The 140,669-nt window shown below is 44.0% G+C and overlaps 9 protein-coding genes across 12 annotated transcripts in view; 5 read left to right on the forward strand and 4 right to left on the reverse strand.

The window, feature by feature from the left end:
• TDRD6 (tudor domain containing 6) overlaps window positions 1–8,524 on the forward strand; it is an 8,686-nt gene extending 162 nt beyond the window's left edge. The window contains exons 1-4 of the mRNA XM_032184503.1: window positions 1–6,485; window positions 6,956–7,067; window positions 8,215–8,304; window positions 8,489–8,524. The exon at window positions 1–6,485 is cut by the window's left edge and continues 162 nt beyond it. Of these exons, the coding sequence (XP_032040394.1) occupies window positions 1–6,485; window positions 6,956–7,067; window positions 8,215–8,304; window positions 8,489–8,524 (6,723 nt within the window). The remainder of the gene's footprint in view (window positions 6,486–6,955; window positions 7,068–8,214; window positions 8,305–8,488) is intronic.
• A 3,249-nt stretch (window positions 8,525–11,773) lies between these two features.
• Window positions 11,774–25,778, reverse strand: PLA2G7 (phospholipase A2 group VII). 3 transcript variants are annotated; one of them, XM_032183798.1, is made up of 12 exons: window positions 25,630–25,778; window positions 23,480–23,854; window positions 19,870–19,994; window positions 18,126–18,276; window positions 17,463–17,556; window positions 16,832–16,900; window positions 16,292–16,439; window positions 15,153–15,266; window positions 14,879–14,970; window positions 14,267–14,440; window positions 13,488–13,636; window positions 11,774–13,116 (listed from the first exon to the last, which is right to left on the reverse strand). In XM_032183798.1, exons 2-12 carry the CDS (start codon window positions 23,532–23,534, stop codon window positions 13,013–13,015), a joined length of 1,275 nt encoding a protein of 424 aa, XP_032039689.1. In that variant the 5' UTR covers window positions 23,535–23,854; window positions 25,630–25,778; the 3' UTR covers window positions 11,774–13,012. The 3 variants fall into 3 exon arrangements, with proteins under 3 accessions (XP_032039689.1, XP_032039691.1, XP_032039692.1); XM_032183800.1 differs by lacking the exon at window positions 25,630–25,778 and adding an exon at window positions 24,022–24,088; XM_032183801.1 differs by lacking the exons at window positions 23,480–23,854; window positions 25,630–25,778 and adding an exon at window positions 21,278–21,453.
• IMP3 (IMP U3 small nucleolar ribonucleoprotein 3) lies at window positions 21,505–23,014 on the forward strand. The gene has a single exon (XM_032183802.1). The coding sequence runs from the start codon at window positions 21,539–21,541 to the stop codon at window positions 22,091–22,093; it is 555 nt and encodes a 184-aa protein (XP_032039693.1). The 5' UTR covers window positions 21,505–21,538; the 3' UTR covers window positions 22,094–23,014.
• A 1,936-nt stretch (window positions 25,779–27,714) lies between the features above and the next one.
• On the forward strand, window positions 27,715–37,625 carry ANKRD66 (ankyrin repeat domain 66). The gene is made up of 4 exons (XM_032183803.1): window positions 27,715–27,790; window positions 27,897–28,143; window positions 29,507–29,735; window positions 35,931–37,625. Exons 2-4 carry the CDS (start codon window positions 28,005–28,007, stop codon window positions 36,109–36,111), a joined length of 549 nt encoding a protein of 182 aa, XP_032039694.1. The 5' UTR covers window positions 27,715–27,790; window positions 27,897–28,004; the 3' UTR covers window positions 36,112–37,625.
• Window positions 36,721–37,729, reverse strand: LOC116487509 (taste receptor type 2 member 125-like). Its single transcript, XM_032184505.1, has one exon. It carries the CDS (start codon window positions 37,672–37,674, stop codon window positions 36,721–36,723), a length of 954 nt encoding a protein of 317 aa, XP_032040396.1. The 5' UTR covers window positions 37,675–37,729.
• Window positions 37,730–41,765: 4,036 nt separating this feature from the next.
• LOC116487510 (taste receptor type 2 member 9-like) lies at window positions 41,766–42,719 on the reverse strand. Its single transcript, XM_032184506.1, has one exon. The coding sequence runs from the start codon at window positions 42,717–42,719 to the stop codon at window positions 41,766–41,768; it is 954 nt and encodes a 317-aa protein (XP_032040397.1).
• A 1,917-nt stretch (window positions 42,720–44,636) lies between these two features.
• LOC116487511 (meprin A subunit alpha-like) lies at window positions 44,637–58,798 on the forward strand. Its single transcript, XM_032184507.1, has 12 exons — window positions 44,637–44,670; window positions 44,793–44,846; window positions 46,590–46,630; window positions 46,716–46,791; window positions 47,688–47,805; window positions 48,663–48,838; window positions 49,050–49,271; window positions 50,138–50,284; window positions 52,966–53,181; window positions 53,500–53,973; window positions 54,136–54,309; window positions 58,755–58,798. Exons 1-12 carry the CDS (start codon window positions 44,637–44,639, stop codon window positions 58,796–58,798), a joined length of 1,776 nt encoding a protein of 591 aa, XP_032040398.1.
• Window positions 58,799–59,649: 851 nt separating this feature from the next.
• Window positions 59,650–75,601, forward strand: LOC116487512 (meprin A subunit alpha-like). The gene is made up of 14 exons (XM_032184508.1): window positions 59,650–59,718; window positions 59,804–59,828; window positions 59,923–59,976; window positions 61,042–61,082; window positions 61,193–61,271; window positions 61,605–61,722; window positions 63,324–63,499; window positions 67,188–67,409; window positions 68,115–68,264; window positions 71,143–71,358; window positions 72,264–72,722; window positions 74,148–74,321; window positions 74,883–75,090; window positions 75,454–75,601. The coding sequence occupies exons 1-14, from the start codon at window positions 59,650–59,652 to the stop codon at window positions 75,599–75,601; spliced, it is 2,139 nt and encodes a 712-aa protein (XP_032040399.1).
• Window positions 75,602–80,608: 5,007 nt separating this feature from the next.
• On the reverse strand, window positions 80,609–118,433 carry ADGRF5 (adhesion G protein-coupled receptor F5). Of its 2 annotated transcripts, none has more exons than XM_032185659.1 (22): window positions 118,137–118,433; window positions 104,034–104,180; window positions 102,895–103,024; window positions 101,064–101,115; window positions 100,297–100,467; window positions 98,867–99,034; window positions 97,826–97,953; window positions 97,241–97,299; window positions 96,463–96,605; window positions 95,754–95,966; window positions 93,832–94,065; window positions 92,939–93,100; window positions 92,605–92,823; window positions 92,086–92,304; window positions 91,853–92,005; window positions 90,091–90,281; window positions 88,938–89,111; window positions 86,736–88,100; window positions 86,123–86,164; window positions 85,962–86,021; window positions 82,759–82,843; window positions 80,609–81,619 (listed from the first exon to the last, which is right to left on the reverse strand). In XM_032185659.1, the coding sequence occupies exons 3-22, from the start codon at window positions 102,997–102,999 to the stop codon at window positions 81,543–81,545; spliced, it is 4,020 nt and encodes a 1,339-aa protein (XP_032041550.1). In that variant the 5' UTR covers window positions 103,000–103,024; window positions 104,034–104,180; window positions 118,137–118,433; the 3' UTR covers window positions 80,609–81,542. The 2 variants fall into 2 exon arrangements, with proteins under 2 accessions (XP_032041550.1, XP_032041551.1); XM_032185660.1 differs by lacking the exon at window positions 118,137–118,433 and adding an exon at window positions 105,927–105,989.
• Window positions 118,434–140,669: the final 22,236 nt, after the last annotated feature.

Below are 140,669 nucleotides of genomic sequence, written 5' to 3' on the forward strand. Positions count from 1 at the left end.
GGGCCGCGCCTCAGTAACGCCCCGGGCCCTGTGGGGCAGGCGGCTGGTGGGGCTGAGCTGCGTGCTGGAGAGCTGGGCCTGGTGGAGCTGGCCGGGCTCTGGTACCGCTGCCGCGTGGTGAGCCGCTGTGGCTGGGAGTACCGCGTGTTCCTGCTCGATGAGGGCTGCACGGTGGCTGTCCCTCCCTATTACCTGGCACGGGGCTGCAAGGAGCATTTCTGCCTGCCGCCTGAGGTGCTGGGCTGTGTAGTGGCTGATCTGATGCCGGCTGGAGGCCCCATGGCAGCTGCCTGCGGGGATGCGCCCGTCTCCACCTGGACGGCAGAAGCTATGGAGTTCCTCGGTCACCTGCGTGGCAAGGAGGTGTCAGGCGTGGTAAGGGAGGTGATGGTGCCACAGCACCTCACGGTGCTGGAGCTGCCCCAGCTGGTGGCCCAGATGCGTCACCTGGGCCTGGCCAGGCAGGTTACTCCAAGTTGGTTCTGCCAAGTACTCAAGGACTGTCTAATTCACGAGCAGTTAACAGACCAGCTTGGACTGCAGCCTCCTGCACCTTCCCTCACAACACTGCCACAGCTTCTCCAAGTTTTCCACTTATACCAGCCAGCGTCACCTGCCTTGGATTACTTCTACCCTCAGCTTCAGCTGGGTGTGACAGAACCTGTCATAGTGACCCACGTCTCCGACCCTCACCGCATCTACTGCCAGTTGCAGAGCTTGTCCAAGGAGATCCACCGCCTTTCTGATACCATGCGCCACATTTATGACAGGTGGGAGCAAGATGTACTGCCCAAAGTGGGCTCACCCTGTGCTGCGCGTGGCGTGGGGGGCTCCTGGTACCGAGCGCTCCTGCTGGAGGTCACCACTGGGGAGCAGGACCAGCAAGTGGCTCACGTGTTCTTTGTGGACTACGGCAGGAAGGAGACCGTGATGGGAGCCAGCCTGCGCCATCTGCCCCTTGAGTGTTTTCGCATGCCTGTGGTGACTTACCCCTGTGCTCTTCAGGGTGTCTCGGATGGGGGTTGCAGCTGGTCCCTGTCGCAGATCAATGAGCTGAAAGCTTTGGTGCTGGGCAAAGGAGTGCGAGCTCGCATCGAAGCTTTTAACTCCTTCGAGCATCTCTACAACGTGAGTCTGTATGGGGAAAGTGGCATCAACCTGAACCACGTCTTTGGGGTGCAGGCTCGCTGCCTGGTCAGCAGCCACCTGCAGGTCAGCCAGAGTGAGGCGGGGGAGCAGCTGGAGGTGGAAGAATCCACAGCTGGAGAACTGGAACTGCCACCGGGAGCCCCTCCTGTGGCTTTAACGCCCAGAGATCTGGCTTCTGCTCCTTTAGTTGGCGTGAACCTGAAGCTGGGTGTGTTCGATGATGTGCAAGTCTCCCATCTCCGAGACCCGTCCGAGTTCTGGCTGCAGCTCCATGAGCATCACCAGCTCTTCAGGCAGCTGATGCAGAGCATGTGGAATTTTTACTCCAATGCCACGCAGCTGGGTGATGTCGTGTGGGACCCGCAGCCTGGATCCCTTTGTTGTGCCAGTGGGAAAGAGGGGGCCTTTTATCGAGCAGTAATCACCAGGGTTCTGGACAATGGTATGGAAATACACCTGATGGACAGGGGCAACACTAAAACTGTAGAGCGGGGTAAGGTAAAGGAGCTCCTGCCTCGGTTCAGGGAGCTGCCGGCTTTAGCTCTGAAGTGTTGTTTGGCAGATGTCTCCCCTCTGAGGGGGAGTTGGAGTGAAGACTCTGTGTCTGCCTTCCGAGACGTTGTACTGAACAAGGGACTGAAGGTTCATTTTCGCAGTGCACAGGGTGACAAATATGTGGTTGAAATCTTTGACCAGTCCCAACTGGGAGAGAAAAGCGTGGGTAAACTCATGGCCCAGGGAGGGTATGCTGAGTACCAGGGGTGTGAAATGTCTGAGACTCTTCAAAAATCATCTGAGAAGGCTGTGAGGCAGGCCTCTTCTGCAGCGACTGCAGGGGAAGAAAAACAAATGAATGCAGCTAAAAAGCTCAGAGAAGAACCTGGTCTAAAGAAAAATGATAGAGCACTTAGTCCTGCAGCTGTAACGGTCAAGGAGAGCCCTGTTGCAACCACTCATGGGTCTAAAAGTACTGAATCTCTTCCTGCTCAGGTGTACGAGGGCAAGGAAAACCTGCCCGTCTCTCACAGGCAGTGTTACGTGGAAATGAGGCCGACTTTCGCTTATGGGGGTCAGTTGGAAGTGGGAAGTACAGTTAGTGTGGTTGTATCATGCGTTGAGAGCCCTGGTTATTTTTGGTGTCAGTTAAGTAGAAATTCTGATGACTTCACTGTACTAATGGCTGAAATTCAGAAGTACTGCAAAAATTCATCCCACCCAAATACTTGGCCGAATTCGGTCTGCTTAGCCCAGTACTCAGAGGATGAAAAATGGTACAGGGCTCTGATTGTCAGTGAAATTAGTTCTGCAGAAAAAGTAGAAGTCATATACGTTGACTATGGCAACAGAGAGTGGGTGTCTCTGACGGGTCTCCGCTCGATCCCTGAACATTTCCTCCAGTTAAAGGCTCAGGCTTTCAGGTGCAGCCTGTACAACTTAATCCAGCCTAACGGCCAGGACCCGTTTGTTTGGGATGAAGCAGCGGTTCTGGCTTTTCGGGAGTTTGTTGATGCCTCATCGTGTCACTTTGAGCTGAGGTGCACAATATTTGCCTTGGCTTCTGTTAATAATAAGGAGCTCTTTAACGTTGTGGATTTAATGACGCCTTTCCAGAGTGCTTGCCAGTTACTGACAGACAAAGGTGTGGCCAGGCCTTTGTCGCCTGACAAACCTCTGGCATCCTGTGTCCAGCTCCATTCATTCTATTTTTCCACGCACGACATCAAAATTGGGAGTGAGGAGGAGATTTTTGTTACTCACGTTGACAATCCGTGGATGTTTTACTGCCAGCTTGAACGACGTGCGGATGTCTTGGCGCAGCTTACCGATAACATCGGGCGCCTCAGTGAAACAATGACCAGCTTAGAAACCTTGCCGAAGTCTGGAGACCTGTGTCTTGCGAGGTACACCGATGGCAGCTGGTACAGGGGAGTAATTACAACAACAAAACCCAACAAGGAAGTCTTTTTTGTGGATTTTGGTAACACAGAGACAATAGAGAAAGATAATCTGCTTCCAATACCAAGTGATGCTTATGATGTCTTGCTTTTGCCCATGCAGGCCATAAAGTGTTCCTTATCTGACATAACCAATGTTCCCAAAGAAGCTGCGGGGTGGTTTAAGGAGGCTGTCCTGGAAAAGCAATTAAAAGCAATAGTTGTAGCGAAGGAATCTGATGGTAAGCTGTTAATTGAGTTGTTTGATGGCAATACCCAGCTGAATGCAAAACTGAAGGAGGGGTTAAGATTAAGAAACAAGGCAGGACTGAGTAGGCAGCTAGAAAATGAAACTTTGTGCTCACAAGATACGGATATGAAAAAGAGGAATGAGCCTGCAGAGTCTTCTCTGAACACAGGTAGGCCTCTTGAGAAAAAGAAATGCAGATCTGAAGCCCAGGGAGGAGAGGAGAGTAGCAAAACACGTGTCAAGCCAGGAGGTGGAAGCCTTCGCCAGCCTTCTGTGAAGAGAGGACTGCCAGGTGAATTACTGGAGGCTGCTGAGAAGCTGAGCAGTAGTGAAGGTGCTTTGTTAGCTAGAGTGGGGGAAGAAAAACAGACTGTGCTGTCTGTCAAGGTGGGTGCCCAGTCGGATAATAAATCTGGTACCGAAGGTAGATCAATACCAGTTAAAAATGTATCTGCCCTACCCCAGCGGAGCATAACGCCAGCTCATGAAGTGTTAACATACGTTTCTCACGTAAACGATCCTTCAGATTTTTATGTTCAGCTCGCGAGCGATGAGGCTCAGCTGAGCAGCATTTCAGAACGCTTGAACAGTGAAACGCCAGCAAAGGACCCTTGCGGGCGACTCTTGCAAGCCGGAGACTTGATCAGTGCTGTTTATTCCGAGGACAGCCTGTGGTATAGAGCTGTAGTACAAGGGAAGGCTTCTGATGACTCGATCAGCGTACAGTATATTGATTATGGCAACGCTGCAGTGATCAGTGTTGATCGAGCGCACAAACTCCCCGAAGACTTGGCTTCAGTTCCAGCAATGGCCGTTCACTGCTCTCTGAGTGGACTTCAGTGCAGCAAAAGTACGGGCTGGACAGAGAAAGTGATTGAGTACTTCACCAAGAGAACAAGTGAAGTGCTGCTCACGTGTGAATTTGTAGAGAAGGCTGGGGATAAATGGGCAGTTACGCTCAGTGACGATCAAGGAGTAATAACAGTTGATTTAGCTGATGAAAGTCTTGCAAGAAGAGAAGGGTCTTATTCAGCTGAAATACTTGATGGAAGGGCGAGTGGTGATGCGGTAAATATGTGCCAGCCTTTGCCTTCTCAGGCACTAAATGGAATTTCCAGTGTAAGCGATAGTAAATCATTCCTCTGGAAGTTTCCAGAGACAGGTCAGACTGTACAAATCTATGTCACAGTTGTAAAAGGTCCAGAGTATTTTTGGAGTTGCAGTGCTGATACAGAAAGCATAAACTATGTAGAGGAAAAAATAAAGGAAGCTGAAAACCTTGGACTGAACTCTCTGAACAGCTGCATTAAAAGTGGTGATATTTGTCTAGCAAAGTACAGTCAAGATGGGAAGCTCTACAGGGCCAGAGTCACCAGCGTAACAGATGATGGCGTAGCTGTTAGACACGTGGATTATGGAAGTGAGGAGACTGTTGGCTTGGAGATGCTCAGACAAATTCCATGTGAATTGCTCAAAGTACCTAATCAAGCATTTGCTTGCTGCCTGTCAGGTTTCGATTCCTCAGAGGGCTCGTGGCTTAGCGAAGCGAAAGAGAAGTTTTATGATATGACTGTAGAAGTGTTACTAGAAGCTGAGGTAGTAGAGATGCAGGAGGATAAAGCTTTTGAAGTCCCTCTGTGTGTTGTCAAGCTGGAAGCATCTGGGAAGAGTATTAACGAAGAGATGAAAGCTTTTTGGAAAGCTAATACAGGAAGTGATCACAAAGCTGTCCCAGACCTTGAGAGCCCCATACAGAGAAGCAGCTGTTCAAGCAGTGATACGGGTCCGTGCCTCAAAAGAGAAACTACTGCTGGTTGTGAATTAGCTCAGGAAGGAAGCGAAAGTGCCTTACTTCGTTCTGAATGTTTCTTGGATGTCACTTCTGGGTGTTCAAATGCTGGAGGAGCAAACACGTTGGTGGGAGCTGTTGAGCATGTGCCTGGGAAGGCTGACGATGGACCTGAAGCAGCTGAGACTCAACGCAGCTTTGACAAAGAGGTCCCTCTGCTTGAAGAAGATCCTGCTGTCGAGGTATTGCTGGAAGCAGCAAGAAGCTGCAGCCCTCGTATCTTGGGGAGTGGGGTGAAACCTGCGGTGCAGGAGCTGCCTGGAGCGCTGCTCCTACAGGACGCTGAGCTGAAAGCAGAGCAGACAGGCGGTGCTTCCCCAGGCAGCCTTTTCCTAGGGAGCAAACAAAAAGAGCTGCAGAGATGGCTCCAGGTACAGCCTTCTGCAGGTGGTGACACAGGGGTGTTGGTGGAACTGGATCAAGTACAAATGCGCTCTTACGATGATTTAAAAGAGCTCATACTGGAACTGGATGCGCTTTCAGTGCACTCAGCTGATGAAGAAAGCAAGGAAGCACTGGGAAGAGAGTCACCTGAAATGCAGACTGCTGCTGGCAGCGAAGCAAGAGAGAAAGTGTTGGAATGGGGCACATTTGATCTGCCCCTCATACACGAGGAGATGGAGGAGTTGGCAGTTCTGAAATCTCTCAAAATTTTACCCTTGCTCAACGAGAGAGACAACCTGGTGCCTTCAGTTAGCGATGGAGGGAAGGCGGAGCTGTTTCCATCTGATGTTCAGCTTCCTTTGGGAGAGAACGCAAAGGCACTGGAACTGGATCTGTCGAGGGTTCATAAAGCAGAAGCTTTGCAGGAAGATTGGATAGAAGTGGAGCCTCCCCTAAGGCTGCCCTCGTCTGAACATAGGCCTGAGAAACAGCTGGACTTGAAGACCCATGACATGCTGTCGATGCTGGGCACTGAGATCGAGCAGCTTCTGGAGTTGGTGCTGCCTGACGTGCAGCCTTCTCAGGAGGATGGAGAGGAGGACTCCTTAGGGCTGGAACATGCTGCCCTGCAAAGTTCTGCAAATAGTGGAAGTCAATTCTCATTTTTTACAAAAGACTTAAGCCAGAGGCCTGTTTGCACCATGAAATCATGTGACTGCAGAGTTGAAAAACATAAGGAGTGGCAGAAGAAGAAGGATGAGCGTTATGTGGAAGAATGGATGAAAGAGGACTTGGCTGAATCATTTAGAGATCATAGAAGTGCTCCTACACACGTGCAGTCTTCAGGCTGTGAACCTATGGATGCAGAAACGGGAAGAACACAAAATGATAACTTGGCTGACAGCAGCGCAGGTAAGGTGTCTGATTTTAAGGAGCTAACTAATAAAAATGTTCATTTAAACACAAAATATTAACAAATTAAGTGAATGTTCATTCATCTAAATGTAAGAATAACTTGTAGAAAACAGATTTTTATTCTTTAATAAGCTTTTAAGGCTTTATTTTGGTGTTAACCTGAGTATGCATCGACCGGTTATGGCACTGATGGGTTATGGAAATCCAAGTATGTGTAGTACTGTGGAAAATGTGACAGTAACAGCAAGTAATATGAGAGGTTAATGGTTTTGTGATTGGAAATCTCATTCTAAACATGAATGCGCTTTCAAGATTGTTTAGGATGACAGATTTTTGACTTTATTAATAAAAAGTAGTGTGGGGGAGTACAGGGGGACTTGGGAACAGAGTTATGAGGGAGTTGAATCTTTTGGCTTTTTTGGTTTGTGTTTTCCTCCTCCTTCACTGACATGTCAACCTTTTTGTAGAATGCAGTGAATACACTTGTAACCTAAAAGGCTTTGCTGTTGGTTCAAAATGCGTGGTGTGGACGTCCCTCAAATGGTGTGAGGCTCGCATTTTGGAGGTATCTGAAAAAGGTACCAGGGTAAGTACGATTGAGTGCTTTTTCTGTATTTGTAAGGCGGAGTCCTTTTTTTTTTCTTTTTTATTTCTTTCAAACTTGGAATATTTAGCAAAAGTGTGCTACTTGTGAGGTCTGATTTGGGACTAGATGGAACCAGGTGTCTCACACTGAGTGGATGCTAGATGTCAGTGCTTGATGCTGCCTTCTCATCTTATCGCCCTGAATAGTCTAGGAGGGCTAGAAGGTCTGGCTCCAGTTTGAGACAACACTCCTGGTGTGCAGTTCTGTTAGATCTTGACTGCCAGTCACTGTTCTGCCATGGAGCCGTATTACCATTAATGCCTGTGAATCTTGGCATCGTTTTACTGATCTTTTAGGGAGTTACTGCTAAAAACAGTAGAAACATAGAAAGGAAGTTGAATTGTATATTAAAAGTAGCGTACAACTATTCTTACATCTGTGAAATAAGTCTTTACTGAATTTGTGACTGGTGGAAGTTAATTTAAACACTGGATTACAATGTGCTGGGCTGCCTTGTGCTACTGCTGTTCTTTAAGATGGAATAAATGATTATATGATTAATGCTTCCTCCTCAAGCTCGGGGTGTGTGTAAATGTATACATATATAGAGACATTAAAAAGATAATAAAAGGGCCTTTGAGTTGTAATTTAAGGTTGCAAATCTGAAAGATCATTTCATAAAAGTAACTCCTGGGAAGACTGAATGCCTGAGGTTATGGGAAGCCCGGTCTTCTGTTTGCAGATTCCTTTTGCTATCTAAAGCTAGTTCAGCTGCGTTCAGGAGAAGAGTCAGGTATGGAATGATAGACCAATTTATCAGTTTCTTGCCCCCTCTGGTTTACTGGGTGTTTTCCAGCCTTTCCCTCTCACAATACTTGGATTACAATCCCAGGAGAGGCTTAACCTAGGATGCTGTAGAAAGAACTCCATGTGAAATACTTAAATGTAGCGATTCTTTGCCTTAGATTCAGTAGTGATGCTCAGGTTTAATGGCAGTCAATTTCTTCTTCCTTAAAAGATCCACACTGAAAGCTTTCTCAGAGGTAGGGAACCTTCTAGGAATTTTCTCTTCTAGAGTTGTTTTTCTCTTACTGTGTTTTCTTGGAGCATCAGCGGTGCTAGCGAGATGTTGGCTCTGTCCACACAGGTATTGAATCTCTCCAGTGGCAGCGAGGAGATTGTGGATCCGGAGAACGTCTGGAATGTTATTCCTGACCGGGCTTACAGATCACCCAAGGTACGGTGCGCTGTGGAACTGGGGAAACCTGTGGATTTATGGAAAGGGTGCTCTGAGTTGTCATTCTTACTGTGTCACCACGAGGATGGAAGGGCAAAACAGCATTAATCTAAATCTGCATTTGTGCTAACTGCTAGTAGCCCAGTGTTTTTAAGACATCATCCTGTCCTTTCTTCTTTAACAGATGATACAAATCTCTGTGGAGACTATAGAAATCTAAATCTATGATTTATGCAGTCTGTTTATGTAAAGTATTCGCCATTTGGTCTGGTGATAGCTTAATTAAAAAAAAAAAAAGCTTGAATGAAGAAATGTTGCTGGAAGACTCCTAAATCAGAAATATTAGAATAATGCTGGTGCCACACAGCTTTGACAGATCATGCAATTGGCAAATCATGGAACGTGTTTGTATTATGAAGTGATTAGGCAATGATAAGAAGCTTTTCAACAGTATTCTTCATGAAGCACCAACCAATGAAAAGTTCATGTTTAGAACTCAGAATTAAGGCTGTCATTTGTGCTGCTGATGGTGACAGGAGACTTAATTTCCAGTTCATTATTCATAAGTTTTTGTATCAAAGAAAAAAGGTGGAAGATAACTTGAGTGATTCATGTGGGGAGGGGAGGGGAGAGTCCAGCAGTGCTGATGTGAAAAGTTAGTCTAATATTAAAAGGAACACCTCAGTGGGAAGTATTTTGGCAATGGTGCCAGCTTCCTAACAGAATCCTCTTCTTTAGGCAATTAACCATGCAGCAGAAAACACGCTGTCCTCACTGGAGGAATGCTTACTTCAAGGTAAGATTACCTTAATTAAGTTCCCAAAGAGGTTGTCTGCTCAGGATTTAGATGTATTCTAATTACCTAGTAATTGCTTTATTTTAGAAAATACAGTTGAAATACCTTTTTTTTTTTTTTTTTTTTTTTTTTTTTAATTCAGGTATTTCCTTTAATACTGTTGTAAATTTTCTTATAGTGAGTGCAAATGATGAAAGTTGCTGATGTCTTGATTAGAAATCAATTTAGAATTTATTCAACCTACTGGACTGAGCCTCTTGGGCAAACTGGGGTGGGATACCTACCTGTGGTACAGATTTTGGTAGAATTTGGGGGCATTTGCTGTCAACACGTTGCTTTTTTCACTTTTTGGAGGCAAGGTGAGGGACTGCTGGTCAGACTCTACTAAGAATTGTAGTTTGGCTCTTCAGTGCTCCAGTTCCTGAGGAGATCTTGGTCTCTGAAGCTAAATCCATAATTTTGTTTTCTTAGTTGTTTCAAGGATAACTTGTGAATGGTGCACATACAACTTAGATTTTGGAGTGTAAGAGGTGAATATCTCTTCTGTGTACCAAAGGGAATAGTACAGGTGCTTTCAAATCACGCACCATTTCCATAATCTATGGAATTGTGAAGCAGTTCTGGTCAAAGGGGGCTTTTGAAGGACCTTTATTGTACCTGTGCCTGCTCAAAGCAGGGCCGAATAGATCAGGCTGCTTGGGGCCTTCCACTCAGGTCTGGAATTTATCCAAGGGTGGAGATTGCAGAACTGCTGTGAGCAGCTTGTTCCTATGTCTGACCTGTGTTTCCCTGAGAAAGGCTGAACTAAGCTTGCCTGGAAGTAGTTTTTGTGTGTTCAGTGATTGGAAACTGTGTTTCAGTACAACCCTACCGAAAGCTGACTGACCTGTGGGTTGTGGCAAAAATAAAAGTGGTAGTGAAGAGAACTTGATTAAACTAATGAACCTACACATCCTTTCTCAGTTGCATCACTCAGATGCCGTCTTATATCAAAACCAGAAACAGCAAGAGAGAAATGTTTGCAGTTTCTACAACTTTATTTTGATCTTCTTTTTCTTCCTTGGCTGCCTTATTACAGTCCAAATATGACCTCTGTGCGTATTTTGTGTGGTTTCAAATACACCCTCTTAGCAACAGCTGAGTGAACGTGAGCAAAGGCCCTGCAGATCAACAGGATGTGAAAACTCCCGCTGAGGTTTATAAGCCCACTGAGGGATGGAGTGCCTCTGAACTCACAAATGAAATCTGGGAGCACTGCCTGCTTCATCTGCTTGGACAGTTCAGGTGTTTCAACTGTCATGTCATTTTGCAGTAACTTCTCATGAGTAGGTGGTTAATATGGTCTAATATGTTGGTAGTGTGTCTGAAGGCTTTTACAGAACTATGACTTGAGATATTAATTCATTTATATACGTATACAGAAACATCTTGATGGATCTGATCTGTTTGTGTTCTCTATAGAAAAGCAAACCAGTTGCAGTTCAGCTAAATCTGAAAAATCTGAAGATCCTTATTTTCTCCAGCATTCCTGAAAGTGATGTTTGCCACGTGAAGCTTAAAGCAAGTACCTGTGTACACTCCATTGCCATGAAAATGGGTTTTAATGGGATCAAGACTACAAGCAAAACACTGAATGCTGCTTCTACCAAACTGAGCAAATGCCTGTTATTGCCATAATTCCCTGTCAAAGAATTAGTGGTTGCTGGCAGACCGGTCTTAAAGCTGTGCTGTCTTTAATTAAACAAGAATGTGCCTCTTGACGGGCATTCATTACTGAATGCTTTTGTGTCTTAACTTATGCCTGGCTGTCAGTGGGTTCTTCTTGAACAAGTTTCTTGTGAGTTACTGCTGTATAGGCTGCTGTGGCGCACAACACTGCTTTCTGCTGTTTGCTTTTTGAAAAGTTGCATTCTTGTTTCTTTGTGTTTTTTTTTTTTTTTTTCTAGAAAAGTTCAGGGTATTTATGGGGAGGGGATTGGGATAGTTTTTGTTTCTCTAGAGAAACAGTTGTGTAGCATTGGAAGTCTTGTATTTGGTGCTATTACAAAGCAATGGAAGAAGCTGGAATAAAGCTGACACTGGGGCATGCTCTTCAGGGTTTTGTTAATGACTGGCTTTCTTTCCCTATGCATTTGCCCCAATACAGTGTGACACGTACCACATACTGTCACAGGTACTCTGTGTCTGCAGGTCATGTGGCTGTGCACATCCTGCAATTCCTGCTTCTGTTTTGATCCAGAGTCATTCTCTAGAGCACCATGAGCCATGCCAAATGCTTTGGAACGCTCCACAGTTGTGTACAAAACAGAATTTGTGTTTGTGACATAGCCTTCAATGGCAGTAACAAACACTGAAGCCTTTTATCTCCAAATCAAGCAGACCTAGCAGTGTGGTTATGCTTGCTGCATGTGTAGTGTGGTAAGGACTTATACACCCAGCTGCAGCTTACCACACTCTTCATGTGTTGAAAAGGGGTTGCTGTTTTTTCTACTGTTCCATGCTTCTGTATAATGTAGGTTCTTCCATCTCTTCTGGGGCTGTGGATTTTTCACAGTGCCACGGTGAATTACAAACATAATTGTCTTGCTGAACATTACAGTAGATCCTGAGCATTAGCACTCGCTCAGTAAACACTTGCATATTGATCCCCTTAGTAGAGACAAGACACGGTGGTAGGCTGTAAAGAATTTAATTAAATTCTGAACAACAGGCCTTAGATGTCATTGCAATCTCATGTTAAGATCACAGATTATATAAATATTTAATTACAGTTAAAATACAACTGGAGCAAGCAATGAAGTTGTTTGTAACCTTATTTTGAAACAAATAGGCTACAGTTAGTAGTCCCCCTATTGCAAGGCTTATTCACTTAATAGTTCTTCCTTGTGGCAACTTGAGAGTTCTGCTCTAAAAATCAGAGCTGCCTTCAGCCACCCACACAGCCAGCTTTTTCTGCTGACACATACAGACAGCAATGCCAGAAAATGAACAAAGATGAGTCTCTAGAGAGTATTACAACTGTACAGGACAACATGATCAAACTATGCTTGCATGCCCCTCTTTAAAGGGAGCAGGTAGAACTGACACAGCTATTCCACAGGTTCATCTACAGCAGAATTATTCACGTGTCACCAAGTGACAGTAGTAATATAGAGATAGTAGTGGTAATAGAGAGAATAATACAAGAGACCATGCTTAAAGCTTTGCCTGGGGGGATTACACTTACTACACTGACCATTTCAGCAGCTTTTTGAATGGAAACTTCTGAGTGTGGCAGCATGAACAGATCTTAAAAATGTAAGTGGGATAAGTTTGTATGAAAAGTCACGTGTCAGAACAAACTCCTTGCTGTGCTGTTACCTTAAACTATTTCCTGTTGCTTTTACTGTAGCTCTTCTTTTAAGCAGACAGTTCTGAAGAGCTTCCTCCTAGTACCTCTCTAACTAGAAGGAACAGAAATCTGCCCCAACTCCCAGCTGTTCCACTGCACAGCTGAAATAATTAAGTTTAATAAATTAGTTTCTTCTTACACTGGAAAAATAAAAAGGCTTGTTGGATGCAAACTGACTTAAAGCTTGGTAAGCAGAACTTTAGTTGAATTCCTGGTAGTTTAATTTATCTCTGCATAGTTGATTCTAGGTGAGAAACAGAATATTTAAATTACGATCAAGTGATTTCCTCCCTCCTCCCCCCCGCCTATAAAGCAGAAATTACCCTGTTATGGTATTATTTCTGAGAATCCCACTAACACATCTGAACTTAACCTTTATACATTTGGATAATTTTTTTGTTGTTGTTGTTGTTCTGCACCCCAGAAGCTGTGTTGGAGGCCAGTGCAATCACATCTGAGCAATATCTGGCCAAAATTAGTGTCCTGGTTCCTGTGGTATTTACAGTACTTCCTCGCATTCCTTATTCGCCTTGAGATGGAGATAAGTCAATGTTGGTACCAGAAATAACATTGGGTCCTATGCCATCCACGAGGGAATCCCACTTATCAAAATCTTTCGTAAGACCTATAAATAGGGGGAAAGAAAACCCAAATGGTAATGAGTTAAGTTGTTGGATTTCTGTAAAATGATACCAAAAAAATAAATAGGATACATGAATCAACTTGGCAAAGTAGGGGATGCAGTCATACACGCTCCTAGTTTTTACATACAAGCACAAGTGTACTGAAACTCAGATGTTCTTCCTCTGAGTTGCTTATATTATAGAAGTAACGTTTTCTAGAGTTTCATTCAAGTCTGCATTTTTTCTGCTTAGACTTTTCTGAGACTTACTTGTAGTGAAGAGTAAGTTGAGATTTAACTTGTAGTAAATGGTGGTTATAAAAAAGGAGTTACATGTTTATATCAAAGCATGACATGAATCAGCAGATACTTACTCAAATGTTTCTGCAGGAAGGCTAATGAAGCATGATTGCTTATATCGATAGCTTCATTGGGATCTATTTCTCCTTTTAGTTTGAAAAACTTTCCAATGATTTCTCCGCTCACAAAGGTAAAGTCAGGAAAGCTCTGATGCACTGACCCTCTGCAAACACAGAATTGATCAACAGGCTCATAAGAATGTAGGCGTTAGATTAAAAGATGACAGAGGCTTCCTGAAAGCCAGACACATCTTACGCTATCTTATCAAACAAAGGTTAGTTTCAGGAGAGTGCAAGGTTAGCAGTAAATTGTGCCATAACCACAGAAGGGAGGAAGTTCTGTTTGTGCTTAGCCTATATAACCACAACAGCAATAAGAAGGCTTAGCAAAACTTTGAGATCACCAGGTTGTCTCTTTGCCCTAAGTGCATTATACAGGTGTCAGCACCCCTGTGCGTGGTGCTTTTATTAGGGGAGTGTACAACTGCACCCAGAGGGCTATTTAAAATGCCCAAATGCAGATGGATGAGGTACAGAGCAACGCTTGTGCCTGACAGAGGAATGCGCACCTTGCAGTGTCTTAATGTTACCACCTGTGCTGAGAAAGGTCTCTGTCTCCCCTGTAGCAGACATATTGCTATCTAATATAAACATGCAGTGAAAATGTGGGCCCTGAGGAAGTAGTGACTGTCTGTCCTGCAGCTACCTGTAACTGAACAGCTCTGACAAGAGAATAAGTTCTGTAAACAAAGATTCATCCTTGACCACAGAAATGGTGGATGCCTGGCACTTACTTGATGGTGATCATTTTCTTGTTTGAGTCATTGGAGCTAAGCTTCTTCATCTTTAAGATATTATCGGCCCACTGGAATTTTTCAGAATTGATAAAAAGCAGCGGTTGCTGGACACTGTTCTCATAAGTGTCATCGCCCACTGGGAGCATCCACGCATCGAGAGCAATGCCACACCTGCCAAAAACAACATCTGGATATTGTCACAGGTAGAGAGCTTTGTGCGGACGTTTTCAGCATGCTTTGGTTTGCAGCAGACATGGGGAAACTGATGATACTGAACAGGTAAACGCGTTAATTAATCACTTTGTAGCGATAATGTTTTCTACTCTGGGGGAAGAGGATTAATCCATTATTGCATTTGTTGGTCTCCGCTGCCAGGTGCAGCTGGGCACAGGAGCTTCTGCAAGGTTCCACAATGTCATGGGAAAATACAATACAGCTATTGTGTTCCTCTGCATCCCCAAAGCTGAAGGAAGCACGAGTTGAAGAAAATGAGACATGCCAAACATTTTTTCTTCAAGAGCTAATTTGTAGCTGAGGGATCTTAGGTCAGGCTCCCTACTCCAGGCTTGTTGAGTGCCAAATGTCCCTTTCTTTGTTTCACATACTTACCTGAATCTAATTTCTTTGCTGAGACTCTCAATAACTGTAGCACCTCCAAAAGAGTGTCCCATCACAGCTATTCTGCTAGTATCAACAGAATCCTGTTAAAAAAAATCCAGGTGCTGTAAGAGACTTTCCTTCCCCTTTTTTTTCTTTTCAAATAAGTTTTTCATCTACTGTGTGATCTTCAGAATAGTCTACAGGAAGCCGTTTAGAAACGGAAGAGGAAACCCAGAAGCTTTATTAGGTGGTTAACAGATTGAAGTTGCCAACTTTCACTCACCTTTAGCTTATTCCAGTCGAAGTCTGAATTCAGTACGTTCATTACTTCCTCCCCTGAATTGATTTTTAGAATGAGGTTGAGTGCTTTGATGCACTCCTGTGCTCTCTGCTGCACCTGGGAGACAGAAAAGATGGGACAGAAGTAGAATGAATTATCAGACAACTGGTTTTTCTGGCTTGTTGTACACAAAAATTAGTTTATTTTTTTTTTTTTAATATAAGGGACTGGTACAATAAGCACTATTCTGAACTGTAGAATTGATCTGTAAAACAAAACATTGAGAAGTTTTGATCAAATGTGAATTTTGGGGGCCCCAAATTGTTGAAGCTCTTGTGTAGATCCTCCACTTGTCCCATCTGCACAATAGCTCTGAAAGCATCTTTATGCTGGATGTACCTAAAGCAAGAAACTGCCTCAAAGCCCTTCCTATTTTACATACATACACATTACTAAAAAAATGTAACATAGCTGTTGCCAATACAGGTTTTCAACGTAAGAAGCGTTCTGGATTTTCATATGTTTAGTTAAAAAACAAACAAAGAAACAAAAAAAAAAACACACAAAACTTCAAAAAGAACCAACGAGCAGCAGCATCCTTGGGAACAAATGAGCGTAGCCAGCCAGCGAGACATCTGTTTATTACCGAATTTCAAGTAAATCTCAACCTCCTGGCTTCTCTACTAGAGAAACATACAGGCAACAGCTCCTGCATGTTATTTGCAAGCTCAGATGTTGTGTAGTTGGACTCACAAGAAGGATGTTGAATGCACACAGGAAAGGACACTCATGCTGCTGTCTGTGTGGCCCTGCAAGATAAACATTTCCCCGTTTGAGTCTGTGCTGGGTGGAAGAAAGCACTCCCATATTTTAAAGGTCAGGTCTGTGCTTGGAGGAGCTTATCGCCACGACCACATGACATCTAGCACGGATGCTGCTTATAATCAGGAAGTCTGCACTGCTTACACTGCTATAATCCATGTCAAAGTGTGTCAGAGGTGGTGAAGCAAACATCCCCCTTAGAGCAGCGACGATTCATCTTGCTGGCAGCAGTAAACAAAAGCTACAGCAAGCCTAGGGCCACACAAACAACGCTTAAAGACAGGGCTGGGCAGCACTTGATCGCAGCCCCAGGAGGGTACCTGCTTGTGACGCAAGCAACGTTCTTCCTCTCCTGATTTTAGTTTCCTGTAGTAGATCCACTCCTTCTCCATGTTTGGTGTAGACTCTTCCTCTGTTTCAGAAACAGACCTTTTTTTACAGTAATACGTTGCTGAAGCTGATTCATCTCTGCAATATCAACAGAAGGTTATTTCTGAGGATGTATTCCATTTCTTCGGGATTAAATCAAAAGAAACCTTAGCTTTCACTTTCTTCAAGAAATCCAAGCTCCCAACCAGTGCTGCCCCACCAAAACTCCCCCCACCATTACGTTTGCCAGGTTCTACCAATAAAAGAGAAAAATAGTGTGCTTGAAGAATGACAAATGATACGTGACACAGGACTTTGCATTAAAGGGCTTCAAATTTATCTCCTTTTGGTTAGCTAGGAAGTGAGCTAGGGAAGGGGTTGGGGCTGAATGTGAGATACTAGTTACTCCTTTAAAAAAAAATCTTTACATGTAACTATTTATTACCAGAAAGCTTCTCTCCATCCAACTGAAGAGCACACAATATACCCACCTGTGCTCCACTGCAGCCACTATGAAGCCTTGAGAAGCCATCTCTATGCAAATAGCAGAATAGATTGTCCTGCAATCAGAACCACACTGGTGATACACATGCACTCATTATAATGAGTTCAGTTGCACTGCTCCTTAAACACTGCACCCTGTATGTGCTAGCCCCCATTCTGTATTTCTCCTCTCTGCTTTAATTTGCTAACGAGCAGAGCAGGCTGTTGTATGCCAGTCACCCAAGGGTGCTTTTTGCTGCACTGCACCCTGTTACTGTTTCAGTACCTATTCATCAGAAAATGTTAATAATTCTTAAAGTAGCACATGGGACATTTTGCATTTTCAAAGAGCTGTCCAAAGATAACTACCTAGTCCTCATAATGTATTTATGCATGGTTAAATACCTGCACCCCTAAAATATATATACCTGGGAAGCAGAAATAAAGAAACCAACCCTGCCTTTATTTCCTGGCATTGATTTCAGTGGAAGCATGCAGATACACAGCAGCCTGTTCTTCACATCTCTTTTGACTCCACAGTGATCTCACCCCCCTACTGAAAATCTGTTCAGAACCATTCTTAGAGACTGTTGTCTCCATGGACGACAAAAATAGTTTGTCAACAAACTGCTGAATTACCGAAAAGCTCCAAGTCCATGGGAAAAAACGAGGAGTGGGTATTTTTCTCCTGGCTTAAAATCAGCATTTGGTTTTGCAGGACAGGTCACAGAACCTACATAAAAATGGAAGCGTGTGTCATTATCACTTAAATCAGAGACAGCACTTGTTCCTGTGGGAGAGATCCCACAGGAACAAGCCTGGTGATTTCAGAAAGGTCATCTAAAGATTAAGGTAGCAAATCTTAAAATGCAGAAGATAAACGAAGACGTGATTCTGCAAACACATTCTACAAAAAGATGTTTTATTTCTCCTGTCCATAGCCTAGCACAAGGCCAATCCTTTAAACCCCACAAGAACAATTTCTAGGAGCAGCCAGGCATCCAAGTTCTGTTTGTATTCAGAATTTCGCATCTATCTGACTCTTGTATGTCTGCAAAGTTCCCCTTGTGATTTGAATCCTGAAATAGGGGCAGCTTCCCCATAACCACCCAGACACTCCCACATACAGCGATCACGGACCGTGGTCCTGCAAAAGTGGGTCATGTCCAGCGTTGAGCCTTGACACCCAAACCCTTCCCAAACACACGCTCCTCATTGGGAGAAACTAGTTTTCAGTCAAAAACATGCTGCTCACATAGAGTTCGTGCCCTTGTCAAGAAATAAAGCGTAAACCAATCTCACCAACGTAGTATTGGAAAAGCCTTTCTCCTACAACCCGGTACACGTTAAGGAAGTCGGAGAGTCCTTGATAGTACTCTTTATCTGGAATCCACGGTGCCTCTTCGTTATCTGTGGCGTTGCATGAAGGGTAATACAGGCGTAAGAAACTTCCCTAGGATAAAAAAATATATATATTTTTTTTATTTCTTAATATATGATGAAAAAGAGGGAAGATAAAAACATTTATGTCAAGGGCTTCAGTTGCAAGAAAAACAGCTCAAGAGAATTTAGAGAATCTCATGAGAATATTATTATTCAATGCAGGCTGAGCTTTGATGGCAGTCCTATGTCGCTGTCATTTTGTCCCCACAATGACTTGAAGCAGTACAACAGCTGGCATCCTGGCGGCGATGCTCACACAAATGTCTCATGGAGCTGCTACCAAGCTCATTCACCCTGCTAACCCGGGGGAAAGGTAACCGACCCTCCCAGAAGTACAGTTTTCCACTGGATTAGGTCAGATTTTCCTCCGAGACCAGTATCTGGATGTGTGGCCCAGCAGATGAGGTTTGGGCAGCCAGGGGCATGGCCTCAACGTGACCATCGTGCTCCCAGCTAACCCGAGCAAACGGCTCCTTCTGCCATCAGCAAAGCACCTGGACAGCAGCGCAGCAAAGGAGTGCAGTAACTACTGTTCTTCCTCCAGTATCTCCTCACCAGGATGATTACAAGCCTGTAAAGTCCATCTTTCTAACCAATTTTATTACTTGTGTTCCTCTGCCTCCATTTCTTACTGCTGCCTTGGGTCTCCTCTTGCTGTTTGTATGCCAAGTCTGCGGGGGAACCACACAGGCTCCCCGTCCTCCCCTCACCAGTATTCTTCCTACACAGCAGTGTACCAACGTGGTCTCTTCAAGGACATCTCCCAGCAGACAAGGTGTGTGCAAGACGCTGCTTGAACGCACCGCCAGGCTCCTGCTGTGGCTTTATTTAAATACGTTCAGTCTAAAACTGCAGGCAAGGTGCATGAGCCAGGGAGAGCAGCGTGAGCATGAGCTTTGGAATCGAGTCTGCTCCTCTGAGCACAAATTTACCAGTTTCATACACAGCATGCACCAAAAGCTTGTTTAATGAATCTTGTTTCCATTTACTCATCAAGCTTCAATCAGCCTTTGACACGACGAGCACTAAGGAGGACACCACGGAGCCTCCATCCAGGCTGGTAATGACATCAATTCAATCCCAGAATAGTCCCGCTGAATTTCTCCAGGTGACAGTTTACCAGGAAAGGAAAGAGGTTCATTACCTGTCCCTGAGAGAATTGCCATTATGCAGATTGCTCATCCACGAAAAACACAGGGGCTGATTGCAAAGAGAAGCTAATCACTCTTGGGTGCTAATAGAGCGGAAGCTCAGCAGAGCCGAGGAAAACCTACAAATAACCACTGCAAACAGGCCACAAATTCCACCTAGTTATTCCAAAGAGCAAATCAGTACTGCAAATGCACAGTCTTCCCACAAAAAAAAACTCAAAACCAAGAGGATTTGAAACAGAAACTTGTAAGCAAGCCCACCAGGTGGCTATTCACTGCTCCTGCCTTCCCATCGTGGTGTCTCCTTCCTTTAATGTCCTGGAGGCACCCAAGTGTGCCCTGCATGCATCCTGCACTTCTGCTCACACCTTTGGCCGGATTCCCCGACAAAACCAGAGTCATGAGGCTGGCAATGAGCCTTAAATCCAAAAGAGGGTGAACCCAGTGCTTACCTCAGCTGCATTTTCTGTCATCAGGTCCGTGCAGCCCACAGAGTGTGGCCCCTTCCCTTCGGGGATCCTGTAAAACTTCTCAGCGCTGTTGCTGCCCATTTCCTTTGGCGCCTTCGCCGACAGGCCTGGGGAATAAAAAAAAAAAAAAAAAAAAAAGCACAAATCAGGAGAATTTGGGGCCTTTGTGGCATCTGTACTCATTGTGACGTATGTGAGCAGACCGTATGCCCTGAGAGATAAAACAAATATAGCGCGTTAAAGGTCCGGGACTGCTCAAACTGAGGATTAGGCCAACAAGAGCAGCTGCTATTGAGGATCTGAGCTCTGAAACCCCAAGACACTGATCTGACACCTTCGGCATGGTGGTGGTGGCAGTGCTGGTGGTGGCAGGCCCCAGGCAGGGTGACACCCAACAGCGGAGAGGCCACAGGGCACCCAGAGGTGGCAGCGCAGGGCCCAGCAGGGTGCCCAAGCCATAGGTCAACGGGTTCCCTGCGCCAAGACCCGCTCCCGGTGCAGGAAGTGGGAGGGGAAGTTTGGGGTTTTTGCAGCTCCCTGTAAACAAGCCCGGCCTGCAAGGCTGGGGCAGGGGGCTGAGGCCCTCCCAGCACCCAGGAGGTGGGGAACGGGGCAGATGTGGGGGGCAATGGGTGCACTGCCCCTGCCTGGGGGGCCAGGCTGCATCCCACCCACAGGGTAAGACAATGACATAAAGCATGTTGGAAAATTAAACAAGGTGAACGTAAATATAAAACAAAAATGAATAGAAATATAAAATTAAAATCAAAATCAGGAATGAAATTCAAAATAGAAATAAACTTCAAAACAAAACTTCAAAATCAAATTAAAGTTAAAAATGGAACTTCAAAATAAAACTTCAAAATAAGCTTAGAAATAAAATATCAAAATAGGAATAAGTTTTAAAATAAAACCTCAAACTAATCCTAAAGTAGAACTTCAAAATAAGCTTAGTATAAATAAACCTCAAAATAAGCTTAAATTGTTAATATAACAATAATGATATTAATAGTATATATAGCATTATATTGACATTACATATGTTGATCATATTATATTACATAGATCATATTATATACTAATATGTTAATGTAAATAAACCTCAAAATAAGCTTAAAATAAGACATAAAAATAAGAATAAATTTAAAAATAAGACCTCACATCAAGCTTAAAAACTAGACTTCAAAACAAGAATAAAATTAAAAATAAAGCCTCAAAATAGGCTTAAAAATAAGACGTAAAAATAAGAACGAATTTCGAAATAAAGCTTTTAAATAAACACATAATACAATTTGAACTTGAAGGTGGGACTTTACAATAAAAATAAGAATTAATTTAGGAATAAGAACCAACTAAAAACCGGAGAGAAGGATGCAATTAAAGCACGCACAAACCACCGAATTCCCAACCATCTGCCCGGGGGCAGCGCCGGCGAGCCGAGAAGAGCCGAGCCGAAGCGAATGGAGCCGGATCGCGCCGAACCGAATCGACCTGCACCGAATCGAGCCCAAGCGAATCGCGGAACCGAATCGAGCCCAGCCCAAGCGGGCCGGGCCCAACCCCTCCAGCCTCGGGGCCGCTGCCTTCCACCCGCTCCTCCCCGGAAGGTGCCGCGGTCTCCGCCCCACTTCGCCCTTCCCGTGCCGCGGCCATGGTGCGGCGGCTGCGCTACCCGGAGCAGAAGCTGCTGCGGCGGCTGTCGCTGGTGAGCTGGGAGGCGGCGAGCGGCGTGGCCGAGGTGCGGGCGCTGCGGCGCTACCGCCTGGGTCGCCGAGAGGATTGGGCTCGCTATAAAGCTTTAGCCCGGGCCGTGCGGGGCTTAGCCCGGCGCCTCCGCGATTTGGGGCCGTCCAGCGATGCTTTCCGAGCCCGCTGCGCCTCCGCCTTGCTGGGCAAGCTGTATGGTTTGGGGGTGCTGAGCTCCCGGCGCTCGCTGGCTCTGTGCGAGAAGGTGTCGGCCGCCTCCTTCTGCCGCCGCCGCCTGCCCTGCGTGCTGCTGAAGCTGCGCATGGCGCAGGACCTGCGGCACGCCGTCACCTTCGTGGAGCAGGGCCACGTGCGGGTAGGGCCCGAGGTGGTGACTGACCCGGCGCTGCTGGTGCCGCGCGCCGTCGAGGACTTCATCACCTGGGCCGACGGCTCGCGCCTGCGCCAGAAGGTCCTTGACTACAACCAGGAGCGCGACGACTTCGACCTGGCCGCCTAGGGATGCGTGGGTTGGGGGGTGGCTGCCATCCTGCTGGCTTCTGGGAGGATCGCCGACTGCCACAGCGCACGAATCGATGGCACCAATCGATGGATGTCGACCGCCAAACCCCTGAAATCCCCCAAAACACGCCCAGGAGGAGACGCGCTCACTGTCAGCACAGCTGCTTTTATCATCGACATTCCTTTTTTAACACCACACCACATGGGGAGACAGCACCACAAACTGCTCAGACATCACTCCGAAAACACCCGGCCCTGTGCATCCCTCAAGGACAGCGCTCTCAGGGAGCTTTCTGCGAGCCTGGCACTGCCATTTCAACGCCTCAGATGCCAAGCAGCAGGAGGACGCTTTCATTAAGCCTCCTATTTGGGGACAGAGCGCCGATGCCACCCCGCTTGGTGACCTGGACACCACTTTCCAAAAGCAGCCTCGTCCTGGGAGGTTCTGCTTTCACCCAGCACAACTCAGGGGGGTTTGCGGTCAGCAAAGAGGCCGAAGAGTGAATTTCTGGGACTGTAAAAGTTGTAGCCCCCAAACAGAATAAATACATAAGTAAAAGCTAATGTTTTTGTGTAAAGTCACAAGGGGAAGCCTGACTGGCAGGGCTGAGCCCTGTGGCTGTGGGGGCTCTGGCTGGGGAGGGTTGGAGCGAAAGCAAACCTGAGCAGTTCGAGGGCTGTCAGGAGCTTCGTTCCCCTTTGAAAAAAGGGCAGAAGAGCAAAAATAAACCAAGTTGGTTTATGGTGTTGAAGAAATGCATGTGCTGCCTTATGATGGAGTTTCCGTGAGTCTTCCTAGTGATTCCAAAACACTCCAGTGAGCCCTGCTTGCCATCTTACAGAACATTTTTTTTTATGTAACTTTTATGTAACTTTTTTTTTTTTCCAGCTACAGGCTATTACAGAGTTATAAAGTGCTCTTTCTAGAAGTGCTTTCTTTGCTGTTACCCTGGGCGACCAAAGGATTTGGCAGCAGAACAGGAGCGGAGCTGTGGGAGCCGTGGCTGCTCTGGGTCTGGCCGCGCTGGTGTGGCTGCCCTGAGCAGGAGGGGCGTTGGGTAAGTGGTGTTTGGGGGTTGAGGCAGGACCAGAAACCCTCTTAAGAAGGTTTTTTAGAAAGCAAACTAAATGTTTATATCTGTACCAGTGTCAGAAGCCAGATATATTAAACTGTGTTAGCTTTTAGAGCAATAATAAGTGTTAAGAAAGGGGCACATCTCCCTAAAAGAGATGGGACTTCCCCACTACACTTGATTATATGAACAACTCCAATTTATGCTTACATTAATTTTGCTAAAATGTTACCTGTAACACCTTAAGAAGTCTTTCTCGGGGCACACGCTTTGCTCAGGTAAAAAATACAAATGGAGAAGATGTTCCTTACCTGAAGCACGACTTTTTGTGAACACCTTGCCAGCCCTCGTCCAGAACGAAGTCATCGTGTCTTGGGGAATTCAGGAGGTGCCCAAGCCGGGTGCGGGTGAAAACGGGGTCTGCTTCGCTTTACTCTTCCAGGAGAGTTTCAGTAAGGGCGCAGTGATGTGTGCTGCTGTCCAGGAGCCTGAGTAGGGCGATTTGCTGCTCGGATGCTGAGCTGCTTTGTCCGCCCCTCGAAGGAAGAGCAGAAAAGGAAATCTCGGGTCTCAAGCACGGAGGCGGTCGGGCTGGAAACCTCAGCAGCGTTTCCTCACCACCCTGCTCCTTTGGCCCCAAAACAGCTTTACGCTGTTTGCTCGTGAGTTTCCGGTGTCTTCTGCAGCTGGAGAGAGACAAGACACAGGAGTATAAGTTGATAAATGGAGGCTAATTGCCTCGGGGCTAATTGGCCCCTACAAAGCTGTTCTGTGGGGCAGGAGCATCCAACGCTCCTGCTCCCTTCTCACGGCCTCAGAAATTAAATTCTTGTGGTCCTTTTAGGAAACGTACTAGAGCAGGCAGTGGTCAGGGAGGTTTTGCCAGTGCCGCTGGGTTTGGGCTTTTGTTTTCTGCTTTTTTTTTTTTTTTTTTTTTCCCTGGCCTTGGCCTGTTCTCTATTTGGAGGCTGCCAAGGGGAGGAGGAACGGAGTCCGGGGAATGTGTGGGAGCATGGAAGAAGGAGTCCTTCACACTGCTGCCTTTTGTGTTGCGGGGACTAAATGGCCCAGGCTGTCATTGAAAGGCAAATGTGCTGATCTCAGCTGCTTTTTCCAGTAAACAGCAATACTGCACGTGGAAGTGGCCTCCCAAATCGGGCATCTTGGGGTGGTTAACTCGGATGATGTCCCCCTCAGTAACCAGTGGTATCCCATTGCCGTGAGCACAGACAGCACTGCAGGCTGGGGAAGGACGGTGTAACCCCATAGCCAAGTGCCACATGAGCTATTCCCCACTGGCTAGAGGCATCACTGAGGTTTAAGTACGTCCCCTGCTAATTTGGCACTGGAGATTGAACCAAAAAGCAATGCTCATCACTGAGGGATGGGACTGCCTCTTAATTCCTGCCCCAAAAACTAAACTGAAATGTGAACATCACTGGGGCTGGGGAAAAAACACCCTAAAGCAGTGTTGACAGCGTTAGCCTGAGGGCCCCAGTTCCGGCCCCTGCTCTTAAATGTCCTGCTTTAGTCACTGAAACAATTTTTCTTTGCTTCAAATATGGGGGGGGGACACCAACAATGACTCTAGAGTTGGAGATTTGAGCATCTCCAGCCCACTCCGAGAGCTGCCCGTCGGAGGGTGATGTCCCCAGCAGGATATCCTGACAGCTGCTGGCTACTCTCAGCCACATCCCCAGTCAGTCGGTGTAAGCCCAGGCTGTGTTTTACCCTTGGTTTCTGCCCCAAAATCCTTCCCCCAGGCTCAGCCCTGGTGCAGGCTGGAGGTGCTGTGTCACCGGGTAAGGTCCAGGCTGGTTACGGGGCAGGTCCTGCTGTGACTAATGCCTGAGGCCACCACGTAGTCACCTGCAGTGTCAAAGCCCACTGGGGGAAGCCACAGCCCCAAAACACCCTCTCCTCTCCCCAGCAGCCCTGGTAGGAGCCAGGACTAGTGCTCAGTGTTGCAGAAAGGCGATGGGGTGAGGAGGGTGCTGGCACCGAGCTCCCCGGAGAACTTGGGTCAGGGAGGACCTCTGGAGGACATCTACCCCAAACCCTGCTGCAAGCGGGGCACACGTGGAGCAGGGAGCTCAGTTTCTTGTCTCAGTTTTGCCTATCTTAATGCTATCTTCACTCCCCGGAAGCCCAGAGCAGCGTTTAATCACTGTGATGTGTTTGTTTTTTTTTTTCCCTTTCCCTCCGGTCTGTGCTTCCCCTGCTGCAGCCCAGCGCTGCTGCTCCCCACCCCGACACCCTAAATGCCAGCAGGGCACGCACCCTCTCCCCTTCCCGTCATCCTGCAGGGACACGCGGGGATTTGGGGTCAGATAAGAGGAAGACTGCGAGCCCTCGTCCGGCGCAGAACTCCTTAAAATCCCCCTGCCAGCCCCGTCGCTCCTCCCTGCACTCTTCCCAGGCTCTTTTTTTCCCCTTTCCCCAGTGCCTGCCGCTCCCGTACCTGCTGTGCAGTGTCCTGGCCACCCCCTGCTCCTGTCCCTGGCTCGGGAAGGAGCTCGATGGCTTGGGAAGTTGCTCAAAGGCCCCTTTGGGTGCCCGTGGCCCTGCAGAGCACGGCGGCCGGCGGCTGATCCTGCAGGAGGACGTCTCCCATAGCAGGCAGAGTGGCTGCCGGGCTCTTCCCGAAGGGGAGGGACCAAACTTTGCCTTACTTTCCAGACGGGACAATCTTTCTGGGAGAGACCTTTCCCCAGGCCTTGCCAACGAGTCTCCTGCACGGATCCATTCCACCTCCAACCCCTCCCAAAAAATAAAATGCTGCACTCGCAAGAGGACCCCACGGCTGTTCGGATGCTGGGTGTCCCCTGTGTGTGTCAGGGATGAGTTTTAACAGGGGCTGGGTGCAGCACCTGGACCTCCCATGACATCCCAGGGAGGATGGGGAAGGTCAGAGCAGCTCCGTTTGGCTCAAGGTCTCTGCACAAAAATCTCAATACGATCTTAAAATCACATAAAAAGGGGACAACAAAGCCCTGAGGAAGTGAGTCCCACTTCTGGGTGCCACTGCTGAAGTGGTTTAAGGCAGATTTTGAGCTCAGGTCCCTACTAATAGAGCAGATCTGCCCCCATCCCTCTTTGCACAGCCCCAGTGTTTGCCTACATGATGATGCTGGCTTGGCACATGTACATGAGTGTGGTCTGCAGGCCGGGAACTAACCCTAAACCCAGCACTGATAACAAAAGGTCAGCTTTCAGAGGGATCAACAGCCCCGTGAGCCTTAAGCCTAGCAAAGGGAGGCATGGAGGGTAGGTAAAATTCAGACTGGCCTGAATTGCTTAGGAAACTGAACCCACGGACTGTCTTCGGAGAGCTACGGAGCTCGTGGGGTGGGCTCATTGGGTTTAGTTCCTCACCCTTCGTGTGTGTATGAGCATGATCTGAAGTTAGCAAAGAAGGGTGCTTGAAGTTACAGTTACATTTTGCTGAATTTTGTTGGCATTTCCTTGGAAAGGAACAAGAAAAGTATGTGAAAATATGATACTTTTTTTTAAATCTGTGTTTTTGTCCAATGCTCATTTCAGTGAAGTGCTGGATGCACTCTTCAGTATCGTTTTCAGTGTAGGTTTAATGCCAATGAGAGGTGTCGGAGGACTAATGTGAAGACCTCTGATTAATCATGGAACAGGTTTTTCAAGGCAAGTGAGAGGCAAGGAGGAGGAGGTGAATGAATGATTGAAGTAACAGATATGTTCGAGCCAATATTACTTCTGTGACCCACTGAGGAGCACCAAAACCCATTATATTTTTTATTGTGTTCACATGTTCCCCTGTCATGTATGCATCCTCCTCATCTACCTCTGGCTCCCAGGATGCAGCCCCTAGGGTTGGGAACCTCCCTGCATCAGCCTCTGCGAGCCCTGATGCTAGTCCTTTATAATGTGCTCAGCATGGAAATTACACTCTTCCAAGTTGCAAGCTGTGAATGGTGCTCCATGAAGCAAATGTCAGTGAAGCAGAAACTGGATAAAGTCCTAAAACTCTTCCAGTTTCTGAAGGGGACTGGACTAATTGGCTCAAGACTAGGTGTTGGTACGGGAATATAAAAGCTTTGTCCCTGTTGATTTGGCCAGACTGGAGAAAATATCGCAGTAGTTCCATCCGCAGGATGATGGGATCCTGTAGGGATCTTTGCAAGCTGCTTCAGTGCCCTGCCAGCAAAGCAGCTAGAAAAGGTCTCCCCTTTTCATTGAAGCCCACAGCCTTGTAGGGGTTGAAGATCTGCTTGCATGCCTTGATTTGGATCTGTTTTATGGGATTGGAAAGTGCAAATCACAGCTATGGAGATGAGCATTTTAAGCGACATGGCACAGCTAGGCTTTCTGCACAAAAGAGCACAGAAGATACTCACCAGACATTTCTTTCCTTACACTAAAATGCTGCCAATAACAAATCTGCAGCACTGGCAAGGGAGGAGCCAGTTTCCAGGGTAAATGCGTGACAACAGATCGATGGCAATGTTTGGCCTGAGCTGGCAGCTCTTTAGCAACATTCTTGAGAAGTGCAACGTGGTTTTGCCTACGAGTCTTGAAAAAAAGGGCTGCACTTTGCTCCAGATTTCCACGACTGTAAACGAAACATCACCATCAGTCTTTGATCGCTGGTTTGATAATAAATACTTTTTTTTTTCTTCCTCTCTCATTTCTCTTTCCTTTTTTTTTCTGGATAAATCCTGGCTTCTCACAGTGCATGTCTTGTTTTCAATCCAGACACTGCCTGACCCAGTAAAACTGCTTGAAGATGAGAGGAGCTGATGCATCAGTGAGCATGCACTAAACGACGTTGCCCTTTACCAGATTTTTTCTGACGTGTGCAGCATGACGGAGCTCCACGAAGCTGTGGCTGTGGGCGACTACGACCTGGTGAAAGAGATTTTGAGGAAGGGGCGCTGCGACCCAAATCACAAGGATGTGGACTGGAACGACAGGACCCCGCTGCATTGGGCTGCTGCGAAGGGTAAGCGTGTCCCTGCTCTGTCACCTCTGCAAACCGTGTCCTAAAAGGCATCACGACTGCAGTTTTCTTGCTATGATAGCAATTAATACTGGCAATCATCACAGTTTGTATCAGATCCCTTTGTCCTTAATGAGGAAAAAGAGAAAGACAATATAATTTCGAACAGGATCTGTGCCCACAAGATAATTTATGGGATTATCATCAAAGAGATCTTTAACACAGGACCAGAGTCAAATTAAAGTTAAAAAAAGTAAAAGTCAAATATCCCTTTACAGCCCTGGAAAGATGTGAACACAACAATACAGATGCTGTATAATTGTACACAGCGTAAAACATGTGCTGCAGTGTTTGGTATATGCTGGGATCTCAGATCCTGATGCCTGCCTTTGCTCAGAAATCAGTTTGCTGCTTTACAGCTGGTACCAAGTTTTACACCTGATGGATTTCTCATTTGGGCAACAAAATAGGGAACCGAATGATTTTCATAAAGCTGTTTCATCTATATAAAAATTTACATAACCGTTATATATAAAATATTAATGTGGCTAAAATGCAAACTGTAAAAATGTAAACTGTAAAATGTAAACTGTAAAAACGTGAAATCAGGGAATGAGGACTTATAAATGCTGTGATTGTCCTCTGATAAATCCAAAACAACAAGTAGTGAAATCTGTTTCCCCAAGGAAAACCACATGTACACAGTGGTGGGTTACTGTGGGATGATGGTGAGATGTTGGTGTGGTCTGCATGCCACTGGGAACAGCCTCACTCAGCAAAGGCCATGGTCAGCAGGGTAGAAATAACTTTATTTTTGCTTCTTTGGCAACTCCACAAGTTAGAAAAATGTGAAGCTGAAATAAAACAAGTTATTTCTCTCTCTCATATCAAACTTTTTTTTTTTTTTTTTTTTTTTTTAATTAAAGCTGCTCACAACTTTTTAATGTTAAATTTTATTTTGGCTTGAACTAAAAAAAAATAATGAAAAAATGGAACAGTAAACGGACAATTAGTCAAGGACTACTTGCAGTTACAGAATCATTTAAGTTGGAAAAGACCTCTAAGACCACTAGCCTAGCACTGCCAAGCCTACCACTTGGGATGTACTGCTCAGAAAGCAGCAGAAAGCTTTTTGATTTTGTTGCTGTTCTTTTTGTAAAATGCTTCTGGAAGCTATTTACTTTGGAAAAAAAAGGAATCAGCATTTTCCAACGAGTATTCCTTATATGATAAATAAAATGGCTAGGCCACAGGTAAAACATGATTGGAGGGAATCATGACCAAGTGTGCGGTGACTGTCTCCTTCAGCCTGAAAGCATAAAGCCTCATTTTGGTGCTTTTCTCCCCATTCTTCTCTCCACGCCAGGGCAATCGGAGATGATTAAGCTCCTCGTGGCTCACGGTGCCCGCCCCTGTCTGAGGAGCGACGCGGGCTGGACCCCGGCTCACTTTGCGGCCGAGTCAGGCAGACTGGGTGTGCTTCGCACCCTTCACTCCCTGCACGCGGCCATGGATGCAGAAGACCTCTTTGGCGACACTCCCAGGAGGCTCGCAGAAATCTACGGACACAAGGAGTGTGTCAAGTTCTTAGAAACGTGAGTAGCAATAGCTGTTCCCAGCACGATAGGCGACAATGATCCTGAGTGGCGTATATAGGGCCAGAATGAATATGAGTGCATTATTCATCTTTCTGCCTAAACCTGTCAAAGCTGTTGAGAATTAGGTTGGAAACGAGGAGACATTTCTTCTCAGGAAGAGCAGTCAGGCGTTGGGATGGGTTCCCCAGGGAGGTGGTGGAGTCACCATCCCTGGGGGTGTTCAAGGAGAGCTTGGACGTGGTGCTTAGGGACATACGGGTGACATTGGTGGTAGGGGGATGGTTTGAGCACGTGATCTTGGAGGGCTTTTCCAACCCTAATGGTTCTGTGATTCTCTGAATGCGTAAGAGATAAAAAAATGCAGTTCTTTGTCACAGGGAAGCCATTGGGAAGTCTTTTCTTATTGCACTGTCTTCTATGGTTTGCCTTGGTATGTTTTCAAAAACATTACAACTTCATGACATCATTGTTTTTGTAAGGATGTTACAAAGCGATTATTGAGCAATAGAAGTGAAAGGAAGAACTAACAATGCCACGAATATTAACCTCTTAGAGTGGTGAAAGCTGACTGCACAGGTTAAATTGTGTAAGAACAGTCCTTTAGCAGGTAATGATAGTGTATGTACAGGATTTGTGGTAAAAACTGACTTACATTTATTTATTTTTTTTACATAACTATTGAAAATTTTACCATTTGATCTGTTAGTAAGGTGGCCACATTATTAGCAGGTATTGCTTTCCAATTCTGGAAAAGTCCTGATTGTCTTAACCCTTACAGTTATCATTGTGGCATTATATACAATTAGTATTAAGCTTTTAACAGTTCCAAATAACCAGCTGTGTTTTTCAGCTGACATATCCCCACTGATCTGGCTCAAAATTATTTTCCTCTGTGTGAATTGTGAATCTGTATTGAAATAGATCTCAAGTCTCAGGCTTATGTAACTTCAGTTATTGGAACAAGTCTATTTGTTTGATTGTTTATTTGTTTTTCTGATAAGCTTGATTTCAGAGCCTTTTACAGGACTCCACAACATGCCCAACAGGGGCCCCTGAGCAAGAGATCCTGTTCATGTTTCCCTGAGAGTCCCAAGGCTGAGAGCACCCAAAGGCTTTTTCCGCCCCTGAAGATTTCTCTGACTTTGCAGCCCTGCTGTAGTTTGTAACTGGAATCTTTCTTACTGTTGTGATGTTATCAAGACTGCTTTGGCACCGTACAAATCACCTATATGCCCATATCCAACCCAACGTCTCCAGCTTGCCTTGAAGACCACGTACAAACTACATGTACAGGTCCATGGTGCAGATTTGGTGCTGACTCTCCTTTCTGCAAGGCCTCTCCCCTCTTCTCCACCTCCCAGGCTCAGGGCTACTGGTTGCCACGTCCCCATCATCGAGGAATTCAGCACAGGTGCTGCCACGTTCAAAATGAGGCTGTGCAAACGTCTGTGGTGGCCAGTCTCCTCCAAGCATTGCTTTTCATGAACCCCATAAACCTGTTAGCTTTCTGCTGTACTTCTGCAGCTTGTTGGTTCCTGCTGAAGTGCTCCTTACCCTCTTTTTTCTTGACACAACATCAGTGTCCTCCCATAGGTACAGACACCTGAACTGTGCCAAACTGTCATGCAAACAACTTTCTAGGAGAGCCACACATTCATGTTTCTAAGCTCTGGTTATTGTGGAAGTGGATGCAACCTTTGCATGTTACCTGCCCATCCCACACCCATCCTAATGCTTTCATCATAATGAGGATTTTCTCTTTATACTGTCCTTGGGTCTTTGCTTGCATAGTTTCTGTATCCGAACAGGTAAATTTCTGAACAGGTAACTTTCTTCCCTAGAGAGTGAAAAGTCTTCAGACTTGTTCCCCTCGATGAATCATTTATAGCAGCTGACTCCCAGTTCAGCTGCTGTCGTGTTTACACGGATCTCAGCACAAACTCCTGTTTATCGAGTTCTGCCAAGGGTGTAGAATTTGCTCCACACTTGGCTGTGCCTGAGAGCAAAGGTGGTGAGGTGACAGCAAGGGGGAGGTTGCCTGGATCACACAATGCCCATGGCAGGCGGAGGTGCCTGCATGGCTGGGATGGGCGGTGGAGGCAGCTGGAAGAATGATTGACAGGAAGATTGATGGGATGATTGACAGGATGATTGATGGGATGATTGACAGGAAGACTGATGGGATGATTGACATCCAGTCTGAGGCACCAGATGAGCGGAGAGGTGACAGCCTAAGGTGACTCATGTAGCTTGTGACTGGTTTTCTGAGGTGAATGACTAATTTAGGGCAGAAAAAGTGAATAGTTGCCTTTCAGAGCCACATGCTGGTCTGAGTCACCCTGTGGCCATGCTCTGCTCAGGCAGAAGTGTGGCTCACAGGAGGAAAGGGTGTGAGTGCTCATTGTGCTGAGCTACAGCAAAGCTGCAAAAGGTTTGGTGACCGTGACACAAAGGAGGTGACAGTGCAGTGAAGCGAGATGGACCCAGTGTCTGTCCCTTGGTGGGCTCAGGAATCCAGACCAAGCAGGGCTGCAAATCTCCCACCATAGAGACCTGAGAGAGGTGCAGGATTAAGGGCTGTGACAATTTACAAACCAGAAAGACTCTTTAAATGCCCGTGCCTTGGACAGGTTGTAATGTATGGTCACTGCACAGGAACAATGCAGCCTGCAGGCAGCCCGAGCAGCCAAAACTTTGTCAGTGGAGCTTGGGAGCCATTTTTATAAGCCCAACCTGTGTAATTTACAGCCACAGTGGAAGTGTCCACCCTCATGCAACAGTTTCACCTCCTCACATCAGCAGATAGAATTAACTAGGAGGAATCACTGGTATTTTTAAATTACCTTCTGCTTCTGCAGATGTGCAGAAGGTCCAGCAGTTATGTCCATCTTCAGGGATCGCTGAGGCTCTGGCAGGAGCTGGGCAGTACTGCTGTGGCTGCAGACACAAAATGAAGTTTGTGTGTGCATGCTAATGCTGCACAGTGCAGAGTAGATCTGGTCACCCTGCTGGCTGCATTGGGATGTAAATGTGAGGAATATTTTGTTACACAGCAGCACTGTCAGTCTTGAATATTTGCCTGTCATGCAAAATAGTATGAAGAGAGAAAAGGCAATTTATAGAATAACAGCCTGAGGGCTGTGCAAAATGCAGGGCTGGAGTGTGTGTCTAAACAGTGAGAGGAGCACCCAAATCCTTCCTAGATCCCATTTCAGCCTTTCCTGCCTCCACCACCATGCACCTTACATGCTGTGTGCCTGCCTGTGGTGCTGCTGGCTGCATGAACACACGCTTCCACATGCGGCCAGAGTGACTGCTCCGTGCTGAGGGCTGTTTGCATCCACATGTAAATACTACACGTATCAACACATTACTATTAATAACACATAAATATTAGGAATGTTCTGCTACAGCGTCTCTGCACCACTCACCGAGGTTTGCATGGACATGCAAAGCATTGAAACCAGCCTTCAAATGCACAGCTGCCTATGAATAACAATTTGCATCAGGTTTATTTTTTTTTTTCTGCACCACAGCTTTACCTTGGATGCTTTCGGAGCTGCTGGGAGCAGCACCAGGGCAGCTCTTGAGACCTGTGGCCCATGCCTGCTGCCATCCTGCCTGCAAAGAGCCAAGAGTCCAAACTGCAGCAGAGGCTCCCTCTAGATGAACCCAGGGCAAATATATATACATATATATATGCACAAACATATGTACTAAACCTATGCTGTGCAACGCATCTCTGTGCAGAGCTGCTGGCTTTGCCCTGTGCTCTCAGCTGGGACACCCCAGCACAGATGTGAGGGTGTTGCTAGATGGCAGAAAAACAAGTTTTTGCAGATATTTGGCAATATTTTCATTAGGGCTCCACAAACCGTTACAAAACCAGAACTCTGCAGGGAGACAAAATGGTTTGCCAGCTCTAAGACAGGCCTTACAGCTATATTTAGCATTCGCTGTGGCCTCACCTTGACTATTGCATGCAGTTCTGGGCTTCACAAGATAAAAAGGATATTAATGTCCTTGAATGCATCCAGAGGAGGGCAATTAAGTTGGTGTAAGGGCTGGAAGGCATGTAAGGGCTGGAAGGCTGAGGATACTTGGGTTGTCCAGCCTGGAGCAGAGGAGGCTGAGAGGTGGCCTCAGCACTCTCTGCAGCCTCCTGAGGAGGGGGATGGAGAGGGAGGTGCTGGCCTCTGCTCCCTGTCTGAGATTTAGGAAAAAAAATTCCTGTGAGGGTGGTCAAGGACTGGAATAGGCTTCCTAGAGAGGTGGTTGATGCCCCATGGCTGTCAGTGCTCAACAGACAACGCCCTCAGTAATAGGCTTTAACTTTGGGGCAGCCCTGAAGCAGTCAGGCAGTTGGACTTGATGGTATGAGTAGGTCCCTGCCACCAGAACTACTCTGTTCTTACACCTGGGTGAGCTGTCAGTGTGTCAGCTGCTCCAGGCATGCAGCAGTTCCCCTGCGGCCTGTGGAGAGGCCCCTGGTGGAGCAGGCTGTCCCCCTGCAGCCCAGGGGTCCCACATGGAGCAGATCTCCACGCTGCAGCCCATGGAGAGGAAGAGGTGTAAAAGAGCATCTGGGTGGGTGTCTGGCAGCTGCCCAAGGTCAGCCCACCACAGCGGCTCCTGTTTTTTCCAGTACTGTCTCATGCTAACCACTACCGTGAGAAAGAAAAGGTCTGATTTGCTTCTTTTGCTTCTTTTGCTACTTTTGAAAGATAGATGTTTTACCTTTCAGTAACTTGGACATGAAGGATAGGCATATTCATTTTTCTAAAATTCCTCACTGCCTACAAAATGCAGAAAGTAGCTGTCTGTTTTATAGCTGGGGTCACTTTTTCCTGAGGTAATTGACTGTGTCAGTGCCAGGCATGTATCAAGATTGTAAAGTTAACACTTAATAGGAAAAATATTTGAAAGCTGTGATTAACAAAACCATAACTAAGATGATGATGATGATGATGATAATAATAACCACCATATTCCATATTTTTTCTGCCCAGATAAACATATTCATTTTGGTCTTGATTAAAGTGTTTTTAAATTTGCTTTGCTTGTTTGCAATGGAAAGTGTAATGAAATCAGCTGCTGTTTCAAGACTGTAGGAAAAACCACAGTGAAGTATGCTTATTTTCAGGCTTCCAGTCTGAAAGAACTGGGACTTTTTCAGTTTTTTTCAGTTTCCCAGTCTGAAGATCTGGGACTATGTTTGTTTGACAGAAAATATACGAGTATCATGAAAAAATGAGAGCTTTTTACAGAGGACAAAAATTACAGAGGACAATTTCCAGCTCACTGCTGAGCTGGAAATACCAGGGCTTGGGTGGATGATGGCTCACTTTCTGAAATCCGTATTTCACACACTTGAAATCATGGCAATAACTTGAAAGACATGTGTGAGACCCCCAGCAACCAGAATAAAGTTGTGAATTATCTGTATATGGAGATACAGGGCTAGAGAAAGTGGTATCTTTCGCATAACTTAAGGTTTTTCCATGCAAAATTTGAACCTCTACAGACAGCCTTAGTTCTATGACATTGCTTGATGTTAGTCATTATTTTAAAAACAGATATAGGCATGAATTATTAAGTTTAAATCTGCTTTTGAATGCAAATTTTAGGAAAATTTTAGGACTGAATTGCATAAAGTATTTGTGAAGTTAAAAGATCATCTGTAAAGAATAACTGTGTCCAAATTCTCCGAGATTCCAGTGGTTTTCAGATCTGATGTTTTGGCACAAAAAAAATCTAGTACTCATGAATGAGCAGTACAAAACATTTTAAAAAATTTGAAATGTTGTGGTTGTTGTGAATTAAATTGCTGTGTGCATTTGCATTGCAATGTGCTTAAGTCTTTTTAACAGCACAAAAATTTGTGCTCTTAGATCAGTCTGAGAGCTTTGCATTAGTTGTGTAAAAATTGTGCTACAATTGTTTTTCCAATGATTACAGCATGAATTTCACCATAGATCCTTACCAAAGTTTTTCCACCTCAATCCATATGAATACCTGGTCACTTGGGGTGATGAATCCCGTTGGATTTGGGGTGACCCTGAGGGTTTTCTCATGGATTGCTGGCAATAGTGTTTTGACCATGATCTGTTACTTTGGATGGGCTGCTCATGAGTGGTGGTGTGACTATGTCATGCTCTGTTTTTGAAGATAAACTCTTGCTTTCTTCCCCAGAGCAGAGGTGGAGAGCAGAAACTACCTCAGGACAGCTGCAATGAAAGGAATTCCTGTGGACCAGAGAGATGAAGACTGGGAACTCAAGAAAGAAGAGTTTAAGAGAAACTCATCATGTGCTCGGCAGAACTACAAAACCTCTGTTCAAAAGAAGAATCGAAAGAAAATGGGAAAGCGGTAGTGTGCCCTGCCTGTTTGGTACCACTGAGAACTTGCAGTGCAGAGCAAAAACACTGGCAGACCTCAGATGCAGGGTGAAATATGGATGAACAACAGAAGCAGCTGGCCACGACAATGCATCTTTATAATGTACTGTAAATTTTGTTGGTCTTAGGGAGTAGGTAGGAGACTTTCTGTCCATATCTGTGTATATATGCACAGCCACAGCAGAAATGATTTCTAAAACAAAATTGGTATGAATATGTTTAGCTAAGTAGTTTCAGTCAGCAAATACAGAAGCATTTTTAGGTACACAGTGCTCTTATACTGTTGTCCCCCTTTCACAGCTAGTCCATAGACCAGATCTAAATTATTTTATTGACAGTAATTTAACTAAAAGAATTAGTTAAAAGAAATGACAACAATAATTTATTTAACTCACAATAATTTAATTCAAAGAATTTTAATGAAATGTTCTTAATTTAGTTAGAGAAGATAGCACATCGACATCACCTGCACTGGCTGGGGAAATGCACTAAAGATTGAGTGACTTGGTTTTGAGAAGAAAAAGTCAGAATTATTCCCAGAAAAAGTCAGAATTTTTCCCGGGCTCCATCCCTTATTACACTTCCTAGCACATGCAAAGCTTGCGCTTCACACAGGGCAGAATCCTCAGCACTATCTTTTCCAGCTTGGGGCTGCTGAAAATCAGGATAAGGGAATGAACAGACGGAAAAGTGTACTGGAGTACTAAAAAGAGAAACGTCATAGGATTTTTCTCCCGACTGGGATAAATCATTGTCAAGATCAAACATATGAAGTTGATGCCATAGATGATGAAGAAGGACAGCAGAGATTTCATGGCTTTGATGTGGGCATCCATGCTGAGGTCCTTTGCTGAGCTTGTCTGCATCTTGCTCTTGTGTCTCCAGAGAGAAAAGAGGAGGAGAAGGGCAGAGAAGATGACTATTATGAATGCTACAGAAAATCCAAAGCCGCAAATGTAAAAAATAGAGGAATATTGTTTGTTTATTTTCTCATTCAGTTTTCTGAAATATTCTAGGGAGGTGGAATTGAGGTTGCAACAGCTCACTTGATTGGTACTGTCAAAAACAGGGCTACACATGACCAGGGACAAAACCACTGAACCCAAGAGCAGCCATGGCACAATCCTGTCAATTTTCACTTTCAGGTAGATGAAGAAGATATATCTGAAATTTGCGATTTTTATACAATAAAAAACATACAAGCAGGTAGAAAACCACAAGTTGAAAGAATTTGAAATACAGAGAAGAGGTGCAAATATTCGTGGTACCCTGCGGATATAAGTTTGCCAGTGAAAAAGCGTTGAAGTAATGGTATATGCCCATGTCACACACAAAAACCAAAACCTGGAACATCCCAGAAACAGCAAGATCTTCTCACTGGAGTTAAAGCTTTTCTTTTTAACCCAGGTAAGGCAAGACACAGCCACAATGAAAGCATTGATCCACATGCCAGCAAAAGCCTGAAGTGTGATGACGACCATAATGGTGATATCGTATGAAGTGGCATTAAATTGCTGCTGAGAGTGGGAAGCTTCCATCCTGCACGACGGGTGGTGGACACGCAGGCTGCTGTGCCGATGCTCAGCATAGGATGGCAGATGCTGTTCCCTGAGCATCACGTCTGTGAAGAGGAGTTTTATAGAGCTGGTGGTGGGGGGCAGATCTTGGTGCTGCTCCTCTTCAGAGCAGCACAGGTGCAGGAATGTAAATGTGGCAGATATTCCCTTACCTGGCATCAGTACCAGTCTTCAGTATTTGAATTTTGGCCCAGAGGAGCTGTGTTTGGTGACACAAACAGTGTAGGTGCTGTTCTGACATTTTACTCTCAGAGGACACTGAAACCCATCTTCATTTTCTCCGTGGTATAGCTTTAATCATAAGTGAACAGGCACGTGGTAGGGGGAAGGCAGTTCAGGATAAGGAGGAATTTCTTTCAAAGGCTTAAACTAAAGCATATGAAGGAAAGGGGTAAACATAAGGACCAGTCCCTGTGCCAGGGTCCAAAATCCATATGCCAAGTAGAGTCTCTGGGAGTGATGTGAGGAGTTTAGGGGATGGGACCATGCTGTGCTCCCTTTACCCTGAACTTAACGAAGCTTCCATATAGCTTTAGGTCCTGAAAACCTGCTTCATTTTGTTTTGCTTTCCTTTATTTTGTTTTCTAACAAGCAAGTTGTGTAAAGCTCTGTAGAGCACAGACTTCCTATAGACTTTGGGTTTGTAAAGAGCCTTCCCCGTTGAGACCACAGTGACCAACCAGATCACGACTGATGCTGTGATGGAAGTAGAATAAAGTTAATTCTCAACAAATAGCTCTAAAACTGCGAGGAATAAACCACCAGCATCTTCACTTTTCAGAACGAACCCCCTGTCTTCTGGGGGATATAAATGCAAGTACCGCTCACCGAGTATCGCTATCACATGCTTCTATTTGCATTATATTTTTTTCACTAAGACCTAGCTACATTTTTAACCTGTTGAAATGTTTTTGCATGAGTAAATCCATATCCTGTCCTGCTTCTCCCTGGCCTGTGTGGCTTGTGTCCACAGAGAAAGTTCTGGGTGGGATCCCCACTCAAAGCACTGGGAGCAGTTAGCTTCATAGGCACGACAGTGGGACCAAGCCTGGACCTCTCATGGTACCCCTGTCCTGACGGACAAAGCCTTTGAGGTCTCCTGAGGAAACCCAAACTAGGATGCTTTGTTTGAACTCTATGGCCAATGTTCTGTTGATTACAAAAATAACACAACTTTTTAAATTAAAGATGATGTTTTACCCCAAAAATCACATATATAAAATCTAAGTGTTTATCTAAGTGTTTCCATCAAGATGTTCTTAGGAAGCAGGAATGAGAGCTTCTGTCCATGTGTGTGTCTATATGTATCAGACCTCAAATACCAGAAAACTACAGAAGGTGTATGATAGACTAATACTGTAAATAGAGATATAGTCATAGAAATGGCAGTATCTACCCATATTGCCTGGGAGGGAAATCTTTTTGTTCCTATTTGACTGAGGAAAGCAACTGAGACTGTGGTTCTGCTCACTGTAGTGATGTCCATGCCCTTTGCTTGTTTGCTTCTGTTCCTGAGTCAGCCTGAGGTTCTTTCAGGGGCTCATAGTCTCTCGTGTTGCCTCTCTCTTTTCTTTGGCAGTGGGACCTAGTTGCTTCTTCTGGTTGCAGGGAACTCTGGTGTTGACCTTTCAGTAGACATGAACTTAACAGCCTATATCTACCATCCTTAGTCCAGCAGGAGGGAATACGTGCTCCCTCGTTACTGGTTTCAGCCATTTGTGACTGCCAAGACAGTTAGAGCACTGCCTTATTTTTAGCAGTGCCCCCAGCCATTTTTATATCTGTGTTCACAGGAATCCATGGAACCACTCCTGAGCTATCCCTCTTTCATCCCTTACTCTTATCAAAAAGTGGTAAAAGCATTTTTTAATTGTTTTACTTCTTGATTGGGAAAAAAAAATATTTTGAATTTGATCCAAGGCAGTTTTTCATGCCAGCACTGGGCAGCCATTCATACTGACCTCTGACACCTGTGTGTCTGCATTCCCTCTCCTTTTGAGACTTTTAAGGATGGAAGGAGGTGTCTTCAGCGTGGCTTGCTGGAGCTGAGCCTTGTGGTATGCAATCTTTTGAGGGGCGATGTGCCATGGGCTGTAGGGAGTAAGGACACTCTGTGGCCTTTTTGTGAAAGTGATTGGGACTTCATGTTAAAGGATCAACTTTGTGAGCAACATGAGGGAAAGAAGGGAGGTATGGTGGTGCCTGTCCTTGAAAGGCCTTTAGGTGGGGAGATGTGTCCAGATGACATTTAAGGCCCACCTGTCTTGGGGGATGTGGGTGGTGCAGTGTGTCCTGTTGTGGAACTGGACTCAGTGGGGTTTGGCATCTGATTTGAGAAGTTCAATTGCAGCTAAAGGCAAACAGCTAAAGGCCATGAGCTCTGACTGGCTAATTTGGATCAGATGCCTCAGGCCCTTTCTTTGTTTGTAGCAGAACAAGATCAATGTAATTTTTGCCTTACTAGTTCAGGAGAAGCCAGAAAAGAATGAAAGCTAATGGTTGGTAAAACAAAATAAAGCAAACAAACAAAAAAAACCCTTTCTTATTAATGTCTTCTCCTTTCCTTGTTGTGGGGGTGGAGATTAAGAGGGACGGGAATGTTCTTTGCCCATAGAAGAAGCAACTCTTAAAATAAAGAGCTTACAAACAAAGCTTTTGTCCTTCATTTCATGTTTTCATATTATTGTCTTGAGACCATTTGTGTTCTCTGACGAGAGCATCTCCTCTGGACCAATTTCTAATAGAGAGCTCATAGAAATCAGTGAGCTCTTCACACTGCTGTCCTGCAGGATGACCACACCTCCTTTATCTGAGGAAGATGTTTGAAAAGCTTTCTGCTAGTAGGAATACATGAAAGGTTCTCCTTGCAAATATAGCAGAGGGAAAGCTTGATTACTTATTGAGTGAATCCATGTCCGGCTGGGATAATGTTACACCTGAGGTGTAACACCTGAGGTGTAACATCATGAAAAGCATTCTGCTTGTGCTGCACCTATTCCGCATTGAGCTAATCTGCTGTGATGGGTTGGCCTTCACTGGCTGGTAGACCCCCCTTAGCTGCTCTCCCACTCCCCCTTCTCAACAGGCTGGGGGAAGAAAATGAGATGGAAAAGCTCATGGATGGCAGGGAGATCGCTTACTAATCGCCATCAAGGACAAAAAAAAAAAAAAAAAAAAAAAAAAAAAAAAAGACCTTGGGAAAATTAGCTTAATTTATTAGAACAGGATAGTGAGAAACGGACAAAACTAAAACATCTTCCCCCACATTGCCCTTTTTCCCAGGCTCATCTTTACTCCTTCAGTCCCAAATCTTCAGACCTCTCCCCTCCAAGTGGCAGAGAGGATGGGGCATGACGGTTGTGCTCAGCCCATAACAGATCATCTCTGCCACTTCTTCCTCCTCCTAGCCCTCCAGGGGCCACAGCGCGGAGATCTGCTCCTATTTGGTCCTCTACAGACTACAGGGGAACTTCTGCCCCATGACTGCAGCACCTCTTGCCCTCCTGCTGCACTGACCTGGAGTCCCAGGGCTGCTCCTCTCTCATCACTCCTCACCTCTCGCTGCCACTGTTTTTCCCTCGCAGCTCTTCTAAATAAGAGCGATTTGCATATTCACACACAGTGCATGATAATTGTACAACTGATAATATTACAGAGTTCACAGCCACAGCAGAAATGATTGGTAAAACAAAATGCGTACGAATAAGTGTAGCTAAGTAGTTTCAGTCAGCAAATACAGAAGCATTTTTAGGTACACAGTACTCTTATACTGTTGTCCCCCTTTCACAGCTAGTCCATAGACCAAATCTAAATTATTTTTTTTGACAGTAATTTAACTAAAAGAATTAGTTAAATGAAATGACAACAATAATTTATTTACCTCGTAATGATTTAATTCAAAGAATTTCAATGAAATGTTTTTAATTTAGTTAGAGAAGATAGCACATCAGCATCACCTGCACTGGCTGGAGAACTGCATTAAAGATTGAGGGACTTGGTTTTAAGCAGAAAAAGTGAGAATTTTTCCCCGGCTCCATCCTTTATTACACTTCCTAGCATATGCAAAGCTTGTGCTTCACACAGGGCAGAATCCTCAGCACTATCTTTTCCAGTTTGGGGCTGCTGAAAATCAGGATAAGGGAATGAACAGACGGAAAAGCGTACTGGAGTACTAAAAAGAGAAACGTCATAGGATTTTTCTCCCGACTGGTATAAATCATTGTCAAGATCAAAGATGTGAAGTTGATGCCGTAGATGATGAAGAAGGACAGCAGAGATTTCATGGCTTTGATGTGGGCGTCCATGCTGAGGTCCTTTGCTGAGCTTGTCTGCATCTTGTGCTTGTGTCTCCAGAGAGAAAAGAGGAGGAGAAAGGCAGAGAAGATGACTATTATGAATGCTACAGAAAACCCAAAGCCGCAGATATACAAAATAGGGGAATATTGTTTGCTTATTTCCTCATTCACTTTTGTGACATATCCTGGGGAGGTGGAACTGAGGTTGCTACCCCTGAGTTCATCGGTAATGTTTAAGATGGGGCCACACATGACCAGGGACAAAACCACTGAACCCAAGAGCAGCCATGGCACAATCCTGTCAATTTTTACTTTCAGGTAGATGAAGAAGATGTGTCTGAAGTTTGCAATTTTTACACAATAAAAAGCATACAGGCAGGCAGAAGCCCACAAGTTGGAAGAATTAGAAAAGCACAGAAGAGGTGAAAATATTGGGGTTACCCCACTGATATAAATTTGCCAGTGAAAAATCATGGAAGTAATGGTATATGCCCATGTCACACACAAAAACCAAAACCTGGAACATCCCAGAAACAGCAAGATCTTCTCACTGGAGTTAAAGCTTTTCTTTTTAACCCAGGTAAGGCAAGACACAGCCACAATGAAAGCATTGATCCACATGCCAGCAAAAGCCTGAAGTGTGATGACGAGCGTAACGGCGATATCATATGAAGTGGCATTAAATTGCTGCTGAGAGTGGGAAGCTTCCATCCTGCACGACGGGTGGTGGACACGCAGGCTGCTGTGCCGATGCTCAGCATAGGATGGCAGATGCTGTTCCCTGAGCATCACGTCTGTGAAGAGGAGTTTTATAGAGCTGGTGGCGGGGGGCAGATCTTGGTGCTGCTCCTCTTCAGAGCAGCACAGGTGCAGGAATGTAAATGTGGCAGATATTCCCTTACCTGGCATCAGTACCAGTCTTCAGTATTTGAATTTTGGCCCAGAGGAGCTGTGTTTGGTGACACAAACAGTGTAGGTGCTGTTCTGACATTTTACTCTCAGAGGACACTGAAACCCATCTTCATTTTCTCCATGGTATAGCTTTAATCATAAGTGAACAGGCACGTGGTAGGGGGAAGGCAGTTCAGGATAAGGAGGTATTTCTTTTAAAAGCTTAAACTAAAGCATATGAAGGAAAGGGGTAAACATAAGGAGGAGTCCCTGTGCCAGGGTCCAAAATCCATATGCCAAGTAGAGTCTCTGGGAGTGATGTGAGGAGTTTAGGGGATGGGACCATGCTGTGCTCCCTTTACCCTGAACTTCTCTCAAGCTCCCAGAAGTCTTTAGGTCCTGAAAACCTGCTTTGTTTTGTATTTTTATTTATTTATTTGTTTTTGTTTTTCTAACAAGCAAGTTGTGTAAAGCTCTGTAGAGCACAGACTTCCTATAGACTTTGGGTTTGTAAAGAGCCTTCCCCGTTGAGACCACAGTAACCAACCAGATCACGACTGATGCTGTGATGGAAGTAGAATAAAGTTAATTCTCAACAAATAGCTCTAAAACTACAAGGAATAAGCCACCGGCATCTGCTCTTGTCAGAATGAAACCCCTGTCTTCTGGGGGATATAAATGCAAGTACCGCTCACCAAGTATTACTATCACATGCTTCTATTTGCATTTATTTTTTTCACTAAGACCTAGCTACAGTATTAACCTGTTGAAATGTTTTTGCATGAGTAAATCCATATCCTGTCCTGCTTTACCATGGCTTGTGTGGCTTGTGTCCACAGGGAAAGCACTTGGTGGGATCCCTGGGTGGGATCCCCACGCAAAGCACTGGGAGCAGTTAGCTTCATAGGCATGTCAGTGGGACCAAGCCAGGATCCCTCGTGGCACCTCTGTCCTGAAGGAGAAAGCCTTTGAGGTCTCCTGAGGAAACCCAAACTAGGATGCTTTGTTTGAACTCTATGGCCAATGTTCTGTTGATTACAAAAATAACACATTTTTTTTTTTAAATTAAAGATGATGTTTTACCCCTAAAATTATGTATATTAGTGCTATGTGCGTTTATGTTAGTGTTTGCATCAAGATGTTTTCAGGAAAATAAAAAAAAAAAAACAACAAACCACCAACAACCAAACCATTTTGTTAAAGTGAATTATTCATTCAAAATGCAAACCCTAAGCCTCTTAGGGTTGCTTCTGTTCTCAGCTGCTTTGTTGGCCTCATGTCAGGATGGGGCCAGGATAGTTTGTAAAGCAGAAAAAAAAAAAGAAAAAAAAAAGTGAGATTGTTTCTGAAGAAGTCACAGAAATACTAAAGAGTTTGGTATCTCCTGAATGCCACAAGGGTTAATGTGCTAAGAGTAATTGTTATGGGGAAGCAGATTGCTTATCAGTTTTTGCTTATGGCTATATATAAGATAAAAATCTGCTCTTCCTTTCAAAGTTCATCTTTTCTGATGGCTTATCAGTTCTTCTGAAGGTTAATCCTCCCCAGGACACTATATCTACATGGGCCAGCAGCACCAGATTGTCTTCTGAAATGGATCCCTGGAGGTTATGTTGTTTCACAGCACTGGCTACCTGCTCCTTTGCCTTTACGGTATTCCCATCTTCTCTGTTTTCTGGCTCGTGATCAGGGTGAGATTTCACTGCATTTGTCTGTGGTTTTGAAGCTGTGCTTTCTATGTTTCAGATCCAAAACTCTGTTGATGACAGAGGTAAGGACACAATATTTTTATGTTAGTGGAAAATTATCGGTCATCAAGTGGGGATTTACACCAATTCATGTCATTTAGTGACTAATTTAGGGATTTATTTTATTTTATTTTATTTTTGACAGTGTATGTTGTTGACGGAGGGAAGCTTAGAAAGGACATCCCAGAAATAAACTCAGGTAAGTGAGGAGAGTAAGTAAGCAGAGTGCTGAATTTTTACAGAGATCTGAGCTAGCCTTTGTATGACTACAAGTCTGGCAGATGTCAGGGATCTGAAAGACCCCTCTTATGTGAGCAAAGTCCCCAAGGTGTAAGTGCTGCAGGGCGGTTAAAAATGTGTGGGATGACCCCCAGCTCTTTTTGGGGAGACGGGGGGACACCTCCCTTGTGTAGTCTGATAGCAGTAGGAGAAGCTGGCAAGGCAGGAGCAGGGCATGGGGCAGAGGACAGAAATGTCCAGAAAGGTTGGTATAGGAAAGGGAATCACAGAATCATCTACATGTAGGTTGGAAGAGACCTCCAAGATCACCTAGTCCAACCTCCAACCTAACACTAGCTAAACCCCTCTACTAAACCATATCACTAAGGCTGGGAAATGTCCATAAGGCTAATTTTGTAGGAAGCCCAATACCTTACTCTCAAATTTGGAAATACACTCAACAGCTCTTGGGCAAGGCTCAGCAGCCTCTGTGCTGTACCAAACCTGCATCAACCCCTGCACTCTTCTGCAATACCACCACCAGAAAAACCTCGGCAGTGGCTCTAATTCCACCTCTGTTTTGTTGATGTGCACTCATCCTAAGTGAGCTGCTGGGTTTCACACCACCAATGGCCAAGATACAAATCTAAAGTACCTTCAGCCCTACCACAGGGCTTCAGCGCTGTTGCCTTGAGAGAGTTTTCATTTCCTGCCATGGATTGTTATCTGCTTTATGCTCTGGGGTAGCTTTCCTCTGATTTTGCTGGTAGAACAAAGCACATGGGACTAGATTATTTTTTTCTTCTCTTTTTATATATGTGAAGAAAATAGGATATTTCTGTAACTAAAGGTTATAGAAATAGGTTATGGATGAACTGTCTGTGCTGGGATTGTGCCTATACAAGGACATTAATTAATTTTACACTCACAGGACCATACAGTGGCTGCAGCTTGGACCCATGTTTGGACAGGGAATTTGGCACCTTAAAAAAACCCAAAGTATAAAATAAGAGTCACAAGTGCTGTGCTTTTAAAGCATGGAAGATGTGGATAAGCTGCAGATGTGGATAAGCTGCTTAAATCACAGGTGCCTGATGCCAGTTCAAATCCATCTCCTGTGGCACCTCTAGAAGGGGAAGTCTCCTTCTGCAGGTGGATAGCTGCATGTGGGTCTGAGACATATAGCACATACCCAGGGTAGGCATTTAGATTGAATTGCTTGAATCTGAGCTTAGTTCAGGCTCAGGACTTTGAAAAACGAGGATGAACCCCTTCCCTCTCCAGAATCCTTGTCTTTCTCCTGTGATCATAGGAGGATCCCAGATGATTAGTCTAGGTTAGCCAAGTCATTAGGCGACTAGATGCCTAACTTCTGGACAAATCCCATTTTACCTAAATATCCACAATGTTCTGAAGTCCATGATGGGTTCAGGATACAAGCCAAGGAAAAAGAGCAAAAATCTCCTCTGGGCAGGTGATATGAAATTGTTATGGAAATCTTCATTCAACCCCAAATCCTCCTTCATTGCAGGTGGCGGATGAGCATGCTGTAGGGTGGCGTTGGCTCTTTGTTGCCTGTTTCTGGGTGGTTGCTGTTTATGGAGACATGGGTTGGCTGATGAGGCAGCCTCATGATAAATTGTGTGGTCTTTGAAAAAGAACACAACATACTGCAGTCCTTGATATGTTGCTTTAACCAAAATGCTTGTTTATCTCCTTTCAGAAACAGGAAGGCAGCTTTTTGAGGGTGATATTATCTTACCGGTAAGCATTGCTGATCTAAACTAACTCCAGTAAGAGTGTGAGCTGGGCTGAAATGTTAACACCAGTGTGTTAATATCATCCACAGCTGGAGAGGAATGCTCTAAGAAACAACTCCTACAGATGGAAATTTCCCATCCCCTACATCCTGGCTGACAGCCTGGGTAATAAGTCTTTTTATTGTGGTAGGGTTGTATGGCTTCCATTATATGTACTCTGGTTTTGTACAGCTCTCTGGGCTGCTTTTGTTTCATTTGCTACTGAATTATGCCCTGTTAATGTTATGTTACTCTTGGCCAGACTGAGCAATGTAACTCTGCTCCAGCACATCTTGTTGTTGATGTGACAATCCCAGTAATGAGCCTGATGCTAATTGAGCAGCCAATTTAACTAATATCGGTGTATCTGGCTGGGGTCTCCAGATAATGGAGTCAGGAAATCCTAATCACAAGGACACGTGTCTTGATCTACTGTACCCTTCATGCCTTATCTCTTTGTAGCAGTCCCAGCTCCAGTCCCAGTCCAGGGAAATGCAGATATTTTATAAATGAAAACATTCAGAGAATTTTCCCTTTTTGTTTTCATCTAACTTTAGGTATTATTTAAAAGTTTTTTACACTTCAGGTATAAAACTAATAGTAAAACAGTGTTAAAATCCTATAGATCTCTCCTGTGTTTGCCAGTCCCAAGTTCGAAGTTTACAATACTTGACAGCTCAGATAATACAATGACGTGCACTAGAAGTACCTAGAAAAACCCAAGCAATGCCTCAGATGTCCAAAAGCCTGCATATTTTTTGTTTGTTTGTTTTCCAGCTCTCTGAGTTTATCTAATAAAGATAATAAAATTATTATCTTTCCCTATGGGATCTTACAAAATTACGCTAATTGGGGAATTCTGCTAACAGCCTCCTGCTCTTTGATATTTTTATATTTTTAGTAGATATTTTTATACATGTTCAGATTTCTAATGCATGCTTGTTCGTATTTAGAATTATAGCTATTTATACTTTTATAAAAGAAGTACAACTTCTACTGTTATCCTCTGCTGTATCTTTCAGATCTGAATGCTAAAGGTGTTGTCCTGCAGGCATTAGACATGTTCAGGCTGAAGTCCTGCATTGATTTCAAGCCCTACGAAGGGGAGCAGACTTACTTGAAATTTGAGAAGCTGGACGGGTAATTTTGTATTAACGGCCTGGCTCGTACCATCTGATTTTCTTCCAATGAGGAGACTTTCCTTTCATTCTGGCTATTACACAGGGCATAAATACCTGAATCACATTTCTGGCCCAGAGCTTATTTGTGGTATGCTGAAGCCAATGCAGACAGACTAACCAGGCAAAGGTGCTATCTGCATTTGATGTTCTCTTAATATAATATTTGATAATATATATGTATATATACAATACAAATATATATAAATAATATATAAATTATATGTATTAAATATATATTATATAATGATATATCTAATATATATTTAATATATTATTTTATAGTAATATTTTATTTCCATTCACATCCTGGCTACTGAATTGAACCCCTTTCTTGGAATTCTTTCAGGAAAACAATGAAGTTTCTCCTGGTGTTTGTTAGGGGCAGGGGCAGGGGATGTCTCCTTTCTTTCAGGGGCTGAACTTGACCAAACATTGAACCCAGCACCTCCCAGGCTCTGCAGCTCACTGCAGGCTGTCTTGGCACTCGTTGGGGAGGAGGCGACTGTTCCAAGCCATAAACCTTCTCGCCTAAAATAGAAGTCTAAAATAGGTGTGACAGCTTCCATCCCAAATGCCTGTAACCAGCCAGGGACTGTAAAGGTGCCAGGGAAGCTAACTCAGCAGCACCTGCCAGCACTGTGAGAGTCTGAAGTTAGGTGGGGGATCTCCCTGCTCACTGGGTGGGACATCAGGAAGCTGGGGCCAACAGCTACTGTCTAGAAATCCCATGTAGTTTAACAGCTCTATTCAATATAAATACAAATCATAGAAGGTATTATGCAAAATGGGTGCAGTATCTCAGTCTTTGCCTTACAGGTGCTGGTCTTATGTGGGGGATCTTCAGAGGGGTCAGACGGTGTCTATAGGGGAGAGGTGTGACTATAAAGCTATAGTGGAACATGAGCTCCTGCATGCCTTGGGATTCTACCACGAGCAATCCCGGACGGATCGTGACGACTATGTTCAGATATGGTGGGACGAAATTATTGAAGGTACTATGCAGGTCTGACACGCTCGAGAATTATCTGTAGATGCATGCCCCTTTTTCAAAATGCTGATTTCAGACATCTCTGGTTGAGAATGACCGCCCAATTGCTGACAACTGGACCATTATTTAGCCGTGGGTAAAGCATTTTGAAATGGCGTTATGTGGTAAGTTTTATTTCTGGTCTTGCCTAATCATGTGCATATGTTTTTGTCTAGGTTTTGCATATGCCTTTGACAAACACAATGATAGTTTCCTTGATGATCTCAATACCCCGTATGATTATGAGTCAGTCCTGCACTATGGACCATATTCTTTCAACATCAACAGCAACGTCCCTTCCATTACAACAAAAATTCCTGAGTTTAATGAGATTATTGGGCAGAGGTTGGACCTGAGCAGGATTGACTTACTGAAGCTGAATCGCATGTACAACTGCAGTAAGTTCATCTTCTCACACATAGACTTGAAAACCCTTTCTCAAGATTCATGATAATGTGGATGGAGTCGCAGGAGAGGAACAAGAACACTTCCCTCTTGGGATCCTTTCACAGTGCTAAAAGAAGCTATAGTTCTTATGCAGCATAATGAAAATTTCATTATTTCAAAATTATTTCAAAATTTCATTACAGAACACCATTTGAGTGAATCAAGAGTCTTTTAATAGATTTTGTTCAACCAGGCATTCCCGTAAGATTACCTGTAATAGTAACATGGACGATGATCTCTTGTTGTTGATGATAAAATCTTCAAGCAATGAGAGTCTGGAATTAGGGCTTCTGAAATCAGGGTACTTCAAGTTCCTTTTTCTCCCTGTGTGATGTTCAGAAGCATGAATTGGGTTAATCATGTCTCCAGCTTCACTGGCAAAGCATGAAAGTAAGCATTCCAGATTTTGTACTGACTCACTGTTAACATATACCTGAACATTTCCACTAGCTTCAGCAGAACTACTTCTGATTTACACCCTGAAGTGAGAAACAGGACAGAGAACCTAGTCCCAACAGGCTTAGAGAAAATGATAAATATCTGAAAGGAAGAACTGGCATGCAGAGGTCAAGGTGGTTCATGCAAGGAAATATCCAGCTTAGAGTGGGAAAAAGAGATAACATGCTTGTTTTAGGGGAAAGCATAATTTACTTGTGGTAACAGAGTGGTAGATGTGAAAGTCTGTGTAGTTTTCAGTTGTATTAACAACATATTTCATGAATTTAAGTGCAGCACATAAGCACTCTGGAATGGAGCTAACAGGACAAGGCTTTTTTGGTATTAATGAACAAAACATATGTTTCTCTGTTCCTGGCAGCTTCAAGCCTCACCTTCTTGGACCAGTGCTCCTTTGAATACATCAATATCTGTGGGATGGTGCAAAGTGGAAAAGATGACGCTGATTGGGATCACACATTGGGCAAATCAGGAGAAGAAGACCATACTTTGTTGGGAAACTGTGCAGGTAACAAATGTATATTTTAGATTGTCATTAGAATTCACCATGCTTTTAAAAGATGTGAAAAGGTAAGATGTGAAAATAAGATGTGAGATGGACAGAGGTAATTAAGTGTTTAGAAATACCATACTATTAATGTTAATCACTATATGTATGATACTAAACATGACCCCTGAATTTTCAGATAGGAAGACTAATAATTTTCATATGATATGTTTAACCCTTCCTTAAATCTTTTCTCTACATTGTAACATCATGAAGAAATGAGAGTTTGAGATTTAGCTGCTGCAAATTCGTAGCAGTTCTATAGAAACTCAGGGATTCTCACCAGTTTGCTACAGCTGACTTCGGTGAAACTCCACAGAATTAAGTCAGATGAGACTCTCCTCCTTTTATGCATATATTACAGTATTTTGAGATTATTATTATTATTTTTAAACTGAAGCTAAGAAACACTTCCCCTTTGTACAGGAGTTCACTTCAGGCATCTTTGCAGAAGTCTGTGCATAGGCAAATATCACAAAACACAGACCTTGTTTATAAACAAATTCCGATATTGAAACCAGTCCAGGATGGTCAAAGTAGGAAGCTGACTTTCAGCAGTGTGTCGCGGAGCAGGAAAAAACATCCCCAGGAGACTTCTCCAAGGGAGGTGTGCTGTGTGATGCAGCGCTGCATCAGGAAGGTGGAGCTGCTGCTTGCTCCAAGCCTGCTCAAGCTGCACCACACGGAGAGGCCGAAGAATTACCTGAGAAACAACCCAGAAGTGATTACCCCTCTTCCGAGGACAGTGTTGTATGGGGTCCTTTTGATCAGGGCTTTGGCTCTGACTGCACTCACTTAAACATATATTGAACAAAGATGAGCGTATTGAGCTCTGCTTGCTGTCAGGATACAGGAATTGTGCAGGGGTCTGTTGTTTTCAAAGGCAGAGGGGGAAAAATTAGACACTGCAGAGATGTAACACTTAGACAGTCCCCAAAATCCTCTAGCAAAAAAGCTTCTTATGAAAGTCACAGGCATGAGCCTAGCTGGTCTGGGTACAAGCGGTCACAGTTAGGCACATCTGCTTCCCAAAATGCAAGTTGTGGTTGCTCACGAAAGTCCCTCATGGTTCAAGAGGAAAAAAAAAACGGAAAGAAGTGAAAGTCATTTCTGTGGGACTTGTTCCAAGGAAGAAGACAGCGAGAGATGGCTCTGGGAGGTCACGGATCATTTTTGTTGCCAAATGCTGTGTTTGGCTACAGCCTGTAGATTTGGTGGCTATAGGAAATTTTGCTCAGTGAGAGAGAAAGCAGGTGGGTAGCAGGCTGGGTGAAGGGATGCAGCTGCTCTCATCCCACGTGTGGGTTTGTGTCAGCGTGGGCGAGAGGGCAGACGTGCAGCTGCTGTAAGGCTGAATGCAAAAACCAGCACTTGGAAGACCCACTGTGCAAAACGAATCAGCTTGCTGGCAAGGAAAGAGAAATTTCTTCTTTCTAGAGAAACGAGTCTGGCTGGCTGTTGCTCGCTGGGCTGCTGCTTGCGGTTTGCTGACAGTGTGCGGGCTGTGTGATGGAGCATGTGGCAGAGGAGCTGACAGCAGCTTCCTGCCGCTCGTGGCTGCTGACAGACAGCTAACTGCCTGGCTTCGAGCAGGGGGAAGGCAAAAGAAAGAAGGTTTAGAGCCTAAGTGGTCTGCCTCACAAGTTTCCTGAGAATAGACGGGTCACAGTTGGTGAGAAAGGGGGAGCTTGCTTGGGTATTTGTAGGGGAACTGAGTGCAGAAGGCCAGCAGTGCTGGTGGGATCTGATCTAGGCACAGGCACACAGCTGGGATCAGCACTGGAGCTCACAGCAGCATCAGGCAGCAACTCCGGAGTTTTCTCTATGTGGTCTCTGCTGCTTGCATCGCTCGGCTCCTGGATGGAAAACTGCAAACCCACACATGCAGCCCCAGGGTACTTGGAAATGCCCAGAGTGATGCAGCTGGAAAATGCATGCCCTGTAGGGAGGGAACGTGTAGAGGCTGTTAGGTGAAGCTGATGCCCAGAGCTGCTCAGGCACGTTCAAGAAGCTGATTAAAATTGCAATATATGGACTAGGACTGATCCAGAGGCGGCCAAACTTTGTAACCAGACAGATCAGTGAGTCGGACGAGGTGCTGCTCTGGCCCACATACAGAACAGCAGACTAAATATGAAAGAGAGGAAATAATTACTATCAGTTCTTTACCCATAGAAGGCAAATAAGGCTTTAGATACTTTTATGGGGGAGTCTGATCTATCAATAGAGGGCTAACCAGGCATGGGTTCCAGGAAAGCCACAGAATGAAGCCCTTGGCCTGACAGGACCCTTCCAATGCATTCCTAGTTTGTCTTCCAAAAAATCCCTGGCCGAGTGCATTCACTTACATTTGCACGTTGACAGGACTTGCGTATGTATGGTTAGCACTTAATTTCTAAAGAGCAGAACCAAACTTGCACCCTATCTAATCAACCAAACTACTTTGCAAGTCATATTTCAACGCATTTTCATTTTAATACTGATTTGCAATGTAGGGAGAATTCGTTTAGTTTTTTTTTTTTTTCTTTGAAAATAACTTTCTAGCTCTGGCGATTGGAAACTGCACTAAAGTTTATTTAACACTCATTTCATTACTGAATGGATCAAAAAGTTTTTTCACAACACTTTTTTATGCTTACCAGATAGAGGATATTTCATGCGCTTCGATACAAAACTGGGACACGCTGGTCAGGCAGCTCTTCTGGAATCGCGCATCCTTTATCCCAGGAGGAAAGAAAAATGCCTTCAGTTTTTCTACAGGTTAAATGGAAGCCCACAGGATAAACTAGTTATCTGGGTGAAGAAAGATGATGGAACTGGAAATGTTAGGAGGATGGAAAAGCTATACACTATTACAGGTAAGTGGAAGTGCTTGTTGTGTGCTGGCAAACATTGATGCAAGACAATGCTGGCACGGTTTATCATATGAAAGCTTGCTCAAGTGCCCAATGTAAATCCAACTTTTATTTGCTTCAGTTGAGTAACTCCAGATTTAGTGCCCATGAACACAAAATGTAGCCCAGAGGCAGAGTCCTTAAGACAATTCCTGCATTAGTGTGGGTGCCGGGCATCACTTACCATCCAAACAGATCACGGGGAGCTTGAGGAAGACACAGTTTGATTTAGGGCCATGCCCTGGACTTTCCTTTCTCACATGTATTTATTTTCCCCTCCAGCCGATGGAGAACATCACTGGAAATTGGCCAACATTCCCTTCAGTGTCCAAACCAAATTCCGCTACGGGTTTCAGGGCATCAGAGGAGATCCAGCCACCTCTGCAGGTGGGATTGCCATCGACGACACCAGCCTGACGGAGACGAACTGCCCCACCAACATCTGGCACATCAGGAACTTTACATCCCTTTTTAACAGGACATCAAAAGGCGACTACATCACGAGCCCCGTGTTTTACAGTTCAGAAGGCTATGCCTTTGCTTTGCAGCTGTATCCTCATGGGAGAAATTCATCGCCTTACGTGAACTACATGGGGATCACTTTCCATCTCTGCAGCAGTCAGAATGATGGCCTTCTGGAATGGCCAGCCGGCCACAGACAGGTCATCTTGTCTGCTCTGGATCAAGACCCTGATGTAATCCACAGGATGTCCCTCAGCCTTAGCTTTACTACAGACCCAAAGCAGCTCGTGTACGGTAAGTCAGAGTGCTTCAGGGAGAAACGTGCAGACACGGAAGTTTTGTCAAGCTGGAGAAAAGTGCTGAAAGCTGAGAGACTGAGACAGATTTGTCCTGCATGTGACGCTACTGGTTTCACTGGAGATCGGTTTTAATTATTTGTATATTTTTGCACAACAGGCAGAAATGATACCCTGCAGTGGGACAAGCCATCTATCACGGGGAGTTTTTCTTCTGCCTGCAACTGTTACATGAGCCCAGGTGTTGGCTGGAATACATTCCTGACACACAGGGAGCTGCACTGGAAAAAATTCCTCAAAAATGATGATCTTTTTATTTTTGCTGATTTTGAAGGTACAGTATCATATTATTAGAATCCCAACTGGAACAGAGTAAGTAAATACTCTTCTGTTTATAAGGAAAGCACGAACGATGAGGGTGATAAGCAAATCTCTAGAGCCATCTATTTCAGGAACAAGACTTTTATATGTCTAGTGATTTGAGGTGCCTGGATTTTTGAATACCCAGTATAAACCTCTTTGGATAATTTTGATTCTCTTAACCCAAAAGATCAAGATTTTCAGGCCAGATTATACTTGCATGTCTTGAAGATCATCTTTCTTCATGGTGTTGCTATTTGCAAACACTCCTGTATCCCTTTCTATTTAAGAAAATTGTGGTTTGAAAAATGAAGCTGTTCTTTTTGGACCATGACAAATTGGCAGAAGGAGTTTTGATCCAAAGTTTTTCTCCTGAGGCTCCAGTTTTTTGCCAGGAATGTGTGCAGCTGATCTGCTCTGCCAAAGGAGGCAGGAAAGGGTAGAAGAAGGAAAAGAGCTCTCTAGTGCAGGCAGCAGCCTGGTGGGCAGGTACCCCTCTGAGAAGGCCAGGGGGACAGTGCATGCCCATCCTCTGTGACACAGCCACACCTCAGATGGCTGTGTTCATCTTGCCTCACTCTAGGTGTCTAAAATGAACTTTCTGCACTCTCTGGTGGGTCATTTGAGAGTAATGGGTACTTCTGGAGAGCAGTTAAGCTCATCCCAAGATAGTTGTGATTAACCACTCTCCTGATACGTTGATCTCCACTGGATACAAAGGGATCCCGTGCTGACAACACTCTTCTGAAGAGTTTCCTTCAGAAAATATCAGTGCCTGGAAAGTGGAAATGGTGTATAAGTAAACGATCATTAAATCTTATGTGACCCTGGTACACTGGTTGTAGCACTTGTCTTGGATAGGAGAAGACAGCTGGGAGTACACTGTGATGATCCAGAATCACTCCAGATGGCCAAAGGCTGTGAAAACCAGGCTTTTCTGGAAGGATTCTCCCTGGCTCTTCACAAAAACAAACAAACAAACAAACAAACAAACAAGAAAACCGCACAGTTCTTGTTTTCATTCCAGCAGAGAATGGAAACACTTTTGAAACTACAAAGGCTTTGGCAGAATGGGAAAGCAGCTTCCCGTGAATCTTTAATCAGGAGCATGTGCTGCCGAATAAAAATGCAAAGGGCAGGCTACAGCATAAAGCAGCATGCAGGAGGGTCCAGCCTGCCTGCAGGTTATGTAGGGCACCCAGCAACTCTTCCAAGTCGCTGTTAGCAACAACAACAAAAGGACAGCCGAGGCCTCATTGTATGTTCCCTGACAGCATTTTGTACCAGGAGCAATTCACTGAGGGTTGTTCAGTCCCTCTGCGTGATACGGGTGCCAGTGTGCCCAGAAGCATTTGCAGCTGCTAGGTGAAATTGTAGTTAAGAAATTGAAAACCTTGTTAGGAGACTGTTTAGTCTCCAATTACAAACTGGTTCGGCTTAATTTCTAAGCATTAAAACTATTATGCTGCAGCGTAAGCGTGCAGTCTGCTTTTCAACACTCGTTTTGACACCAGGGGGCCTGGAAGCTGAGGGGCAGTGTTACAGTGCCCTCTGATGAAAGTTGGAGGTAGTCTCTGCATAACCATTGAGGGTCTACCCCATGCCTCCCAATTCACAACAGGCCTTTCTCCCTCTCTCCTCGCCCTCCAACCCTGTTTCACATTGCCAAAGCCCTCTACCCTCTCACCCCAGTCTCCTCCAGATCAGCAGTCCCAGAATCCCCTTGAGAAGCGCACGGACTGGAGCTCCACGCATGCTGGGAGTTTCCCCTCCCAGCTGCCTCACTGGGTGCTACTGTGGCCTCTGGAGCTATTTGGATGAAACATTATTTTTTCTTTATTTGCCCCCAGAATTAGCCTGGAAGTCAGCCCAATACAGCTGATAGAACTGTACTATATATGCCATGCATCGAATTCATATCTTTTATTGTCTTTTTTTTTTATTGCAGATCTCACTCCTCTGATTACAACTGAAGTCCCAGTCCATCCTTGAAGTGCTCTCAACCTCTTCACAAGCACAAGCAGTCATTCAAGACAGATAAAACATATTACTTCAACAAACACCTATATTCTGTGGCTTCTGTATTTTAAGAATTTGAACTAAGCATCTCTGCTAGTTTTAAGAGAATAAACCCATACACTCCCTGCAGATTAATGTGGCCCAAGCAGAAAATTGCTTCTCAGTTGTATCCAGTCTTTTTCTTCCTAGGTTTCATTCTTTCTGTTTATCTTCACTGTTAGCAATGTTTTTTATTCCCAATTCTTGAGTCTGAAGTCTCTCTGTTCAGCCTTGCCTAGCCAAAACCACCAGTGCTTAATTTTCCAAGATTCTTTTCCACAGTTTCCTTCATTCCCCTTGGCCATTTTGACTTCCTCTTGTCCAGCTTTTGATAATGCTCACTCACAAGTATTCACAAGCTTGTTTACTGCCTAAAGAACAGCATGCTTCCCTACCTCATCTGTGTCTGGACCCAATTCAACATTATTGAGAAGTTTTCATGAAAGCAGAATGGGAATTTGGTTGGGTCTTGGGGTGCATTTGGTGATGCATATGTTGGGCATACAAGATTATATTGCATTAGTATATCCTGAGATGTCCGCATAACCCTCGTCCTCTACAAACTGAAGAACATGACTGTAGAATGACTTATCTTTAGACATACTCCTTAGTTTCTTGGATGGAGTTGAAGTTAAGGAGACTCAAAACTGATTGCTTTTTTAGAGTACTTTGATTTTGCTTCAGGCTTTTGTTCTTTTCTCATGCCTTGCCACATATCTACAAATCACAGCTGTTGCGCTCCGTGTTGTCTCTCTTTGCTCATCTGTGAAAAGTTTTACACGATGTATCTTGAGACATGCTTCTCATTTACTTGCCATGTGCCCTGTAAGTACTGAAGAAGAGCCATGTACCTTAGGTGAAAGGTCAGCTATATCCCGGGCTGCACAAAAAGCAGCATAGCCAGCAGGGCGAGGGAGCAGATTCCCTCTGCTCTACTCTTGTGAGACCCCACCTGGAGCCCTGCATTGAGCTTTGGGGCCCCAGCACAAGCAGGACATGGACCTGTTGGAGAGGGTCCAGAGGAGGACCTCATGGAGGATCAGAGGCTGGAGCACCTCTGCTGTGAAGACGGGCTGAGGGAGTTGGGGTTGTTCAGCCTGGGGAAGAGAAGGCTCCAAGGAGACCTTACAGTGGCCTTCCAGTGCCTAAAGAGGGCTATAGAAAAGCTGGGGAGGGATCCTTTGTCAGGGGACGTGGGGATAGGACAAGGGGGAATGGCTTTAAACTAAAAGAGGGTAGGTTTAGATTAGATATAAGGAGGAAATTCTTTACTGTGAAGGTGGGGAGGCACTAGAACAGGTCACCCAGAGAAGCTGGGCAGCTGAGCTCCACCACAACTGCTCTCTCGCTTCCCTTCCTCAAAGGGAAATGGGGACAAAATACGACTCAAAAGGCTCAAGGACTGAGAAAAGGACAGCAAAGTCATTCAGCAATTATCGTCACAGGCAAAACAGACCCAGCATAGGGAGATTAAAGAAATTTATTGCCTATTGGTAACAAGATAGAAAAGTGAGAAACAAACTAAAAACACCTTCCCCCCTATCCACCCTCTTCTCCATTCTCCCCCTCGAGTGGTGCAGGGGAATGGGGAATGGGGGCTTCAGTCAGTCCCTGATGCTTCTCCACCATTACTTCGGGGTCCCTCCCTGCCCCTGCTCCACGTGGGGTCCCTCCCACGGGATGCCGGCCTTACCAAATTGAGCCTATGGGGGCTGCCCACAAGCAGCAGCTCTTCAAGAACTGCTCCCACATGGCTCCATCCCACAGGGTCCATCCCCCAGGAGCAAACTGCTCCAGCATGGGTCCCCCACGGGTGGGCGGCAGCTCCCCCCAGGAGCTCCTCTCCACGGGCTGCAGCTCCAGCCCAGGGCCTGCTCCTGTGGGGGCTCTCCACGGGCCGCAGCCTCCTCCAGGCCACATCCACCTGCTCCACCGGGGGCTCCTCCACGGGCTGCAGCATGGAGATCTGCTCCATGTGGGACCCCTGGGCTGCAGGGGGACAGCCTGCTCCACCAGGGGCCTCTTCACAGGCCACAGGGGAACTGCTGAATGCCTGGAGCACCTCCCACCCTCCTGCTGCACAGACCTGGGGGCTGCAGAGCTGCTTCTCACTTTTCTCTCCCAGCTACTGCTGTGCAGCAGTTTTTTTTTTTTGTTGTTTGTTTTTTTTTTTTTTTTTTTGTTTTTTTTTTTTTGTGTTTGTTTTTTGTTTTGGGTTTGTTTGTTTCACCTTTGTTTAATCTGCTCTCCCAGAGGTGCAAACAACATTGGTCCCTGGCTCAGCTCAAGCCAGCAGTGGGTCCCTTTGGAGCCAGCTGAACCTGGCCTGTATCTAACATGGATTCTGGATTCTTCTCACAGAGGCCACCCCTGCATTCCCCCGCTACCAAAAGATTGCCATGTAAACCCAATACATTGGGGAAATACTAATGCAGAGCCTATGTGAAATCTGCAACTTTCTGGAGCCTTTCTCAGTTAGCCTGTAAGTCCTCCCTGACCCATGTCCCCTCTGGAAGACAGCAAAGTGTGAGGCAGAAGTTTTCCCTCTCTGAAACACACTAGAAAAGAAAGGAGCATCAAGCTGGAAGACCAGGAATCTACTGATGTATGTGAAGGTATTGCATGTGAAATCTTGACCTTGTACATGCACTTTCTAGGTCAGAAAACAACACTCTGATATTTTGTTTTTAGTCTCAAACGTGATTTGAAGCTCCGGAGGGCAGGGTTAGCATGTTTTACACTGTGCCATCTGTCCTGGGACTAGTTCAGCCATGGGAAAGTGCTCTTAGGACATACATAATCATATCTCTTCTATCTCTAATCTTTACAATGCCATGTTAATTATTAATTTATTCTAATATCGCTAGAGAGCAATAAACTCAATAATTCTCCTTAAGCACGTGGCTTTGATTCCAGTGCTGCTGAGATTGTAATGCTGACAGATAACAAACACAGTGGAAGGAGTCAGGGACTTGGGCCAGATCGAGATCTTCTCACACAAAGTCTGTGTGAGCCTTTCACCACCTGCCCTTAACACAGGAAGTTAGCACATTCCTCTCTAGCAGTCCTCCAAAGTGGACTTGGGTAAATGATAACAACAACGCCATCACCTGCCATTAGGAGGGAAGTTTTGCTTTTATAACGTTACAAAGGTGGGAAGTTCCACGCTGGTTGGCTGATTTCTGTGGGAAGCTCAGCAGCATGCCCTATATAATGCAAGAGATGAGGGGGACCAGCTTCCATTTCCACTGCAAAAATGGGTTCCAGCAGCTTCCTGCTCTGCCTAGCGCTTCTGTTATGTTATGCATATGGTACTCCAGTCTCTGTAAGTAGAAACCTGATTTCTACAGGCTCCCGTCAGTCCAGAGACATCCCATAGCTTATACTGGCTGTATTTTGTTTTCTTTCAGGTCGAGCATCTCTCTGGTGGAGCTAGTAAGTGCTCTGTGGGCTGTTTTGAGTTTTGTAGCATTTTCTTTTGCCTGCTGTGTACCACCACATCTGAACATGTGTTTTGTCTGTCTTGCAGCTGCAGATGCTGATGCTGGTGATATAACCAAAGATATTCCAGACATAAACTTGGGTAAGTTCATGTCTAAATTCTCATCCAGTCCTGAATCTAGCAGTACCTTCTCCCTGGTGACCAATGATAGGTTGCATGGGAATGGCACCAAGCTGCTCCAGGGAGGATCAGACTAGGTATTAGGAAAAATTTCTTTATTGTGAGGGTGGTCGAAGACTGGAACAGGCTTCCTAGAGAGGTGGTTGATGCCGCATGGCTGCCAGTGTTCAAAAGGCATTTGCAAAATGCCCTTAATAACAGACTTTAAATTTTGCTTACCTGTGAAGTGGTCAGGCAGTTGGACTTGATGACCTTTGAAAGTCTCTTCCAACTGAACTACTCTACTCTATTCTGTTCTGTTCTGTTCTGTTCTGTTCTGTTCTATATTGTGAGCAAAATGCTGAAGTTTCAGGTCTCTTGTGGGTGAAATTGTGGTCTAGACAGACTGCAACTTTATATAAGCAAAGAATGCAGGCACATTTTACTTCTGAAGTTTGGCCTGGTGTTAAGAAAGTAACACATCTTATGAACTGAAAGGCTCCAGAGTCTCCCCCCATCTATATATGTTTTTTGTAAAGTATCTTTTGCAAAGTACCTTTTATAAAGTATCTTTTTGTAAAGTATCTTTTCCCTAAGATAACTTAGTCTTAGGGAAAAGTCTCTGGGAAAAAGACACAACCCATTGTACAGTCTTCCTCTACTTTTTTTAATGTCCTGTAGTGCAAATTTCCATATATCCTTCTAGATGGTGCACTGAAAAATGTTTTTCCTGATGCATTCCTCAATATTACTATGTTATTTAGAGAACTGTCTCATTGTGTGACTGTTGCCACTGCCTGGCAGCAAGCAAGAGGTTATAAAACTAGACACAGATAATCAATGTCACCAGATTTCTGCCATCAAAAATATAGATATTGCTGAGTAGTAAATATTGAGTTGAAGCTAAGGCTAGACCGTCTTTATTTTCTATAAGTGCCTGTGGATGTAACTTTGTGTGAGTAAGCTCACTATGGCTTTTGAGTTAAAATATTTCTTTGATGTATTTTATAGTCCATTTACATTACCTTTCACTAAATTTCTTTTCAGCTGCTGGACTGGACCTCTTTCAGGGTGATATCATGCTCCCTGTAAGTAATTAAAAACTTTATAGCTAGCATTTGTCCTAATTGTATTTTTGGTACAAATCAGCCCATCTCTGCACAGCAGCTGTATCACCAGCTGTTAATTCCCTTTTCAGAAACAGCAGCGAAATGCCATAAGAAATGAGAGCTACAGATGGAACTTCCCCATTCCCTATATTCTGGGCAATGACCTAGGTAATGCAAATATTTTATTCAAATTTTAACTCCAATCCTTGTTTGCACTGGAGTCACCGTGATAAAAATTTTCCTTTTTTTATTTTTTTATTTTTTTTTCCCAATCTGGTTCTTTCACAGTAAAATTCACAAATAACCAGATTGTTCCTTTACACCAATATAATTTTTTCCCTACACCTATCATAACAAAACATATTTTAATCAAATACAATTACTTTTGTTTTAAATCGTTTTTTCTTTTGGTCCCATGCACAAATCTGTGTGTATTACCTCTCTGGGGTGAACGATATGCTGTGTCTTAGAGGTGCTTTGTTGTTGACATCTGTTTTCCAGATCTGAATGCCAAAGGAGTTATTCTCCAGGCATTTGAGATGTTCCGTCTTAAGTCTTGCATTGACTTCAAGCCATATGAAGGAGAGAGAACCTACGTATTCTTTATAAAAGGAAGTGGGTAAGGTTATATCAATTTCTGTGTAGCTCTGCTGTGTAGAATCAAATGAAAATTCATTTAATCTGACTTCAGTAGTCTGAAAGCTTAGTCTAAGTCTGTTGTCAGTAGAGAAAAAGAGGCCATCACAAAAGTAACCCACCTTAGATCCAGCTTGGAAGCATCTGCCTCCCTCTGCTGACTGCAGAGGACAGAGGACAACCTGTAGACGACAGGTTGACCATGAGCCAGCAGTGTGCCCTGGTGGCCAAGGGGGCCAATGGGATCCTGGTGTGCATTAAAAGGAGTGTGGCCAGCAGGTCAAGAGAGGTGATCCTCCCCCTCTACTCTGCCCTGGTCAGGCATCACCTGCAGTACTGTGTCCAGTTCTGGGCTCCCTGGTACAAAAAAGACAGGGATCTCCTGGAAAGAGTCCAGCAGAGGGCCACAAAGATGATACAGGGCCTGGAGCATCTCCCCTGTGAGGAAAGGCTGAGAGACCTGGGGCTGTTCCGCCTGGAGAAAAGAAGACTGAGAGGGGATCTCATCAATGTGTATAAGTACCTGAGGTGTGGAAGACAGAGGGATTTGGCCAACCTCTTTTCAGTGATTTGTGGGGACAGGACAAGGGGCAATGGCCACAAAAGTGAGCACAGGAAGTTCGGCACCAACATGCGAAAGAACTTCTTCACGGTGAGGGTGACGGAGCACTGGGACAGGCTGCCCAGGGAGGTTGTGGAGTCTCCTTCTCTGGAGATATTCAAGGCCCATCTGGACACCTCCCTGGGCAACCTGCTCTAGGGAACCTGGTTTGGCAGGGGGGTTGGACCCGATGATCTCTCGAGGTCCATTCCAACCCCTACAGTTCTGTGATTGTGTGATTCTGCGACATTCAGATGAGGAACTTGAAATGGGCATTTAATGTTTGGATGGCTACTCTTTGATAAGGGGAATCCTATTATTGCTGGGTTTTCTTCAACTGCTCTCACTTTCCAACCTAGGGTTGTTTTATATCCATAGTGGATGAAGTGACCCCAAAGCACACCATCTTAACTTACCAAGAATGTGAATAACCAGAATTTAGATTTTGAAATCTGTGTAAGAACGGTAAAAAACAAACAAACAACAAAAAACTGTGGGAAGACAATTTATTGTACTATTGCTCTTATTTCCTATATCTAAACATACTTTTAAAGAGACCTAGAAAAGGACAAAAATCTCATTATATCAGCTGTGAATGTTTCATGTTCTCCCAACCTCCATAAAGCATGTAGACACTTTTATTTCTGCCCTCTGCTCTGCCCTGAGATTCAGATATGTGTCCTAAAATAATGTAAGGCATGATTTTTGGCAAGTTGGTGCTGAAGAGCCTAGTACCAGAAACCCCTTGGCAGCAGCTATTGAAGACACCACAGGCTCAAGCTCTGTTTTCAGTACCCACTGAGTATGGTTTTTGAAGCTTAGTTTGCCTTCAGGGTAGAGTACCTATAGATATTTAGGTACTTGGTCAGTACTTAAAGAAATATTTATAGTACTATAATACAGTTTGCATTTAAAGTGAGCAGACAGAACTTAAATGCAAAGAAGAGAACGCTATCTGACAGTAAGATCTCTCTCTTTCTCAGGTGTTGGTCCATGGTGGGGGACCTGCAGACTGGACAGAACCTCTCCATTGGGGCAGGGTGTGACTACAAAGCAATTGTAGAACATGAGATCCTGCACGCTTTGGGATTTTACCATGAGCAGTCAAGGATGGACCGAGATGACTATGTGACAATCTGGTGGGATGAAATTCTTGCAGGTTGGTTTTGAACGTCAAGTCAGATTTTCTAAAGTGCAGACTTATCAGTATCTTTCTTCCCACAACAGATTTGAAAACTTGCTTAAAGATACGACTTAGGGACACTAGGTCACCCCGGAGGACCCTGTAAATCAGTCTGTAAATAGATTTTGATACAAATTCACTGGGGAAAGAGCAGAGACTGTCTAAGGCTGTAGGAGAGAGAATCTGCTTGGAAGTCTGAAGACCATTACCCCTTGGCTCCACAACTGGTCTGCTCCCTGATTTTGAGCACATCACTTCCCCTCTCTAAGGATCTATTTTCTCTTGCCACATAATTACAAATTGTAAGCTTACTGGGAGGGTGTTTTGGGACCCCCAACATGTTCTGAGTTTCGAGGTAGCTCTTTAATGAAGGGTTCTCCAAAATCTAAAAAGTTTTTATACTCGGAGCTTGAGATTTTCCAGGGACTGGAAAGATCTACTTTGTACATAAAGAAGCCTCAAAGTGATCAGATCAGATAGGACACATAAAATAGGGTTCTACCTTGCTCTCCGCTGCCCAATGTCTCTGGCAGATACTTGCTTTCAGGTTTAACTCCATCAGATTCAGTGGCTTTCTGAGTCTCCACAGTCCCCCTTGGCAGTCTCTGCTTCTGTCTTCTGTGAGGGCTGGTTCTGTACTACTTTATGATCAAATATTTTTCTGAAAAAGGGTGAATGGGAGTCTATATCAAGTTCCAAAAGGCATGCTAGCAAAGACATTAAGTATAAACTCTGGTTCCCAACAGTGATGCTTTGAGATGCCAGTGCAGCAAAGTTGCCCTGCCATCACTCATGCTCTATGTGGAAGCCAGATTACTTAAGTTTCCAGAGTAATGTACTCAATATTTTTGCATATAAGTTAAAAATACATGCAAAAGGCTTCTCAGAAAGTAACAGGATTCAGGGAACATTGTGTTATCTTTTGGATAGATAAAAACTGCTGGTACAAGCAGTTTCTGCTGACCTCCAAGTGCATTATATGATATTTTGAATTGCTCCCAGCTGAATGGCCATGTGCATTCCTACTTGTCTCTGCCCTCTACATGCTGTCTCTTGTGGTGGTTGAGCAGGAATGTGTCTGTTGATCTTGCAGACCATGATTTTTATTGCTATCAGCAGCCCTGAAAACAAATCACCTTACTACTAATTAGGTCTCAGCTCAAGTCAAGGTGATGAAGTTGATGATGATAGTATCTAGATTCTGACTTTTATGGAGTGCATCCTCAGCAAGTTTGCTGACAACACAAAGCTCGGAGGTTGATACCCCAGAGAGCTGTGCTGCCATTCAGAGCGACCTTGACAGGCTGGAGAGATGAGCCGAGAGGAACCTCATGAAGTTCAACAAGGGCAAGTGCTGGGTCCTGCACCTAGGGAGGAATAACCCCAAGCAACAGCACAGGCTGGGGGCTGACCTGCTGGAGAGCAGCTCTGCAGAATGGGACCTGAGGGTCCTGGTGGACAGCAGGCTGACCATGAGCCAGCAGTGTGCCCTTGTGGCCAAGAAGGCCAACAGGATCCGGGGATGCATGCAGAGGAGTGTTGCCAGCAGCTCGAGGGAGGTGATCCTGCCCCTCTACTCAGTCCTGGTGGGGCCTCACCTGGCATACTGTGTCCAGTTCTGGGCTCCCCAGTACAAGAGGGATATGGAGCTGCTGGAGTAAATCCAGAGGAGGGCTACGAAGATGAATTGAGAGATTGTTTGTGGTGTATTAAGTGGCCACAAATGTGGAACAACAGAAAAACAATACAGATTATGTTTTTTTATTATTACTCTGAATGAAGCTCTGGAGCTGGGCTGATACCATTACAGTCAATTCCTATATACTGTGTACATTTCTATCCATACTCTAAGCTTTCATTTTCCAGTTAGGCAAATTTCTTAAGTAGAAAACTTCTACTGAAGCAGTTTGAAAGAACTAAATGATTAGAGACAGAATAGGAAGGTTTATTTGCTGACCTTGTGTTGGATTTAGCCATGTTATATGTCAGAAACATAAACACTATGCTAGCCTGCAACTAGGACCATCCACCTTGAACAGAGACTGCCCTTAAAAGTCAAACAGGCATTTTTTGCCAAAATATACAGTTTTGGGCCATACTCCATCTAACCCTTTTTAGATGGTTGCATCAGTATGAGTTTGTATAAGTATGAATTCCTCTGTGTTGTTGGGGTCAGCACGGACAGGATTTACCACATGTTACAGAGAAAGGCTCAAATTCTAGACCGTAAAAAAAAAATATCTATCAAGGCTGGATTTGTGCAGTGCCCTTCAGTCTGGGGTTTTGGTTTAGTTCACCTTAATTTGCAGTAATATCTGCTCCTCTAAAAGGAAATAAGGCTGATATGATTGTGCCATGTATATATGTGTGTCCATCTATTCCTGCATTAGTGATCTGTAAACCCAAATTTAATGGCATGGTAACAATTTTGGCCATAATGCATTTTCACAGACTTCAATGCAGATAGCTGCTGGCTAGAGAAGAGATCCCCTGTTCAGGCTGCTATTGATAGAAAAGATAATAAACCTATAAGATTTCAGAGAAAACACACAGGAGAGACTAAGAAATGAGACTGCCTCCTCACTGTATGGTTTGTATCTTCTAAAAACAAATAGAAGTTACCCTTTGCCTGGTAATGATCTGAAAAACGTTACACATGCCTGTGTACTGCCAAGGTTTTGTCTCCAGCTATAAAAAGCAATAGCATGTAATTATCAAGATTCTTACTATTTTTGATTAAAGGTGCAATTCAGATACCTGCAAGAAAATAAACTCAAGCCCTTATACAATCTCAAGCCTTGGACTGAAGACCTTTGTGCCGAGAATGCAGCTGCAAGGAAGGGCAGCTGTCACACAGAGAAGCTGTAATTATCCACTGAGTGCAGTCATGTGCTGTTTCTTCTCAGAGGGAGAATGCCAGATATATTGAAAACATTATTTGTGATTGGAAAGGCTAGGAATCTTTATTTATTTACTTCCATGCCAAAGTATGTGAAATGGCTCCCTCTTCCTGTCCCATTAGACACCTTCATAATGAATTTTTTTTCTAAGAACAAATGATTTCACCAAGAGACTTTGAGACACGTGTTTCCAAGAGACATCTCCATACCAATACCAGAGCAATATAATCAATCGAGGGTAAAACAAACTATTTTTTTTTTTCACAGATTCCTAACGTGCCCTTTGCTACAAAGGAGACCAGAGCCTGGGGGCAATCCAGGACTGCCACACCTGGCTCCTTAGGAAGTAAAAAGCTCCAGGACTCCTCCTTGTTCTTATGTGATCTAATATTCTGGGAAACTTTTGCATCAATATTCACAGGCTCTGGAATGAAGTACATTAATCCTTAAGTTTAGTCCTTCAGGATGCTTACCATTAGACCATCTAATCTGATCTCCTTTACATTGTTCTTTACAGCTCATTGATATTTGACTTTGAAGCTACTGAAGTCATATGAGGATGCAAAACTGCAATCTAAAGACAATGCTTTGTTGTCAAAATTACTTCATAAACCAATCTTGCTACATTTGAGTATTTTATCCTAAAGTAATTGCTATCAGGTAGATAAATTCTGCCTCATAAAACTGCATTCAAGGGGCCATGCTAAAACCATTTCCTTTCCAATTGATCTGTGATATGAAAAACTTTTCTGTTCTTTTACCAGACAGAGAACACAACTTTCTGAAGTATGATGACAGCTTCATCACTGACCTGAACACTCCCTATGACTATGAATCAGTGATGCACTATGCACCTTACTCCTTTAACAAAAATGACAGTATCCCCACAATCACAACGAAGATACCAGCATTCAATGACATAATTGGACAACGTTTAGATCTCAGTGCCATCGACCTGGAAAGACTTAATCGCATGTATAACTGCAGTAAGTCATAATTTAACCATGACAAATTATTTGTTTATACTTCTCAGCTGCTCTTGAAGCAGTATTGAAGGGGGACTGTGGTGCAGAGACCCAAACTGTTTACTCCCTCCTCGTCCCTCTCTTTGGCTCTGCTAACTGCTTGCATTTATAAAAGTTACTTAACAGTTACTCAACAAAAGTCAGGTTATGCACATTTTCTTCCATGATGCTCCTAGGGGCTTAGACATGTGGTTGTTTGCTGGTATGTGAGCAATTTCATTACGCCTCTGCTATGAGGTGAAGGCAATGTACTTTGTCCTCTTTTACTGATGTTCAGTCTTAATTAGATCATTTTGCACCTGGTATTGGCTGATTCTAGAGTCTGACGCTCCATCAGCTGGTTGCTGATCTGGTTGAAGATGTTATCACCAGGTGTGATTGTTAGCAACAAGTTATTGTCCCTGTGGATCTGCCATTAGAAGCATCCACGTGCAGGCAAACTCTGCTGAACCTGCCTAAGGTGGCTGGCTGGACTTTGCTTCATCAAGCAAAGTGGATGCTTCATCAAGCAGATTGTGATTGCTGGGGTTTGGGCCGTCACTACATGATGTCTATACTAGTATAAATAAACCAAAACAAACACTAAAATTAGAGCAGAAATACTCCAGTTTTCTTTTAAATGATACAATACATGGAGATAACCATGTGTGCATTTTTTTTTTTCAGCTTCAACTCACACGTTTTTGGATCAGTGTTCTTTTGAGCTTGAAAATATCTGTGGCATGATTCAGAGCACCAGAGATGACCTAGACTGGGTCCATCAGCAGAGCAGTGCTGCAGGACAGGAAGACCACACAGTTTCTGGGCGCTGCAGTGGTAAAGTAACAAACACTTTCCTATGGAGAAGGAGTTAGCAATTGTCTCTTGTGCATATCTGTGCTGGGCTATGTGCTTTAAATACAGCACCTTTAACAACTTCTCTGAACCTGGCGTTGTGCTCAACTGTTCAGAAAACCCAGCACTGGCTACTCGGAAAACACATTATTAAATGATCATATTTAGAAGACTACACAGAAAACACCTGTTTGTAATGTTTCACATTAAGCAAAGCACTGTTTTTCTTTGCACTTGTCTTGGCACTGTGGGTCTGAGCTTATGGTTGCACCACTGCTTTCATTAAGCTTTTAAAGCATAGTGGAATGTTCTCCACTCCAGCAATATAAAAGGGGACAAAGAACAATATTAACTGGAGGACTATTGATATAACCTGGAAAGGGATTTACTGCAGCTTCCAAAGTCTGAGTAAGAATTATGTTGCTCCACGATAAGAATGGAATAGCACTCATAAGCTACTCATAAACATGTTTGGAAAGTGAATGATAAGTTAAGCTTGAGGAGTGCTGGCTTTGGAGAAGGAAGAAAGTTACAGTGCTTTTTTTATGATAGGAGTCTGGGGATAATTTTGTTTTTAACATGCTATTTTTGCCATTTTTCACAGGAAGAAAATCCCAAGCAGGGTAGAGTGAGCCCCAGCGAGGGTTACAGTTTGCTAGTTTACAAATGAGAATAAAGATTAAGTCCCAACAGACAGTTCTGAAAAGCAAGAGCCTGATTTGTTGTTATTTAGATGTGGAAACCTACAACAGACTTTAAAAAAAAAAAAAGTGACTTTGGTATATTTTGCCTAAGTTCAGGGTGAAGGAATCCTGGCCTAAAGCGCATTCAGTTGTGCTTTGTTGCTTTTCAAAAAAGGCAAAGCTTGACTTGCTGTAAACAGGAGGAGGCTGTCCCGTGATGTGACCCTGCCACTGAAGAGATCATTAAGCACTTGTAAAGCTGGTGGTTGTCAGTCAGGTCTGAGAATGCAATATAACTCAAGAAAACCATCTGACAGTGTCTATAAGTACATGCTTCTAACCCTCATCTGTCTTTTTTCAGTCTTTTGCTCTTTTTATTTTTTTTCCCCATTGTATAATTGTAAATGAAAAAGAAGAATTCAGCTGAGTTTTTTGATATTGTTGGGTAAAATCCAATCTGTCCAAAGTGTGCACTTAGCTTGCACTTATGCTTTAACATCTTGTGACTTTGTGTAAAATGAGCACTGATGTTTCCTGAAGAGTTAAAGGAAAGGGTTGGGTGCCTATGAGGATCTCCAGAGTGCCAAAATGAATTGCTTGAGTAGGGAGTGCCTCTCTTTTCAGAGGCCTTCAAAGGCTCTTTGACTCCATCAGGAATGTAGACACTTTTGGAGAATTGCTTCTGCAGCCATCTCAGGTGGGACCTAATTTTGGTTTCCTAACAGAGATGGATTGTATTTTGCCCAAACAGTGTGACTTCTTGCATTCACTTATTACTGGTTAAAATGAAGGAGGGAAAGTACAACCTAAAATGTAGAGAGGAACTGGCAGTCTGGCTGTGTGTTTGATCCATGTATCCTGTTGCTGAAGTCTACTGAGGCCATATCCTAACTGCCATAGATGCTTTCTGTTGCTTTTATTTCACTTTCTTATCAAGAAGGAGGTAGAGTCGGGATCATCTGGCTTTGATACCACAATAAGCTCAACAACAAAGTCAGGCATCTGAATAAGGCTCACAGACTTGTTTCCCACCTGGAGCAGCAGCAACTGTACTTCAATTTAACATAAATTTAACTTAATGGCAAATTGTTTTATGTGTGCATAAAGCAATTCAGTATCTTTGGCAAAGTGTCTATGGGTATGATTTCAAAACATTGTTACCATGTCCTAATGGTAAAGGAAAATGTTGCCTTGACATGGTTAGAGCAAATGCAATAGACAGAACAGCTCTAGTAGCTTCACTGATGATGCAGGTGGCTGTACTGCATTTATGCAGCCACAGGTTTAACTGATGATAAGCCAACTGTTAGCTAAAACCACAAGAATCCAAGGAACCTGCCCCCAGCAGAGGAGGCTTTCCCATAGCAGCTGAAAGAATTTCACTGTTTAATCTAATCACAGACTGTAATGGGTAACTGAAGAGCAATGCAATACAGATAAGATATGACAAGTTCATGTGATACCAAGACATTTGTGGAGATGCTTAATTCCTGGTACACATAAAAAAAATAGATTCTTCAAAAAAAAAAAAAAAAAAAAAAAGTAGATTCTTCAAATCTAAAGATAACTTCAGAGAAACTTAGTAGGAAATTAAACTAGAGGGACAGAAGTTCTTTTTTGCCCAATTTGCTCAATCCGAGAAGCTGAGTTTTCAAATGTCTTTGGACAAGTTACTTATAGACCTTATCTCTGTTCAAGGTCAAGAAAGTGCTAATTCAGTGCCAAAACCTTTTTTATTATCTTTATCACTGATAAGAAATTATTTTACTCTTTATAAGGTAATAAAGTATACGATCTCCAAGATCTCATCTTTGGATTATCTTCAGTATAAATCAAGTAATAATAAATCTGCTAGTTACTTGCTGTCAGTATTGAACCTTCTGTCTCATCTCTGACATTCCTGAGGCATCCAACTTCCAGCTAGACCAACTAATACAAAACTGGCAGTAGTTTTGCTGGCAATGAGTTCCATATATATGCTAAACTATTAGCCCTACTAGTCCTAAACTACTTTGTACCCCAGTCTACATGGTTATTATGCACTGTTTCCTCTACTATTTATGTTAGCTACTACACTTATGCCTACTGAAAGAGTGGAGTTGAAATGATAAATATATACCATGCAGCTAGCAGGAAAGATGGAAAGAGATGTTGACACTGTACACTTTTTTTCACAGATGCTGGCTACTTCATGTACTTCGACACCAGCTCTGGAAATGCAGAGGAGGCAGCAGTCCTGGAGTCTCGAATCCTTTATCCCAAGAGAACTCAGCAGTGCCTCCAGTTCTTCTATAAGATCACAGGAAGCCCTTCTGACAAGCTGATCATCTGGCTTAAGGAAGATGATGGGACTGGAGATGTTCGCAAGATGAGGAAAATTCAAACCTTTCAGGGTAATTCTAGAAATGAGAGGAATATATAGAACTTTTGGGAAGAAAAAGTTGGCTTAGAAATCAAAGCATTTTTCTTAAGCTACCAGGAGAGTATGTTGCAGTCCACCTAAGGATTTTGGTATTATGCAATATTTATTATTCACATTTAGCAGTGAAACCATGGGTTGTGATTATGTAATTTAAGTGTTCCACAGCAGAAGTCACGATGTTCCTAATCTAACAATGTTATGTTATGCTCAGTGAAGGGAGGGACCCCAAACTGCTGGAGATCATTGGCTAGATCTTCATTGGCTATAGTATGATCTGACAGTGAGCTGCTCATCTTTAAAGATTAGGAATACCTGTGCTCTTCTTTAGACATTAGAAACCCCAGCTGATTTTTTTATACGCCTGCAAATAGAAAAGTATGTGTAACTCTGGAAGTGTGAACTGAGTTCCCACTTTGGATGATTTTGCTAAATAGCACAAATTCAGCCACTGCATCACTAAACATTTTTGCTGTCAAAACCCAAGACCTGTGATCAACGGCCTTTATCAAGCTACTGCATTTTGCAGGGAAGGACAAGTCCATGAAAAAGTGGCCACAACAGTTCATTCTAACACGTTGGGTCACTGATCCCCATCCACTTCCTATGTCTTGGTATTTAGCATGCTGCTCTTTATACTAAAGACTTGCATTCACTAATGTGTGAAGAGTTCCTAATACAATGTGTCCAAAGCAATTTGATGATAATGCAATGTAAGCATAAAATAATCATAATACCCACTTAGGACTTCCAGTCTTCATGACTCTGTGAGAGGTCCAGTTGTCTAAAAATACAGCTGGAATAGCTACCTAGGAATAAGCTGCTTCAGAATATCACTAATCTTGCTGATGTCAATGTTTTGCCTTCCTTTCACAAAAGCGGATAATGACCATAACTGGAAAATCGCCCATGTAACCCTCAGTGCTCAGAAGAAGTTCCGATACCTCTTTCAAGGACTAAAGGGAAACCCCAACGATTCATCTGGTGGGATCATTATTGACGATGTCACACTGACGGAGACCCCCTGTCCCACAGCTGTGTGGGTCATTAGGAATTTCAGTCAAATCCTCGAAAATGCATCAAGAGACGTTATTCAAAGCCCCCGGTTTTACAGTCCTGAGGGTTATGCTTATGGCATAAGTTTGTATCCCCAATCCAGCACCAGTGGCTACACTCGCATTGCCTTTCATTTGTGCAGTGGAGAGAATGATGCTGTTCTAGAGTGGCCAGCTCTGAATCGCCAAGCCATGCTCACAGTGCTGGACCAGGACCCTGACATCTTGAAAAGGATGTCTTCAAGCAGAAGTTTCACCACAAATAAAGACCAGGTTATATCAGGTAAGTGTTATTTGCCTGGAGGAATGGTGGAAATGAAAGCCAAAGAATCTGAGTCACAGGACAATGCAGGAGCCAGAGCTGGGCAACTTTGACTTCATTTTCCAGTTTGGGGTATTTTCTTGTTTATGACTCATAGTTCCTATCTCAAAAGATCATCTGATGTAAAAAAAAAAAAAACAAACAATACATAGAAGGTTGTTACCACAATTAATCACTGGGATATCTGAGTTTGACTATATCATAGTATCATAGAATCATAGTATCATAGAATCATAAAGCTGTTTGAGCTGGAAGGGACTTAAAGTCTCAACCTCTGCCATGTGCAGGGACACCTCCACCAGCCCAGGCTGCCCAAATCCCATACAGCCTGGCCTTGAGCACTGCCAGGGATGGGACATCTACAGCTTCTCTGGGCAGCCAGAGCTTTGCCACCCTCATAATAAAGAATTCTTCCTAGTATTTAATCAAAATCCACCCTTTTTTATTTTAAAACCATCACCCCTTATAACAGACTTGTAGAGAGTTCTCCTGTGCCAAGGAGTTGGCAATTCCCATTCTGCCTGTGACTTGTCACCACAGGACAACATAATGCCAGTAGAGTGTTTTATTCCATTGCATCCAACAATAATTTAAGCTACAACTATATTTTTGGGGCTTGATATAACTTGAACATACACAGTCTGAATATATAAGGTCCACACTGTAGCTGTAAGATAAAACAACATACCTGACAACACCTATGAGATCAGTCTGCAGCATCTGACACCAGTTTTGCTTGGCTTGATGCAGACTGTCTCTTTCAGACACAGGCTACCTTTTAGCTCCAGATTTATATAGCATGTTGTATCACAGTTCCACGTCCAGCCCTAGAACTCCTCATGGATGTGGTCATTCAAAGAAATAAGTATGGGACAATATTGAATTTGCTACAGTGTGAAATACCAGATATAAGTCTCCTTCCCTCCTCAGATTTTTCAGTGGAAATTTGGTACATGTTTTTTCAGCAGGACATTTTAAACCTTGGGTATGAATATGTTTAACAGAACCACAGCCATGAACAAAATCTGCCAGACTCTCAACCATAGGTACTTAAAAGATGATAAGGGGGTGTCCTCATGCAGGTGGGAGCTCTTAGCTGATGAAAGCAAGGAGGTAATTTGTGTTTGGTCAGTCCTCAATTAAAGGGGAGCTGTGAATTTAAATTCCCTCACATAGATTTAGAGACCTCACGCAGACCATTTCTAAGCATCTGCTGGCATCATTTGTCAGTCCCCCGTGATTTGTTTGCATATCTGAGCCCTGAACTTGATTTTGCAGCATAAATCCTGTTTAATGTTGTAACACAGAAAAAAAAAAAAAAAGTTGTCATAGCTCTAGGCTGCAGAACTTCGCAGTTCTTATTTGCCACTCATATTCTCTTTGCAGATAGTAACGGAACCATAATATGGGAGAAACCATCTACAACTGGAAAATTTGATAGCTCATGCAATTGCTATAGAACTGTAAGCTGGGGGTGGAACAGCTTCATCTCCCACAGCCAGCTGAGACGTAGAAGCTTTCTGAAAAATGATGACCTGATTATTTTTGCAGAATTTAATGGTAACAACCATTTTCTTGATTCTCCTTGCAAATGCAAATTGTTGATCCTTTCTATCCCTTTTCACTCATTCACATTACTATTGCCACCTGTCCCTGAGCCATCTTCTTTTCTAATGGGGATCAACTATGAAAAGCATTTTTGTGTTTTAGTTTCAAGTGGGTAATGTTGGCTGAAGTGTTTAAGCTCAGAGGAATCTAAATGGCATGGATTTATTGAAGATTTACTTCTTAGCACCCTAACCAGTAGCTATGTTAATTCTAAGCTTTGAACCATCCTAAAAGGCTGTTCCTGTTTTGTTTATTTTCAAACAGAACAGCCACACTTGGCACAATTTTCCAAAGCACAGACTGTTACTGATTTAGCTAACTAGTTGCTATAATTTTAGTATTATTTTCTACCTTGTGCTTTAAATATACAGAACTTGCCATGGTAGGGCAGCAGCTCAGTAAAGAACAAATGGACAAGCAGTACTCTCCAGTCTATCCTCTCGGGTGAAGAATGTTATGTATAATAATAGTCATGGTTATCTGATATCTTTCACCTCTTTCCATTTTTTAAAGATCTAACTCACCTCAATAATACTGAAGTCCCTGTTCAATCAGAACAATTTGCTGTCATGGAAGGCTTCCCTTTTGAAAGGCAGAAGAGAGCTCTCCAGGATATGGAACCTGTTCAAGACTGGCTGCCTTATCAGCAAGACCCGTGTGTTCCAAACCCTTGCCAGAATGATGGAGTCTGTGTGAATGTGAAAGGGAGACCAAGCTGCAGGTATCACAGACCTCCTCCCTGGTTGCCCTGACTTACCTCTGAACCAAATGGTGCAGCTACTAAGTATTCAGAGCTACAGATCTCAAAGGTCTGTGTCGCTATGTTTTCAAAGAACAGTGGGAACAAAATATTTGATTGCAGAGACTAGTTTCTGTTAGCGACCAGAAAGGACACCCAAAGGAATCTGCTTCTGTGGTGATTTTAGAGGATGTCCATAGCCTCCAAACAAGGTGGGGATATTTTGATGTGAACCCATCTAATGGGAACTGCCAATCCAGAAGAGTGAGTGTGGGGATCTCAAGGTGGGCCTACGGAGGAGGACAAAACTTCTAATTTACATAAATCTGTGCTTTATTTTCCCAGGTGCCCATCAGGACAAACCTTCTTCTTTACAGGTGAGAGGTGTCAGTCAATGCAGGTCCATGGGAGCATCCTGGGAATGACAATTGGTGGAATTGCTGGAACCATTGTCTTAACTATCGTCCTCATTTCCATGATGGCTAGAAGATAAAGATCTGCAGAGGGATAAAGCTAAGCCTGGTGTTTTTCCATAGTTCATCAAACATCAGTTTTCAGTGAAAAATGATGAATACAACTTGTAGAAGACCAGCCAGCGTAGAGATGTTGAAATGCTCTGTCAGCATTTTGCCAGCTGTTTACTTCATGAGACTTGGCAATTAAAGAAGATCATGTTGAACAGTTGTCTAATAGAAGTTCATACACTGAATCTAGAAATGTTCCTTTAAGAGCTACCCAAGATATCTAAAGGGTAAAAATTCATAGGTAAATCAGTACATCAACACTCATTTGCCATGAAGCTATGGTGATTTACAAAAGCTGAGTAGCTATTGTATAAAATTCACAGTAAATTACTATTATGCATTTTTGGCTAGTTCTCTACCAGGGAAATAATTTCATATTAAAGCTAGTTGTCTTTCTAGAAAATCTTGCAACATAAGTTTTTCAATTGTTCAAGTGTAAGTCTATTCTCTGGTCATAATCTTAAAGTTATTTTAAACATCTATAAAATTCTCATGCAGGCACTGGATGAAACTGGAGCACAGCAGGAGTTATCATAGGACAGGATCTGTTGTGGTTGCCACTAAATTCACAGCCCTCTAGAAATAATTGCCTCACAAGTCAAGGAGAAGGGTTGGGGTGTATGAAAATGAAGACTGGGTCTGTGACACTGGAGATTTCTGGATAATGTGTTAACACCTTACTGCAGATGGCAGGAAGCCAGTGATCCAATATGTCCCAAGATCTCTGCTTTGTAGGACTCTGCACTTGAAACTTTATTACCCAGGCTTTCTTAAAAAGCAGAACAAAAGATGTTCAGAGTACAAAAGGTAAGTAATCACAGAGGATGAAGCTACCCTTTCATTTATCAGATACCTGTCATAAGGGATGGCAGCTAACGGAAAAATACACTCTCATGGCAGTAGGTTGTAGGCAGGGAGCTGGTTGCTGCTTGTATTTACACTTGGCTTTGTCTTGATGCTCACACCAGTCCTGTGTGGCATAACAAACCATCCAAATCATTGTGTATTAAATTAAGGCATTATTATTATATATAAGGTGTAAGATTATCAATCTGGGGATTTCAGAGTTATTAAAATATTTTTAATGTAAGCTTGCAGTTCATATGTTTGGTCGCTGCTGCTTCTCAGTGGATCCAGGAAGGCAGCACAGGAATGGATGAAAGCACCACAGTCAAAAGCAAAGTGCAGCTTTCTGGAACTCCTGCAGTTCGAGTGCAAATGCTGCACTTATTCCTAAGGATACAAACTTTACAAAAAGCAAGCTGCTAAGTGCAATTTTTTTCTGGTAGTTCCTCTCCCCAGTGTGCCTGCATTGCAATTAACTCATGTACCTTCTGTCCCTGTTGTCAGTATTGTTGCTTGCCACCCCTTGTCAACCAGGAAGAGGAGAGAAAGGCACAGCTCAGGCCTCCTGAGCAGGGAAGCAAGCAGGTGTAGCTTTGCTGATTCCCAGCCCCAAGCTTATGTCCCCCCAGGAAGGGATGTCATGGCTATTATATTCAAGAAGAGGAGCTTGTCCTATCTTTTGTGGTGGTTTTTATTTTTAATTCTGTGTGTGTGTGTGTTTTTTTTTAAATCAGCAATGGCATCACTTGTGGATCTGAACCTGCCTCATTCACTTAGCCAGGGCAGGACAAGCTGCATGGGGTAAGAGGGTGAGGTGAAATGTGTAGCGATGGCTGGGGGCACCCGGTTTGTCTGAACTTGGGGACCAAAAAGTGACACGGGGACAAAAATATGTGGGGTGTGTCAAGGGGAGCGCAGGCAGACACAGGCCACGCCACTTCTCGACTGCTTTCCTGTCACACCATGCAGGGCCTAGGGACACCATGACAGGCCACTGCCTCCCTCCTGCCTCAGGGGTTGGTGGTTGGTGGTGTGAGGAGAGGCAGCACCATGGTGGCACAGGCCGTGGGCTCTGTGGGTCTGCCACAAACTGTTGTGCTCTGATTTGCACTGTACCTTGTCCCTCAGAAGGAAAAAATAAAATAAAATAAAAAATCCAGGAAGAGGCTGTGGAGGGATTAGCAGCACTTATCCCGAAGAAAAAGCTGAATAAAATTTGAAGAGGGTGTAATTTAGAAGCAATGATTCTAAAGTTTGTGTAGAGTATGTCATATTCCATACCATGGTTTTCTAACAGGAAAGTACTCAAGGAATCACATGGTCTAGGGGTGAATCTGCCTGTCAACACCATGGCTTTTCAACAGCATTGAATCCTGTTAGGTGTTGAGGACCAAAACCTCAAGGAGGCTCTTATTGCAAGTTTACAAGCAGTGGAGCTTGCTGGAGGTGCCACTGAGGTGGGATGGGCAGAGCAGGACGATTAGTTGTTCTGCTCTTCAGCTCTGCCCACCCACAGCACACCCAGTTTCCTACCAGCTGCTGGCCAGCACGGTGGGCAAGCACAGATGTTTCCTGAACATGTTTCCTGGGGCAGTGTAAGAAGCAAATGCTCTGGTCAGACCACTGAGCCATGACAGCACCAGAGTTCATGGTCCAATAAAAAGAAATAAATAAATAAGGTTTCATAACTGCACACCTAAAAACTAAACCCCAGTTTTGAACTACTTTGATTTTCATGGAGTGCTGTAGTGTTTATAGTCATACTGGACTCTGTTTTTTTTTTTTTTTTCATATTAAGGGTATGGCACTGGGCACTGTCTGGGGACCACCCAGCTGGAAAAGCAGCTCTGCAGAAAAAGACCTAGGAGCCCTGGTAGGCACCAAGATGACCTGAAACCTGCAACGTGCCCTTGCTGCTAAGAAGGCTAATGGTATCCTGGGTTGCATTAGGCAAGGTGTTGTCAGCAGGTCAGAAGAAGTGATCCTTCCCTCCCCTCAGCACTAGTGAGGCTGCAGCTGGAGTGCTGTGTCCCATTCTGGGCTCCCGAGTACAAGAGAGACCTGGGCATACTGGAGGGAGTCCAGGGGAGGGCCACTGAGGTGTTCAAGGGATAAGAGCACACCTCCTACGAGGAGAGGCTGAGAGAACTGAAGAAGAGGAGGTTCAAGAAGGGATCTTATCACTGTATATAAATCTTTGAAAGGAGGTGAAGGAAGGTGAGTATCTGGAGGGCAGTGAAGGTGTAGCAGTGCTATTTTCAGTGGTGCCCAGTGCAAGATGCAATGGGCACAAACTGGAACACAACAGGTTCTGTCTAAGCATCAGGAAGCAATACTGTGCCAGGCAGGTGATGGAGAACTCGCATGGGCTGCCCAGACAGGTTGTGGAGTTTCTTCCTTGGAGATCTTCAAAAGCCACCTGGACATGGTGCTGGACAACCTGCTCTGGGTGTCCCAGTTTGAGCACGGTGGTGGACCCGATGACCTCTATCAGTCCTTCCAGCCATAACCATTATGTGCTTCTGTGAGGGATCATAAAGTCTTTAAGGAATTAAGGGTGAAGTCTGAGCTTGAGGCATAAGTAATAATTGTTCGACAAGTGTCACAGTCCAAAACTCTGAGCAGGGAGTATGGGAGAAGGCAGGTCTATTCCTCAGAAACCTGTGTGTCACAATTCCATCCTTTACGATTTTTCCTGAGATAGAATAAATCAGAAGAAGGTGCCAAGGTAGTGCCTTGTCCTGATCCATTGCTAAAGAAGGTAGGGGAGAGACCCCATGTTTTCCAGAGATGAGATAACCCTGGTAGGTTTTTGTTACAATGCACTTTATCTTAGTGCCTTGTGGTTAAGCAAGAGGAGGTAAGAGTGATGGCAATTGTCAGGAAACAAGTGCCATGGCAGCCCTCACTTCAGAAGGTGGTGTGTATGGAGAAGGTTGAATTTTGATCAGGACAAAGGGGACTCAGGATGAAAGATGGGGCTGGCTGACCAAAAATAGCCAGCTGACCAAAATACCAGATTCCTGAGGTGAGCAAGCTGTTGGTGAACCACCTTGTCCTTGCCAGAGACCTGGTTCTTGCTACTGAGAGAGGGTAGGAAGGGGACAGTGTGGTTGCTGCCATGAGTTTGCCTTTCTTTTCCTTTTTATTTTCCTCCATTCAGAACTCCTGTCCTTTATTTCCTTCCCATTTTCCATGATACATGCATAGAAACAAGTGAAACCTTGGCCCCTTGTCTTTAAAACTGGCACAGATAATTTAGTCATTTCTCTTTCACAAACTGTTGTGCTTTTTGTAATGCTGGCAAGGATCTTACCTTTGAAAGATGGCCCATCAGTGCCAGACAGCTCAGCATCACATCCTGATTTTTCATTCACATACAGTCTAGACCCAGGCTTGCCCAGTTTGGGATGTGTGATGAAATCTCAGGGGTGAAACATCAGTGGAAATAAGGTGTGGTGGGACCGTACTGTCTACAGAGACTTGTGCATTGCCATTTATGATGATACAATTGACTCACTGAGAGAGGATGACTTCTGCAGCAGATCAGAACTGTACAAGCTCCTTCCAGAGTGACTTAGACTGAATGGCTGTCCAAAGGCAAATTTTGCTTGGAATTCTGTGCAAAGGTCTGACTTTCAAGTTTCCATTGGCTATATATTTCAAGGAGATTCTGGATTTTCAAATATTTCTTAGTCTCTAACTGCATTCTAGTTTTAGTATTAATAACTACATCTTCAAATGGAAAACTGCTTTTGGTATAAATAATACACTTGATTGATGCTTGTTTGTTGTCTTCATTCCTCACCACCTGCCCATACCAACCCATCACACATCTGTAACAGTAAGCAAAAAGTTTCGCATCCTGGTCAATACCAATGACCTGGGAATGAGTTCACCACCAGTAAACATAGGAGCCAAAGGGGCATATGGGGCTGTACCACCTGACTGTTGTACTTGATATTGGCCTCAAATTTATATCTTCACGACTGTCATATTTTACAGTAAGTTTTGTAACATTTATGTGTGCTACAAATAATTTGCAGGCTATTTCACAGTCCTCTGCTTGAAATAAGACTCCTGCCTTTAAAGGCATACAGGCTTGGAAATAACTGATTCCACAAATGTAGTGTTAAAGCAATAATTTATATAAAACCTTTCATTCTACCTGGCACATGCTGGTTTATATTCATTGCAGAATTGACTCTCTGAGCCCTCTGAGTTTGATTCTCCTCTGGAAGGAGACCCAAAAATACAGACTTTATAAAAGAGACTCCTTGCATACAAAACACTTAATAATTGCATCACCCTCTGTGGCAGAGGGCAGCAACCCCCTCTTTCTTGCCACATTACATCTAGGGAAGGTCAATTATAATTACAGATATAAAGCTTTCTTTCCTTTAAAAAGTGCCACACAGAGCTTTGAGTACATCCCATCTGAAAGAAAATTACACAGGAATCATCACAGTCTTCATTTTTTTTTTTTTTTTTTTTTTTTATGAGCCAGAAGTGGGAATATGAAATAGGCCTTCTCAATTCCAAGTCTTTGGCTCCAGGAAGTCTTCAATAGAAATCAGAGAGCATTATACCCGATAGCTTTCCAGACTCTAATAGGAGGGTAGGTGAGAAGCTATGGGGTACTTGTTTATATTCACAGGGTTTTGGAATCATTCAGAGATTTGGTAGGAGAAATACAAAAAACACTGGACAACAGCTGTGAGTAGCACTGCAATTCATGGCTCAGTACTGCACAGTGCTAAGCACCCTCTTTAAGGCCAAGGATTCTTCAATGTCTTTACCAGCACTTGAGGGCCTTCTCATCCTTCCAAGCTTCAAACGTCTTGTAATTTCTTCTGTTATTGGCAGTCCCTCTAAAATTCCACCTCACAAAGCTTCCCTGCCTTACATGTTAACCAGAAAGGATTATTCCAGAAGAATGCACCAAGGCACAGTATAGTCAATGGGAAGCAGTCCACTGCTTGACGACTCACAGACGCTTTTTGTGTGTGTCTTGGAAAGGGCAGAGTTCCTTTCACAGTTAAATAGTTTAGCATTTGCAGTGCCTCAGTTAAGCAAAGAATATGACTTGGAAGTGTTTTCAGAAGAGCTGGATGGCTCTGAAGAAGATACTGTGTATTTTCCTGCAAAACAAAGTGCAGCGATTAGACAGAAGGACAGACGGTGTGAGATACATCGGCATTGCAGAGTAAGGACAGTTAGACCTTTCCTGATGACCTGATACTGGCTTCTGTTTCTGGATGACAGCAATGCTGGTGACCACAGAAGTCAGTGTGCTTGGTGACACGTCCACGATATGTCAGCCTGAATTGAGCATTGTGCCACACAGCAGTAAAATTGCTACTGCTCACACACGTGGAGGGACTTAGTAGTCCTCCTTGAGCATCGGGGTACATCTAGGACATATGTTCCCGAAATGAATCCCAGCTCCCTCCCTCCTGTGTCCAAAAGGCTTTAAAGTAAGACCCAGGTGCCCCAGGTGCAGAGAGCCCTGAAGGAGAGCATGGAAGAGAGGTCATGGCACAGTGCTAATAATACTGAAGCTGTAGGTGGTGGCAGCATGGAAGGCAGCTGTAGACACATGTCGTTTTTGTGGTGGGAGACTTCTGTATCTGGTTAGTGTGAGGATGTAAATTTACTGCACTGTAGCAGAGCTGGAGATTAACTTCTTGTTCCTATACCTGACTATTACCAGACCCTTAAAAAACAGCTGCTTGCTTACATTAACTTCCTTTAAAACCCACTTTGACCAAATGCCACCATCTCCTCTGAGCAATGACTGGATACAAAGGTCACCCATTCAGGAACAAAATTATGTGTATTTTCAGCAATGCTTCTTGCAAAATAAAATCATAACTGAAATGGTGACATCCACAGAATGACTTCCAGGGAATCTTTGAAGAGATAAAATTTCAAGCTCCAGGGTGGTGAGGATTGTGTGAATACTTAACTGAGGAGCACTGCATCATGACATCATTAAGCTCAAAATACAGCCCAGTTAGTGGCTTTTAGACTTGGTGAAACATCTAATTCATATTTTCGTGTTAGACAGTTACGCTGCTAACTTTACGCTACAATCATGAACAATTATGCTAGTGATGCCAATGACTTGTGTAATTACAGTTCCTTTGCACTAGAAGATGAAATACCGTCTATGGATGGATGGACGGACTGATAGATATTGGGACAGACAGACCCTGGGAATGGGAACTCAGACAAAACCTTGCTAGTAGTTCAGTAGGAGAGAGCTATTGTCACACACCTGTTTTGCCACATAAGTTGTTGAAGGTTCTTGAAAGTGGGTAGCCCATAGAGAACATCGGTGACACCAAGATCAGGGAGGTTGACTGTGAGAAAGAAATTGATTTTTTTGTTAAAAGCCTAGAACACTCTTTGTAGCTGTAACGAGGGAAGAAAAAGGCCACAATTAAAAGCTGTTCAGTAGTACAGGCAGGGGGCAGGTTAGATGTCTGTTTGGCATTGAGTTCACCCATTTGCATGTTTATGATGGCAGTGAAGGAGATTTATAGGAACTTTAAAAAAATAAACAACACAAAAAGTAACAGGCTGTCTTTAACAATTGGCCAGGGAACATGGCTTAATCTCCAGAGTCTGTCCATGTCAAACAGTACAGCGTACCAGTCCCTTACCCTAGGGAGCATATACCTTAAGGTACCCAGTAAAGCTAAAATTTATATACATGTACTTGGGGATGGCCATTGAAAGCTGCTGAGATAATCAAAGGCAAATTTAATTCTGCACACTAGAGGGCGTTGGAATACAACTCTGTACAATCCAGTTGGGAAGGAAGGAAGGGAGATTTTGCTGCTGAAAGCAGTTTCTTTTTCAGATCTTGCATAGCTGGAGAATTTAATGGGGTTCCTGCAAGAGGTATGTTAAAACAAAACAAAAAAAAATAAAAACAAAACAAAACAAACAAAACAAACAAACAAAACAGAAAACACATTTTTCTCCGTTTATGGTGGGGGAAATTAGGCAATTTTGTGCATTGTCACCTACATAATAAAATGGTAGAGAAAGAAGGTAAATTAATCACATCTAAAACATTTGATCAAAGGCTTTGATCGTGCTTTATTTATTCATTTTCAGCAGAACTGCCAAGGGAATAGGTCAGCTCCCACTGCCTGGGGCAGCTTCTACAGTGTCAGCTTGAGTTGGAAGTGTCTGCCCTGAGAGATTTTGTTTCAAATGAATTCATGAACTGAGGTTTAACAACTTAAGGCTTAACAACTTGTTCTTTCTACTTTATTCTGTTGGATATGTCCATTAAGGAATGAAGAAATTGCCATCCCTAATGGTAGTTGTACAAGTTATTCCTTCTTTCCTACCAGCTTCCTGGGAAAAAGGAATTGTTTTCCCACAATTGGAATAGCACTACATCCAGCAGATGTCATTTTCAAGGCAGAGACAAGGAATAACACTTTAAAAATGCATTAGGAGATGTTGCTAGCTATGAATTCCCTGAGATAATCCTGCAGAAAACACTGGAAAACTTGGAGTACTAGTTAAAAAAAAAAAAAAAAAAAAAAAAAAAAAAAAAAAGTGGATTAATCTGGGGATCCTATATGAAAAAATATTGGGCAGAAACTGCATCTTTCATGTCTTATCTTGACATGACAAGATGCCTTGATGTGCCAGATGTCATGGCAATATGATATTCTCAATTTCTGTACGTTCACTCATAAGGAGAGCAACCGATTCCACGACTTCCCCTAGCTGCCTACAGAATTAGTCATTGGTGCTGTTGTCCTAGGTAGGCGGTCAATAGTAGACACCCACAAAGACATCTGATTTGCCTCTTAATCCTCACCCATAGGCTCTTTACTCCATCATCACTAAAAGCAAGAACTGTACAATCTAATTTCTCCCTTACATGCAATGCAACAGCACCTCGCCTGCCCTGCTGAACCCTCTTGAAGAGCTGATAGCCCTCCATCCCAGCACTCCAGTCGTAGGACTCATTCCACCAAGTCTCACTAATACTGATGATATTATAACTCTGGGAAAGGACCAAAGCTCCCAGTTCGTCCTTTTTGTTCCTCATACTGTGTGTGTTGATATAAAAGCATTTCAGATGTATCTGCTCCCATTTGCCTTGCCACCCTCAAATGATGACATACCATCCCTTGGCTTAATCTGAGTGTTTCTAATCCTATCCCCTTCCCCACTGATCCTGGTTTATGGCTCTTTCAATCTGTCTTGCCAGGTTGTGAGACAAGAAATGTTTTCCCCATCAAGACGGTTGGATTCCATCAGGCTGCAGTAGACCTCTTGTCTTGAAGACTCCTCCATGGTTATAAAACTCAAAACTCTGTCAGAGGCACCAGTCTTGGAGCCACTGAAGACCTGGACTCACCTATTACTTTCTACATCTCTTCCCAATACTAGAAGGATTGAGGAAAACACAGTCTGTGATCCTGTATCCTTTAGCTATCTTCCCATCTTTTGATAGACCTCAGACTTCTTGATGTGACTTCATTGATATCCACATGACAGAGCAGGAGAGGGTAATAATCTGAAGGCTGCTTACTCAGCAGCCATTTTCCATTTGTGTGCAAGCATTTATTTTTAAAGATAGGGGTGAAACTGGTCTCCCCCTTTAATATAAATGCCTATCCTGAGCAGAGGCATTTCCAGTCCCTCCATTTGAGCTCTGCTTCTATGCAGGGAGGAATATGAGAGACGGTGGGGCCAGAGAAAGTATCTGCAGAGACAAGAGCAGCCTTACAGGAACTTCCTTAAGGATCCAGCCCCTATTTGTAACACCATTTCTCTTTTTAGTCAGTGAATGTTTTGGATTCAATGCAGAAATTTGCCGGGTTTGGGACCCAAGTCTCTCCTCTTCTAGGAGAGTGTCCAGGCCACTTGGTTACAGAATCCTGTTCATTTCTGTGCAATCTTTAGCTCATTGAAATCTGATTGTTTATTGCTCTTTGACATGAATTTGACAAAAGATTGTTTCTTCCTCTCATTTTCTGTTCTCAGCATAAACTGTGGGTTTACCTATCACCTCTCTTAAAAGTTCAGGTGGCAACATCTGCATCCATTCCTACTTACAGCTGAAGGGCACTTGCCTCAGGAAGTTCCTTTTGTGTTTATCTTAGGTTGTGAATAAATAGTGATGCCAATGAATCTTCCTGTTTTATAACTTAAAGTTTTAGTACATTTTGTGGTTTATTTATTATGGAATTCAGTATGTTTTTATATGCTGCTCTAGATCAAATCTTCACCAAGCTCCTTCTGATTTTTGATCAATTATTACAGGTGAAATAATGAATTTTGAAAAAAGAGTTATATTCATATTTGTGTTGTTAATTTCTTCTCTCTCTCTGACCAATTCTAGTAAATTCAGAATATAAAGTGCATTAGACTTAAAAGACACTTGGAGAATGTTAGCCTATTCAACAGTAATGTTGAAATATGCTCTTAGATCAAGCATCTAACCTTTGTTTGCTGTGAACTCCATCTGGACAGAGAATTCCTCTTCAGCAGGGCTTCTGTTATCTATTTGTTCAAGAAAGAAAAATCCATTACTAAATACAGCAATTGTGTTCAAATTACAACAATATCTATCACACAATATAAAAAATAGTTTGAATTCTTACCTTCTTGTCCCAGAGAGTCCCAAACACCAAAATGAATAATCCCTGGGAGACAGAAAATTATATGTTTAACACCAACCTTTCAATTGCAGTATCACATACATTGTTCATATTGACTATTTAAACTCTGAACTCTGACTAAAAATTCTCAGTCATGGATTTTAGTCAGTTCCTCTCATATTAGCACTGCTCAGCTGGTTCTGTTGACTTACAGGCAGTTTATACTCCCTCGTTACTTGAACCTGCAAGAGCATGATGTGATGCTCCCAGTTGCACTATAAATGACAACAGACATGCTGAAGCTTGCCCACTTGAAAATAAGAGGGCTATTTTCCTAATCTTCTGGATAGAAGTTTTCCCCAAAGCTACTGCCAAAATCAGAATTTATGTCTATGCAAGATTTATTCATAAGGCACATATTAAGGCAACTTAGAATAAGAGATTCTTCTGAATTCCTGCAATTGGTTTCCCAAAGAGCCCTTTGGGATTAAGGACATATAATGCAAACCTGAGCTTTCACAAACTGTTTTTATTTCTCATAACACAGCACTGCAAGAATGTCACTACATGTTAAATGGTCATTGACGAAACAAAACCATGCATATGTGTAACTCACCTGCAAAGTATTGAGCAGAGCGAAGAGGATGTGGAAAGCGTTGTTTTTGTTTTCGATGATGGTGGCAAGACCAAATCCCCAGGTGAGGCCTAACAGTGGTGTCAAGATGGCCAGACTTTTGCCGATTTGAAACAACGTCTTTCTCTCCTGCTTGTTGGTCTTGTCCCCAATGTTTGGCCTTAGTATTTTTATTATAACAACTCCAGTTATAAACAAATTCATGGCCACAATAGCCAGGGCAGGTATGATGAAGGCTAAGAGAGCTTTGCTGTCATCCCAGTTGAGCCAGCAGACATCCTTTCTGGTGTAATTCTTCTGTGGCAGTGTGACAGCAATGGTAATAACTGCAAAGACAAAGGGGCACCCATATCCAAGACAGAATGCCAATACTTTCTGGATGGTCTTACTTGTGTTATGGAAGATGAAGACCAATCTGTAGAAAAGAATGAGGCCAAGGCTGAACATCCAGAATAAGCCACACAGGTAGAATAGATGGATGAAGAAGGTGGCCGCAATACAAATCTCTCTATTTTTCTGTAAGTTTTGCTCATTGATGACAGCAGTGACAATGAACCAAATGTCAGCAACTAGGAGTGACGTAGATATGTTGAGTATACAGATGTGACGCATGTAGGAGGTTGTGTTGTTTGTTACATTTTTCCAAACTAAGGATTCAATTATAATGCAGACCACTAAACTCACGATTGAAATGGCCAGGCCACTGTAGGTAATAAACACTGAAGCAGAATTGTAAGACGGTTTTCCAAGTGACATCAAAATGGAGAATGGTGTCAAGTGATTGCAGGAGCAAGTAACGTTACCTTCTTTATCTGTTGATATGCAACTATAATTATCCCACTTTCCTCTGTTTCCATTGAAGCTGAAGTTCCAAAAGACACACTGGGGTGACTTTAGAGACATGTTTGCTTTTTGAAAGGTCATATTAATATAGAAGTTCTGGGGTCTCTCGCTGCTCAGAGTTGTTATTACTACTAAGCTATTCACATATTTGTTATAATTCCTAGGCAAAATCTGTCCAATTGCTGAGCAGGCCACACTGACAATGGTTGAGTTTGGGGGTAGAGTCACAGATTTCTCAATTAGCACATTAGCACTGAGGTTTCCTACTTTGTTGAAGTCCTTATTATAGTCTGTGCTCCTGTTTTCTGTGACAACCATACCTTGTAGCTCAAGAGTTTTGGTGCTGACATCAGGAAAGGTATTATTAACTGGCTGGAGATTCTCAGAAAATCTTTCTACTGAATACAGTAAAAGAGAACTGCTGGATGCATTCTTATTATTCAGCTCTGTCCAAAATTCCATGTTGGAATCATTAACTATATTGTCCACTGTAGAGAAGAAGGCCTGTAAAAACAGAAGAAAAATGTTGTAACTGAAATCCCATACAAATTGTTAGTTCAGATGATTTCTGCATCATTCTAGAATTGCCTTTTGAAAAGGCCAAACCTTTTCTTCTTTTGCTCAGTCCATATGAAACCTACATGTACAGTTATTACTCCTCTGCATATCCTGCTTTCAAGTCAAGACTTCCAAAGTAGATTTTACTTGTCTTGGCTTTTCTTTACATATCAATATATTTTCTTTTCCAGCCTTTTTGCCAGGCCTCAACCTTTGTCCTATTTTTTTTTGTCTCTCTGTCTCACTTATTGTTCTGCAGCTAGAAAACATCAAGTCCCTTTGTACATTTCTGCTCTCAGAAGAGCAATGCTGTTCTTCTATACCTGACAACCAAGGCTTCCAAGCAGTCCTACAATGTTTTGCCATTCATTTGCTGTAACATCCAACTGATATTCCTTGCTTCATCATGGCACCTGTAATTTACTCTCCCTATCCTTATTTCAACCCTTTATTTTTTTCTGTTCCTGCTTCTGCTCCATCATTCCTTGGCCTTTCCTCTAACTTTGAATAGTAGAGACATTTAAGGGTCCCTAGAACATTTCTAGTTGCTAAACACAGAGCACTCTCTTTCATCCATGAGCTCCTAGTCTTCATCACTGTGACTCTTCATAAACTCATCTGTATCTTTGCTGCCATTTCATATTTGAGGTCATTTCACCTCCTCCATTTCCTTCCTGTTCCTGAAACTAACTATGAAAGTTCTTCAGGGAGAATATCACCTTCTTTGACAAAAGAGACTGAAGGGCTTGTTAAGTATTGGTAAGCCTTAAAATAAAACCTTACCGTGATAATGGACTTGCTTGCATTTGCTGGGATAGCAGAGATATTATGCAGGATGTTAACAATTGCAGCTACGTCTGCGGAAGAATTGACATTTTGCTGGAGTTCTGTCACACTCTGGAGTTGCTGAAGAAAGATGGGTAGCTCTGTTTTTGCCACAGGACTGTTGACCAAAGACTGGAACAGAAGATAACAGTGCATCACATGTATGCAATTTGCCTGGAGCTTGATCCTCCTTCATAATGGCTACACCTGTACTAATAAGATAAACAGAACCAGAGTCATTCTGGTCATAGTGTTAAACTCTGCTAGGGTATCCTAACTGCCTAGTGAGCATGATCTATTGTCTGTACTAACTCACAGACTGCTCCTAGAAATTTCTGGGAGAAAATAGTTGGCCTGGACCCAAGCTCCGTGAGGGAATAATCTAGCAGGTTAAGAAAATATGTTATTATTGAGTCACTGTACCTCTGCTTTAATTTATTAAAAAGAAAGATAAAAGTTCTTATCTAACCTCACTGAGAGAAGGGTGACTCTGGATGGTCTGTAGAAGCAAAGAGCACTATGATAGGACACCTAGCTTGAAAACCAGGACCCAGCACCTATCTGAGAAGTGTGGTGGCTGAGGGGCTGTGGCCTAATGGGAAGTGTCCCTTCCCATGTCTGGGGGCTGGAATTAGATGATCTTTAAGGTCCCTTCCAACCCAAACTGTTCTGCGATACTGTGATGTAGTAAACTGGGACTGGGCTGGGGACGGGGTAGCAGCCCACAGTTGCCCATATGACCTCAGTGTGCTCTGTGGCAATTTTGGGGCTTGTGCCCACCAGCGTCCACCGTGGCCGTGCCTGAACATGGGTCAGGAAACATCCAAGGACAGGGCAGGACGCTGTGGATAAGACCACCTGTGTCTGAGGATTGTGTTCATGTGTGTGGCTGTTGGCCATGCAGTGCCATATGCCTGCTGGGCCAGAGAAGGGGGCCGGGCCTGTGTAGATTTAGCCAATCATTCTTTATACCTTCTAAAAGATAGTTTTAATTAAATACTTGTATTTTGACAACTTCCGGCATTTTAGATGATGTTAAGTAATAACAAAAAATATCTGTTCTCTAGAGCTAGCCCCTCTCCCCAGCCTCATAAAAACTCATTCACATTACCTCTGCTCTAATCAACAGGTTGTTTATTTGTTCAGACACACAGTTATTCCTTTCCAGTTTCCATGATTTCTTGTAGCACTTGTAAATTTCATTGCCTCGGATAAAATTATTACTTAACAAACGGCATGGCTTTATTAATGTGTCCTCTTCCGCTCCATAAAAATTGTTTTCTGAGCAGGAATTTTTGCTTTCTGTATCAAGAAAAAGACATTGAGAAGCATGGAGATGAATAATTTATCTCTCATCAGACCTGTGACCTACTGAAGTTCCAAATTGTTTATATTAGTTAGGATTTCAGCTTGCTCTCTGCATTAATTATAACCTTTCATTGGGTATATGTCTTGGAAAGGTGTTTTTTTTTTTAGTTTGTTTGTTTGTTTGTTTTTCCCCCCAACAAATTCCAAGACTTTACTGTCCTCTGTAATAAGAATAGTACAGAAAATTAATTTATATCTTCAAATATTCTTCCAAGGCCTAAGCAGAATCTTTCTGAGAGTTAGAAAACTTTTATAGGAACCTTGTACACCGGTTCCTCATTTATAGGTACCTTAGTGCTTGCTGATTCTGTCTGGGACTAATGACAAGATGCTTCAAACTCAAAAGCTTTTACAACTCAAATAAAAACAGGAGGCAAAACCTGGTGAAAAGAACACCAGATTTTAAATTCTCAAACCAGGGGTTTGGATTCATGAAATGAAAAATAAAATTAGATAAAGCCCCTTGTTTTTGAGTACTGAATCCAATCACCAGACCAATGCCTAAAGTTTTAGTATTTGTCCATTAGATTGCATTGTGTAATAGCGTTGGACTTGGGACTATATTGACCACTTTCTAAATTCTCTGTACATCTGTGACCATCTCTAGCCTGAGGGTGAGTTTATTCTGCTAAGGGACTGAGTTCTGCTGTAGCACTAACAATGAATTCATTAAAACTTTGATAGTGTGGCCTTAGCACATTTTTGATGAACGTGTCTGCTAATTGGCTTTGACTGGGCACAGTAGCTGCCAATGAAAGCAAATAGAGCATCTACATGTTTATTGCCTAAGAGTGAAATCTGGCCAGATAGGCTGATCCATGCTAGGCACCACTACCATGGAAGAAACAGAATTTCTGTAGTAGGGGGTTTCTAATGTTTCTTTCTTACCAGTTCATGATTAAGGAGCTGAAATAGCCATACTCTGGACAGACCAAAACATCAAAACTGGATTTAGCCATGTTGAATTCTAATCATGCAGTACTTCCCGCAGAGCTGACTTGGAAGCTTGGTGTGCCCTGGTCTCTGTAATACCTCAAGGAGGCTGTAATTCTTGTCATTCTTGCTATCCCCCAAGCTGACCTCCTGAGTTAAATGACTTCTTCCTGAGGCACTGCGATCTTTTACCCTTGCTAAATTGCTGGTGCCAGTTGGGAGCTGCATGACTGCACTGCAGCACAGGAGATGAAGCTTGGTGGTGCAGGCTACATCAGAGGGAGGTAGGGACAGAAGATGGCTGAACTATAACTGCCTGGGAACATGCTGGGACCACTGTCAAATACAGTGAAGACAAAACAATTTGAATATTTTTTTGTGTGTCTAAAATACCAGCAAAATTTGTATTTTCCTCTGCATTCCAAAATTTCCTGTCAAAAAGGAGAAAAAAATTCTTGGCTAACAAAATCTGTTCCTGTTAGGAGTCACCAGTGATAAAACTCATGGCATCTGGTTTAACAAGGATACCGGGCTTTCCTTTTAGCAGCTTTAAACAGTGACTTTTTTCTTACCAGGTATCAGCTTCAGTTGTATGTTTTGACTCTTGACCTCCTGTTTCATGCTGTTAACAAACCTGTAATATACCTCGAGATTTTGCTGTTTTTCACATTCTTTTTCTTCATAATCGTATGGGTAGCACAAGAAATTTCCGTATTTCTGTCTTACTGCATGGAAAGTTTAAGATAAGTTAACACAGATTTTAGGCCAATCAGCTAGTGATTCTGCAAGCTTATCTTATTCTTACCAAGTTGAAATTCTTTTTTTCCAACCACAAATGTAACATGAAAATCTTCTATGGTGTTAGCACTTATGCAGCAGTTGAAGTGTTGTTTAATGTTGCATTTTATAGATGTTTTAATGGGGTATAGCCAGATGTTCGTTGTCAGAGGTAAGGGAATAACATTGACAGTCACATTGGCAGAAGTGTTCGAAGACTTATTGGAGAAAGTACAGATGTAGGTGCCTGAAAGCAGTAACACAAAAAACATTTTTGGGTCAACAGAAGTGCTCCTCAGCTATTACATGATCCTGAGCCCTGTTAATGAACACTCACAGTGTTGGCAGCATTGTGTCTTGCTGTCCTCCAGCAGCTTTAATTTTAACTCTTTTACATTTATATATATATAAATATACACACACACACATATATAGTTAATTACCCATGGTCAAGCATCTCAGTGATTTGCTGGGCTAGAGATGCTGTAAATGGTCTGGTGCAGAGATTTCATTGCCTTTGTAGCCAGTACAAACCATGTTCACTCACCATTCCAGTCCTGAGTGGCAAGATTCACTGAGAGCACAGATGTGGCTATGGATTTGTTGGTTGTGATGCATGAAGCACATTCTACTGTTTGTATTTTATCTCCAGACTGGATTTCCCAAATAATGCTGTCATAATTTCTCACATCACCTTTGCACGTTAGCTTGAATTCCTTTCCCTCAGAAACTGATGTGTTTACACTCGAAGATATTCTTACATAGTCTGAAACAACACAAGATAAATATTGTATTACTGAGGGTCTCTTATTACAATCATTTGTTTGCAAATGGTATGTGCCACACAGGCCACTGATGGTCTCTTACGTGCTGACTCTTACCTGTTCGTGAGTATGTCACTATGATGTTTTGACTTGCCCTGGCACCATGTCCGGTCTGGAACTCGCACGTATATGTCATCACTGTAGCCAACTCATGTAGGCATAGTGATTCAGTGATGTTGAGCTCATATTCAGTGCATTTTTTTTTGTCAGTGGAGGCTCCTAGAGACAAATAAATGTTCTTTGAAGGGCTGTGGATGTCCAAGGCTCTCAAAATCATAAGCAGTCACACTAGCTAAGGAAAACCTTGTAGATTTGTATGTAACCTTTCACAGTGTGGAACTTTTAACTCATCAATGCTAAAGTCCACTCACATCCTTTACTCTGGCAACACTCACCGTGGTTTCCAAAGGCCTGAAGCCATGCTCTCAATACTGTACTGGGCACCTACACCAACAGTTATCTAACGAAGAGCAACAACATTGCTTGGAAACCTCAGGATAAACCAAAATGAAGGCTATCCTGGTTCAGCCTGGCCTCATTATCCGCGATATTTAGGAAATATGGTAAGTAAATCAGGGAGAAGGTTACTTTGGGAAAGCCTAACCATGGGGAATCAAAGGCAAAACAGTTCCTTGCAGCAGGAGAGGATTTCACCACTGTCTTTGAAAGCACAGCTGATGGAGAATGCAAAAGTAAGCTTTTTGGAAAAAGTCAGTGTGATGCTGGTCTAGGCAGCTGTTTCCAACTAGGATGTCACAGTTTTGAGCATCAATGTCTGCGCACTGCATGGAGTCACCCAGAATCCCACAGTTTGTTACCTGGCCCCCGCTTCGGAGCATACCCTGTATTCATGTTGGACTTGGCCTTTGGGGTATCTGCTGCCAGCAGGGGGAGTTCTCTGAAGAACAAACAAACCTAGCCGGTGAAAGGCAGTCTTTTGTTAATCTTACCTGTAGTAGTGTTTGTTCCATTTAACTTCCAGCCACTCGTAATTGATCGGGAGTATACGTTTAAACAACAGAACAGCAAGTTACTTGTTGCTTGAATGTCAGGACTGTTGCAGCTAATTTTCGTGTCGTTTGAGTATGAAGTGATGCTTAGTGAAGATACTGTTATGTTTCGTATGTCTTTGTATATCAGCCTGTAATAGTCACTGATTTTTGAGAAAACGCACGTATAGGAACCTGCAAATCATCAACAATATTTTAGCATTGAGAACACATTTTGCAGTTGTTTCCACTACTTTTGGAGTTACGAACTGCAAGCTACTTTGCATCTAGTTTTCACATGTCTCAGCTCTGCAGTGGCTCTTTTCTTTGCTGATCAAAATGTGCTCTAAGGTCATCTACAGTCTCTCTGTAAGAGGTTCTCTGCAGTCTCCAGGTGCCAAAAGTATTCAGACTACGCAGCTTCAGTACTGATGGCACTTGAGAAGAGGACAAGGCTCTGGGACTGAGTTGGTGCATGGTGATCTGAGTATTGCCCGGAGTCCAGCTATCAGCAATACATCATGGTAAGAACACAGATTGACTGCAGAATGTTCGTACACAGAATCGGCAAGACTTTGGTTTCCAAGGTGGACTCTACAGCATCTGGTAATCTGAGTGTGGGCACCTATGCTTCTCAGAAGGTATTGCCAAATAGAGCTATTTATTGGCCATTTTGGACCAGACTAGGCTAGAATGGAATAGTTCTTGTGGCAGGGGCCTACGAAGACCATCGAGTCCAACTGCCTGACCTCCCTCACAGTAAAGAAATTTTTCCTAATGCCCATCCAGGGAGCAGAGGCCAGCACCACCCTCCTCAGGAGGCTGCAGAGAGCACTGAGGCCACCTCTCAGCCTCCTCTTCTCCACACTGGACACACCACGTGTCCTCAGCCTTTCATCACAGGACATGCCTTCCAGCCCTTTTACCAGCTTCACTGTCCTCCTCTGGACTCATTCAAGGGCCTTAACATACTTTTTATATTGTGGAGCCCAGAACTGCATGCAGTAGTCAAGGTGAGGCCACACCAATGCTAAATATAGTGGGAGAATCACCTCTTTCTTAGGAGCTGGTCCCTTGGATGCATCCAGGTTTCCTTTTGAAATGGGCAGTCACAGCCCCAGATTTCCTCTGTGTTTTAGGTATATAGGTACCCCTTCCCATTGGGATAGGCTACTGAGTAGGCCACTTTCAAAGGAATGGAGATGCCAAGGTTCAGGACATCCTTAGTCCAAGACCATTTGGAGCCCACAGCTCCTATCTCCCATATGTATACCCAAAGACGTGGCCAAAGTCTACCCTTTCTGAAGTTGAAAGTAGAATTTATGACCCAAAAAGATGAACTGAGTGGGAGCTTGAGTCAAATCTCTGATAATACATGAAAATTTCCCCAGCAACTCTCCCAAGTACAATGCCACCGACTTAACCTTTTTTATTTATTTATATATTTTTTTTAATTTTCAAAAAGCTCTAAACATGAACACAAGAAAAACTGTAACTCCAAGCTCTTATTAGTTAGCTTATGTTTGCAAAGAGGACAAGGACCTTCAAGGAAAAAAATTCAACCACAACCTCAGTTACCACATGCAAAGGAGAAGAAGGCTTCACATCTGTGTAACCACTCCTGTGATGTGACAGTGAAGCCTGACACTGGGAATATCCATGCCTATACAGTCACCTCAGCCTTTTTATACCTTACTGGCACTGCCAGTCAGTAGGTAGGTAGTTACGGAAAACCAAACCAAAACCAAAATAGGAAAATTATGAGGGACAGTGTATTTTTCAGTTTCACTCTAGGGAAATGCATTCACTGCGTTCTTCTGAGTTTTGTAGAATTAGCCACACTAGAGATTTGCATTTGCTGTTTTAATGATAGAAAATCATACCAGAATCCTTCGTTGTAACATTGATAATCGTAAGAGTTGATCTTGATATTCCAGCTGTAAATTCTGTCTTCAGCAGATGCTGGGAGCTGTGTGAGATGGTCTGATTGGAGTGATACCAGGTCGCGTTCCCAGACTCTGCATTTATCTCGCACATCAGTGTTACTGTATCCCCTTCAAAAATGTCCACAGGATTCACAGTGAAGTTTGTCTGATCTGGGAAGACAGAGAGCAATGTTCTGCATTATTGTCATGTCAGCATCTATATGGTGTCTTTCATCTTGTGAGAATCCTAGGCACTTTGCAACCATTACACACTCAGTGTCAGTTGCAGGGCACCATCTCTCATACAAGATATGACATTTTCCCACAACATATTCTTCTAATGTCTTTGTCAGCCAAAGACCCCAGAAGGTTTTATGCAGACAGCCAGAAGTGTTATCACCACTTCTTCTTTCTGTGTAGAAAAACTGGGAGGAGAAGCAACCAGGTTAAAGTAGCCCTCTGAGTAGTCCCTGTACTGTGTGCAAGGCCATCTCATGGAAGTCCTAAGCTTTGGTGGCACAGGAGGAAAAGAAACAGACAGATAAATATATAGTTTTTGAAGGTCTGGTACTGAAAAATCAACAATATAAGGTGGCTACACAGTTCAGGCTAGCAATACTAAAAAAAAAAAGGTTGAAATGAAATACTGAGAGAGCTTTAAACTTACTAGTTATTTCTGTTGTGAAGGAGCTGGGTATTAGATAGTAAGATTGATTTAGGAATTTTGGTACACGTAAGTTGGAATAGAGTATCTCACTGAAGGTTACTGCTCTTGCTTTTACGTCGTAGTCCACAGAAATACTTCCAGGCCTGAACAAAGCAGAATGAGAGAAGCATCATAAATTATCAGCTTGCATACTAGTATATTTCCATGTTGTGGGACCCATCTTGTGTGGCTTAGAAGGTGTGAAACCAATGAAGACTCCTGTTATGACTCGTGATTTGCTCTGGCATACAAGAAGGTTGTTTGACATCTCTTCCCAAAGCAAAAACACACTTATGTGACATCTCCTTGGTCTGCTGTTCTAATTTCAATTGGAAAATCTAAAAGGCATTTAAATTTGTGTGGACTTAAGTAGTATCTCTTTTATCCAGATCCAATCCAGAATCAACTTACTAATTCATTTTCCTGATGGTTTGGGAGATGCCGATAGGTTTATTTGAACATTTTCCCCCTTTTGGGTGGAATTCAAAAAGGATTTGACCCAGCTTGAGAATTACTATGATTCTTGGACTTTTGCATGATACTGAAGTTTACCCACAGTCCTATTTTCATGTTAATAGTTGTTTTTTCCTGTGCAGCTATTACAGTACTATTTAATATGTGCATACTGCACATGAGTTCTAATTGAAGTGAATGTAGCTTTTGCTGACCTGTATCTCCTCATGGAGATCAGACAGAAAGTTTTTTTATCTTCCAGGAAAAAATTAAATTGCTTACTTACCTAAAACCAATTATTGTTACTGATAGGAAGCCTGATACGCATGTGTAGCTCTGAAGAAACTGTAAAGAAAAACATTTGAAAAATTATATGGCATGAGCCTTCAGTATATCAATCTTAAATAGTCATGCTTATCCTATCAGTCATACTTATATCAGTCATGCTTAAAATAAGGAGCTCTCCTTTCAACATTGGTATGAGGAATAGTGTACAGCATATCTGACAGAATGGGCCTGGTGCTCTTATTACTGTCACTGGGATAAATTTGTGTTGATGGTTTCACTTTGTATGCACTTGTGTGGATTTAAGCAGGGACCAACAATGTGATTTTTTTTTTTTTTTTCACACTTTTGATGCAAATGGTTTATAAATACTTCTCTGTCTTCCTGCATATTAAACGAGAGGGAATTTTCTCATTGCTTTACAGTGGAGGTGAGCTTTGGCCCCCGTTGTAGCTACCAGTCCAGCTTACTTCACAGCTCTGCACTGAGGCAGTGATAGCAACAATTAAGATGCTGAGGCTTAGGGTAAATACTGTATTTCTTAGAGGACTTTGTACCCTCATGGATATAAAACTAAAGTCATTACCGCATTTTCAAAGTCATCTTTGTATTTTTTGTATAATACTGAAGAAGAATTCCTGAGATCATCAGAAAATTCTTGGTCAAGTGTGACTGACATATGAATGATGACAGGCTCTCCCGTACGATGTGGGTCTGTAAGGAAAAGCATAAGAATAAATATAGAAAATAATCAAAAGCAACAATTACAAAGTATTTTCTTAGCTTTGTGTTTTAACTGAACACTAAGCTTAAATCTTACTACTTGCCAAGATTTGTCTGTATGATAGGAAATTTAAGATTATCTTAACTTTCTATATCTCATTTAGATGTTCGGGATCTGCTGAATATCTAGAGCCCCTCTCCAGTTAATGCAAAGCTGTAGATTCAATTAGTCTGTAGACTATCACCAGAAGGTGATATATTCAGCAGGTGATAGTTTTCCTACATTGATTGAATCACTACATTGCTCCAGTTATAGAGGGAGTTTAGATGAATGATTATGACTAGATACTCAACTTATACATAGCAAAGATTACACTTTGACGAGTCTCCTCCTTTGCTTCACTGAAATTAATGGAAAAAATCCTTGATGACTGTGGAAAGGTGATATTCAGAGTGAAGACCCAGGAACATGAAGAAGTGAAAATAAAAATGCTTATAAAACTACTGCAATTTTCTAAGCTGGGTCTGCTTAAGGACATGCCCATACCATGCAGTGGAGGAGGATATATGAAACATGTTGGTCACATTTGTGAGTTCCTCTATTGAAAATCTGAGGAGATGAAACTGTCTTTGCTCAGTGGAAACTGAAGTTCCCCAAAAGGTATGTGAAGGACTGCAGGAGCTGGGGCTCCAGCATGGCACTAAGCATCTTCAAATATTTGCATCAGGATGGACCCACATCACAGAGAAAAGTGATATCCAGAGCATCTCTACAGACTTTCCACGTGCATAAGCCATGCATTAGCCAGATGAGGTGCTGATTTATCAAACCATTAACACTATACCAGCTTCTAAGCACCACATGGATTGTACAATGCTGAGGTTCAGCACTATTTCTCCTTACCTCCAATATAAGGCTCAGGATCACAGTGAAACCTATAGAAGGGCATATCCTTGATATAGCCACAGGACTGATTGGATGGTAGGCTGAGTTGAGTGCAGGCTTTTGAGTCATTGTACGCTCCGGCTTCACAATAACAACAGCTCACGTTCTCATCACTGGGTGGACAAACTAGTATCAGACAGACAGAGAAATACCATAAGAGTGGTAAATGTATCAACATGTAATGACATAAAGCATTGCACGATATATATTTACCCTTCTGTATCTTTATGCTAGTGGTCTCAAATAAATATTGCCTTTCTTGAGAGTTCAGTTGAATGATGTAAGGATGATGATCTGAGGCCTTGCAAATCTTACTATAACAATCTAAGCTGAATAACCAGAAATGGGAACCAGACTGGTACAACAATGAGTCTGATAAATTATTTTTAAGTAATTGAATAGAAGTGTGAGACCTGATCCAAAAAATTGAGCTGGCATATTGTCCAAGGTCCTACGGTAGTCTTAAGACTGGATGTTTCTATATTACCTGGACTTAAAGCAAATGTATAGACATTTAAACCTAATTTAAATATTTTAAAGCATCCTTCAAATCTATGTAATGGCTGTTCATAGGCCTGGTGGCTAGTGAGATGCTGTGTCATTCTGACTGTGCCCTGACAGATGCTGCATAAGAGAGGGCGACATTATTGCCAAAGCAAAGCAAGTTATTAACAAAGCGATTTTCACACATTGCATGCGACCCTCAAGGCCTTCGAAAGATCAGTTTCTCTGTTGCTTTGAGAATGCTTCCTTTCACTGCTTCTTGTGCCAGTGAAAAGAAGATAAAAAACCTCCTCCTCCGCTGTTGTAAATGCTTGGTGTGTTCGTATATTCTCTGCTGTGTTAGTCACTTGGACATGACGTTTTACAGCTACAACTCAGGTAATAAAATCTGTCTGATATTTTGCCCTGTAAGAGTACGTTTAGTGAGTTATATCTGTAAAAGACTGAGGCTCACACAGCCTGCCTCTGTCAGGGTCAGAGGAGCCTCTTACAGTGATTTACACTCCGAATGCAAGTCAGAGGGAAGTAAACAGTCTGATAACCTTTGTCGCAGCTTCCTGAAACTTGAAAGTAAATCAGACTGCTTGTTATACAAACTGGAGCAAAATTCTTTGGCTTAGGCTTCCTTTGGCTCTGTCCCTTCCTTAGGAAAAGAAAAGCATTCAGGGCTACTCCTAATGCCAACATTATGTAAAGAGGAGTGGTGGGGTGCAGATAACAAAACATGATGTCGTGTGCTAGAGTTTCGGGCTCGCTGGGTGTTTCAGTAGGCAGCAGAGTCAGTTTTGCTGATTTCTAAGTGTGATGGATATTAAAACTGGGAGAGACCACATACTGGCAAACAAGCATGTCAGCCAGAATAGAAAAACAAACAAACAACCCACCTGCTGTAACGTTGATGCTTGAAATGTTCATTTCTACACCTGAAATATTTGTTGAAATTTGAAGATTATGGCATTTGTAGTACTGTGTGACTAGCGAGAACAAATCTGGATTCCTAAGAGTTATTTCGATCCCAATGGTATACTCCGGAGGCAGAAGGTGGAAAAGCAGCACTGAAAAAGAAATAGCATGACACTGCAAAGCTGTGTGTGAGGGCAAATCATAAATCAGTGGCTTCTAGTTTGGCATTTGGGCTCTTTGTTGCAATAGCAGCGTAGCATGGCATTCTGTTTGGGGAAACTTCCTACTCAACAGATATCCTGCATGAGTTTTATCTCCTACTTGTCTGACAAAAGTCAGATTTCTTTGGTCTCACAGCAATAGGAAGCCAATATAAATGGTATAATATATACAGAGAAAAGCTGTCTCATCCCTCCTCTCCCTTGAGTCAGCAGGCAGATAGGTTGTCACTGATGAACTGAAGCCACAAAGGACTGTCTTGTGACCTGTCCTGCTAAGAGGCATATTTATGTATTTATTTTGTTTGTTTGTTTGTTTGTTTTTTCTATGCCATGAATTTCATCTTGCATAGAACTTGGGCTCATGTATTTCAGGTTATGACCAGACAGAATTTTCCACTTTGGTTTGTGTCTTTACTACTTCCCCTTACTGACTGCAGTTCAGCACCTTGAAAAGTGCTGTCCCCAGCAGTGATTTCACCCTTGGCTTACCAGAAACATGCTCCATTACCACACCAATATGCACATACCATTTGTCTTCTGCCATTGTGGCTTTGGGTGGGTGCTTTCTTCTCCTAGCTCCTAGGAAAAAAACAGTAAAGCTCTTTGAAAATAATAATAATAATAATAATAATAATAATAATAATAATAATAATAATAATAATAATAATATAAAAATATATATATTGCTGAAGTGAAGCTTTAGCATTTAGAAATGTCCCTGCTCCAGCTCAGGTGTCAGGTCAAACAGCCATGGGTAGCACACAGTTGAACAGGGAGGTGGTGTCATTACAGTATGACTGGGTTCACGCAGGGTGTGGCCAAGTGAGATGCGGACCTACTTATTTTTTTAATCATGACTTGAAAATACTTGGCACTGCTGTTATCAAGAAAAGCTAAAGAACAAGCTGAGATGTACACAGGAGATTTGCAGCTTCCCCAGTTTCTTAAGCCCTAATAAAATCTTTATTTACAGAAAAGGTGAATAGCTTGGCAAATCTTGAGTCATCCTTTCACATCAAGGAACCATCTGGTGTGTGATTAGAGCAGGGCTTCATATCGCAGCTTTGCTGGCAGCGAAGATCCCAAGGTGTTCTGGCAATTTCATGATGCTAGGGGCACTGCCTTTCACCACACTCAGACCTTACAGAAAGCCCACTGTGATCCGTGTCTTCCTCCATGTTTGGGCTCGGTGGTTTTCTTTTTTAATTACTCTCCCAAACAACTGCAGGGCTGTTAGGCACCCTGTTGTTAGATACTTCACATGTTTCACACTGGTAAATAATGACTCATTTGCAGGGTATAGCACGGATCAATGATGCCAAAGAAAAAAAAAAAAAAAGGTGTTGCTCTTCTCATAAAAATGCCCAAGTGCTCTGAGCTGGAAACAGTTAGAAGAAACAAAGCAAACAAGATATTTGGTCACTATTAGTCTGCCGTAGGGCAGACAAGGTTTCCGCAACAAGCTTTGTCTTGTTTTTACCAAGGCAGGGCATAGTAACGATATAAACAGCTCCCACCTTTCTCTTCACCTCTCTTTGCCTTTCCTCAACTTGCTCAAAAAAGCAGTTTGAATTCTGGTCAGTCCATCAGAGCTAAGGTCCTATGAAGTCAGAGGCTGAACACTAAAGTTAGAATCTGTTTTGGCTTGATAGGTTTTAGAATGTAGAAGACAAAGCATTTTCTGGTGTAACAACAATTATCGTTGATCAAGAGCTGGTTGACTTTTAGACTAGTTTTCTTTAACAGACTATATTAACTCCCATTTGGTCAATCCCTTTGTTTTCTGTTCCTCTTTTGCCTGCTATATTAGAGACTGTGCAGAAACTGTTACCACACGTGTACACAGGACAAAGCACAAAACAGATTTCCATATTTCAGGTAATTGATGGGGCAAAAGAGGTATTTGAGGAAGATTATGGAAAACCTGGGAAACCGAAGTGAGTCTGAGAAGTGCAACATCTAAACACAAGTCATGACATCTACCTGTAAGAACCTCTGTGCCTGAACTAGTTGTGTCAATGTGATGCTTCCAGGCTACCTCCAACCCTATCCAGGAGCAGCGCTCACATTGCTGGTACCTAGGCTTAGCCCAGGGAGCAGAAATCTAAATCCCTTTTGCAAGAGAGAGACCAGAAGTGTTGCTCAGCTCATCCTGAGGCAGCTTTAAGACTGAAAGCAAGAAGAGCACAGTTCCTGGATTTTCCATCCATTTTATGCACTGGAGAGGTTCTCTGGGATCAGTTTCACCACCTGACCATATAACAACTTCCTTTAAGGTTTTGTGGCTGTGAAGGAGAATGATAGCAGCTACAGGAAGAAACCAAATGAAAACCGATGGGTCTGGGGTAGGATACTCACTACATATTGGTTGATTGGGTTAAAGTTTGTGGTCTGTGGTGTATGGCAATATGCTGTGACCAGTAGAAACAGGCAGTGGAGAGCTGCAGCAAGCAGGGATGGCATTTTGTTGTCAGCTTTGCTGTACAGCCTGGGAGGAAAACAAAGCAAAAGAATCAGGAGATTTTCAGCTGACTCACACAGGAGTAAGTACCAGCATGCTCTACAAAAAATTGTATTTTGGGGCATTTTCAGCACACTGCCTGCTTACTCCATCTAAGACAGAGGACAGAATAAGATCTGTAATCATTTTGCTGCCACTTTCACTAGACTATTGCTCTCATATATCTTTTTGTTTGTTTGGTTGGTTGATGTCACCTATACTTACTCAAAACATAGAGAGAAAGAAATGGCTTGGAAAAAGCAGAGTCTTAACCAAATTTCTCACAGGGACAAGTGAGGTGCTAGAAATACATCTGCCCTAAGACAACCTGATTTTGGCTCTTCAAATATTCCTCTCAGTGGTACCTGGCAAACTCGCAGCCAGAACTTGAGGGAATAGCCAGGAATGTTGCTGTACATGAATTACATTTTATGTAACTAGAGGGAATAGGGAAAGGGAGATGAAGAATATTTTTTAAATTGTGTTTTGCTATGAATATACCCCTTCTGACTCTCCCTGACAAAGCACTTTTCTAGCTCTAGGATTAACAGCCAGTGGGGAGCTGTGGGAAGAGGCAGAACCCAAGCAGGCTGAAAATCATTGCAAGAAAGGAAATCATTGAGGAAAGTCTCTTAAGAGTACTGAATGACATGCAAGTGGGTAATGTTAACTTGATTAATAACATTACCTTGATTAATACCATGAGCTTTTGTAAAATTATGTGTTTTGGTTTTGTTTGTTTTGTTTTGTTTTTGTATTGAAAAAACTGTTCATACAAACCAGCTAGGGTCTCAGGACTTAAAAGGTGGTGAAAGCAGAAAAATCAACACCTCCCGAGCTGATTATAAACATTGGCAGTGGCTGCCTGCTGCTGCCACAGCACATATCAGAGCTGGTAATCCCAAGTAGAAGGGTGCTTCACTGTGATTTTCCTTATCAGAAAACCCTACTGTGTTATAACATACAGTTATAATATGGACATGATCCAGAGCCTCACCTTGTGAATGGAGAGAGGACAGCAATGATCCCAGCAATATACTTGACGTCACTGACCAGGGTTTCCTGAAGGCATTTGCTAGAGTTTCTCACCAAAGATGGTTCTTAGAGAGATTCATCTCTAGTGAGACTTCCCCTGGATACAGACCTGGTTAAAAGAGAGGAGACAAAAGTAGGAAGAAAGGATTTGCTTTCCCAATAGAGAGAGCACCAGAGCTCCACAAGAAGGTCTTACCCTCTGTTCTCAAGGGATGTGGAAAAGGCAGCAATTACTGATACAACACTGTGGACAGCTTTAAGTGATGATACAAACATGAGCAAAGTCTGCCCGTGAAGATCTGCATGGGGACCTCACAGTGCAGAGTGACTGCGTCATATAATGGGGAGGTGAAATTCAGCACTGGTAAGTGTAAGGTAGAAAGAAATGATCCTGGCATTATGTATTCTGTGACAGATTCTGAATTGACTATTACCACTAAAGGTCAAATGAGGTCTGAGGAAACATCAGAAAACCATGCTAGACATTTGAGCTGACCCAGAGTGGCTGCTCGTATATAGAAAAAAACAGAAAGCGAGACATCTCACTGGTCCAGAATATCTCCTCCCTGCCAAATCCATAAAAAATATAATCACATACTTATTTTGTTCAATGGATGGATGTCTGTCAGAACTGGAAAAAAAAAATGTTGGGAAAAATAGGTGTCTCCTCAGTTTCCTGAGCACCTCCATTAGTGCATCCAGAATTCTACAAAAGAGGCTATTCTGCAATTTTGAAGACAGCATCCACTGCTGACAACATCAAGACTTCCATGCCCCTAGCAGACCTCAAGACCAAGATGGATCAAGAGGGAAACACTGCCAAGTTATCAGCTGTGACACAAGCCCTTGAGATTATGACATGACTTTATAAAAGAAGCACTAACAAAACCAAGATTTCCGATGCTTTTGTATATGCAGCTTATACTCACAGCATATGGTACATTAGCTTAATGCATGCAATGAAATTGTACTTCAGTGATAACTGGTCAATAAAACAGACAATAGCAAGGAAAAAAGGTAATTAAAAACAAAGTTTATGAGGAGGTTAAACAGCATCTGCTACAGTTTTGCATTTATCTTTCCACAGTTTGCAAACTTGCATTCATATTCAAATGTTGTGGGTCAGCCTCTATTTTCAAATACATCCTTTGTGCAACCATGTAGCTGAGACTAAGTACCTATTAATTGTGTGCACAATAAACTATATAGATGGAAACTTACGTAAATAAGAACCATGCTGCTATTCAAAGTTCAATCACCAGTTAAAAGTCCAAAAATCCCAAACCAATGGCTAGAAAGCCAGAAGACTATCAAATTTGATATTTCTAATTGCAAATGGGGAAAAATAGTAATGCCCTTCTCATGTAGTGTGGACGCCCCCCTTGTTCATTTAATTTCTTGCTGAAAAAGGGAATTGGTATAAATTTTTCAGTGATCAATTTCTCTAGTATCTATATAATACAGTTAGAAAAACAGCAGCTATGTGGACAGATTCACCATTAGGCATACAAACTATCTCCTGGACAGCAACAACTGTCTTCAATTCAAAAAGCCCTGGTGAGCTAAAGCAGCCCGGGTTTGCTACCAAATTCCTTTTCTGTAGCATTCAGGCTGAAAAATGTTGTCTAAAGCTAGCTCTAAAATGCAGAAGATTTCTAGAGGTGACCAGCCAAGTCTCCCTGTAACCAGGACACAGGTGATCTGCATGACTTCCTTTTTACTTCTCTAAGTTCCTCTTGTTCATAAACATTGCAAAATAATTACACCCTCTCTCGCAAATCCACCCAGCACAACAGTTACCATCCCAAATATCTTAGAAAATAGAGATGACAGACAGCGATACAGAAGGGTTTACCTTTATAGGTGATTCAAAGTGGTCTTCTAATTAGATCCATCTTAAACATCCTCAGCTTTCTGCTACAGTCCAGATATTCTGACCTCCCTCAAAGGGAAACTGAGACACAGGAACAAGGATAATTACCCAATATTCTAACTGCCACCCAGAAAGCATGTTGCCTCCAGAGCCTGGGCTTGATTTTCAAGTGTGAGGCTGACCAGAGGTTCCGCTGATGAAAAACCACAAAGCATTTCAAGAGGAGAAATTTCCTGATACCATTCAAAAGGTAGCATGCATTGTTTTCCCCTGCACTGATCTCAGTCTGTCAGCATCTTATCTGCAGATTACTTTGTCAAGTGGACTAACTTGTTCCAGGGCTGCTATTAACCTGCTTTGTTCTAAGAAAAAAGAGGGTATTGAGGACTGAAAACAGTAAAATCGTGCTTTGCAGCTATGGCAAAATATTTGTGGATTTGATTTAAACAACCTAGAACAAAACTAAATTTTTTTCCTGCCTGAGCTGGCAGCATGCTCCCTGTGTCAGGCTGGACCTGACGGGCACTAGGGATGTGCACTGATGCCCTCAGAGAAGCTGCACAATTACCACCACTGTGAATGGTGGGGAAGAAGTAGGAAATTCCCAGAAACCAGGGGAAGCTCTGCAGTGTTATCTACGTTTCTACCTTGAAGCCAATCTAGATCCAGGAACTCCCTGCACAAAGAGGGGACATCAGTCCAACCTTGTGTTGTGGGGGACTTTCTGAGCCAGTGGTTTATTCAGCAGCTTGGAAAGTCCTTGGAAAGATTTCCTGTTCCCCGCAACACTGGAAATGTTCCCTGTGGAGGTCTTGACTTCTAGTAAGAAACCCAGGAGGAACAATAGCCACATGGAGGAGGCAGACATGGCCCAGGATCTCCAGGGTCACCATACAGCATCTGAAGGCCAGGCAGGATGTATATGGGGATCCCAAAGGTGCATAAGTCTCCAAGGAAGACAATTAAGTCAAGCCATAAAGGCCTCACATTGCCACAACACATAAGGGAAATGCAAACAAACCAAGTCAGCAAGGTGCCTGTTGAGGTGCCATCCCTTTCCCACTTCTATATTCCCAAATTAAAGGGTTGTGGCATGAGAGCTGGTCCAACGGCTTCAATAGGGTCTAGTTGCTAACTGAAATTGGCTCTTGCAGGGGAACAGGAGGGATGGCTGTAACTGGGCATAGTTTGGGTTGCCCTTGGTGGTACCAAGAAGCAAAATGAGTTTAGTAAAGTTTGCCATAGAGCCTTTGTATTTATGGAAGGTTCTGAGGTTGTCATGGTATGTGGCTGCAAATTCCCTCTGAGAAGTGGCACTGATCCAGTTTAATCCCCACCCAAACTGGTTCAGGAATCTGAACAAACAGAAAACAGAGGCTACATCTACAGTGCTAAGTGCAACCACCTCTGCCTCTTCAGAGGGGTTTTACTGCTGACCATGTGCTCGCTCTTTCCAGGCCTTTGTCTGAGCTGATTTAACTCCCTGGCCCTGCAGAAATGCAAACCAGAAACAAAGCATCTACCTTGCTTTCATCTGAGCGAGTTTAATCAGCTCAGAGAAGGGCACAGTGAGTGCCAAGGCTTGGGTAAGGAGAGGAGCAGCTCCCAGGCAGGGGAGAGGAAAGGAAGGAAGAGAGGAGGGCACGAGGGGCCAGGAGAGTGAGATGGGTACCTTGTCCCTTCTGCCCTGGGAAGCGGTTCAGCATGAGTTTTTTTGTTTGTTTGTTTTGTTTGTTTGTTTGTTTGTTTTCCTTCGGTGGCTTTCAAACAATTTTAACTAACAGCACCTCGTGTCGTAGGGATGGGTGGCAGTCAGCAAGGAGAAATGATTCCTTAAGATAGGGTTTCTGCTCAAAATAGTATTTCATCAAATTGCAGCTTAAAAGGTATGAGAAATCTTGGTTTGCAAGATTTGCAGGAGAGCATGAAAGCTGCACAATGTCAGAACATTAGCTACATAATCAACATGGTATGTGAGCACAAAGGGATGCCCTAATCATCTGCCTTTTTTTTTTTTTCTTTTTTCTTTCCTGTACTCATTCGTCATATAAAGTCATGTTGCCAGGAACTGTTAACTTCCTGGGGTTAAAAGTTTTGACGTTTCAGCCCTGGAGCACTTGTACTTTAAGTATCTGAGGCTGCACTTTGAGAAAATCAAGCAAAGGGTGAGTTAGAGGATATCTGTTCTGAAGGAGGAGCACTCATCCAAAACAAGGCAGAGCTAAGCTGATGCAGTAATTTACTGGGAATGTGCTGTTACAACAGCAGATGAATACATTTCATCTGATGTGAACAAAATAGACCAGGGTAATGTTCCCACATAGGTACTTGAGAGATAGTTCAAAGCAAAAGTAGCTGTGGAAACAACCTAGAAATGAATTTAACAAGACACAGCCCTCTTGACTCACCCAACTTTATTCTGTTCCTGTCATGGCTATTGACACTTCAGTAAGTCTCATCTCTAGAGTCTAACCAGCATCTCAGCAATTTGTGTAATCAAATCCCATTGCCACTTGGATCCTGAACTCACAAAAGGACAGCAAAGCCTCTCAGAAGCTGAATGCAACGCTGCAGGTTCTCACAGTATTTGCCATTCTTACTATTCTTAAGTCGGAATTTTGCATGGTTAAAAATGTGTTTTACAAATGAAGAGCCAGAGTGAATCCTAGTCATAAATAAATTAATGGACAGATTACTTTGAGACAAAAGGTTTTGGGCATCTAGAAATGTCTGGGACTTCATTTCTTATCTCTCTCATGTAACTTTATATGTTTTTTTCCCACCTCATTATTGCAGAAAGGGATCTGGAGGGGGGTCCTAGCATATTGCTACTTAAATCTACTCAGTGTGATGTTATAGAAAATAAGGGTAACCTCATTCTGAGGTTTATTAATGAGTATTCTTACTTTAAGATCTAGAAGGTAACAAGATTGCAACTACTTGGTGCTGTTGATGCCTTGGCTGTAGTGCTGTGTCTGGATGTTGCTGTATTGGACAGCATCCAAAGGAGATCCATGTGAATGCTAAGATACGAGTGGAACATGACCTATGAGGACAGGTAGAAGGTTGTTTGGTTTAGAGAACATTCAGCTGAGGACACAGTAACAGTATGTCACTTTGTAAGGGATTTACATGAATGTTCATGGTGTTGGCTAGGTGAAGGATGACATGAAACCACACAGTCTGAAGCAAAGACAAATATGTTGGTGGCTATGGAGAACATGTAGCTGAAAGGTTCAAAGTACTTCATTGGGCTTCCCAGGGCAGCTGCAAATTTCCCTTCAGTGGAAATTTTAGTGAACAGGCAAAGAATTGCTGACATGGGAGACAGCCCTTTATTCTGCCTCAGAATAAAGGCTAAATAAAGAATACTCAGTCTGTAGGATGGGGCATAAGGTAGACAGCTTATTTACCTTCTAATAACCTTTTTTTTTTTTTTTTTTTTTTTTTTTTTTTCTGCAACGCTTTAATTTCTGTGTAATAAATGAAGTTTAAGTTGGCACTAATTTTATGTTGAAAGAGATTCAGGGGAGACATGCTCTTCCTGATCTGGGTTCTCAGGGCAGTGTTTGGACTCTGCTACTTCCACCTTAGGCACATTCAGAAATTCCCTTCTGGATCACTCCAACACAACATTCCCCCCAGTTCAAGCACAGAGGTGCTGAACTGCATCTACATCCTTATCAAGGGTTTTTTTCCCACATGATAAGATATTTCCAGAGAAGAGCTCTTATTCATTCCCTTGTCTACATTATGTCACATTTTCTATACTTGTTTACAAAGAAAACACTTTTCCATCTTGGCCTACAACTTTAAATTCCTCTGTTCCTCCGTAAGCCTTCCTATGAGTTACTCATGACCCTTTTACATACTCAGTCTAAATGGAAAATGAAAATTAATTTGTTCCTAGCATTCAGCAGAACAGGCTCAAATTGTACCGTGACCAAGCAGGACTTCCTGCAAGAAGAAGAAAACGTCCCAAGACTCAAGTTTGCAAGGCACAGCAGCTGGAATAGGACCCATTCAGCCAGACAGATAGCACAGAAAACTGCCCAGTTGAATGGCTGAAGTACCACATCCTTCAGGCAGTCCTGATGCTCTGAGAACAGCAGACAGAGCTTTTCATGAGCACTTCCATACAGAATGAAGAGTACCAACCAGCCTCTTCCTTTCCCTCTGGGAAAGGTTAGCAGTTGGACTTACTGCTCATCAGGGCAGAACAGCAATCTGCTGGATCAGTGAGGGTATTCTGACATGAATAAGCATTAACTGCAATAATTTTTGGCTAAATATTAGCTCAGGGAAGGAAGAAGGTGAGACACTCTGCCACATTTGACAAGACATTAGCCCCGTCATGGGTGCTGGTTAGCTGACCTGCCTGGGACATTGCCCCACTAATGGTGGTCTTTGGCCTTCCTCTATCATGAGGCTAGGTAACAAACCTCACTGGCACTTGCAGCCATTTCACGGTGTTTGAATAGGGAAGGCTTGCTGAAGACTAACTTTTCTCCAGAGCAGATGGCTCCATCTTTGGCAGGGAGATGGTGTCCACATTGCTCATGGCTTCTATGGTGTGCATGATTCAGAGGCACCTGGGTAGTACCTGAGGCAGGAACAACATATTCTTGGCATGGACTTTTGCAGCAGGGTTCAGTGGTTTTTATGGACTTTGCAGTAGGGTTCAGTGGTTTTTATGGACCCTTGCAGTAGGGTTCAGTGGTTTTTATGGACCCTCGCAGCAGGGTTCAGTGGTTCATGTCTGGTGGCTAGGCGGCTTCTGTAGACACACAGCCCCATGGCGCATTGCTTAGGGTCCTGAGCTCAGATCTCTATTCATTCAGTAGGTCCCTGCTTATTCCACCTTTTGTCCCACTCCCAGGTGTCCACCTTCTTCTCTCTAACAGGCAGGCACTTTAGGTAGCCTCTCTCAGACTGCCCAGCCATGTCTCCTTTCTAGAGCCTGTTGAGCAATACTTCCATTTGATACCAAAGTTAGCACTGAGATTTCCCAGTTTTGGGTGTATCTAAAGCACACTGTCCAGTTCTGGGCTCCCCAGTACATGACAGACATGGGCATACGAAGATGATTAAGGGGCCGGAGCATCTGTTGTACCAAGGGATGATGAGAGAGCTCGGACTGTTCAGCCTGGAGAAAAGAAGGCTTGGGGGGAGCTAGAAAATATGTATAAATAAATAACTGATGGGGAGGAATGAAGAAGCACTGATTTTGGAGTGGCTTCTTTGGCAAGGGGTTATGAAAGCAAAGAAGTATAAGCTGAAGCAAGCATTTCTGTGTTAGAATACACAGAATTATCCATCCTGATGCAGCCATCCAAGATAGTGGTATTTTATTCCTGATGGCTGAAACATTTCTGTATTCTGTGTCTGGGAATGTGGTCCCTCTTGGGGGGAGTTGGTGGCAGTCCCAGCAGAAGCAGAGGTGAGCACACCTTTTAGGGTCAGGTTTGGTTCTTATTTATCAAGCTGGATGACACAAGTTCTCCATGGCCTCATAGCAGCACATATTGCTTTTATATTCCCCAAATGTTGTCTAGGCTGTCTATGTCATTCTAGCACAGCAGTCATCCCACCTCCTTGCCACTTGCTCTGCTTTTCACCTTTCCGTTTGTGTTATATATATATTTTTTTTTCAACTGAATTAAACTCCATTTCCCTGCACCATCATTTTCCTGTGGCTTAAATAGCTCTTTCTCCCTTCAGGCATTTCTTATGAAAGGCTTATGATGCCAGGAGATCTGTGGAGATGAAGGACACATGGAGAGAGGAAGCAGGAGATGCTAATGATGAGAAGGTGTGAAGAGAGCAGATATGGGGCTGGCATAAGATAATCTAGCTGCATAGTTGCCCTGAATTTTACCCTTTTTAAACAGCCACTGAGATTTATTTATTTTTTTTTCCCAGACTTGATCTCTGGGGCTAAAAACCTTGTTTTTAGTGCCTGTCTTGTTTGTTCGTCCTCAGCCACAACACAAACTTTCTATTTTATGCCTAAAATTTGACCTTTGGGGAGTGCGTAATAAGTTGGATGATCAGATGATGTTTGTTTCAGACATAAAGCACACAATGACTTTAAGAAACACACACCCAGTCACAACAATATTTCATGGGAGAGTTGGCTAAAAGGGAAAAGGGGGGTGGGGGAAATTGCGCTAACCTTAGATAACACATCTGAATGAAAACAAAACTGAAATAAACACAAATTAATCAAGGACTCCACATCGAACAGCTCAGTGATAAGGACTCAAACAGGCTGAGATACTTTATCTGTGACATTCTAGTTTTGTGCCTAGCATGGTGCGGGGGGTCGAGGTAGCTGGTTATGCTAAAGGATGTGTGGGGCTTGAATGGAGGTACAGGTTTCAGGTGTTGGCAATTTTTATTTTTGTTGAGTTAGTTATGCACAAACAGATGTCATGGCAGTCACAAATGAAGAGATGAATGCTCCACGAGCTTTGATATTCAGAGCTGAAAATAGCAGTAGCTCCAACCAAAGTGGAAAAAGCATTTCAATCATCACCTTCCTGGGAAAAGAAAGCCCTGCCCAATTCTTGACCTATTCCTGGCATTTCTTTCTCCCCTCTGCTCAGGAGGCTTTGTCCAGCTCCATCTAAAGGCTCCTGCTCCTTGTTGGAGCATTATAGGAGAAACAAAGTAAAAATAAAAACAACAAAAAGAAAATGTGAAACAATGCAAGTCTGTGTTGTAGCTCTTTGCATGTAGCTGTATGCTGGATGTTCTGAAAGGTGCCTATCTGGAGGCATTAGCTCACTGCTGATGGCTGCTATGGGAGAAGAGATGTGGCCATTAACTTTCCCTTCACCTCCCCATCCTTTTCGGAGCATCTGCAGTTATCAGCGGCAGGCCTACCTCACAGCCAGCTTTAATGAAGCAATAGATTTGGAGCTCAGCTGTGTGTGGGTACAGGGAAGGTGGGAGTATCCATGTACTCCTGTATTTACAGAGTAAAGACTGAGGCCTAACTACATCCGTCAAAGTGGAATTTCGATGGCCGTCAATGAGTTTTGGATTAGGTCCCTAAGTCAGGCCAGCCACAGGTTATTTCTATAGAAGTACTAAAGTACTGAAGTACTAGAAAGTCTGATGACTGCATGCTTCCTGCTAGTTTCGTTTTATTAACCTCTTGATTTTTTTTTCCTGTTTTTGCTGCAAGCGCAGCCCGCTGTGTAGGAAGCTGCTGCAAGCTGTGCAGGTGTCAGCCATTTGGAGTTTATACAGCCCTGCTCTGGACAGCAGGCATTTCCTGCGTAAGGCCTGGCCTGTCACACCTAGCAACTGTACAAATGTACAAGCACAAAGTAGCATCCATGTTTTAGGCACAAAATCACATAAATGGAGGAAAATCTCCCAGATGAGGGAAGCCAGGTCTCTGCTGTCCGTATCTCCCTTCTCTAATGATCAACCCTCAGAAGAAAATTAATTAAATTTTGTTTGACTAATCTCAGTTCCAGCCTAATTATTTTTGTACTGGTCTGTCTTTCAGAGAGCAGCATAACTCAGAAATACTAAATAGTGCTGCTGTTTAAATTCTGTGAAGGCTACATATATCTATGATGTTTTCAGAATCATCCAAGTTCTTTCATCTGGATCAGAGGCTGGAGCACCTCTCTTGTGAAGACAGGCAGAGGGGGTTGGGGTTGTTCAGCCTGGAGAAGGGAAGGCTCCAGGGAGACCTCACAGCAGCCTTCCTGTGCCTACACCTAAGTGGGCCTACAGAAAAGCAGGAGAGGGACTCTGACAGGGGTTGTAGTGGTAGGACAAAGGGTAACAGCTTTAAACTGAAAGAGGGGAGGTTTAGATTAGATATATGGAAGAAATTCTTCACTCAGAGGGCAGTGAGGCCCTGTTGCAGGATGCCCCGAGAAGCTTTGGGTGCCCCATCCCTGGCAGTGCCTGAAGCCAGGCTGGATGGGGCTGGTGGGAGGTGTCCCTGCCATGGCATGGGTCTGGAACAGGATGGGCTTTAAGGTCCCCTCCAAGCCAAACCATTCTGCGATTCTGTGTTTCAATGATCTTCATCACTGGCATTAGGTGTGAGAACAAGGCCTAATGTCATCAACGTAGAATCATGATGAGTGGCATTTCTCAGGCCCTGGAGATGTCTTGGGAGAGCTTAAACAAATACCTGCTATGAAATATAGGGCTGGAGTAGATGGCCTCCCGAGGTCTTTTTCTGTCAGGTTTTTCTAGTTCGATAGTTACCCTATTCCCTGGCACAGCCAATGCCAACCAGCTTTCTGTCCCAAAACTCACAGGAATGATTCAAAGGACAACATGGACCAGAGGCTCTTCCCAGACAGCAGCACCGCCTACCGTGCCTTGCTTTGGAGGGAAAGGGAGAGTTCAGGCAACTGGAGGTGAGCTGTGTCCTAACATGATCAGGGAACAACTCCAGTCTCCCATGCTGCACTGTTGCTGTTGCACGTGTTTCTCCTAAATTCATGGTCTAAGCATGGTCTAAGCATGGTCTAAGACAAAATAGGGATGTTTTGGGATTAGGAATGTTCTTCAGCTCCTCTGCCCTCAGTGGGAAGAGGCTGATGCTTTGCCATATCCTGTGGCAAATCTACAGAGGCACCTGTGTTTCTCTTCACTGACCATACAGGCAATCTAAATCAAAGCACCCTCAAAAGCATCTGCATTTACATTAGAGACAGAGGAACCCTCCACTGACTGCTGTCAGACGGATTAGGTCTACACCAAGTCTGGTAATGCAGTGCTGAAACAGTGCTGAAGCCACTTCAATGTTGCAAGGTTCACTGGAAATGAGACATTCAGGAAGAGAGCAGGAAGCTTTTGGGACAGATTTTTGTTAGTAGCACAAAACATCTTGAGTGTCCTTAGCTAAAGACCTGTGGTTACAAAGAGCAACTGGACTTTTTAAACTGTGGGCTTGAAACAAGACAGACAGTGAACGGAAGGAAGTGTCCTCAGGCTTGTTTTACAGCTGGACAGGCTTGAGGCATGCACAGGCTTATCCAGGATTTCAGCAACTGGGTCAGGAAACCAAGATTTTAAAGACCCCATGCAAGAATTTCTCCCTCCAGAAGGAAGAGCAAAGCCATTTAGGGATCAGGGCCATGCTGTGAAGAGCCTGTCACAAGGCACGTAGGGGTGGCTTTGGAATGAAGATGGTTTTTACACACTAGACCTGACGGTTGTCAAAGGCCAAGTTTGTGGTCACAAGAGTGAGCTGAAGCAGGAACTCTAGTACAGCTTTTCCTCTGTGCACGAACAATGAAGGGAAGCTCTGCCTTTTTTGAAGAATTTCTGAGAACAGTAAATTGCATACTAGATCACAGCCCTATTATGTTTTTGGGGAAGTCATTTGGAAATTAATGTTTCGCAATAAGATTTAAATGGGGAATCCATACCGCTCTGCTACTCACAGGCATCCTCCAACCCAGCCTGCCACAGCATGTTCTCTCCTGCTGACGTGGGGTTAAGCAGAACCTGGGCTGACAGCAGCCAACAATGCAGACCCTTGCTGTCCTTGTGCCAAACTAGCACGGTCTGAGCTCTCCCTGCTTCATTTAGGGAGAAGCTGGGGTAGTAATAACCATAATCATAATAACCCTAGGCTATCAGCTTGATAGAGTGTAAGCTGTGGAAATACCGTGCAGGCAAATGAGGCCAGGAGGAAGGATTTCAATGCCAGAAGCAGTCAATTTCAGGTGACCTTTGAGTTCTTCCTAAAACGAATGTGACTTTGTGTAAGTCAGCTGACTGAGATCACACAGAGGATCAAACGGGTTGTTCCGGGCTGGTAAAAGCCTTCTTGCTAATTCAGAAGTGGTCCATTAGAAGGTCTCTGAAAGGTGGGCTAGATATACTGCTGTGGGGTGTTGACCCTGGCCTGCAGCTCACTTGTTCCCCACATGCTAATGGGATGGGGGAGAGAACAGAAAGATGAAAAAGTTAGAAAACTCATTGGTCAAGATAAAGACAGACCAGTAAGTGGCAATCACTCACCACTTCCCCCAAGCAGACTGATGCCCGGTCAGGCTCCATGCAGTGGCCACTTTGCAATATAACCCTGCCTGCTGCCCCCTGCTCACCACCACCTCTGTTTTTTATCACTTAATATGTCATTATATGGTATGAAATTGGCCCTTTTGCCAATTTGGGGAAGCTTTCCCAGCTCTGTCCCCTCCCAGCCTGCAGCTGAGAAAAGTCTCGATACTGTGCAGCACTGTTGAGCAATAACAGTGCTCCACTCTGCTGATGTGCTCATAACAACAACACAGAAACACCGGTGTGCTATCAACACATGTTTTAGCAACACATCCAAACTGCAGCACCTTAAGGTGATGAATAAGGAAAGTTAACTCCTTCCCAGACAGACTCTGTACACCTTGTGTCTTCCATCTCACCTACTTTCCTAATGCAACATCTCCAGCTCACTGTGGCCCTGTGCTCCCTACTTTTCTCATCCCAGCCCTCCAGCTTCTGCCTTCACCCAGCACTGGCTCAGCCCCCGGGCGGGATGCTGCTGAACACAGATAAGGGGGTCAAGCTGGTCAGATCCCACACACAGCAGGTGCTGGATCAGATTAGCTGATGGGTGGTAGCTGCCCATAGGCAGACAGAGCAATGTGCAAGATCATTTGAGAAATAAACTCCACATAACCCTGTGGTTACTGTGGATCAGCTCATGAATGGCAATTGGACCCATCTTTGAGGTGACCGTCCTAAGAGACTGCTTCGTGCAAAACTGCAGGTGGTTTTCTTCTGAAAGGAGGTTGGTTTTGCTGTAAAGTGATCCCATTCTGCCTTAAAAAGCCGTGATTCTCAAACAGGATGGAGATTTATTTCAGCAGCAAATCACTTCAGTTGTCATTCATATAGCCCCAAGGCTAATGATGCCCTCACAGATGATGCAATTCACATCTGTACTGTCTTACTGTAATCCCTCATTCCTTCTGGCTAACCAGGAACCACTGCCATGCAAGGCAGCGGCCTTCTTGATAGGGTGAATGGGTTAAAAAAAGGAAATCTAGTAAAGGCTGCGCTGGCCTTTTGTGTTTTAACAATGAGAGGAAGCTCTGCCTAGTTTGAGGAATTTCCCACGTCTCCAATTCAGACTTGGAAAAGTGCTTTATTAAGCCTGTCTAAGAGGTGTTAAAAAAATAAAAATAATCAAGGAGATTAGGACAAAGATATCTTCCTAGAGCCTACGCATGTTCTCTGTTTGTTTGTTTTTTAAACCTGGATCACCGGAGGTAAACTCAGAGGAGAAGTTCTAGGGAAGTCAAATAATGCCAAATGCTCACACCAGGTTCCTGCTAGGCTGGCTGAGCCATTACTGAATTCAGTCAAGTATCATTGCTACCCAGATGCTAGAGATTTGTCCCTAAATGCTGGGAGCAGCACTTCAGCACCCCAGCATGACACCACAAAATTGGGCTTAGTTTTAGCAGCTCAAAACACAGGCAGGAAAGAATAGGAACAAGATAAATGCAAGATTCACAGCACATGGCAGTGTCTTGGTCTGTAGCCCTGGGTGCCCCAAATCCCTCCTCCCTGTCAGCAAGCATCATCTAATATGAGATCGAAGGTTGCACTAAAAAAAACAAATCCACCGTTTCATACAGCTGACAAAAGTACCGTGCATTGCAAATCCCATTTGCATTGCAAATCCAAGACACAGCCCACTGCAAGCATAAAAAGAACTCCAAAAAATCTGTTATTTCAGTAGTTTTTTGTTGTTATTGTTGTTGGTTTGATTTTTTTGTTTGTTTGTTTGTTTGTTTGTTTGTTTTCCTGAAAGCATGTAGCATGCCTTAGGACATAAATGCAGACCAGATTAACACAGTATTGCCATGCACATCCCTCTTTACCCCGAGTTTAGTTTAGATTAGTCACAATCACAATTTCTCTAGCCAAGCTAACTGACAGTAGCACTTTATCAGAATGTTGAATGATTTAATTCTTACACGGCAAAGCCAAAAGCATCCTACAGGTGCCTATCATCCGATCACCACGAAACAAGACACGCTCTGACCGCAGCTCCCCCAGCAGACACCTGCAGCAGGTTTACCGGGCATGCGAAGAATCTGGCCCTGAGCATCCCTCCAAGCCACCTTCACCAGCCCCACGCTGCTGAAGCACACAGGGAGACCAGGTGCTGTGCTGCACGCACATCACCCCTACCTGCAGGACGAGGAGTGCTGGTCCTATCCGAGTCCTTTCCACACTTGTCCTCTTCTGCTGGGCAGGAAGCTTCCCATCCAAGTGTCAGCTCCCGCCCCGGTCTCTGCCCTTTGTTTTCCCCAGAGCTCAAAACACACCTCGTGTGTGTGCTGTTGCTTGTCAGGCTGGAGGGTTGGTTTTGTATTTTTTTTTTCTTTGTTCTTTTATTTTTCTTTCTGCAGCAAATCAGCCTGTGATAAATTCTTGGTGAGCCACAAGCACCACAACCTCCCTTTCCTGTGATCGGTGGGATCTGATCCCTTCTCCACCAGCGTGGGGTGGAGTTGCGGCTGAAAAACAGAAGCCCAAAAGCACTAAATGGGCAGGGCAGATCTTCCTTCTCCGTTTGTTGTGTCAGGGAACATAGCGGTTCCTGCTGGCCCCAAGCACGGAGATGACCTCTGGCCAGGAAGGAACCTGGGAAATATTTTCGAAGTGATTTCCTGATGCAGGGGGGAAAGTGGATGGAAGGGACACTGGGGTGGGGGTACTCACAGAAGAGTGTAATGTCAAGACGGGGAAAACATTTTGGGAGCCAGTAGGGGCTTGGAAGTGAAAGAAATTGTCTTTTCTTATAGGGGAGACTGTTCTAGGAGCCTCAGTTATTGCTATACGCAATGATTTGGAGCCTAAGCCCTGTAGGTGTTTTTAGGCTTTCAGCTATGGTGCCTTTCTTGCCTACAAGGTGCTAAGATGCCCTGCAAATTGGCATGAGAGAGCCTTGCCCCATGAAGCTGGTGTCAAGCTATCTTTTGGGGGCTATTTTCATGCCCTAACCAAAGGAGTGCTCCCCAGGAAGGTTTGGGATGGAGCTTCAGGGCTCAGACCTGGTGCAGAGGATATGCTGATGAAATGAAAGATTCTGTGAGGGCTGCTTTGCTTTTGGCTCTCCCAGCTTTGCACCATCTCTGATATTCTTGGAATATAACATGCCACAGCACCAGAGCCCCACATCAACCCATTGGGTAGCCTGGGGCACGTGCCACCCATCCTTATTGCTTTCTGGGGGCATCAACTTCTCCCCCCTGACTGCAGAAGCAGCTGAGGACTGCTGCACTCCTTACTTGTGTTCAGGGACTGAGTGGGGTGAATCTGGACCTCCCCTTCTGAGGACATCTCAAGACGGAAAATTGAACATAGGACTCCAGTCTCTACAGCTACCAGCACCCTTCTTTCAGCACACAACAAGAATTTATTTTTGCATTTTGTTGTCTTCATCTGGATTGCTTATTTGTGACTATAAGAGCAAGCACGAACAATAGGGCATTTCACTGCCAAATGCACTTTGCTCATGTGCTCAGTGACATCACTTTTTTGCATAGAAAGGGAGAAAAAGACATGGAGAGGGAGCCTGGACTGTGCACCCAACCTTTAAGTGCTTTCCATTAACAAGTGTGTTCCATATTTCCTTATATTTAACAGCAGCCTCTCTATGTGCATAAATGCAAGCTCCACCTGGGTTTGGATAATTTGCTTTAGAGGCTAGGGAAGTCTTGCAGGACCTCATGGGAACCCTATCTTTTTTTCCTATCTCCTGTACTCTTCCATTGTATGGCAAAGTTTAATCAGTTGGTACAGCACCGAGCTCTGTGGAGCCCTGAAGTTGGCTGGGGCATCTCATAGGCATCTCTAAACACCATAAATAATGAGCTGCCATGGCTCCCTAGGATGACCCAACAGGTATCCCATGTACCTGTCCTGTCCCCAAGGGGTACCATGATTGTGAAGTAAGCTGCAGTGCCCTAACGTGCATGGGGACAGCAAAGGGCTATTTCAGTTGTGCTGGTGATTCTGGCAGAGAGCAAATATTTAACCTTTGCCCATGCCGGGGACAGCAAATCCCGAATCACTTTGCTCTAATCTGCTGCAGAGGAAGGAAGTAATGAAATGTCTTATTATATATTGGACTCGAGAAATATATTTAGAGCTGAGAGTGTGCTGGAGGTGGCAGGGTTTCATACCAAAAGGACTGACGTACTCTGGTCTGACTCCCCATGCAGCCAGTGGTAAGCAGAAACTATTTATCTGGATGAATAAGACCCCTGAAGATTGCTTTTCTTCCAAAGCACCAGGAACTCATTGCAGGGATGGAACAATTAATTCAGGTGTTTGGAGCACCTCTGATGTGTGCTGCCATTGCTCAGCCCTGTGGGTTTCTTTGAGGTTTAAATGACCTGAGTTTGTCTTTAGGCTAATTAACCACACTTGTTTGAGATGCTTCATCACAGGAGAATGACAAGCACACTAACGTGGAATGCAATCCTCGTGCTGAGAAGGCACAAAATGCTAAACGGCGATTTAATCTCCTACAGAAATGCACAGAAAGAGCAAATGTGGGAAAATGAAGCTGGACAGATTTAATTGAAAAGCAAAGGCCTACATTTAGGATAATCCCAGCAATCAACCACCCATGCAAACTGCCACGGGATTCACTAATATTTGACATGTGTGCATCACAGCAGGCTGTCTTTCTGCGTGAGGTGCTTCATTTGTCTTCATTACTGGGCTCAGCTCTTTGGCGTAGTTAAAGCAGGATTTACTCTTTGAGCCTTTGGCCTTGCCGGAGCTCTTTAACTATTAAATTAGGGCTGTGGCTTTAACACCATGTTTTGACTAAGGTTATATAAAGCCTCATGTGCTAAAAGCAGTATTGACAATAGGCAAACAAGGGCCTTCATCGGTGATAGGAAATCCCAGTGCAGAGACACGGGCCAAATAAGAAACTTCTGCAGGACGATGGAGAACTCATTGAGCACTTGTGAAAACCAATCGAGGAAGTGGAAAACGCCTGGAACTGGGAGCCTTTGTGTTCGTGAGATTGTTGGATTTCCCCCAGCAGAAAGCACACTGTAATTCCTTCAGGGAATTTTGAGTCCCTATCCACAAAGCACAACCTTCCCATGTCTTTCTGAAACCTCAGGCAACTTCCTTTGGGTTAGCAGGACCCTGTTTGAAATGGACGGTTCCAGAAAATTGCCTATTTTCCCATCCTTTCCCCAACAATGGACAATGAAGGAAATGTCTTTTAATGGTACAGTTTCAAACAGAAATGGTCACCTGAGGGTTGTGGGTGTGCAAAGCTCTGCAAAGCCATATCCTGCATACCATGGGACTCGAGGTCTCCATGCAATGCAGCGTGCCGTGGAATGCTCAATTTTTATTGCAATTATCAGCAAATAAATGTTGTTATTAGAAGTAATTGTATCATATCACCGGGAAGCCCTGCAGGCAGGAGAATGCCTTCACAGGGATGATGTACAGACCTGGATCTTCTGCTCTGAAAAGCAGGACAAGTAGTAGCTGAAGGTAAACAGATGGAACAGGACAAAGACAAAAGTAAGGGCAAGGTAGGACAATGATTAGGCTAGACATGTTATGTGCAAGAGCAAACACCATGTGCAAGAAGAAGGAGGTGGAATAGTGTTGTCATGAAAGTGGTGCCATCAGCTAGGACCCAGGTGGGGGTGGAAGAAAGATGTTTCCAATATCTGGAAGCAAGCAGGACCTGCAGGATTTAGGCAGAGCCTGAACAGGATCTCATGAAGAGTAAAAGAGCTCGTGGCGCACAGACTTTTGACTGTATGCACAGGAAGGACCCAGCTGGAAGAGCTTCCAGGACCAAGACTTGTTAAGTTTGGCACAAAGTCCAACATGGTTGGGCAGTTGATATGTTAGGTTACGATCAAACAAATGGTGTTCTCCTGGGGTGAAGTGAGGGTGTAGGGAAAGAATGTTTCTCCCTGTCTCATTCCCATCACAGGCACAATAGTGGAGAGAGAGACTATGTGTCTACTGCCTTTTCTTATGTTTCCATGTCCCTTTCACTTACTATGCTATTTATCCAGTGCTTGATTTATTTACAAGAGGGAGGAAGTCTTATGTATGTAGGTGTTATGATAATAAACTTGTCTAGGAAGACACGGGTTTAGAAACCTTGCTCTGACAGCAGATGTCTGGTGTGGTTTAGCCCAGCAGGCAGGTGAGCCCCACACAGCTGCTCGCTCACTTTCCCCAGGTGGGATGGGGGAGAGAACCAGAAAGGTAACAGTGCAGGAACTGACGGACTGAGATAAAGGCATTCACTAGGTAAAGCAAAAGCCACGTGTGCAAGCAAAGCAAAACCAGGAATTTATTCACTACTTCCCATCGTCAGGCCATTTCCAGGAAAGCAGTGCTCATTATGGTTACTTGGAAAGACAAACTCCATACTGCCAAACATCCCCCTTTTGCCTTCCTTCCCCCAGCTTTTATTGCTGAACATTATGCCACAAGGTGTGGGATAGCTGGGCAGCCTGGGCCAGCTGTGCTGGCTGTGTCCCCTCCCAGCTCCTAGTGTACCCCCAGCCCCTTGCAGGCAGGGCAGCACGAGGAGCTGAAAGGTCCTTGGCTGTGTGCAAGCACTGCTCTACGGCAACTAAATAATTGGTGTGTTATCACCACTGTTTTCGTCACTAATCCAAAACATAGCACTATACAGCTACTATGGAGAAAACTCAAGCCAAAAACAGGACAATGTCCCATATGACCCTAAGGTAGGACAGTTGGAGCAGGTCCTCCAAGTTATTTCCCATGCTGAATGTCTTACAGAGGAGAAGAGGAAGGGAATGGAAACCTGCCATTCGTAAGAGGCTCCAAGCTGAAAGACTTTGGGTTGTACATGCAGTGCTGATGCACGTTTAACATGTACCGAAGTACAGAAGTACATGTACATTTTGGTAGGTTACAACTAAATTTAGTTCATGGATTTGCATATCTCTTCCAGTGAAAAGAGACCTTTTGACCCTTCCTGAACATGCCTATGTATCGTGCACCTTACTGTCAAAGGGCATTCTGCTCGTACAGCTGCTTCCCAGTCACCCTTGTACCCTAAATGTCAATCAGCTCACTGCAAAACCCACGTGGCCATGAGACAGCAAAGACCAGATCCCTCCATGGGAACCACAGAGTCATCACACGGATGACTAGAGGTAACTGAGCCCAAAGAAAGGCAAACACAAATTAATTCCAGCGTGCAGAGGGCACTCATTCAGCAAACCATTTCCTCGTTTGCATTGAAAATGACTATTCAAAACAGAAAACCTCCATACAGAGAAACCTTTACATTCGGCACAGTTCCCTGTGCAAAACACTTTTTGTGTGAATTAGATCTTTTTCCTCCTTTACAGAGACGAATGAGATGTCTTCACCATCATCTGCTTCCTCTGACCCAATGGTCTAGTACCAAGACCTATTTTTTATTAAATCAAACTTTTTTTTTTTTTTTCTAAGTTGCGTGGCTCTGGGGCAAGGAACACTCTTCTTACTGTTGCTGAAAAGAAGACAATGTTGCCTCAAAGGTCTCCTGACCAGATATCTGTGGCACTTTCAAAGTTACCCGGAAGAGACTACACCATTTGTTGGGAGAAGAAAACTAATTTGAGGATTGTTGTTGTTGTTGTTGTTGTTTTTAGGTATATGACATTTTTGTGTTGCAGCATTTGCTAACTCATTCCCTAATACCTTTTAAACTGATCACACAGTTTCTCTGAAGGACAGAAAAGTTGCTATTTCTCATCTTCTCAACAGTAATAAATACCTACACGTTTCCCAAATGTCAGAGGCTGAGCAGAGAAGACCCACAGGCCATCCATAAGGACAGGTGTGTTTTCTTCAACTGGAAAAGATGTCCAGCTAGTCAAACACCAGGTACTTAAGGTTTGGCCAACTATATGGTAAAGCCTTTTGTCAGGCCAACAACCAAGTTTGAGTTGGGCAACAGATACATGAGTTGGCTGATGGTATTAGGAAGGGAGGGAGACTAAAGAAGTGAATTAAGGGGCAGTGTGGACTGTTGGAAATACAGGAGAAAGTTGGGAGCAGAGGCATAATTAGGATACAGAAGGACCATAGTAGAGTCTAGGGTAGGCGTGGTGGCTTGAGTGTTGTTATGGTGAGTATTGTAGGGAACATGGTTGGACTTGGTGATATAGCAGTAGAAGTTGCTGGATATAAAGAAGGGGAAAAATGCATTATTTCCATGGGAACTTGATCTTTTAACAGTCCAGTGCTAAGCAGGTGGGAGGTTTCTGAAGGATCTCAAATGTTTTTGCACCCTAAGGACTCTAGAGAAAGAAGCCCAGGCCAGTGTGCTAGGTGTGAGACATGGTGCTGACCAAGGAGCCAGAGCAATGGGGAAAGGTATCCTGGCTCTTGTGGAGGAGGATTTAAGCAAGCTTTTGCTAATGTTACTGGAAGGAGAGACATGGTTTACTGGAACTACCTACACGTGCTGTTTGCTATGTGTCTTTGAGCTATGACTGGAATTCCCATCTCCTAATAGAGGTTTCCTTATTTGCTCATAGCCCTGTGAAATGGGGCACCCCTATCTGGTATCAGCACTGAGGAAGTGTGTAGTTCCTTTTCTTGGTAGAGTAGAAACAATCTGGCACAACCTAGTTGCTTACTGGGGAGATGCTGATAAGCACCACCACCCCTCTTGTCCACCACCCAACAGGAGCTCACACTACCATAGTCTTGTTGGTTGACTTTACTTTGTGCCTGATCTATGGTTCTGCTTTTGACCAAAGGTACATGGGGCCATAAGAAACCAAATTCGCTTGAAAATTGGAACCACCTGCTGGATATCTCAAATTCTGGAGAATATTCTACCCTGAAAGTTCAAGTGTTTTCCTTTGGCATGGAAGCCTCTGTCACAGCTTCTGTTCTACATGCAATAGCATGTTCCCAAGGAATGAGATTCCCAGGAAAGCCAGTGGAAAGGCACCTGCTTGGGGGAAGCAGGACTTGGCTTACAGCTCACCAAGTGTTTAACCCAGAGGGAAAGGAGACACACACTGCCAGGGTATCTCCAATGAGACATCTCTAGCTCGTTCTTGCACCTCAGCTGTTTTCCCAGCACTCTGATTCCAGGTAACACAGCTGCACTACTGTGGAAATGACCTTGGACAGAGACAAAGAAAACCTAAGGAAGGGAAGAAAGAGATCGCGGAGCCTGTTGGTGCTCTCAGGGCCATGACACCTGCCCCTAGACATCTGAATATGTAGGGAGTGACTACTGGGAGTATTTAGGTGCGTAGAGATGCAGTTGTATTGCAGAACTCAGATACAACTACAACTCAGATACAACTACAACCAACAGGAAGAGGCAACACTTACGGTCATCAGCTCCTACCATAATACTCTGCTCTCGGTTCAAGTCTGGGCTTGCTGTCTCATACAAAGACAACTATTCACCTTGGGGCTCAGATCCAACAGAGTCAAGAGTGAAATGCACAAGAACAGAGTGGCACTTAGGTAAAATATTTTGGGAAATTTTGGGGTGGAGAAGCAGGAAGGACTAACAGAGAAGGACATATCTAAGCAATAAATAAATAAATAAATAAATAAATAAATAAATAAAACAAGGAAAACATTCAACTTGATGTCAGAAGCCAAAAGGATAGATTCAAATGCCAAATCTGCAGCAGAGCTCCCCAGTGCGAAACCACAGTTTGGCTTTTGTTGGACCCTGGGCTTTCTCATTTGCCAACACCAAAAACACCTCTGTGGTATGCAGTTATACCGGTCTGATCCTTTAGGCTAAGCCTGGCATCTCTGCCACCCAAGCATAAATGATGTAGCTGTTGCTGAGTAACAGTGAACTGAACCTGAAAAGGTTTGGGTGAGATGAGAATAGTGGTACTGTTTATTAACATTTCCTGAATGTTCTGAGACTGCATACCACTGGTATTTCTGAGGCAAAACAAGGAAAACGTTCAACTTGATGTCAGAAGCCAAAAGGATAGATTCAAATGCCAAATCCGCAGCAGAGTGGATTCTGGGTGTGAAGTGCTGGGTCGAACAAGAAGTTTTTGCTGGAAAGTCTCCTGCTTTTCAAAGTATGCAAATTCCTAGCCAAAACTTATCACCCACAAGGATGTAAGTACTTAATTGCCTTTCAGATGCCAAGTTTCCTGTCCATTATCCATACCCTTGCTGAAAATGCTGAAAGCCCTGACCAGGCGTTGCTGAAGTCTGTAGGTACCTTTACCCATTTGTTACTTATTTGGGTAGATCCCTGTTCACATTTGCAGGTTTCTGAGAGCTCCTTCCTAAGGAGCTTGGCCTGGGCCATGTCCAGACTTCGATGTATGGAGGCATGGCTGAGCTTTTCAGGCTGTTCCTGGCCAAGCTGAAGCTCTTGGGCTGAAGGTGCATTTTGTGATTTTTCTCAACTTTTTTTCTCCCACTGGACATTCAGATCTCTCCTCTAGAAATGACTGAAAATGCTGTCGGATTGTGGCTCACTACAGAAATACCACCTGTGGGACAGATATGGAGAGAAATTCTTGCTGCAGATCCCAAAAGCCTTCCAAAAGAAAAAGGAGAACATGGGACAAGGTAATAGCAAACTATCAGATTAACACATCCTGAAAGTGCCATTATGGATGTAATAGATTTGTCTGTTTATTAACCAGCACACTTGGACCTTTTATTACTGCAGCACAGATGGGGCTCTTTCTTCTTGCCTAGAACAAAAATGGAGAAGAAATATCAACAGTGGACTGTGTACATGAAAATAATACCCGATCTTAGGTTAGGTGGAGCATTCAGTATGCTCAGCTGACGTTGGGCATGGCTTTGAGATCCTCACTGGTTTCAGCTGAACAGAAAAGACAGTAAATTCTAAACTTGCTGGTGCTCTCACACCAGTTTTATACCAATGTGGTTTCATCAGCACCAGAATAGTCCCTTAGTTTACAAGGTGGATGGAGAAGAGGACCAGACCTGTGGACTGGCAGGGCAGTGTGCTGCGGTAGAGCCCCCTCCTCTGGGACTCTTCCTCCCTAAGCCCCAGATCACTGAGCAGGTTGATCCTTACAGGAGGGCCAATGCTCTTCCTCTGTCCAATTTTTGGAGAATCCAATCTTTCTGAGGGTCTGGAAAATGGAAGTTTAAACTAGCTGAGACTAGAGGTAGCTAAAAGCAATTTTTTCCCTCCAGCTGAAAGTCATGACATACTATAAAAATTATATCCTTCTCTGGGACGTCAAAGGCAAATCTCTAAATGGGTTTTTAAGAGAAGGAAATATAGGAAAAAAAATTTTGAAATAAGCAAAATACATCATGTTAATTATCTGATAAATGATACCGGGATTGAAACAGAGGGCTGGCCATGCTTATTGGTGGTTTCTCCCACCTTAGCTAGCTGCCAGCCAAACCAGTTAATGCTCTGATTTTTACAGAACTTGATCATTGGAAACAAATTGCCCTGGGCTAAGGGCTTTCACAGGTGTTGCGAGCCTTCCACTGAGCTCAGAATTAGTTATTTTTACTTGCTGAGGATCCTTTGGATGCCAGATCCCTGGTGGATATAGATCACAGGGGCTTAAGATGCCTGGTCTGAGATGCCCTAGGACTCTCAATGTGGGAGGACTCTGTAGGGCAGAGCCACCACTGCAGGTGAACAAGCCTTAGGCAGGGAGAAATCCAGCTGGCTTCTAGCACCCATAACCCTGTGGGTGTTCATGCATAGTTTTGTGAAGTCAGACACATCTCCACAGGACTTCCTTTTGTGACAAAACAGTGTTTCCCAGTTAAAAAAGAAAATAAATCTGTGTAGAAGATTCACAGGCTTTCACTGCTGTCTTTTCTCCCTGTTCCCATCTGCACACAACTTTGATCCAGAGCAAACTTTCTACCTTTGCCTGGGTCAGTTGTACATTTCCTACAATTATTATTTGCTGGGTATACTTCCTGTTATGAAAGGGAAGTTGGCAAGATAAATTTCTTGTGACTAGTTTACACTTGCAAGTGCTGGCCCTGCCTAACCCCAGAAAGGAATGTGGGGGGAGAAGTGCTGTCACCCCACAGACCTCAGAGGGGTCTCCTGAGGGGTGACACAGTGCTGCTGGAAGTGGGGAAACAGGACATGGTGCAGGTGGGCTGTGTTGTATGGAGGTGACATCTCTTTTCTCTCCTTTTCCTGGATCCCCAGCACAGTACTTGGCTCAACATGCTGTTGCCTCATCCAAATCCACCATTCTCGTGGCTCCAGCATGATGCAGCAGGGGATAACGTGATGTGGCACCGCTGATGTATGTGATGGAGGATGCTTGCATGTGGATATCACCTTGGGAGGCAAGTTCCTTTCAAGGAGGCTGGTTTGGTGTACTATATGAGCAGCCAGCTTGCCACAGCCCTCCTGCACCTCCCAGCCATGTGAATGGGTTGCTCAAAGCCCATCACTGTCATCTGGGGTGGTTTCATCTGGTGACACCACATGATGAGAAGAATGTGGTCCAGAAGCTCCATTTTTTTGCCTGCTGTTATGAGACATCTGAGCCAAACAGAATTGAGGCCCTCTGCTGTCTGCCAGCCCCAGCCCCAGGCATTTCCTTTGCCCAGGCAAAGATGTGGTTTTCAAGCAGAGGGAGCAGTGCAGGATCACTGGTTATTCACTTCCAGTAGCAAAAAGGGAGGTGCCACGGGACAACACGGATCTGTATGCACAGCCACAGTGTCCATTTCCATGGCAAAAAAAAAAAAAAAAAAAAAAAAAAAAAAAAAAAAAAACACAAAAAGCTCAGATGGGACAGGCGCCATTCCCCATTGCTTTCTGGGAAGAAGAGCTTTTGCTTTCTCTTGCTTCAAAGCTTTAAAGTTGGCCAGATGCTCCCTGTGGAGTGAAGCCCAGCTTTTGCATTGGTTCTGCTTAAAAACACACATTGATCTGCCTCAAAACACCAGCAAATCTGACAAACCCGAGCCGTGCACTCGCGGGGCTGTAGGTTGCCGGTTGTCCGGTTCCGACTACAAAGGATGTTCGTCGGGTGTCTCTAAGAGGCCTCAGATGAGCAAACTCTGCTTGCCTTATCTTGGGTAAACAGGTGATAATTTCTGATAAACAGACATGATAGAAGCAGGAAGGAAAACCTGAGGTATGGTTGTCCACCAGGCTTGCTTAGCTGAGAAAGAAAATAAATCTTGGCTTATGATGTGGCTGTGAGAGCCAGGGAAGCCTTTCATCCAGCCTGCTCCTTTCAAAGGGAAATGGCTCCAAGAATGCAATATTTATTTAGCATTAAATGAAGTCTTTGCCAAGCATTGCAAAAGACAGGTTTAGCTTTTGCTGGAGCTTGTCTGTCAACTGGCATTTTAGAATTACTAGAGGAACCCTGACAGTTTTGTACCAGCCTCAAAATTTGCCCAGGCAACTCCAACCAGCTTTTGGCTCCCTTTCTAATGGGGGAAACCGAGGTACAGAGCTCTAAGCTATCTGCTGCACTGAATCTTTAGGGCACACAGCTCTTCTGAAGAGCACAATCCCTACTCAGTGCTACCTGGGCTCCTTCCCCAGTTAGAAGAATAAATTTTAGCTAGTGAAAAGCTCCAGCAGGACCACATGGCACGTCCTAGCAGCTCGCCTTGTCCCTGGGCTGGCCCCGGCAGAAGCCCTGCAGGGCTGTTTTAGCTCGCTGAACTGGCAGAAAACCTCGTGGCTGTTTGTGGGGCTGGTTTGCAGCCAGCACAGTGGGGTGAAGTGAAGTGGCACATGGAGGAACTGGCTGAGGACTTGAGAGGACACAGCCAAGAAAGGGAGAGTAAGAGACCATCAGTTCTGTTCAAGCACTCGTATCAGGCATAGGAGGAGGAGAAAAATCAGGCAAACCCAAATCCAAGTCATTGCCCTGCTTGAAAGGTTTCAGCAGAAAATTTGTATTCTTTCTACTTCCCCCCATTCAAAAATATTTTATTTAGAGAGGAATTTTTGTGAGTCCTTCCAGTGAGCCCATGTTTCACACAAACAAGCAGGCACAAGCAAAAGGCTGCCGCAGGCACAAGCAAAAGTCTGCCACAGGCACGTTTAATGGCATAGCACCCAATTACCTTCTTAAGAAGTGGAAGATGAATCTATTTAAATCAGTGAATTTCTCCCTTTTTGTTCTGTTCATTTCCATTTTTCTCCGTGAGCAAATGACAATATGCTCTGCTGCCACTCCAAGGGACTGCTTCCTACTGGAAATGAGTCTTCCTTCAGGAAGGAGCCCCTGACGCTGCTAAGTCCCTGTGTGCATGAGAAGAGTTCAGGGAGTTAATGAACACTGTATTTGCTCTTCCTGGATGATGCTTGCTCCCTGCTGCCCAGAGCTGCTCCTTTTGCCCATTCCCTTTATTTATTTGCAGAAATAAAGCAGTGGCTTTGGCTGTGCCTTAGGGCCCCATCCTGCCCTCTGGACATAGCTCCTGGGGTCCTGGGGCAGCCCAGTGCAGCATTTCTGCACCCCACATGAGCAAGAACTGGAGTTATGCTGGTGCTGCAGGTCTGTGTACACCTCCGGGCACAGAGGGACCCCAGGGACAGACAAGGTCCCCGTGGGAGCTGTGTGAGCTGGCCTGTGTTTATGCAGCAGCACAGCTGTGCCTTGTTTTCAGGGAGCAGGTTTCTCATTAATTTTCCTAGCAAGGCAGCATGTCAGAGCTAAAATTCCCCTTGCACTCACAAGGGTGAGTTCTCCCAGGGTTTAGGGTAGCCCTCCTGCCAGCAGTTAATGGGATTTAATAGGTAGCCACAGGAGGTGGGTTCAAATGTGGGGGATCACTAAGAAAACCACCCATCTAGAGTCCCTTGGCCAGAAACCTTAGGGAAGAAAAGCAAACTGGGCACTGCTCACCCAGCATGTTGGCAAAGGATGAATCACTTTATTTAACAAACAGCATTTTTCAAAGGAAGAGGAGAAAATGATAACAGGAAGATAATAAGTAACACAGGATACCTAATCACTTCTGCAAAGCTTGATCATAAATGGTGACTGTCCTTATCTTAGAGTCCCCAGGGAGGGAACTGCAAGATCAAAAGCTCCTGAAGTGAGAAGGTGCATTTCGAGTGTGAAGAACCATACAGGTCTCGAAGGACTAGTGATATAGCAGCATGTGGTGGCTGGGCCGTTAGGAAGCAGTGGAGGAAGGACAGATCCAGAGCAGCCAAAATCTGCAAGATCTTCTCATTGTCAGGTTTTGTGGAGAAAACAACCCCTGAGAGTAGGTACACAGCAGCTCTCCATGGGTGAGGGACAATTCTGCTTCTCTGCTGCCCATTCCAGCTTCGAGCTGGCAGTTGGAGTAGGGCTTGGTCCAGCATGTTTGTTCCAGTGTGCTTAAAACAACCCTTGGTATTTAGAGCTGATTCAGAGAGAAAAAAAAAAAAAAAAAAAAAAAAAGGAAAAAAAGAAGTCCAACACGCAGTCAGGTGACTTTTCTCTGAACTACACAAATCAAATCAGCCCCTAATTGAATTCCCCTCTGTTGCAGCAAACTGGGGCTTGAGCACTGGGATTTCCTTTGATTGTTCCCACTGGTGAAGCTTTCATCCATTTTCACTCATGTCTGGCACTTCTTAGTGACTTCATATAGATCTGTATGCAAATCAGCTTAATGAACTGCGGATGCTCTCAGCTGGGCGAGGCGGGCATCAAGTCACTAGTGCAGCATAGCAGCATGTTCAGTGCCTGACACCAGTGCCTAAGGTAGCACATCACCTAGTGCCAGCACCCACACAGATGTGAGATTTGATGGGTTTGGCTGCTCTTTCCGCTGTCCTACAGGGCAGAGCTTTCTTAGCCACTCTTTCCAGAATAATCTACATTTTCCGATAAATAAGCTTCAGGGCAAGGAGCCACATTACCCACGAGGAGCGTCTTTTTTACAGGAAGCTTAACAATCATTGTGGGTGCTGAGTTCTTCCAGCAAACATGCATCAGTCGGTGGTGTGAGCCATGGATGGTGAGGAGCGGGCAGATACTCCCAGAAGTCTCCCATAGGATTGTGAAGCCCTGGGGCAATCCTGGGCAAGTCCACAACACTGGGAATCAAATATGGACCCAAATTATGTGTGTGGTTGGCTTCGAAAAACCAGAGAGGTCATTTTTCTTATTTTTAATTTTGTTTCCAGACTGGAAAGTCCCTGCATGGCTGTTATCAGCTACCCCTTTCTGGGACAACATGACAACATCCAGGCATGGTTTATGGTCTAGCACGGCCCAAAGCCTGTTCATCCTGTGCAACCCAGGTGGGTGGGAGGGTTTGCTCGAGAGCCAAAGCAGAGTTCCTGCCCGCTTTAATGTCCTAGGACAAGACGTAGCGACAGCAGCCTGTTGGCCCGGGGAGCTCTGGGTGCTGCCAACTAAAACAAAGGACATCGCAGCAGGGAGAGCAGCTCCCGGTGGTGCGGGACTGCCGGGAGTCTCCAGAGATAAGGCATGGCCAGAGGCCTTCACAGGCACCTCCCTGGCTCTTGCTTCTTTGCTATGAAAACCTCTGGTGCAGGCTGGCTGAGACTCAGCCCTCAGCAGCAGAACTGGGGCTCGTAGGCCACAGCCCGTCCCACCGCCCCAGCCATGGAGCAGGACAGGTCTGGGGATGGTGGCCAGGTTCAACCAAGGGTCCAGGTCCTCAGACAGGTTGAATGGATGTGGCAGGTCCGTGGTCAAGGTGGGAAGTCAGCCTGCAGGTCAGGGTCAGGCCTGGCGAGGGTAACCAGGTTCAGACACAGCCTGGTGGCCACCAGATGGGACAATATGGTTGAGATAGGTCCGAGGTTGGGCTGGGAAGTAAACACATGGGTCAGGGCTCAAATCAATGGGTCCATGGTCTGGGGGAGCAGCCCTCAGCTGTGCCATCTCCTACCTGGCCCCAATCCTGGTAGACAAACCAGGAGGGGATGTGCTCAGTGCCCTGCCAGTACCTAATTTCTGTGAAGGGGGGACATGGCCACAGCAGCACTCTATCATCACCACAACCAGACTGTGGGTATCACTTGGCCACCTACCCATACTGGTAGGTTGTTTGGCCAAGAGCTCAGGCTCAGAGAAAGCCTTTCAGAGCAACAAGCTCTTCATTCTCCATGGTACTTCTCTCCTCGTTTCACCACAAACCCCGCAGAAACCTTGTGCCCTTCATCTCCTCCTCTAAGTGGGGACAAGGAGTAGCTTTTTCCTTTATACCCTGACAAAGGACCATATCTGGTCACTTCAGAGGACCTGGCTGTTCTCCACCTTGGGGGCAGCCTGCCACCTTGTGTTGAAAGATGAGCATTATCTGGTGGTTTTGCTGAGGGCATTCAAAACGCTTTACTTAATGGTTTGTATTTCAGACACCCAGAAGAAATGAAGACCTCAAAGAAGACCTCTGTGAAGAAGACCTCTGTGTCCCGGTCCTGGCTTTGGTGGCACATTTGATTTCAGGTGTTTCTCTCTGCAAGCAAGGCTGAACATTACCTGGGTCCCCGGCAGCTGTTATGGACTTTCCCATCTACTGTGGAGGTTTTTGGTCCTTTCAAGTTGTGACATTGCCCCTGAAACTGGATGTGACCTTGCTCACCCTTGAGACAGACCCACAATTTGCAGCACCCACACCAAAAAGCTCATGGAAGCTCCATTGCTTTACTTCACTGAAATCCCAAGCACCACTGAGGTGTACTTTGGTTTCAGAGACACAGACACGGGTTCCTGGTGCAGTATGTGGGACACCAACAGCCACTGAGTGGTGGCTGGATGCCAGGCCAGATGCTCAGGCCATCTCGTACAGCCCTAAACACCAGGTCCTCACATACCTCAGGAGTTTCATCCCAGGCTGAACCCTACACGACTTCCACTTGGCTCCTTTTACTGCCTCCACTCTTAAAAAGCATAAAGTGTTCATTAGAAAGAATAGATGTTTATAGGGTGTAAGATTCTTTCCAGATTACTTTTTCATTTTCCTAAATGCTCCTAAGAGTGTGACAAATTCTTCTCATAAATGCTATTAGTGGTTAATGAGCCCAGAGGGACATGTGCCATCGTCTTGCTGAGCTCTGCTGTAGTTTTCTACAGGGGTTCTCCTCTATTTCTTCTCTGTCATTCATAGTTCATAGGTTGTATTTTTTATTATTTTTTTTTCACCATTAGACTTTTTTCCGTCCTTATACTGTTTTTCTCCTTTCCTTGTTCTTGCTGGAAGAGATGCTACTTACCACACATCCCGTGTCCACAGGACAGGCAAACAATGCACATGTGATGTGCAAACGCTATGCAGGACATTAGGTAAGGGTGAAACCTTTGCAAAAAACAGCAGCATAGCTGTATTGACTGTTATAGCTCCCAGCCAAGAGGGGATGGCAGCTGGGTTTGCCATGGTGCCCGGCAGAGGCGAAGGCAGCTGCCTTCACACCCTGACAGATTTCGCAGTGGACAGGTAGTGACTGAGCTGGAAAATGGTGAAGATTACCAGCTTAGAAATGGGGAAAAAAAATAAAAGTTTCTTCTTCCTGGTTTTGGATTTCACTTCTTCCACAAACCTGATTCCCCATTTCCTCACACAGGGAAAGAGCTGCCCATCTTAGAAAGACAGGGTTTTGATTTACTAACTCACAAGGAATGGTTGACTTCAGATATACCTATGTATCTCCCAGGGGGTGATGACTTGACCAGCCCAACACAGTGCTCAGGACAAGCACATTTTCCTCCAAAAACCAAAAGTGGGTTTGGGGGACTAAGCCTTAGATCCATGGTAAACCCAAATGATACCCCTGTGGAACTACCAGTTGCTTTCTGAAATGTGTTGGACATTGTGTGGCACTTCTGCATCGCTGGCATAGCCCCTTCAGATCACAGGAGATGGTGCAACTCAGCCTCGTGACAGATCATGGGCAGAGCAAGGCAAATTGTGCTGCTTCTTCTAAAACAACATCCCCTTCTTCCTCTTGTGGCTGGGCCAACTGAGAATTAGTCTGCAGGATTAGCTCGTCACTGTAGGCTGAGATGAACCAAAGCAGAGCTCAGCTGCGATGATTTCTTCTTATTAGTGGCTGGCTGCAGACGCAGTCTGGCAGAATGGCACCTATTGAATTCCGCCTGGGTATTGAAGAGCCTCTTGGCAGCCTGGCTAGAGAATGACTTATGGGCTTGTTTACTTGTTAGGGCTCCAATTCATGTTCAGCACAGGCCAGGCTGAGTCAATTTTTCATGTTTTGGTACATGGTGTGTGCACATCAGACATGAGGAAACACGCTAGAGCTGCAGAGGCTCAGCCATGTGTTTGCACTCCTTTGTGTCCTTGTTCCTGCACATCAACGCTGGTGGAGGCTGAAGGTAGGGCTAGAGCAGGCCCTATTGTCAGTTCAGTTCCTGGTTGCTGACCTGCTTATCCGAGTGCAAAATGATGCATAAGATTAAATCATTTTCTAAAGGAGGTCTGAAATCCTTGCTTTTCCAGTAAACATGCAGGTAACTATTTACGGGCACACTGAGACCCTGCCAAGGGATTGGAAAGAGTGCTAGCACCACAGAGAAATGAATCCACGTGTCCTCATAGCAGCATTACTTTTAATAAGATGAGTAACAGGTACAAGGCGAGTTTCCAAATACATTAACATGCATAAAAAATTAGGTTGTGCCTGGTCATAGCTTTGCAGTCTTTCAGTGGAATTGCTGTTCAGTACTGATTTGTTCTTGCATTTTTATTGCTTATTTAAAATGTGGCTCTGCTTGGGCTGGGTTTTTGTAACAGGGCACTTTGGGCTCCCACATCTATTGCCTCAGAAAACCTCACATTAAAACCTGGTCAGCTGTACAAATCCCAGCCCCATTCACACCTGACTGAATTTAAAAATTACCAGAGTTTTCCTGGCCCTCTGCAAAGCACTTGACAACACTGACCGCAAATCTGCAGTAATGCTCACATACCCTGTGCCTGTGGCCACTGATGCTCTCTAAGCAGCACAAAAAGGAGGTAAATCTCTTTTCCCAGCCCTCACCCACAACTAGTGCCATGCAGGGAGCCATCCTGTCAAAATCGCCACCCCCAAATCCCCAAATGGGGATCAGGGCAGAGCAACCTGACCTGTTCCCACCTCCAGATTGCCACCACACATGTGCCTTCCCACAGCCCTTCATATCAAGAATCACTGGGAGCAAACCCAGCTAAGCAGCATGTTTTCCTCATACCAAATAGTTGCCCACACACCAAAAGAGGGCCCTGGAGGAGCCACCTGCCACCACCATCTGGTTCTGGTTGCTGCAAGCTCCCCTGAGGTCTCATGCACACACGTGTTTCCCCAGTGGTGCACAGTAGGAAATGGTCTGGATATATATTTTTTATTATTGTTATTATTATTATTTTTAATTGGGATAGATGGAGCCACAAGGGAGTTGCTCATTTGTTGTGCTTTTGCTTGTTTGTTTGTTTTGTTATTTTTGTTTGTTTTTGCTTTTGGTTAGCTTTGTAAAAGGGTCTTTTCTAAATTCAAACCTATCCAAGTGTGGGAAGAGTCACTGAAGGTAAATGGAAAAGGGAGTGATGAGGAGGTAAAAAAAGGACCAAGTGTGTAAAAGCAAATGCTTGGGAGCTTCTCAGGAAAAGAAGGCAGAGCGATCCTGCTAGCTTTTAACTCCTAGTGAGTTAATGACACAAGAGAGGGTTCATAATGACATTTAGATTGGAGTTGCAGAGCTTCTCAGATCCAATTCTGCACTGTCGCCATCCCACTGATGTTTAACAAAAAGGCAGTACATCATCCAATACTAACTACAAATCAGGATTGCTTCCCATCTGACTCAGGAACTGCTCCTTGCTCACTTCTTTGTCTGTGCATTGGTGAGTGACTGCCTTGAGGGGAAGCGTCCTGCCCATCCCAAGGAGCCCACAAGCCCAGCTGCTCCTTGTCCTACAGCAGCAGCCTGGCTCTGTGGCTCCAGATTTGCACCACAGGTCAAGCCAAACAATGGGTACATAAAGTTATGGAGAAGGAGAGAGGCCATATGTGTGTCTGCTTATGGAGGAATAAACCAACTCTGAATGTCATGTTCAACAGGTCAGGTCCTCAACATCAGTCTTACTGGCTCTGAGGGTCACCCTGCTCAGTGAGACTGGTCACTGAGACTCGCTCAAAGGTGGCTGCATCTCCTCGGGTCCTATGTGGTGGTTCAGGATGCTGAAGTCACAGGTATGGGTTCAGGGGCCAAGAAACATCAAACCTTGTTGAGCTTTGCCCTGCACAGATTTTTTGGTGTTGGCACTGCAGAGCCATGGTGACTGGTGGTGGCCCTGGACAGCTGCTGAGCTATTTGCCTGGAGCAGCCTGTGGATAACAGCAAGCAGAGTGGGACCTCAACAAGCTTAGGGATGGGAAGTCAAATCAGCCCTACAGAGAAGCTAAAGGTCAACCCAGCACTAGCCTGTAGGACTGGACAGGTGGCACTGGGCAAACCTTTGTCACTTCTTTGGATTAAGGACCAGGAGCATGGCCAACCTCATTGAGGTTTCCCTTATCATCTGAACTTTGATTCCAGAATCTTTTGTTTTCCCCTTGGAAAAGGTGTGTGCATTTCCCTCTGGCAGCCCTGTGAAATGGAGCTGATCCCATGCAGAAGCACTGAATTCCATGGAGGTGGACATGGGGACCTCATTGGGACTGGGCATGAAGCTGGACAAGGGAAGAGCTGGGCAGTTGGCTGCTGCAGGGTGCTACGTATCTCCTCGTCCAGCCCCAAGTGGTGGTGTAGACCACCAGATGGGGCAATACAGGAATTTTTTGAGCTCTTGAAGTGTGCAGGTCACAGTTGGGCAACTCCCTCATGCAGATGAGCAGGCAGGTGGGTGTAAAAAGCAGTGGGGGAGGTTTCTGAGGAAATGGAAATCTAATCATCCTTGGTGGCCCTCACATATGTTACACACTTTGGGTTCTGCAAACAAAGTCCATATCCCCAAAGGCATTTAGGCACATCATTTGTATATGGGCTCTAATTCTGAATCAGCATTGCTGTGCCCAGCTAGCTCAGTCAGGAGAGCATGAGACTCTTCATCTCAGGGTCTATGGGTTTGAGCTCCCATGTTGGGTGCCAAAAAGGACTGTTGTGGTTAAACCCAGCCAGCAGCTAAACACCACACAGCCGTTCGCTCACCTTCTCCCCTCCCTCTCTGGGATGGGGGAGAGAAACAGGAAAGTGAAGCCTGTGGGTTGAGATAAAGACAGTTTATTAAGACAGAAAAATAATAATAACAGTAATGATGGCAATAGTGCTAATAATAATAATGTGTACGAAACAAGTGATGCACAATGCAATTGCTCACCACCCGCTGATCGATGCCCAGCCTATTCCCAAGTAGCTGACCCCCCCACCCCGGCTAGCCACCCCTATATATTGTTTAGCATGAGGTCAGATGGTATGGAATACTCCTTTGGCTATTTTGGGTCACCTGTCCTGGCTCTGTCCCCTCCCAGCTCTTGCTGCACCCCCAGCCTCCCCGTTGGCAAGACAGAGTAAGAAGCTGAAATGTCCTTGGCTTGGTGTAAGCACTGCTCTGCAACAATTAAAACATCGGGGTGTTATCAGCACTCTTCTCATCCTAATCCAAAACAGAGCACCCTACCAGCTACTGGGAGGAAAATTAACTCTGTCCTAACTGAAACCAGGACACAGGCATGTGGGGACCTGGCCTGGCTGGAAGAGAGCAAGCACAAAACCCAGGGAGTCCTGCGGGGGAGCGGCAGGCAGCAGTGGACGTTCTGCATCTCTGCCTCCTGCTCACTGAGTCACATCACCCACGCCTGGAAAATGGCCTTCATCGGGCATGTTCTTGGCATTGTGCCTCTGAACACAGCACTTTTTGTGTTCTTGCTGAGGCTCATGAGGCTGGGCTGGATGTCAGAGAGGCAGAGGATGTACTAGGGACTGGCAAGAAAATTCCAGAGGAACAGGAGGACCCTGCAGGCTGTTGGGGCCTCTAGGGAGCTGGCACTAAGTCACGGCAGAAAGACACAAGAAAATAAAATCAGAGAGGTATGGAGGTGTTACTAGACTAAAACCAGTGCACACCAAGCCTGATCCCACTTTTTCATTGTGGGATCATCATTCTTCAGTATTTTCCTTCAAGGAAAAAAAAAAAAAAAAAAAAAAAAACAACAACAACAACAAAAAACTACTGATTTTTGACCCTACTTCTACTTCCAAGCAAGTGAAAGATGCTGCATCTGATGAGAACAAACTATGGGATTTCAAGCAATTTCCAAAGATTTCATCCTGAAAATTTAGAAATGTCTTGTCCATTTAATACACTGTGTATGCTTATGCACCACATAAGGCAAAGATGGAGGAGAAAAAAAAAAAAAAAAAAGGCAAATAAAATCATTGTGTAATGAACCAAATGAGAAGGTCTTATCTGGAGCTACCAAGGTGAGATGATTCAATACTTTGTTGACTTTTTTTTTGTGCCTCTGCAGCAGCAATGGGAAAGCTGAGGCTGAGCACAGTGCTTTTGCATCCCACCAAGGCTTTCTGCACCACGGGAGGGTTTTCCTTGCCCATTTTCGGGAGGAGCATTTTGAAGCCCACCAGCTCTTCGTTAGGCACTGGGACGGGTTGCCCAGGGAGGTGGTGGCGTCACCGTTCCTAAGGGTGTTCAAGGAAAGGTTGGACGTGGTGCTTGGGGACATGGTTTAATGGGTGACATCGGTGGCAGGGGGATGGTTGGAGCGGATAACCTCGGAGGTCTTTTCCAACCTGAATGATTTTATGATTCAGTGATTCTTTGCAGGCTTGCTCTCTTCGGGGCTGCACTTCTGCAAATGTGAAGTTTGAGCTAGTCAAATGGCCCAGCGGCTGCCTCTGCCCCTCAGCTCTTGTTTTTCCTATTTTCTCTTTTTTTTCTGCTATCTTAATTTTAGCCTCCAGAGGGCGAAAACCCTTCAAAAGACGCCGAAGAGAGCTCCAGGGAAGCTGGCGGTGATCTGCTTACAAAACCGCAGCAGAAAGACCCGCAGTGAAGAATTCCCCTCAATCGTGCGTTTTCCGGCTCATTTCTGTGCTGACGTCCGCGGCCCCCAAGCTTGGGCACCGCTTCGGAGCTGGGGGCAATGGGTTTGGGAAGAGAAGGGGAAAATGAGTTCCTGAGTCAGGGTTTCCTGGAAAGCTTCTGGGATGATGAAATCGGCTGGTGCCTTACGTCAGGTGGAAGTTTTCCACCAGGCTGCCCCAGGAGCCGGTTCACCAGGCAGAAACCTTCGGGTGCGATGCTGGAAATTCCTAAATCCCACCGATGTGGACTTTATACTCCTTTTTCAGCGTGATACGTGAGCGGTTTCCTTGCAAAATGCTTTGATAAGCCCCGATTCCTAGGAAATGCTGAGTGTCTGCTCTGAAAAACAGGTCCTTTGCGCAAGTCTGCAAATGAACCGGAAAAATGGGAGGTGGTGGGAAAGTCAGACCATAGACAGAAAGGGGATTTCTGGCTCCCAGAGGGAAAAATATGGTTGAATGATTTTGGTTTGAATAATTGCCCGGATTCTGCCGAAATGATGCCAAGTGTCCCAGCCCAGGTGAAGCCCCTGGGTGTAGCCTCAGAGGGGATGTTTGGTGGTGGCACTTTCTCCTGGTTGGGATGCGTGGCTGCCTCACCCGGCATCACAGCTCACCACGGGCAGAACAATGCAAATAAATAAGGGCATGGAGTGGAAGTGCCAAGCTCAGAATGAGCAAAACA

Source organism: Aythya fuligula, chromosome 3 (genome assembly GCF_009819795.1).
Source record: "Aythya fuligula isolate bAytFul2 chromosome 3, bAytFul2.pri, whole genome shotgun sequence".
Lineage (NCBI taxonomy): Eukaryota > Metazoa > Chordata > Aves > Anseriformes > Anatidae > Aythya > Aythya fuligula.

What these genes read in the sequence shown, in the direction of transcription:
- LOC116487510 (XM_032184506.1), bottom strand. Translation starts at nt 42,719, where the DNA reads ATGGAAGCTTCCCACTCTCAGCAGCAATTTAATGCCACTTCATATGAT.
- ANKRD66 (XM_032183803.1), top strand. Translation starts at nt 28,005, where the DNA reads ATGACGGAGCTCCACGAAGCTGTGGCTGTGGGCGACTACGACCTGGTG. An exon ending in GCATTGGGCTGCTGCGAAGG is followed by an intron (nt 28,144 to 29,506) that starts GTAAGCGTGTCC and finishes TCTCCACGCCAG; the next exon opens with GGCAATCGGAGATGATTAAG. An exon ending in TGTGTCAAGTTCTTAGAAAC is followed by an intron (nt 29,736 to 35,930) that starts GTGAGTAGCAAT and finishes TTTCTTCCCCAG; the next exon opens with AGCAGAGGTGGAGAGCAGAA.
- IMP3 (XM_032183802.1), top strand. Translation starts at nt 21,539, where the DNA reads ATGGTGCGGCGGCTGCGCTACCCGGAGCAGAAGCTGCTGCGGCGGCTG.
- PLA2G7 (XM_032183798.1), bottom strand. Translation starts at nt 23,534, where the DNA reads ATGACTTCGTTCTGGACGAGGGCTGGCAAGGTGTTCACAAAAAGTCGT. An exon ending in TGACAGAAAATGCAGCTGAG is followed by an intron (nt 18,277 to 19,869) that starts GTAAGCACTGGG and finishes TTTTTATCCTAG; the next exon opens with GGAAGTTTCTTACGCCTGTA. An exon ending in GTGGCTGCAGTGGAGCACAG is followed by an intron (nt 16,440 to 16,831) that starts GTGGGTATATTG and finishes TTGATATTGCAG; the next exon opens with AGATGAATCAGCTTCAGCAA.
- LOC116487512 (XM_032184508.1), top strand. Translation starts at nt 59,650, where the DNA reads ATGGGTTCCAGCAGCTTCCTGCTCTGCCTAGCGCTTCTGTTATGTTAT. An exon ending in TATTCCAGACATAAACTTGG is followed by an intron (nt 59,977 to 61,041) that starts GTAAGTTCATGT and finishes ATTTCTTTTCAG; the next exon opens with CTGCTGGACTGGACCTCTTT. An exon ending in TAAAGACCAGGTTATATCAG is followed by an intron (nt 72,723 to 74,147) that starts GTAAGTGTTATT and finishes TTCTCTTTGCAG; the next exon opens with ATAGTAACGGAACCATAATA.
- LOC116487509 (XM_032184505.1), bottom strand. Translation starts at nt 37,674, where the DNA reads ATGGAAGCTTCCCACTCTCAGCAGCAATTTAATGCCACTTCATACGAT.
- LOC116487511 (XM_032184507.1), top strand. Translation starts at nt 44,637, where the DNA reads ATGTTTCAGATCCAAAACTCTGTTGATGACAGAG. An exon ending in GTGGGACGAAATTATTGAAG is followed by an intron (nt 48,839 to 49,049) that starts GTACTATGCAGG and finishes GTTTTTGTCTAG; the next exon opens with GTTTTGCATATGCCTTTGAC. An exon ending in GAATCGCATGTACAACTGCA is followed by an intron (nt 49,272 to 50,137) that starts GTAAGTTCATCT and finishes TGTTCCTGGCAG; the next exon opens with CTTCAAGCCTCACCTTCTTG.
- ADGRF5 (XM_032185659.1), bottom strand. Translation starts at nt 102,999, where the DNA reads ATGCCATCCCTGCTTGCTGCAGCTCTCCACTGCCTGTTTCTACTGGTC. An exon ending in CAAGCAAGTCCATTATCACG is followed by an intron (nt 88,101 to 88,937) that starts GTAAGGTTTTAT and finishes CTGTTTTTACAG; the next exon opens with GCCTTCTTCTCTACAGTGGA. An exon ending in GGAGTTCACAGCAAACAAAG is followed by an intron (nt 82,844 to 85,961) that starts GTTAGATGCTTG and finishes TCTTTCTCACAG; the next exon opens with TCAACCTCCCTGATCTTGGT.